Genomic DNA, 144,179 nt, shown 5'->3' on the forward strand with positions numbered 1-144,179 from the left:
AATCAAATTAAGAAATATCATTGTATTTATATTGATTGAGTTTAGTGCGTCAGGTGCTGGATCTTTGCGGGATACACTGCCTAGTTCGCATATTGTTCTGTACACGAACAAAATCACTTTACAACTTTCACACTGACTGCAATGCAAAACAATTTCTGGCGATTAGCCACGTTAGCACCAGGGATTTCACACCTGCTTTCTGCTGGTGTTAACCAGGATGACTACCTGCACCATGCCATAAAGTCAATGAGCATGATACAAGGATACCCATGAGGGCCATAAGACTCATCGCAACAACTCCAGGACCGCCTACACCCCACAAACCCGCTTCTGAGAAAGTGTGTCCCTTTGGTCATTGTGTTAGCATGATAGGCACAGGCCCTGCAACATCACATTGAGGTGTCACCTCAGCGTTGGCAGTGAGCCTGGACATGTAGCTACACACGCAACCCCTGCATGCACAACAGGCAAGTGCTGGTCTGGCGTACACAGGTCAGCGCAGGGGTGTACCTATCCGGCAAGGGAAACAGGGTGTCTCGGACATGTCCGTGTGCAGGAAGTGCGGTAAGTGTGTCTCTGTATTCTGGTGTGGCCTGCCACAAGGGCTGCAGCTGACGATGTAGTAAAGTGGCATGCACCACCACCAAACGGCACTCTCCTGGTGTAGTTGGAATGCCGCAAGACATTCCCTAATTGACATTACAATGCTGTGCACTACGACTGCACGGGATACAATAGCATGCCATAGGGGACGAGCAGCTGTTTGGCAATGTAACACACAGTGAACTCGCCCATGTGCCTGGTTCTAGGCATCTCATCCATGAGGACAACGGTCGTAGACATCCCACAACACCCATGACCGGCTTTTGTACACATCCTGTATGAATGCAGCATGGTTTTTACTTCTATGTTCATTCATTTGTGTGATTTTGGCGGGTTGTATGACTTGTGCTCCTTGTTGGTGTGTTTCATTTTGGCCATTGTTTGTCTATACTTGTGCTCTACTTGATTGTGCATGTGTGTCATTGTGCCCATCTCCCCCATCCCCCCACTTCCTGCTTCTTCCTCTTCCTGGTGCTGTTGTTTCTATAATTTTGTTCCTCCACACAGAAATGCATTTAAAGAACAAATTAGAATACTTCCTTGAATCTTTTACATTTCAAAACTTCTCTATTAGTTTCTTTTTAATTTTCCATATAAACAGTTATTTTCATATTCAACGACGCATAGAAGTCAGCAGTCCAACGTATTCTATCAACACACTTTTTACAACGTAGTACAACATGTGCAGGTTAGAAGTTCATCAACTTTTAAACCTAACAATATTTTTTGGCAACATTTTCTCGAACATTTAAGGGTATGTGCAGGTTAAAAGTTCACAATTGTTTAAAGTTCAAAAAGTGCCGTCTAAATGCAAGTAGCAGGTGTGGTTGAGTTGAGCCAATTTTATCATATGATATATACTCCACGTTCAAACTGTTTTTTGTTAACCAATCACAAAGATGCTTTTCCACAAACCGAATGTGCACCCTACTTTTAAAAAACAATGCTTTTCATCTTCCAATCACGTATCGTTTTGTATGGCAAAAAAAAGTAGTTCCCATCTTTAACGATATCTCTTATTCTAAGAAAGGAAATGCATGAGCTACAGACATCTTTCCATACCTTCCAGCCATACCTTCAAAATGCTAGTGTAGATTGTAGGACATAGCTATATTTTCTGGTGCAAAAGGTATGCAGAACAGAGTGGTATTGACTTAGACCTAGGTTTACAAAATGTGGACATTAAATGGTTTGTACAGAGAGGTTTGAAGTGGCACCAATTGTTGCCTTTGGTTAAAACCTATTTGCATCTTCCACACCCTGACCTCTGGATTGTGCATGGTGGTGGAAATGACCTAGGCACATTGACTGGAGTAGGTTTGGAAATGCTTATGAAGGACACCTTTAGACAATTGATGTTACTTTTGCCTCAAACTGTGTTTGTATATTCCAATATATGCCAAAGACAAGAGTGGAAATGGTCAAATCAATGTTCTCCTCAGATTGAAAAATCTAGGAAGAAAGTAAACAAAGCTGCGACTGCATACCTCAAAGACCTTAGAATGGGGTTGATCTACAACAACAACGTACATTTTGACATGGCTGATATCTACAGTAGTGATGGAGTACACTTCACAGATCAGGGAAATCGAGTTTTTCTAAAATAAACCTGAAGCTGTGCATCCGCACTTATATGTAGCTCCAAATACTGAACACAAGGGCTCTTTTCAGTGCCACCCTATAACTGACAACTTAGGCCTGCTATTTTAGGGCCACATAACGGCAACTCTCTGACCCTCGCCAAAATGTACTCTCCACACAGCTGAGGTGCAGCGGGCCGACCATCGGACCATCTGACCCGTCTAGGGAACCCACTAACATAAACATTACTTTTATGAATAAATAACACTTGCAGATAGAACTTTCGAGTGATTCCACTATGAAATACCCAAAGCAAGTAAAAGATATGGAACCACTCCAATATGGCGACCGAAAGGATCGCTTCTATCACGTGACACCGGAAGTAAATAGACGTTTAGACGTCCCGAACATACAGATCGGAGAATCGGGACCCGACCGGAGAACTCAGCGATTTATAAGGTACTAGCTTAGCCCATATCCGCTATTAATTTCTAGAACGCTCGTATCACAAAGAAACTAATCCGTTCCCGCTCTCGATCCCCTAGACGCAAGAAATCCGGCACCCGAACTAACATAGAGGTCGGCTCCCGGCGTTGGACTAACCGGTAAGGCGATGTGTGCTACTACAGCTCCAACTCACTAACGCTGGTGAGGGTCCAAAAGCGCTAAAGTTGGTCCATTTTCTTTCTCCCTCCAGACGCCCCGTGGCCAGTTGACAAAAAACAAAAAACAAAGCCAACTTTTTCCGGTATCTAAATTGATTTACCCGGTAAGAAGCGACGCAATCTATATGTTACACCTTAAGTCCCCATTTACAATTTAGATCACTGATGGTATTCTTTACCCCCCTGTTTTTAGAACTAAGGACATACAACACTCCTTACCAAGTAAGTATGACTATGAGTATGACTGTTATGGAACTGTGTCAGGTTTAAGCCACTCTAGTAAATATATTCAATTGTCATACAGGTGGTCCCGCTCCGCGAATACTGGGGTTTATATGAGGCACATGTTGCAACATTTAGAGAGGTAAGAGGCAGAGTTATGGGTGTTGAACCCATGTAGGTTAATGCACTAAGAGGCCACTCACTAATTTAGGTCCCTATGTTTTTGTCATTTACAGCTATTGGTCCTGACGAGAACTCCTCAAACTTGGAGTTCGAAACGCGTAGACCCCCCCTTTGTTCTTGATAAACACGTTTATCTCGTGGAAACCATAAGAGGATTAAACTAACTTGTACATCAAAGTGATTCATATGAAATTGTACATCTATGGTTTCTTTTCCATACACTGCTGATAATTGTACATAAATTGTGTTTCTTTACCTTTTAGAGTGTTAGGTGCGTGAATGAGTTTATAGTATGACTGCAAGGTTTTTTCTAGTGTGAATGGTATATATAGGTGATTCTTTGACATGATGATGCTTTGTATTGTGTATTTGTAATGTGCTTCATAAAGCCTTCTTAAAATGAAAAAGATTCTGAAAAAAATAAGAAAAATAATAATTTGTGCAAATAAAATGCAGATTTGAATTGATTTATTCTGATGTGATAAATTCCTTCTTGCATACAGTCTCGTCCATATGCAGGCAAAAAGCAAGTGTATTTGAAAATATCTGACAGTATTGGCATTTTGTGTTGGATTCATAGTTAAGGCAGGGTTTGGCCTTACTGTCTGGAAACCCATACCCAGTTTTGGTTTATCGATTGTGATAGCAGGCAGCAGCCTGTGTGGTAGCCCCTACGTGTGGAAACGTGACCAAGAGATAGTTGTGACATTGACTACTCGAGTTGGAGAATCAGGAACTCTGTCCTGCATCGCGCCTTTGGTTTGTGTGATTTAGTGTGTGAAAGAATTAGAGTGAGTGCGTGTCAAGTATGTCAGAGAATGAAACTTTTGCCTACAGCGAAGACCATATAAAAAACCTACTAGCGGATCCACCCCTCTTTGCATCCGCCTCATTAAGTGTGCCAGCACAGAATCAAAACGAAACAGATAAGTTGCTAAGGCTAAGGAAGAAACAAATCCGGACAGACCTACATGGTCATTTTCTCCTCCAACATTTAAGAGCAGGCACTATCCCGGGAGGCCTACAAATCAAAAACATACCAGTAATATTCACGGAGGATCCCATCTACAAAAAGGGATATAGTTTCATTGAAACTAAGTGTAGCCGGGACCTGATGGTCCTGACCATTAAGACAGCCCACAGACTATCAAAAGTCCAATTGGAGGAAATTGAGAAACTACAAACAAGCATAACTACCAACGAACTAATAACGGATGCGAAAGGACTACTGGATAAAGTTGATAAGGAAATTAGTGAATTTAAGGATTACACCGTTAATCAAAAAACTAATCAGTTTGAAAAAGATCAAAAAAGTTTTAACATAGAAAAGGTGTACCCGTACCTCCAACAAGACTTTTACTCGCGGCCGGACTCCAGAAGATACTTACAAGAGAACCAAGGAAGATCATTCCAAAAATACATAACGTTCTCAGATACATCATCATCAGGAAGCAATAGTGATGGAGAGAACATAGAACGAAGAAGACCAAATAATAGAAGAGGTTCCTTCCAACAAAATCAACAGGGTCCTTTTTTAGGAAGAGGCCAACCGAAACCGCGAGGAAAGCCGAGATACAACCAGCCATGGGAGATGTCAACAAGACACCACAACTACAAAAACTGACGCCATCACTAATTTTCAATATCTCCAATAAAGTCCTAACCAAGGATGAAGAAAACATACTTCAGAAAGGACTTTCATTTGTCCCCTCCAAAAGGACTGACTTCGTGAAACTCAAAACAGAAACCATTGAATTTTTTCGTAAAATCAGACTAAAAACGTATTTTACAGAAAATCCAAGCAACACCAATATGGAGATTACTGGACTCCACAATAAATCAACGTTTTGCCCTCCCAACTACAAAACGCCAAAGGAACTACTAACTTTTGAGAGAACTATTCTCTCAGCGATTGGAGAAATGGAGAAAAAGACCCAGTGGATGAAATACAACATCACTAAATCCGAATCCTTAGCACTTACAGATTTGACAAAAGATACATCGGTAATAATAAAGCAAGCCGATAAGGGAGGATCTATTGTGGTATGGGATCGACTATTGTACCAGAATGAAGTCAAAAAACAACTTAGTGACATCAAATGCTACCGCAAACTGTCCAAAGATCCCACAATGGAATTAAAACATCAATTGCATTCCATTATTGATGAAGCCTATCAAAAAGGATTCCTTGGTAAAAGGGAATTTGAATACCTCAAGATAAAACATCCCAGGACCCCACTCTTCTATGTACTCCCTAAAGTACACAAAGACGCAAGTACACCACCCGGACGACCCATAGTATCTGGTTGTGAGTCATTGATGGAACCAATTTCTAAATTCGTGGACTTTTTTCTCAAGCCATTTGTCCCTAAGGTAAAATCCTATATTAAGGACACCACTGATTTCATCAATAGACTAAGAGATGTGAAATTTGAAAAAGGAAAAGAGTGGTTGGTTACTATGGATATAACATCCTTATATACTCAAATTCCACAAGAGGAAGGAATACAGGCATTGAAATACTATTTGGATACACGAGAGAAGCCGGAACGAGTTCCCACAGACTTCATCATACAATTAGCACAGTTTGCCTTAAAGTACAATTATTTCCTTTTTGACGGTGATTTTTATTTTCAGACAGGAGGCGTAGCCATGGGGTGTCCATTTGCCCCTGAATTAGCCATCCTCTTTATGTCTATCTATGAGGAGAAATTTGTTTATCAAAATAATCCATTCCATCATGCCATCAAACATTGGAGTCGTTTTATCGACGACGTGTTCTTCATTTGGTCTGACACTGAAGAGGAATTGAAAACATTCAACCAATGGCTTAATAACAGGACTCTAGAGATCAAATTCAGTCTTGTTTTCTCCAGAGAGAAAATCCCATTTTTAGATGTAGAAGTGTACCCTTCGGACGAAGGAGGTCTAATAACCACTCTCTATAAAAAAGAAACAGACCGCAATAGACTGCTACATTTTACCAGCAACCACCCCCGCAGTCTTAAAGAAAATCTACCCTACGGACAATATTTAAGAATTCGGAGGAATTGTCATGACAGACAAGAATACGAGAAACATGCTGACAAATTGACCAACAACCTAATGGAGAGAGGGTACCCCAAAAAACTGCTACATCGCTCCAAAAAACGTGCTTGGTGGACTCCGAGAGAACACCTTCTGGAAAAAAAGCCCAAAAAGACACAGGACCGAATAGTCCTAGTAACCACCTATTGTCCAAATTCCAATATGCTAAAGAAAGTCATAAATAACAACTGGCATCTGGTGAAAAACCTAAGCGAAGACCTTCAAAAACCACCACTTTTCGCCTTCAAAAAAGAACCGAATTTGGCTAATAAATTGGTGAGAGCTGCACTGCCTACTAAACCAGCCACCAACTTAAGAGGCATGATGGGCTTACCCCCAGTGAAGGGACACCATAAATGTGGAGGGTGTAACTGTTGTGATTCGACGGAAGAAGGATCAGTGTTTAAACACAACGGTGTGTCACGGAAGCATGAGCAATTTACGAATTGCAACACAAAATCCGTAATTTATGGCATCAAATGCCCATGTAACCTCCTGTATATTGGGAAAACCAACCAGGAGGTACGCTCTCGCATCCAACAACACAAATCCAGGATAAAACGAAAGGTACCCAATGCTCCGCTTGTTAGCCATTGGCAATTGCTAAATCACGATGACAATGATGTCCGATGGACGGTGCTACTTAAGGTGGAACAAGATCCTAGAGGTGGTGATGTGGACAGGAAGCTGTCCAAACAAGAAGCCTCTCTGATTGTGAGATTTAACACGGCAATCAATGGACTAAATGAACTTTCTGAGATATTCAAATTATAATAAAATATTCATTCTGACATCCAACTTGAAGAAACAGTAAGGAAACAGGTCCCTAACCACTAGATGCCCCTAAACAGGAAGACCACCCTTGGGAATACATAAGCTGAAAGACCTTTCCAAATGAAACAGAGCGTAAATCAATAACTACTGATTGTATAGTGATATTCCAAGCCAATGCATCAGTAAAAACTAAAAGCAAGTAAAGATATGGGAATTTGTGACCACTCCAAAATGGCGACCGAAAGACTCACTTCTATCATATGACACCGGAATTAGGAAGAACATAGACACTAGGATGTCTCAAATAGATAGACCGGAGGACGGGACCCGTCTAGGGAACCCAGTAACATAAACATTACTTTTATGAATAAATAACACTTGCAGATCGAACTTTCGAGTGATTCCACTATGAAATACCCAAAGCAAGTAAAAGATATGGAACCACTCCAATATGGCGACCGAAAGGATCGCTTCTATCACGTGACACCGGAAGTAAATAGACGTTTAGACGTCCCGAACATACAGATCGGAGAATCGGGACCCGACCGGAGAACTCATCGATTTATAAGGTACTAGCTTAGCCCATATCTGCTATTAATTTCTAGAACGCTCGTATCACAAAGAAACTAATCCGTTCCCGCTCTCGATCCCCTAGACGCAAGAAATCCGGCGCCCGAACTAACATAGAGGTCGGCTCCCGGCGTTGGACTAACCGGTAAGGCGATGTGTGCTACTACAGCTCCAACTCACTAACGCTGGTGAGGGTCCAAAAGCGCTAAAGTTGGTCCATTTTCTTTCTCCCTCCAGACGCCCCGTGGCCAGTTGACAAAAAACAAAAAACAAAGCCAACTTTTTCCGGTATCTAAATTGATTTGCCCGGTAAGAAGCGACGCAATCTATATGTTACACCTTAAGTCCCCATTTACAATTTAGATCACTGATGGTATTCTTTACCCCCCTGTTTTTAGAACTAAGGACATACAACACTCCTTACCAAGTAAGTATGACTATGAGTATGACTGTTATGGAACTGTGTCAGGTTTAAGCCACTCTAGTAAATATATTCAATTGTCATACAGGTGGTCCCGCTCCGCGAATGCTGGGGTTTATATGAGGCACATGTTGCAACATTTAGAGAGGTAAGAGGCAGAGTTATGGGTGTTGAACCCATGTAGGTTAATGCACTAAGAGGCCACTCACTAATTTAGGTCCCTATGTTTTTGTCATTTACAGCTATTGGTCCTGACGAGAACTCCTCAAACTTGGAGTTCGAAACGCGTAGACCCCCCCTTTGTTCTTGATAAACACGTTTATCTCGTGGAAACCATAAGAGGATTAAACTAACTTGTACATCAAAGTGATTCATATGAAATTGTACATCTATGGTTTCTTTTCCATACACTGCTGATAATTGTACATAAATTGTGTTTCTTTACCTTTTAGAGTGTTAGGTGCGTGAATGAGTTTATAGTATGACTGCAAGGTTTTTTCTAGTGTGAATGGTATATATAGGTTATTCTTTGACATGATGATGCTTTGTATTGTGTATTTGTAATGTGCTTCATAAAGCCTTCTTAAAATGAAAAAGATTCTGAAAAAAATAAGAAAAATAATAATTTGTGCAAATAAAATGCAGATTTGAATTGATTTATTCTGATGTGATAAATTCCTTCTTGCATAGTCTCGTCCATATGCAGGCAAAAAGCAAGTGTATTTGAAAATATCTGACAGTATTGGCATCTTGTGTTGGATTCATAGTTAAGGCAGGGTTTGGCCTTACTGTCTGGAAACCCATACCCAGTTTTGGTTTATCCATCTGACTTTGCAGCACAGAGCTCTTGCTTTGATCCCCGGCTCTAGCGACAACTCAGGATAGCACCATGTAACTCTGGGAAATAGCTCACTTAATTTCCACAGCGGCCGCCAAACTTTGCAAATGCCGTATTGATTTGAGACTGCACAATTGAACTTCACACTCCTTCTGTAGCACCCCCCCCAATCACCTTACAGACGTCACACTGTTTAAAACAAAAGTTCCTCCTAGTACATATGCACACATGCTGACACTACTTAGAAAGGTGTGCCGCTGCGGCCAGAAAACATGAGCTCAGAGCACAGAGCTCACGATTTAATCTTCTGCTCCGGCAGCACCTCAGCTCACAACCACCATGTGACTCTGGGCAATAGCTCACTTAATAGCTCACGTAATTTCCACGTTGGCCTCAAGGGGCTTTAGACCCATACGAGTGAGTAGTTAGCGCTTTACAAAGACCGTTTTGTTTTATCTCCGCACTCCCTATATAACTCCACCTAAGCACCATATACAAGTTGGAAAGGTGTGGCTCAACGCCCAGAGCACATGACTTCACAACATAGGACACACAGTTTGGGCTCACAGTCTCATCCCAGAGTCCAGCCGCAGCATAACACTGTAGGCAATACCTCAGTTAATTTCCATACTCCGCACTTTTAGGGGCCAGTAGTTCAGGGTCTTTATCCCCGTGTCCGGCAGCAGCTCAGCTTACGCCCTAACCGCCATCAGACCCGTAGGAGTGAGTAGTTTGCACTTTACAAATGCCGAATTGATTTGATACACGCAAATTTACCTTCGCACACCGTGTATAACGCCACCTAAACACCATACACAACTTACAATGTTCGAAACAAAAGTTCCTCCAAGTAGGTATAACCACATGCTGACACTACTTGAACAGATGTGGCACAGCGGCCAGAGCACATGAGTTTACAGCATATGACACACAGTTTAGACTCACTCTTTTATCCCTGAGTCTGGCAGCAGCTCAGCTTAGCGGCATGAGACTCTAGACAATACCTCACATATTTTCCATACCCCAGGACATTCAGACCAGTACGGGTCAGTACTTTGTCCTAGTAGGTATGTAAATGTAAATGTGTTTCGATTTATATAGCGCACTTTAACCCAGGGGTCTCAAGGCGCTTGCTTAGGGAACCCGTCCTGGTATTCCCCTGTGAGATACCCTGGCCGGGTATCCACAAGGTGAAAGCCAGGCATCCCACCGCAAGGGGCCGTAGTGGAGATTAAGCAAGCTATTGCCCAGAGTCGCAGAGTGTGACCCCGTGAGTCGAGTAGGCACCGGAGCGAGAATTGTCGACTCCGTGGAATTTTTGAGCCCGAGACCCGCCGAGGCGGGGAATCGAACCCTGGTCCACGGCCGATCTCAGCTTCCGGGTCTGCCGCCTCTAACCACTGAGCCACGCTGACACTACATCAACAGATGCTTTCATCCCGACTCCGGCAACACCTCAGGTTAGCAGCATGAGACTCAAGACAATACCTCACATATTTTCTGTACCCCAGGACTTTCAGACCAGTACGGGTCAGTACTTCGTCCTACTAGGTATAAACGCATGCTGACACTACTTCCACAAATGCTTTCTTCCGAGTCTGGCAGCACATTGACCACTACATTAGCATAGAAGTTGATACCTGATCTATTTTCTAACTGATACCCGACAATCTCTTCAAAAGTGTCCTTATTCTTTTTGCTTGCAATCTCAACATTATCTTCATTTTTTTCCTTCTCTATAGCTTCACTACAGATATTCCCATATCTTCTTTTTTGACCTACTATACGCTTTTCATATACAGGATCTTCACCTAAATTGGGAGCATACACTCTTCTTAACTGATTATACTCGTTTACACAGTTTGCATCTGCACTAATCTTTCCCTCATCAAAATCAATCAAATACAATCCAGATAAATTTCTGACTCGGAACAAAGCAACATATGCCATGCCCTCCTTAAAAACAGTATTTACAATATTTACCAAAGCATTATCGACACTTAAACCTTGAGAGATATGAATAGTCACTGCATATGCCAGAGAAAGAGGACACTGTTTTCTACGAATATATACATCTTTAACGAGCAAAAAACGAACTGAACAACGACACATTTGTTTTACTTCTTCAATCTGATCAAATTTGATTTTCAAAAATTCAATTCCATCTCTCATTTAATAATTAACAAAATCAACAACTTTACTCATTGCTCCATTTACTAAACCTTTCTCCACATCCAAATTACGCCGTAAAATGACCCAACAGTTTACACATACATATACAATCTTTTCTAAACCAGCAGTTTTAGATATAGATTTTTCTAAAGAATCAAATTTTGTTTTCAATTTTTCCGTCAAAATAATAATGATTCCTTCATGCTTTATCAATGGCTTCCATTTTAATTATTTGTTCATTTTCTAGCTTCAAAAGTTCTTCATTGAATATAGAACACTCGCGCAGTGTAGACATTAGGCAGATTATAGATTTATTTTCTGCAGTTGTTTTACATATTTTTTCAGGAACAATATTTTCATTTGGAAACAAGTTTGTAAGTAGTTGACTTTGAAAAGCTTGTTTGCCATGTTCTGTCAGTACTCCAATTCTTATATCTTGAAGAATAGTTCCATAATCAACATCATTCGCCTGGTGCATATTTTTAATGAGTTCTTCGAATTTAAAATATGACCAAATGTTAATGTTTCCAACACTTCCCAAAAACGTTTTGGTCTCTTCATGTACAAGTGTTTAAAATACTGGTTGTCTTTTTACAGGAGGAAGTTGCAGTAGAGCTCCAAAAACTATCACATGTTTTCCTCCAAATAAGACATCGTACTCTGTTTTAAGAATTTGCTGTATTCTTAAATGCACAAAAGCAAGCATTAAGTTTGAGTCCATGCTTACCTCATCAATAATCAGAAGTTTCATTTTCTTTAGCACTCTTGAAACTTCATAGCAAGATTCTCCAGATAGTTTGCTATATCCAATTTATTTTCATGCTCTACAAGTAACATAAGTAAACAATGTAATGTAATTCCTTTAATGGAGTGTGCTGCCAACCCAGTTGGAGCAGTTACAACGCAAGACAAATGTGAGTCAGTTGTTTTCTGTAGATAACTGGTAAATACTTTAATTAAGAAACTTTTTCAGGTTCAAGCTTGACCACTGACATAAATTTGGATAGGTTGAAATGATGTGCATGTGGATCTTTCTTTTCATGAAGAAATCCATGATCAATCTGTTGTCTCACTTGCTGATATATTTCTTTCTGTTCAACATTTAGTTGTTCTTCCAAGTTTCCTAAGTCCATAATATCTTCTTGAGCTTGATGCATTGCTGTTTCCACTTCATTCATGGCGATTGCTGCTTCATTTTCAAGAATTGGTTTTCCTAGTGGATCTTGACTGAGTGGAGCAGAACTTTGACTGTCCTGAGAACTGTCTCTAGCAATCTCAGCTGCAATAGTAGCTTCTTGATCAATTTCATCTTTCAACATTTTGAGATAATTTGCAAAAACTGTACATTCTATGGTATCTTACATGCATTGAAAGAATCTTCATAACACTGATAATCTCCAAGTAATTCCAATTTTGTACGCCACGGTTTGAAGAATTGCAAAAGTGCTAAATAGTAAAATTCCCTTTGATCAGGAGTATCACAACTCAGTTTTCTGTGATTAATCAAATTACCTTTCCTTTGTTTCACCAAACATCCTTCGGAACCAATCACTGCATATTTTCCTTCATTTATGTTTTCTATAGTATTCCTTTTAAAAGTGTAATATTGCAGTACTACATAAAATGAATGAATTAATAAACAATGTATATAGCGCTCCAATGCCCAAGGCCGTCTAGGCGCTGTTAATGTAGACATACGTTCTCAAGATGATGACTTTTATTTGGATAATATGAGTCCAACATGTTTGTTTTGACAATATCTGTACTTTCCGGTTCTTTCTCTGCTAAATATTCGATTTCTTGTACAGATTTAAGTACTTGATTTCGCGTTACAGCAAGACCTAGACTCATCCAAATGATTCTTCTAGATTTTGAATATAAACTTGCAGATGGTAACTGAACTGAGCATTTATACGCTCCAAATTCTCGATGGGATAAAATCTTCAAAATGAAACTGTACAATTTCTTACTAAGACTCTTCTCGTGAAACATTTCTTCCCACATTTCTTTCAAATCTGTCTTTTCTGATTTTGTTATCTAAGATGTCACAAACCAGGCAACAGCAATGGAATTATCCACAACATACTGGATATCCATATTAGCATTCTACATTGAGAAAATAACTGGATCATAATCATTGATATATTTTGATTCTTCACTTCTTCTCAAATTGTATGTATTTTTCGAAGATTTTCTAGTGATGGTATGTCTCAGAGCTGACATAAAACTGTTTACTCTTCCATTGGATATTACAGGACGTGGAAATCCAAAACGACATTTGGTATAAAATGTTTCGATAGACATGTACTTTTGTCGACAGTATTTGCCATATCAGACAAAACAGTGTTATCCGAATCAGTTACGAACTTGGGTGTATCCTTGATCCATAACAGCATATGTATATGAGCATCACCTCTAGCTTGATACTTCTTTCTCCAAAATAAATCCATAACTTCTCCAAGAGGAGGATTCTTTTTATTGCAGATAAAAGACAGCATAGCTTCAAACCTATGATTGAAATATCTGCATACATTAACAGAAGTGTCTTGTATTCAATATTTTTTATATTCAAATTTGCTTCTCGAAGAAATTCAAGTAAATCATCCAAAGCGTATTCAGCACAGCTTACGGTAAGAAACCATGTAGGAGTTCCAAAGTTCCTTAGCATATATTTAAGTTCTCCATGACGATGGTACCAATACTCATTAGTCCCACACTGACATGCCATCAAATTAATCAGCTAGGATTCTAAATGATCGTCTCTCTGATGTCCTTTATCCATAAATTCCTTTGCATAAACAGTTTGATGTACTCCTGTTTTTAATATGTGGTTAACTGCATGAGAAAGTCCAGACAAGTCACTCTCAAACAAAAGATGAAATATATATGAGATACATTGTCGAAATCTAGGATCTTCTGCATACAATCTTGTTGTTTGATATTCTGATGCAGGAATATGCACTGATCGCTTGTCATATCGTCCACCTTTTCCAGTTGGAATGCAATGCATTCAGTAAGACACATTTAATCACTCACTCATACAGTCAGTCACACACCTACTAAATCCTTCATCCAGACACTCATACATCCACTCATTCTTCAATATGTAAATTATTAACTTTAACTTAATTGTATTTTAACTTTTCAGACACACACAGACACTGGATGATGTCATCAGTGATGTCATCAGTGATGTCATTTAAGATGTCATCAGTGATGTCATCAGTGATGTCATTTGAGATGTCATCAGTGATGTCACTGACCATTTCATGAATGATGTAATATGTGACATCATCAGCAGTGAATTGCGGGCGCGCGAGTTATAGTGAGTCCAACTAACTATAACGTGGGAATTTCAATGGTTTTGTATGAGTAAAATGTTCAGCTAACTATAACTGGTGTGAAACCTATGTTTTTTTCGGTGAATTTCAAAGGTTTTTTAAATGCTAATTCCTAACTATAACGAGTGTGAAACCTATGGTTTTTTCAGTGAATTTCAAAGGTTTTTTAAATGCTAATTCCTAGCTATAACGATTGTGAAACCTATGTTTTTTTAGTGAATTTCAAAGGTTTTTTAAAAACTAATTCCTAACTATAACGTTTGTGAATCTTATGGTTTTTTCACTGCGTCACTTCTACGACCCTTTCTTGCGTCAATATGCCCCCTTTGCATACATTACACCTGGCGCAGGTATAATGTGGCACAGGGGTTTCCAAAGTGACGCATCTACCTAGATGCGTCACTTTGTAAATATGACTCAACAAGGTGCATTTTTTACACCACTGGTGCGTCACAAAAAGTGACGCACCGGCGGCATAAAAGTGACGCATGGCCTCAAAAATGAGGCCTTCAGTCTTCTACTCATGCGTCATATTTAATGTATGACGCATTATGTCGCAAGGAGTTACAGATATGTCAGTATTTCTGACGTATCGGTAAGCGCAAAAGTGATGCATTGCTGGAGTGTGTTACAAAAGTGACGCAACTACAGCAATGCAGCCTTTCACATGGGGCCAGCCCCATGTGAAAGGCTTGCGTCAGTCTTACGCCTGCTGTGAGGCAGGCGCAAGATTTTGACGCAACAGTGTCCTAAAAGTGACGCAGTGAAATCTCATAGATTTCACTGCATCACTTCTACGTCCCTTTCTTGCGTCAATACGCCCCCTTTGCATACATTACACTTGGCGCAGTTATAATGTGGCATAGGGGTTTACAAAGTGACGCATTTACCTGGATGCGTCACTTTGTAAATATGACTCAACAATGTGCATTTTATACACCACTGGTGCATCACAAAAAGTGACGCACCGGTGGCGTAAAAGTGATGCATGGCCTCATAAATGAGGCCTTCGGTCTTCTACTCATGCGTCATATTTAATGTACGACGCATTATGTCGCAAGGAGTTACAGATACGTCAGTATTTCTGACGTATCTGTAAACGCAAAAGGGATGCATTGCTGGAGTGTGTCACAAAAGTGACGCAACTCCATCAATGCATCCTTGCACATGGGGCCAGCCCCATGTGAAAGGACTTTCGTCAGGTGTATGCCTGCTGTGAGGCAGGCGCAAGATTTTGACGCAACGGTGTCCTAAAACTGACGCAGTAAAATCTCATAGATTTCACTGCGTCACTCCTACGACCCTTTCTTGCGTCAATACGCCCCCTTTGCATACATTACACCTGGCGCAGGTATAATGTGGCGCAGGGGTTTACAAAGTGACGCATCTACCTAGATGCGTCACTTTGTAAATATGACTCAACAAGGTGCATTTTTTACACCACTGGTGAGTCACAAAAAGTGACTCACTGGGGGCATAAAAGTGACGCATGGCCTCATAAATGAAACCTTCAGTCTTCTACTCATCTGTGTCGTCGCGAGAGTGGAATTACATCAAGGTAAAGTACATATGTATAAATGTATCCAGAGATGCCGGGTATTATGCAATTCTTCGTATACTTTGTGCTATATAGATTTTGCATTAGGAACCAAATATCTTTTTTCTCTGATTGTGAGCGAACTGTGAGACTCTTGCAATTTATCGTTGAGTTACTAACATATGGATGATATATGTACAACTGATATATACCCAAGAATATATACAGGATTTGATAACATTGGATACATTTCTCCATATGTACTTTACCTTGATGTAATTCCACTCTTGCGACAACACAGATGTTGTCTACTGTTCGTCGCAATACACAATCGTCAATTTACTTTTAACCCTTTCGGTGCTCATGACGAGCTCAGCTCGTCATGAGGCACAGTGCTCATGTGCTCATGACGAGCTGAGCTTGTCATGACCACACCCATTTCTATTAGGGCCCAGCACAGGAGAGGAATCTCTCAAGCAGCTAAGGTGTTAAGCCCTGACGAAGTTCCTTTGGCATCAAGGAACGAAAAGCATTGGCTGTGTGCCAGTTTTAAATGACACGTTTGAATATAGAAGATTGATGGATTAAACCTGTCTATTTGATTTACTTACTCACATACAATTCCTCCCTGAGCACTAATCCATTAATTCAAATTCCAACATTTGATGTATTGAACTATAGCATTCATTTAGTCCAAGAAAAGGTATAGCCATGAAAAAACAATTTTACATGAATGTTGTTCTTTGTATCACAGTTCAATAATAAGTCCTCCTTCAGATGACCAGTCCTTTATGTTCTCAAGATTGTAGGCACATCCAATATATTATTTTCAGTTAATTGCCAAATGATCCAAACAGTACAGCCAGAATCATCCTCTCAATTGTAAATGATCCAAAAGTGCAGCCAACCCGTGTTTCGTCATGCACTAGTCAGTGCACTTATGACTTCATCAGGGCTGCAACCCAAAATAAATAGTATCAACTTAATACAATTGACTAGTATAACCATATTCAAGACATTGTAAATTCATATCTCAATAAAGAATAAGCCAAGAAGAAGGTAAGGAAGATAGACCTAAATTACCACCATAACGGTATCCAAATTACTGTGTAAGAGACAAACATCAAGCCACCCAAGTCACAAAAGTCACCATAGTGCACAACACACCCAAATGAAATTAAAAGTATTTAATTAAAAAATAGTTCCCCTTTCACGTAATGATCCTAGAAATCCTAGCGCTACTAATCCTGAATTTGTATCTCTCACTGTCCACTGTAAAGAGGTTAATACAATCATAAGACTTTATTCTGTTACTCAAATTATTGTACCAAATAAAACATTCCTCTACAAAAATGTCATAACCTATACTTTTCATTAAGTAGTATCACACAAACAAAAACCTCAAACATGAGAGCAATATACTATTCAATGGCTATCTAAATCTAAAAAATTATCATTAAGAAACTGTCTACTAAATGACGATCAGACTCTATCAACTTGCCATACAGAAACTGTCTCCACATAACACATCAGTATCTCCTCCTCCCCTCAGTTACTAATGCTCGTAAGTCCACCACAATACACAGCTTACCTGTGTTTTATGGACGATATGTGTCTCAGTTTATTAAAAACGTGCTGCTATTCATTAGCATATCAGTAATTGTCTCTCCAATCGTGTAGAGGCCAAAACTTGTGTATGTACGCCATATGTAATTCTAAAATTCAAGGAGCAAATAAATAAAGTTAAACCTATTTTCTAGTATCCGGTATCTCCTCCTCCTCTCAGTTACTATGCTCATAAGTCCTCCACAATACACAGTTAACCTGTGTTTTACGGTCGATAAGTATCTCAATTTATTAAGAACGTGCTGCTATTTGTAGCGCTCTAGTGTTTCCACGGGGTCTTGGCTGAGCCCCGGAAACACATGCACACATTATATCACCTTCTGGCCAGGCAGGGCCAGAAGGCTATAAATAAAAGGGCCAGGGGCGCTCGGGACTTCCGGTCCGGCAGACCACTGATGTGTGTTCCAGGTTCATTATATGCCCTTTGATACATTATTGTATTGCCAGTGTCCTGTCCCCTTTTGTGGTTCCCCTCACCTGTAGTAACACGGGCCCTAGCACCCGGAGACTCAGTACTGATCCGAGCCAGAACACCCGGCGGGATGTTTCGCACCCCATACGAGGCTGAACCCTGGGTAATCACAGCAACCAGAAGCACAGCAATAACAGTACAACGGAACGGGGAAGAAGTAACACGAAATATTTATCGGTTCAAGCGGATACCATCCGACCCTAGTGGTGAGGAGCGAGCTGATGAACCGCCGGCTGGCGAGACCGCTGAAAGCGGATCAGAACAAGTCTGTCCTGATCCGACAACCGATCTACCTGGGTCACCGTTGCAGTCGCCCCGAAGATCCTGTGCAGAATACTTGTCTACCAGAGGAAGACAACGATATGATCTCAGACCAAACCCAAGACCCAGCCAAAGACTTACAGACTTTGCCTGTTGATTTGTCATCAAGATGAACATTGTCAAAAGACTAACTTGGAAAGGGATGTAGCGCTCTAGTGTTTCCACGGGGTCTTGGCTGAGCCCCGGAAACACATGCACACATTGTATCACCTTCCGGCCAGGCAGGGTCAGAAGGCTATAAATAAAAGGGCCGGGGGCGCTCGGGACTTCCGATCCGGCAGAGCACTGATGTGTGTGAGTGGTTCATTATATGCCCTTTGATATATTATTGTATTGCCAGTGTCCTGTCCCCTTTTGTTGTTCCCCTCACCCGTAGTAACGTGAGCCCCCACACTATTCATTAGTATATCAGTAATCCAATCCTGTAGCTGGAGAAAACATATAAATATACCCATGCGTAATTCTGAAGTTCACGGAGCAAATGAATACAGTCATGCCAATATTCTAGTATCCTGTCTCACCTGTAATGTTCAATTGATCCTCTAATCATGAGTACGTGACCTACGGGAGACACAAGTAATTTAAATTAATATAACTCGCAATCTAATTCTAAAACATTTGAGTTTCTTCAGGTAAAAGGGAAATTGTGTCTCAGCTTACCCTTTACAACATTTCCGTCCTCTCCAAACAATCAATCTAAATCTTGCATACTACTCGAGCGCCATTTTAACTTCAGTATATATAGCTTGGCAACGTTGGTGCCATATTTGAACTGGTTAATTGTACTCTCTAATTTATATTTCTCATCCCATTGATCTCTGATGGACCAAAAAGTATAGGATATACAAATCATATTTTAAATCTTGTGAGTAACTAGCTAAAATATTTAGAATCCGATATGTATAAGTCTGAGATAAAACTGATGTCCGTACGTATGGAAGGCATCAGTACTTCTCTGGTTGCTTCTATCATAGTAAATGGCAAGTTACCATATTATTACATGTACAGTTTCCTTCAATCCGCCTGCAAATTAATTATAAACAATACAATTGTATGTTTATACGAATTCAAATCGTAAAAATTGCAACAAACAAAATTATCCAATATTTGAACATTAGCAAGTCTCGAAACCCGTGAACTCTGCCATCATAAACTAGCGCACAATCGTTGAGCTAAGCAATACCGCTGCGTCCTCACTTTACCTATCCTAGCTAATATATATAATTAATCTAAATGCCTTGCCTCGATATAAAGTCATATTTGTTGAAAATTCGGCATAGGAGAAAGACCTCCACCACTTGAGTATATTCATATTAAAGTTCAGAAGTAGGAAAAGAAGAAAATGTACTTATTAATGTCAAATATACAGTCAATAAAGGGCATATATGTTTCATGGTCCAATAATAGTTCTAATATTTTGCATATGTATTACATAGTTAGCCCTTAACAATCATCTTTCAGTGTATTAAAATTATCAAGCAACAGTCCCATCATTATCAGCAATTGCAAACTTCTACTAAGGTCATCATATTCCTTAACATCATAACATACATAGATTGTCCCATATTGATATCCATCACAGTTAACACAAAGTTTTCAAAGTACTTACAAATCTTTAGACAAGAAATAAAATAGAATGAAATGAATATGAATATAAATATAAATATGGAGTCACAATAAAAACTCATCTATATACCCCATATAATTCAACATGTCTTACTATAATCCTAATTCTCATTGTCCCAAAAAACATTGCAATTCTGTATCTAAATTCATCCCCCGTTCCACAGCTTTCAACTTCATAATCGACATAGCCTCAGTTCGTCTTAATTTGAGCATCCTGTTACCACCTCTCCTATCTTTTTTAACATGATCAATACCATTTTAACTAAAATTGTGACTATCTCTATCATCACAATTTTGTATCGCATGGGCTGCAATCGGGTACTTGGTGTCTCCATTTTTTAAAGCATGAAAATGTTCTACCATCCTATCTTTTAGTCTTCGAATGGTGCCTCCCACATAAATGTTCATGCATGTACATACTATAACATATACAACAAATGTTGTATCACAGTTGATAAATGCATTATTTGTGTGTGTTCCTGCATCGTTGTAATTAAATTCCTTGATTCTCCTAACTGCTCACCTGCATGAGCTACATCTTCCACAACAGTAAAAACCTTTCAATTGGTTGCCCAACCAATTAGCGTTAGGCAATTGTCTCGGGTAACTAGGACAAAGAACTGACGACACCAGACAGAATCTGACAGCCTCTTTAGAGGGAATGTCACTGCAGGCTCTGAAAGGACGATATCCCGTCAACCAGACAACCCAATACACATACTTTTCCACAAAAAGATCTGCAGTGTCTATACACTTACTGATCAATCCAATTGATCAAGGCGGTCAAGTACTTCTCCAGTATTGTATGCTGTGAAAGCAACCTTATACCTCAGAGCTTGACTATAGAACATTGGAATAAGGCCCTGATATCCTAAGGGCTGCTGGCTCTAGTGGCTCTAGAGCAGGGGTCTTCAAACTGTGGGGCGCGACCCCCAGGGGGGCCGTGGAGTGATGCAAAGGGGGTCGCGCCTTCACAGTCATATTTCTTCCCGGGCCGAAGGGCTTCAGCCCCCCTCCTCCCTCGTGGTGTCTCTCAGCCTGGCTGCTGCTGCAGTGTAACTCGAGCTGGGGGCTTGGCTGGGCAGTGTCTGGAGTCATCTCCAGCAGGCCCGAGTTTTTCACAGGTCTTTAAAGACCATTTGCATATTTACATGCCTTTGTTAACTGATTACAGAGGCTTAGTCTTTTTTCCTGGTTTCAGTACCCCCTGGGCCCCCACTGTGCCTGTTCCTTACATTTGTATTTTACAATTACTGCTGTAGTGTGAAAATGCATTTAATGGAAAGGAATATAAAGTAGGGTTTGCCAAAAGAAAAATACCTGTTGTTTTGTTTAAAGAGCCTGCAAAGATCTCCTCTTGACACTAAATAGACTTTTAAATACAAAAGTATCTATGCATTAGTTATGTGACCTTTCTGTCTTTTTTCTCTTTGTCAGTCAGGGATCATTGAGGCAGCCCTAGAACACAATTAAAAGTGCTTTCCATTTATATATGTTGTTCGAAGTATGCACAGAAAGTGCTTAAAATACAGCTTTAGGTGTCTGCTTATTTTTGTACCGACTGGGCCATCAAAATAATCTGCTGGCAACCCTAACCATAGGACTGTAAGTTTGTTGCAGGATCAGCACATTATTTATTTCCTCTACCCTTGATCCCCGATTAATACCGCAATAGTTTAACTTAGATCTTAAACCCTACGCCGCCATCAAGAACACGCTGAATTACTTCAAGTGTATGGAAATGCACCCTGCATTCAGACAACTCGCTCCTTATTCTTGCCCTTCACTTTCACGCTCACCGTGCACTCACACTGATCACCCTGCAGTCACACCATTCACCCTGCACTCACAGTAATCACAATGCCCTCATATTGATCCCCATGCACTCACAGAATTCACCAGCTCAACCTGCACTCACAGTGATCTCTCTGCACTCACATTGATCCCCATGCACTCACACCATTCACCCTGCACTCACAGTAATCACAATGCACTCGCACTGATCACCATGCACTCACACCATTCACCCCCTCACCCTGCACTCACAGCGATCACTCTGCACTCACAATGCACTTGCGCTGTTCACCCTATACCTCAGCCTGCAGTCACACAAGAACACTACTCATCCTGCACTCATGTGACACTTCACTCACCTGACCCACTCACTGCTCAATAAGCAAGTCACTCAAACAAGGTCATAGGTAATCATACATTCATTCGTCCGATTCTGAACTTTCATCCGCACCCAAATTCATAAATTCATACGCCACCTCACTCACCCTGCAGTCACTCCTCTTACCCTACTCTCGCACTGTTGCATCGCTCACGGTGCACTCACACGGGCACTCTTGTCACCCACACAGTGTGCAGAGGGTTAATGTGCCTGCTACAAAGTACCATGCAGATTACAGAACTGAGTTTGAATAAACTATGAGTAGCGCTATAAAAAAATGAAATGTTTCTCAGAAAGGTGCTATCGAGAGATGAGGTGCATTATTAAAGTGAGAGGTTGAATGGGGAGAGTTCAGATGTTGTAAAAAGGGGTGAAAGAAAATGGCCTGCAAAGTGAAAGAAGGATCCAGGGTTAGGAGAGAAGGGATGGATGGAAGGGAGGGGATGAGAGGAAAGCTGCATGGGTAAACTGCTTAACTCTGCACAAAACCGCCAGGTTTTTAAGGGACCCCTGCCTCTCCTGGCTAGGGCCAGGTGAGCTTCTAATGTGGCAGCACATATTCCTGCGGAGTGGAAGGCCCTTCTCAAAGGTTGACTAGAAATCTTTCTGATGTTAATTGCTATATTTTGGTTATAAACGGGTAGTGATGGGGTGAAATCTTTCCTCAGTGTTACTGTGTGTAAAAAATGACAAAATAATAAAGCAATGCTATATCAAAATACGCGGCATCACATAACATCACTTACATTTTCCTCCCACACAATTTAGTCAAGCTTGTCCCGTACATTGGTCCTCAATTGCCTCATAATTCTAGTAGCCCTGCCTACAGGATTAGAATCTTTTGTCAGGGGGTGGGGGGGGTCCTTACGCCTCAAAATGTTGACAGGGGGGTCTCGGCATCCAAAAGTTTGAAGACCTCTGCTCTAGAGGTATGCACCAAAACTTGGAAGCGAGTTAAATGGTCCTCAGATGTGGCAGCAAAATACTTGACATGGAAATCTACTACAACTAACTGGAGTTTTTCGCTGTGGCAAACATCATATGAATGGGAACCCTTTGTGCAGCAGCTTCTCTCCTCCCTTGTCAGTACTCCACCCTAGCGCCCAGGACCCAGTCTCTCAGGACTCACTTTGCCAAGCCCTTGGTTTACAGAAGATTTAAAAATCTTGAAAAACTCATTAAGTAAAAAGATCAGATCACTGAAATCTGGATCTAAAATTGTTTCCCCTACTAAATCCACACTCTTCACAGGTATTACAAAAAACAAATCTGGGCAGTGAAGCAGAGATATGAGGAACCACTTCAGCTAGAACTCATCATGGTCTCTCCAACAAAATATTCCAAGGAGTTCTGGATTATCATTGGCTGCTTAAACCGAGAAACTGAATCGGTCAGACTAAATGGAAACTATGTCATGGCTGACAGTTTGACCATGCATATCAGCACTCATTATAAATCTAAACCGGACAGTCTCAACTTGCCAACCTGCCATCCCAAATTTGATAAGTCACAGAGAAGATCAGAGTCAACTGAAGCACAAAACTAACAATATTGTCTGACTTTCATGGCAAAAGAATAGCCACTTTGATCACGAAAAGCAGAGCTGATGGTTCCCAGGGACCCAACAATATCCCTGCCTCAGTTTATGAACAAGAGGTTGGTTTTGACTAATAGAAATGTTGCTCAAAACATGCCTGTCTACTGATTCTGTCCCCTCTTCATGGCAAGGATCTATATTTGTAACACATGTACACAGAAGGCTGGGTGATGAGCCTTGAGAGCTACTACCTATAGCTCTCCTGGACGTCGAAGCCAAATATTTCACCTCCCTATTACGGGAAGACTTGGATGCATGGACTAACATTGAAAAATCTCTTTCAACCAAATTGGCTTAAGGCCAATGTAGTATTTTGCAAAACAAAGATTGGGATGAGGAGAGTAGAGTCCTAAGTGATTAGCTCCCAACCCATGCAGACTCGTCACGCCTCTCTTGCAGTTACTTACAAGATTTATCTAGCTTTACTCGATCCTGCAGTAAACCTACCACTGGCACATTAATTATGAGGTCTGGTTCCATTGGCTGCGGCCACCGCGGGCTCAAAACAAGCCTACGATTAACCAGCCATTCCTGCCACTCTTCGAGCAAGAAGTACACAATTCGCTACTCAAAGTGATCAGATCGCTTGCTCACATCTGATTTACAATACCACTGACGTCTGACCATTCTGGCTCTTTAGACTCCTCTGATTGCTCCTGCTCACACTTGTCATGTTCCGATGATGATCTCACACTCATGAGATCGAAACGCAGTTGACCTTACAACCAAAACTCTATTACCACCATTAATAATTAACTTGGAGTTTTGCATATTGTTGTTGTCAATGTCCTCACTTCAAGCACCGTTTCACTTATTGCGTGAACACAAGAACTATTACCAGATTTATCCTATGATACTCTGTTTGTGCTGTTAATTAAGGTGAGTTCATACCAAAACCTTGAGTCCCTGCATATATTGCATAATCAGTACAGCCAGGACTACTTGACTTTGTTGAATCTGACTAACGCTGTCTAAAATACCATGGTGGCCTAGGCCAAAGGAGGACTCTAGTGGCCTCATCCGGACCTTTGTTTTGCAAAATACTTAACCACTCCATGTCACAATACTGGGGTTTCCTTGGTCTTTGAAACATAAGGCCAATGTAGGGCACCTAACACATTTAAACTCACTAAAACCCAAAGTTGCATCATTAAAGTTTGCCTTCCACACCATCTTTATATGAACAAAACAGCCCACCTTGAAACCACTACTGAGGATAGCAAAAGCCAAACTCATTCCCACACTAGGTTATGGCTTTAAAGCTTTCCTTGAGAAACTGTACGCTTTCCTAAACACTGCCAAGAGTTCTGTTTTTATATCATTGTTTAAGGTCCCTCATCACACCTCTGCAGCCCAGGTCAGACTGAAATGTATGCTGTGTATCCAATCTTTCGCACAGAAAACCAGCCTCCTCAAATAGCTGCACTCAGCATGTGCGGAAAAAGTTGGAACTTTGAAGAAGCTAATCTGGCTGGAAGTATCGTCAGAGAACAAGTAAGCACTTCAAAACCCCCTGGAAGCTTGGTCTTTCTGATGCCCTCGAGCTAAATAATGCAGCAAACTATTGGAACCAAAATCTTCCTCACCAGCATTTTAAACTAGCTATAAATAAAGCGCTCCACAAAGAATACTTTAGAAAGGATTATAGTATCCGTAAGAGCAGAAAGCATGCAAACCTTGTATTAGAGAGTTACAATACAAAAAGTACAAAAATACATCACGAATAAATTCTCCATGTATAACAAAACCACGTTCTTCTCTGTGTGAATAGGCCACTTCTCGTTTTTAAACCTTCTCCCCCCATGGTCATTCCGCCCTCCCAGAAAAAAGAGACTTTATCCTGCACTGTATTTGGCCCACGGTAATTGATGATCGAAGATTTTTCTGTCATCAATTGGTGAATCAACGGATTAGAACAATACAGGCAGCTGTGAATTTTAATCTGAATGGCACACACCCTCAAGGAATTGCAGGAGTAAAATATTCTTGGGACAAAGTGGATAAAATGTTAAGAAATTTAGATCCACCTCTAACCATTTCAAGACTGATTGCAATGCACCAGGGTGCTAGATTCAGTTGTGTCGCGGTCTAGTCCCCCGTCATCACGTGACTCCCGCGAGGCACGCCGGGAATGAGTGACGATGCAGACGGCCATTCTACGACCACGGTACGACAGACAAGATGGCTCTCCCTGTGTGGAGTTTACATGAGCTTACAAGTAATAAAATAAATAAGCAGTACTGCACACAAGTGTCTGTCCTCGTCATTTAGAGGGGCAGAACTTCAAATACCACAGTGGCGATGAGGCGGAGAGCCCGCTGATTACCCCCCCGCCGATAATTCCTCAGGGAGAGCCTGCACATACACGGCGGGATCCACCAATCGACTGGCCTGCTATTAAGATGCCTGTTCACCTTCCAGGGGTGTTGGTGCGCTAATCGGCGCGCATTCCGGTTCTTCTGAAGTTTCCCAGCTGCCTTTAGTGGGGCTGGATAACAGAGTGATCCACCACGTGCCCTCAGCAGGTGGGCCACACCAGGGATTCCTTCCCTTCTCCCCGGCTCAGCTCTGCCGGCAACGCTCTGCTCGGCGCATGGCACACCCGCAACCATGCTCCATCTTCCTCCAAAGACCAGCAGCTCCTGTGAGTACCCTGCCGCCAGCGTCCTCTGCCCGCACCCCAGTGTGCCCGTCTCCAAGGACACCGGCCAGCGCCCTACACCACGCAACGCCGCACCAGTACCAGTGAGCAAGGCACCCCGCCTTCCACGCTGCCCATGCCATGTGCGCACAGACCTTCTCCTTAAAAAACCCGCTCCCCTTCCTCCCTAAACAGGGGGAACTGCCCATGAACTGCCCATGAAGTGGGCTGACTGGAAAGGTTACTTCCTTAACTACCTATCCGCGCTGAAAGACGAGGGAGAAGAAGAATTCTCCAGTAAGCGCAGGAAGAAAATTCTCCTGCATAATTTGGGATGGAAGACCTGCGCGTCTATGGCAATAAGCTGAAGAAACCAAGAGCGCCCATCGACGACGATGTCTTTCAACCTGCTCTCGATGATCTAAACAGCCACTACCAACCTGTCATTTCTGCCATCTACGGTACAATTTTTTACAAAGCAAAACCAAGTCTGAAACGGTGCAGGACTACGTGGTAGCCCTTATTAAACTAGCCATCAACTGCAAGTTTGAAACCCTGCACGATTACCTTATCAGAGCCCAAATCATAATGCACACCACCCATTTGAGCGTCCAAGACAAGGTCTATGTCACTGGAGAGGCGTCCCTCCCTGAGGTCATCGCAATAGTCAAGAGGGCAGAGTTATCCAAACGGTGCCCTTTTGCCGCCAAGAAAGAAACCGTTCCGCAACGACAGTGTGCCACATTAAGGACAAGAGAGTTCCACAAGCTAAACGCACGCCCACTTCTGGCTCAGTGCCCAACAGGAAACCCATGCTCCACTCAAAGGGGCCCAACGGCACTTTGGCCAGGAATCTGCTACAGATTTGGTAGCCATTCTCACACAGCGAACGATCGGAAGTGCCCGTTATTCCACGTCAAGTGCTCCTTCTACGGCGAACCAATCTGACCAGGATTGCATCCAATGCATCGAAGAAAACATCCTGGGTGTCGGCGGGATGCCCAAACGAAAACCCTCTTGTTCACTGATGATCGGAGGCATCCAAATCAACATGGAAGCGGACTCCGGCTCCCCATACACGATCATCCAGAAGGAGATCTGGTACGCAGATTTTTCCCCCTGCTAGGAGGCAATCTTCATCCCACCGAATTTATCCAGTCACGTATACAGGAGAGATTATCCCAATGGTGGGCTTCCCGAGGCTCCTGTTTGAGTTCAAAGGCAAACACACCATAGCCAAGTTTTATGTTGCATAGAAAGTTCCTTCTGTCCAGGTGTGGGCAGACCAGGGAGCGCTGGGTATTAAACTCAACCCAGGCAGCGACACCCAAGTACTTTTAATGGATGACCCATGCGTCTCAGCCGGGTTAAAGGAGGAGTTTCCCACAGTTTTCAACGGCAGCATTTGTGAACTGTCCAAATTCACGCACAAAATCACACTCAAGGAAGGGGCAGTGCCAGTCTCCCACAAGGTTAGGAACATCCCGTTCAACTGCAGAGGCAGTACAGCTGGAACTGAAATGGCAGGAGGAAGACTGCACCATTGAACCTATAGAGTGTGCAGAATGGCTTGCGCCTCTAGTGGTGGCGCGCAAACAGACGGCAATATTCTTCTATGCATTGACCTCCATGAACTCAATAAAAACATCATCGTGGACAAGTTCCCATTGCCCAAAATAAATGAACTACTAGCACAAACTAAAGGTATCAAATGGTTTTCCACCATCGACCTGAAAGCTGCATATCACCAAGTGTCGCAACACCCAATGTGCAGGAAGCTCACCTCCTTCATTACGCCTTTCGGCTGTTACAGGTTGCCCTTTGGTCTCGCATCCGCTGCGTCTGTTTTCCAAAAGCTAATGCACGCACTCTTCAAAGACGTCCACGGAGTTCTCTACTTCCAAGATGACATCCTCGTCATGGGAAGTCCAGGGCTGACCACGACCGTATGCTGCACACTGTCCTGCTCAATCTGGCTGCAAATGGTCTCAGGGCGGATCTCGAAAAATGCATGTTCGGGTTGCACAAAGTGACTTACCTGGAACAAGAAATCAGTGATGCTGGCATCTCTCCAAAGGTGACAAATGTGGAAGCCATCAAGTCCGCACCATCTCCACAAAGCAAGTAAGACGTCCGCTCATTCCTGGGCCTGGCGGAGTTCTATAGCAAGTTCGTCAAGAACTTTGCGACTAAGATGCACAACTTAAGCCAACTACTGAAAGACAAAAACTCCTTCTCCTGGTCCGCCGAGTCAGAAGCTGAACTCTCCACCATCAAAAGAGAAATAAGGGGGCGATTCCCCTACATGGATTTGATGGCGCCACGCCCAGCGTCCTGACAACAGACGCCAGTGACAGAGGACTAGGAGCGGTCCTCACCCAGAGAGGAGGATGGCACGGAGACCACTGTAGCATTTGCCTCATGCTCCCTCACCTCCTATGAAGAGAGGTACAGCGTGATTGAAAAGGAGATGTTAGCGACCATTTGGGCGATGGAAAAGTTTTGCCAATACCTGTGTGGGTCGAGATTCGATCTCCGTATGGACCACAAACCCCAGGTCAAAGTCCTCACTTCCAGTTGCAACATAACTGCCACACCACGCATTGTGAAGACTTAGACTTTGTGTACAATGTGAAATACATCCCAGGTCCCCAGAACAGAGTGGCAGACTTCCTCAGCAGGGCCGCGGCCATGGAAGGGACAGTAGCAAATTTGGAGTGGGACGAGTACAGCGTGGCGTTCCTCACAGATCATGAGCACACCATCAGCGTCCAGGACTGGGCAGAAGCTTATGCGAAAGACACAGAACTTTCACAAGTCAAACAGTACGTAATGCAGGGTTGGCCAGAAAAGAAGCACACAAAGGGAAACTTCAAGAAATACTGGGAGGTAAGAGATGAACTCTCAATCTCCGACGACTCAGTGTTTCTGCTGTGAGGGGCCAGAGTGGTACCCCCAGAAATGCTAATTGACGGCATACTCCACATCACCCACGAAGGCCTCCTGGGCATTGGGCCAAAAGGAGGATAAAACTACTATATTGTTGGCCAGCCATGGACAATCAAGTGGAGAGATTTGTACGTGCATGCAAACACTGTGCCAGAGCTGATAAGACACCTTGAGACCCCCTTGGGCGAGGTCAACACTCCCAACAATCCATGGGAAGACTTGTCCATAGACATTTTAGGCCTCATCCTCGATTCCTGGGGCAAGCCTAAACATCTCATCGTCCTAGTTGACCGCTACTCACCTACCACAGAACCTGTTGGGGAGGACCTGGAGATTCCCAACGGAAACGCAACCGGCACTCCGGACAGCGACGAAGATCAGAGTACCATGCAACACACCCATGTCCGTCCTGCCAGGACGTAGACAAGGCCGGTACCTCACATGAGACATCAACAAACCGAGACAAAGTCCAGGAAGAGAGTACGAGAGCTGCCGGATTCACCAGAAGTGGAGCGCGAGGGATCCGTGCAACCGTCACGCACACCCGCAAGGGCTGCAGTGTGAAGCTGCCCACTTATGAGCCTACTTGCTCTCTCTCTCTCTCCATCTCTCCTCTTTCCTCGTTGTTCCGTTTCAGCCAGTGTTTCCTGCTGTTATTTTTATTAAGGGGGAAGATGTGTCGTGTAGCGGTCTAGTCATCCGTTGCAGACGGCCATTCTACAACTGAGGCGCGACGAACAAGACAGCTCTACCTGTGTGGAGTTTATGTGAGCTTACAAGTAATAAAATAAACAAGCAGTACTGCACCCAAGTGTCTGTCCTCGTCATTGAGAGGGGCAGAACTCCAAATTCCACAGATTCCCGCTTTTGTTAATGATTGACATCAAGTGTTTGCTGCTAGGTGAGCTCAGCCAGCTAATCAGGTTCACAAACTGCAGCTGCCAATTACTTCCCGTTGGCCATGTGCTGAATGAAACCTATCCTATCTCTTTGACACCTCCCATTAGCTTCGCGGCCAATCTGAGATATGTCAGTTTTATCCCAAAACACGGCTACACTAATTACACTGCTTATTTAGACCTTAGAACAAGGCACTTCCAATCACTCTAAAATGTTCAGACCTACCCTTGGTTTTTAAGCACTCCAGTTTTACACTTGCATTATTTGTAAGAATATTTACCAGTAACCGGCTAAAGACTAAGATCACGCTCATCCAAATACTCCCTCGGGTCAGTTAAATAGTATTCTTCACTTAACAAGCTGACCTAACTCTGCCACCCGTAGAAAAATAATAACAAATCCACATGCACCACCTGGTAAGAAAAAGTTGCAGAGCCCAGCATATACAACCCAACCTAGCTGGTTTTGCAGACTGCTGCACTCGTACTGTCAAACAGACATTAGAACAAGACACTTTCCCTGACTTCAGCACTTTAACCACTCCAATATTATTATGTCATTATTTATAAGAATTGTTGCCAGTAGCAGGCTGCAGAATAGCTCACCCTCTAGCAACAAATACTCCCTCAGGTCACTTACAGCATCACTTTACAAACTGGGCTAGCTCTGCCACCCGGAGAAAAACAATAACAAATCCCTACGCACCATGAGGTGTGACAAGGTTGTAGAGATCTGCATAGGGCCAGCATATAGAACTGTGCCCGTAGGCTTTATCCTAATCACAGCTTACAATTCATTTACGAACTGTCTGTGTTAGCCATGAATTCTTTTCAGTCCCTTCTTTCCAGGCTATCAAAACAGCTGGGTATTCTTTCCTATAATTGTCTACATTTACCATGTTATACCTACTTCTGGTATTATTTACATTTACAAATTGTGCTTCCTATAGTTTCTTTGCCTTTTATTAATTGTATTAATTGTAAACACTGTTGCACTTCAATGTTCCCATTTTGTTGGACGTGATCATCTAAATAAAGTATCTTTAAACTTCAAATCACAAGGCAAGGAGGTCCACTTTCTTCATTGGCTTTTAATAATTATAAAGAGCCATTGGCAACTAAAATCAAAGAGGTGGAGGAAGTCGTCCTGTTTAGCTATAAAGAGCAGACGATGAAGTAGCTTTAAATGTGACCAATTTAGCAGTATATGCACACTCCATCCGAGGGTCTCACGGCACGTGAAGATGTAATTACTTGTATCTTGTCAACTCAGGGCATAATGTTGAAAGGTTCACATTACAAACCTTGTTTTGGAATAAACAGTAAACATCCCAAAAAGCACAAGCTAAGGTGAGACACCAAGAAATAAAACACATCTGATATAGACCAAATAGTCTAAGTAAACTTAAGAAGGGTACACAAGGTACTGAAAATATTACTGACACGTTGGGCTAGACTACCAATGACTTTGATAGGGAGAACTAATCTTATAAAGATGCCCAATAATCCTATATATAACTTTTTGCATGACTGTATCCCCCTTTAATTTTCCAAACAAAATTAGGTTGGTAGGACATAGTCAATATAAAATGATTTTAAGTGTCTGCAACAGAGGCCATAGATTATCTTGGGAATCTTAAACAAGCTCTACAAATGAGAGGATGGGCAATCCCAAATATGCCTTTCGGCTTAACATCTGAAACTTTTAGGTCCCTAAAAAAATGCTTTAAGGTGCACAAAAGGGTTTGACATTGGAGGTAGATAAAGGCAGATGGAAAAGATTCCAACATACATTTGTAGCACCATAGTTTTTTTTTTTATCTAGAAAGGAAAGCGGTGCAAGGGGCCATGAAATCTGACATGGGATAGGCAACACCAGAAAACTCACAACTCCAGTTCTTTAATTCCCAGCGGGCATGCCACTAGAAGAAAGGTAGACTCTCCCAATTAAAAAAAGCTGGTATTGAGATTAATAAATATCTCATGAACAGTGGTGAATTATTGTGGAATGAAATGTTGAAAAGAACAGGGGCACCTAGCAAAGATTAAGTATTATCGGAGAATCTCCTGGTCAAGAAAAGTGGAGCTGGTGTGAAGTTGTGCTAGAGTTACCAATGAAGGTATTAAGAATGGAGGAAAACATAAAGACAGAATTGTCAAATTTCACGAACATGATAAAGCTAAAATACCAGCAAAGTGTATGTATTTTTTGATTGTCTACATACAGTTTTTTAAAGTATTTAAATTTCTACTCCATAAAAGAAAGCACTTATTTATCATATGTAATCTTTACCATGTTCCACAGAAGACCAGGGAAATCAAGCCTTCAGCAACTTTGAATTCTGATAATGACAGGGACACAGATGTAGGTGCCCTACCTTTGAAGTTTTCAAGAGCTGTTAGGATGTTAAATTAGAATTATTTCATGGATCAATGGCTTAATGATGGACATGAACCAACATAATTAGATTCTAATGGCTTTACATTTTATCTTCAGTTCAATAATTAAAAGCTGAGAGCAGAGTTCGACAGGTGCTACTGTCTGTCTGCCTTCTGTACACTAATAGGCCATTCAGGGTTGGTTCAATTGGTCATTTAATATGAGGATAACAGGTAAAAACAAAGGAAGACAGCTCATGTTTGGCTGTGCTTGTTTGTGAGTAAGAGCAATACTCATTGCTCTGGCACCAATCCTATCTTATTACTCCCCTAGTAAGTAATGGCACCTAAAAATGGTGGCTATGTATCTTGAAAAGTGGTGGGTACTGAATTCTGAAATCACAGTACATTGAGCATGCCTAACTTTCTCCAAGGAGATTTAGAGGAGATCTCCTGCAAACATAGCTAGACAAACTGTACCCAAATGGTGCATTTTACAGCAAGCTTAATTTGTTAATAAGACATCAATTCTGAAGGAGCATTGGTGATAAAGGGTCAAATTGTACTTTGCAGACTGTGCCACACAAAACTCATCTTCAATTGAGATACGTGGGTTTACCTGCTTTAATAAGGTTTTTAAAAGGTGCACATTTCAGTTATATTTCCCTAAAAAACATTATTAAAAGCCGTAGGCGATACGAGAAGTTAAGAAATGTCAGTTTCAAATTGGTTTGTTGGTTGATTGAGGTGTAGACCTTGGTCAAGCAGTAACCACAATCCTAGGCTGGGCAGCCGTGGCCGCTGCAGGTAGGAGCGGTGGGGCCGGTGGGGGCGGGATTTTGTGAGACAACCACGAGTGAACATTAAATATATATTTCATTTTCCTTCCTGGTCGTGTTTTGAACTCCCCCCCCAACCTGGCCCCACCCCCCCACCACTCTTACCTGCAGCGGCCACAGCTGAGTATGGGTAAGCCACAAGCAACCCCAAATGAACCTGTGCATAGCCCCAGAGTAGCTTGGCACAAAGTAGTCAGGCTTAATTTAGAGCCAATGTGTAAAGTATTTGTGCAACAATTCAAACAGTACAATAGTTAAAATACCACACACAAAGATTACACACTAAACAGAAACATAGATTTTAATTGAATAAATAAAACAAGACCAAACCACCAAAAATCCAATCAGTAGAACTGTAATTAAGTATTTTAGAGTATAAACTGTTGAATAGCACCTAGAAACAGAAAGTGCCAACCAAGGCATCTGGTTGTGCTAGACCAGACCAGACCAATGTCAAGAATTCAAGCCAACCGTGATGGAGCATAGTTTGAATATACTCCTAGATTTGTCCTTCCATCTCAAGTTTTAAACAAACATTCCTCTTTGCATGGAAAAAGATGGCCTGAGGAAGTAGAGCATTGCTGCCAGTGGTCGGCAGGCCAGGCATCACAGGCAATCTGTTTAAAGAGATGAACTTGTGGTGGCTCACACTGATTTTCCATGTGAGCGGCGTGGTTCTGGTGTGAACAGGCCTGTTCGCGGTCATGAAGAGGCCAAAAGATTGAATTTAAGAACTCAGGAGCCACACTAAAGGTTCCGGACTGGAGGTCTATCTCTTGGGGGCCAGGAACACGCTGAAGACAGGTCTAGGAGCTGTTGGGGAGACTGTTATGTCCTTGATATTGAGATCAAGAGTCCAGCAGACTAGCCCTTTGAGTCACTATGGGATCCTGGGTTCAAGATAAAGTTGCAAGTCTAGTTCTTCTTCATCAGTCAACAGGGCAGCATGCAACAGGTCAGCACAGAATGGCAACAGTTCCTTTTAAAGTAGCAGTCCAGCAGAGAGGCAGTCCTTGTTGCAGCACTGTAGTCTTTCTCCATGGCAGAGTTTTCACAGGTCCAGAAGTGTACAGAAGTGGTGGTGCCTGAGGTCCTTCTTTTATAAGCTGGTGCCCAGGATCTGGAAGGTAGGTGAGGCTTCTACATAGTGACTTTGAAATGCAAGGAATTCTCTGACTTCTCTGCCCTGTTCCAAGCTGACTGAGACGACAATGCAGGGTTGTTAGGCCATTTGTATGAAGCTGTAAGTGAGGCTGGATCCAGTTCCTCCCTCCCATTCTGCCAGTGACGGCCCATCCAGTCACACCTAAGCTCCCACTGTGTGTGGCTGTCTAGGAGGAATACACACAGCCCAACTGCCAGTGACACCCAGTCATGTGACCCGGGCAGGATGCAGGTACCAAATGCTTTAGATAAGAAAATGGCAACTTTCTAAAAGTGATATTTTCAGATTTGCAATTTAAAGTTCGACTGTCCCTTAGGTTAGGATTTTAAATTAGGATTCCAGAGACACCAAACATGACTCAGTTATCGCTTGCCATTTGGAAATGACACTTATAAAATGAAAGAAGGCAAATCCAGTTTTATCCTAAGGGAGAGATAGGCCTTGCAGCAGTGAAAAATGAATTTAAGAGCTTTTTACTACAAGGGGACGTAAAATATAAAAGTATGTGCCCTGCTTTTAAAACACATTGCACCTTGCCATATGGCTATCAAGGGTCTCCTCTTTAGGTGGCTATGTTTTAAAAAGGAAGGTTTGGGCCTGGCAAAAGGGTTACTAGGCAAGGTCAAAATGGCAGTTTACAACTGCACCCACAGGCTCTGCAGTGACAGGCCTGAGACATGTTTTAGTGGGTGGCATAATCAGTGCTGCAGACCTACTAGTAGCATTTAATTTACAGGCCCTCTGCACATGTAGCGCCGCTTTACAAGGGGCTTACAAGTATATTTAGAGCACATTAGCACTGGTTAGCTGTGGTAAAAAGCACAGGCCAACATAAACAAATTAAATAGTATCAGTCTAATGTACGCTTACTTTGTTTTCAGAGATCAGATAGTCACATTGGGTTCTTGAGTTTTGTTAATTTATAGACATTAGGGCAATGAGGTACAGGATGGCTAGCTGGGTGTTCGAGTGTTCAACAGAGCAATGCAGCAAGAATGGCGGGTTTTAAGATCGAGGATGGATGCGGGGGAGGTTACAGCGTAAAGCTTCATGTTTATTTGCACACTGAAAGGTTATTTGTTTTGTTTAAGATTTATGGTGTGTAAAGAGCAAAGGTCAGCTATGGAGCACAGGTGTTGTTTTTATTTTATAATCGGATGCATTGTGAAAAAATGTTGCAGTATTCTAAATGTGGAAAACTAAAATGAGGCTTTTTTAATCTATGCAGCTACCCTTGATGAAAGGCTAATAAGAGCCAGAAATTAATTGGGATTCATTAAGATCTTAAGCTGTTACAACATGAATTGACATAACGCACATAATGAGGTAAAATGCCTGGATTGGCATAACCATCTCATTTGGAAAAATTGGGAATATGAACATCCAGTTTGTGAACAGTAAATAAAAGCAAGATTAACTATGAAAAATATGGAATAAACAGGAACTTTAGAATAAGAAAAGTTTGAGAGATTTTCTCATTGAAGCTGTGCGGTTGCTAAAGCATCACCATGTTGCTGCTATTGTTTGCCAACGTCAATGTCACGTGCTTTGAGTCAAGGCAAAGATCCAATCTGCACGCTAACAAAAGACAAATGAATAAAGAGAGAAGTGATCAGCAAATTGGTGTGCATGCTGTGACCCTACTGCTATGTTTAAAAACAATTTTTTGCCTTCGCAAAAGCAGTTTGCATCCAAATCATGCAGACTATTACAAGATTTTGCAACAAATCATCATTACAAACAAGGCTGTTTCAGTTCGTGTTCAAGCTGAGCAAGCACAGTCTGTTTTCCTGGATTAGCGTTTGATAAAGTCATTGGAATTTGCAGCACATAGTTGATGAATTAGTGCGCACTCATTTTGTTTTATTTAAATTGGGAGGAATATGGGATTGCATGGTGCATGTATTTAAATTTATTTATTTATTTTATTTTATTTTTTTATGCATTTTTATATAGCGCGGACTTTAGCCGAAGGCGCCAGAGCGCTTCACACAAGGAACAGAACTGTTACATGAGGAGAACATTACACGTGAACGAATTACAAAAGCAGACGTTAAGTTACATGAGGTAAAAGTGACAATTGTGAGCAAACAAAATACATGAGGTAGCAAAGGTGCCTTGATGAAAAAGTGACAAGTGTGCAGGTTATAAGAGAAAACAAAGTACGAATAGAGGTATAATACTGCAAAATAAGCTAGACACTCAGGCACAAGAATACACGTAACGTAGGCAATGGTGGCACTGGTGTAAGTATCAAAGGTAAACAAAATGTGAGAGGTAGCATACTGTGTGTTACAAGGGAAGGTGGTGTGTGCAAGTTACAAAAAGGTACCAAACACAAGTACAAGGATAATACAGCAGTGAATGTTAAACACTCCAACCACAAGAACACACTGGGAAGGCACTTCCATAGTCAAGGAGAATAGAATTTTACCGCCCCATCTCCCTTCTCCCTTACTGTGCAAAGCTGCTGGAAGCCTATGTAACCAGCTGCTTATCCAACTTCATCGAAACGTCAGATTATCTGGAACCCAACCAAGCGGGATTCCGCCAGGCACACTCCACCGAGGCGGTGATCCTCGCCGTGCAGAACACCCTAAGGACCAACGCCGACAATAGAATTCATCAGGCCCTCGTACTACTCGACCTATCGGCCGCGTTCGACACGGTGGACCATACCATACTATTACACCGTGTCGAACAAGCCGGCCTCAGTGGCGCGGCTCTCTCTTGGATTAAGTCCTTTCTGACGGACAGATCCCAGGCTGTAAAGCTGGAGAACTTCACAGCCCCCACACTCCCAACCACTTGCGGTGTCCCACAGGGCTCCTCACTGTCTCCCCTACTTTTTAATCTTTATCTCAAACCCCTACTGCACTCCCTGAAAAACAGGAAAGTCATTTTATTTAACTACGCAGACGATTTGCAGCTGGTATTCCCCCTCAACTCCCCGGACTCCGTCGAGGAATTCCAAAAGACCATGCTGCACATCCAGAGCTGGATGGATCGGAACCACCTTAAGCTAAACCCAGGAAAGACTGAGTTAGTACTCCCTAGCAACAGCGCACTCAACTGGGGGCCCCACTTCTGGCCACCCTCAATGGGCACACCCCCATCCCCCTCCCAGTCAGCTAAAAGCCTCGGGGTCACTCTTAGCGCCGATCTCTCTCTGAAAACCCAGGTCGGAACAGTGATCTCCTCCTGCTTCTTTCAGCTAAGAAAGATTACAAAAATCGCTCATTTTCTGACCCATTCTGCTCTCATCCAGGCAGTACTCGCACTGGTTCTCTCGCGATTAGATTTCTCCAACTCTACCGACCTCGGCCTTCCCCTCACCATCTCTAAACGCCTGCAGATTGTTCAAAACCAAGCAGCCAGATTAATTTTCAAGAGCAATCGCAGGAAGTCAGCCAAACCTCTGCTGGCCTCCCTCCATTGGCTCCCCATCACCCATCGGATCACCTTTAAGACAGGCTGGATAATTTTCAAGGCTCTTCACGGAAAAAGCCCCAGGTTCATCAACCAACTCATTAACAAACACGAACCTACCCGCGAGCTTCGCTCTGCCCATCTGTCCCTTCTCACGGTGCCGACATTTAAAAAGAAACGACTCGGCGGATCCAGCTTCGCATACCTCGCCCCAAAAACCTGGAACTCTCTGCCCTTGTCTATCCGGAGCTGCACCAAGCTGACAGAGTTCAGGCAAGCATTGAAGACCTGGCTATTCAAACAAGCGTACGGCTAGAACACTTCTCCTTCTGACCCCTCACTAACCATCTCTCATCTGTTTTCTTCAGCGCCATGAAACCCCTGGGTGTCCGCGCGCTTAACAAATTCCGCATAGAAATAAAAATAGAATTATAAAGGGAGGTCTTCCTTTAGATAATAGAGTGGGCGTGGCTTACTTTTGGAGGTGTTTTTGGAGGAGGAGAACTTTGAGGTCCGTTTTGAAGGCCTGGGAGGAGGCGGTGATCCGGAGCTGCGGCGGAAGGGAGTTCCAGATTCTCACTGCGTTGCCTAAAAAGGATTGTGCCATCGTTCTTTCCTTCTGGAAAGTGGGAGGTTCAAGCAGAAGATTTTCCGCATTACGTGATGGTCTAGAGCCTCCAGAGAGTTTCAGTTTATTCGCCAGGTAGCGAGGAGAGGAGGAGTGCAAGGCTTTGTGAGTGATACAAACAGTCTTGTAGATAGCTCTAGCCTCGATTGGAAGCCAGTGGAGGGAGGAAAACATCGGTGTGATATGGTCGCTTCTTTTGGCCCCATAAATGAAACGAGCTGCTGAATGGAAAACAGATTTAAGGGGGGACAAGTGGGATTTGGGGAGGCCAGTAAGAAGAGAATTGCAGTAGTCAAGTCTGGAGAGGACCAGCGATTGCACCAGGGTTAGAAGGTCCTGCTCCGGGAAGAAGCGACGGATTCCCCAAAGAAGGCGCAGATGGTATCGAGCAGACTTTGCAAATGGAATTGATGTGGGGGATTGGATTGAGTTTTTTCTCGAGAATGACACCAAGGGATTTTGCGCTGTCGGCAATGATAGGTTTAGTGTTAAGTAGATTCAACTGATCCATCCATGATTGCACCGGGGAGGAGAGATTGAAGAGGAGAAGAGGAGGAATTCAGTTTTGGAGGGATTCAGAATCAGTTGAAGAGTAAACATCCAGTTATGAATGGAGTCGAGAGTAGAGCTTAGGATAGAGAGATCGTGAGTGGAGGCAACCTTGAGGTAGATTTGAGTGTCGTCAGCATAGAGATGATAGTGGATCACGGATTTACTTAGGAGATTTCCTAGTGGTTCTAAATAGAGATTGAACAATGTGGGTGCAAGTATAAAGCCTTGAGGGACTCCTTGACTTACCGCCACAGGAGATGAAAGACTGTTCGCTATTTTGATCATTTGGGATCTATCAAAGAGGAAGGAGGCAAACCATTTAAGCACAGTGCCCTCCAAGCCCATTCTCTGTTTAAGAATGTTGAGGAGGGTGTTGTGATTGACAGTGTCAAAGGCTGCAGAAAGGTCAAGGAGAATTAGAAGACAGGACCCCCTCGAGTCGAGGATCCTCAGCGCGTCATCGACCACTTGCAGTAGGGCTGTTTCAGTGCTGCAGTTTTGAATGAACCCAGACTGGAAATTGTCAAGAAGATCATTGTCCTTGATATGACGAGAGAGTTGTTTCGCTACACATCTTTCTGTAATCTTCGCAAGAAAGGGTAAGTTAGTGATGGGGCGGAAGTTGTTGAGGTCAGACGAATCAGCAGTTGGTTTTTTAAGAAGCGGGGTGACCTGCCCAGTTTTGAAGGAGACAGGCAGGGGGCCTTGATAGAGGGAGAGGTTGACCAGAGTGTTCAAGTAGGAGAGGGAAAGGGTATAAAAGTCAATGGCAATGGCACTGGGGATGGGGTCCAGATGATGGTTGGAGGGCTTTGTTTCACGGATGCACTTGAGAAGGGCATCTTCAGATATGGGGTCAAAGTTTTGCCAAATGGCTAAGGATTTGCACTCCTCTGGAGGGGTAGGATGAGTGACCTGATCCACAAGTGACTTCACTTTTTCGCTGCTCTCTTTGCAGAATCCTCCAACTTGGAGGAGGGGGGAGAGCAGTCAGGAATCTTGATGAGATCGAATAGTTTTTTGGGTCTATTTTTGACTGAGTCAAGGAGGGTTTTGAAGTGCGCCGCTTTCCCAAGGAAGATGTGCTTGTGGTACTTGGATCTTGTGGAGCGAAGCATGGACAAGTTATCGGTGGAGGGTACATGCCTCCATTGTTTCTCCAGGAATCTTAGCTGCTTCCTTTCTTCATAGAGGAATTTGTTGAACCAAGGTGCTGAGGGGGTGGGCCTTATCCTTTTGCTTTTGAGTGGAGCGATGTTATTGATTTCATCAGCCTGAACTGTGAGGCATTGGGAGGTGAGTTTGTCAACATCTAGGTTCGGGTCTAGCCTTGGAAGTGATAACAAAGCTGATTCACAGAGGGGACCGACATCAATATTTTTAACATCACAGAACCAGGAGATAGCCCTCTTGGATTGGCCAAGTGTGATAGAGTGTGATAGTTGAATAGAGAATGGGATGAGGAGGTGGTCAGACCAGTCTACAAGAATAGAGGGCATGATAAGGGATCGTGACGAGGGATTTTGGGACACGTAGTTTTGTGATTACAAGTGTTTTTTTTTATCAAGGAAAGTTTCATGGTGTGATTTCTAGGAAGGAGTTGGCTGCCATAGTTAGGATGAGCAAGATAGTTGGTTTAAAGGAGACCCAGCTGATGAGATTCAGGCCCTGTTCACTGGAAGAATCGTCAATTTGGGAAGTGTTTAAATAGGGAAAGCAGTTAAGTTGAGTTGAGTTGGTTAAGCAGCAGATTGATATTGTGGTTATGGAGTAAGGAGGCGCCAGTATGCCATCAACAAGCACGTGGCATGAGCAAGTACGGAATGAGAACGAGACTGGGGAAGTTAGTAGCGGTCTAATGTACGTGTACTTTATTTTTAGAGATCAGATAGTCATAATGGGATCTTGAGCTTTGTTAATTTATGGACATTAGGGCGATGAGGTACAGGAGGGCTAGCTGGGTGTTCGAGTATGTAATAGAGCAACTCGGCAAGAATGGCAAGTTTTAAGATCGAGGATGGATGTGGGGCAGGTTACCGCATTCCATGTAGACTCGAAAAGCTTCACGTTTATTTGCACACTGAAAGGTTATTTGTTTTGTTTGATTTATGGAGTGTAAAGAGCAAAGGTCAGCTATGGACACAGGTTTCGTTTTGATGTTATAATCGGATGCATTGTGAAAAAAGGACGCAGTGTTCTAAATGTGGAAAACTAATATGAGGCTTTTTTAATCTATGCAGCTGCCCCTAATGAAGGGCTGATAAGAGTCAGAAATACATTGGGATTAATCAAGATCTTAAGCAGTTACAACATGAATTGACATAATTCATGTGATGCGGTAAAAGGCCTGGTTTGGCATAACGGCCTCATTGGAAAAAATTGGGAATATAAACAGCCCGTTTGTGAACAGTAGACAAAAGCATGATTAACTATAAAAAATATGGAATAAGAAAAGTTTGAAAGATTTTCTCATTGAAGCTGTGCGATTAGTAAAGCCTCACCATGTTGCTGCTATTGTTTTTCAACAAGAAGGTTACCTTGCCAGGTCGACATGGCAGTTTAAATCTGCACACACAGGCTCTATAGTAGCAGGCCTGAGTCATGGTTAAACGGCTACTTAGGTGAGAAGCATAATCAGCGCTGCAGGCCAACTTGCAGCATTTAATTAACAGGCCCCGGGAACATGTAATGCACTTTACTAGGGACTTATATGTAGATTAAATATGCCAATGGTGAATGTTATCATGTTTTAAGTAGAGAGCACATGCACTTTAGCACTGGTTAGCAGTGGTAAAGTACTCAGAGTCCTAAAGCCAGAATAAATGAAGTCAGCATAACAGGTCAGAAGGCAAAAAGTCAGAGGAAACCACGCCAAAGATGCCATGTCTAACAATGCAGTATTGCCAACAAGATAGATGTAATTAGCATGCTACTTGTTCTACCTCATATTATTCAGAAAACTGCATTACTAAGCTTGATGGGAGAGAGTCCACAGTCCTATTGTCACCTGTGACTGAACTCCCACATGGCCCAAACAATATGATTCTTAAAGGTAAACTTGCTTTTGTGAATATTAGGAAGACTGGCACAAGTAGTAAGACCTTCCTCATGGAAAAAAAATAAATCAATAAATATGCACAGCATACCCGAAACAACAATGCAGTTAACACAAGGAAAGTAGGAAATAGGGCTCTAAATTTATGGTAAAACAAAAAACATCTACTTATCATTAACTAAATCTAAGTTCAGCAAAACCTCATAGTCCCTTTCTCAAAATGGCTTAAGGGAGCCAGCAGTGAAATAGTTGTTAGCAATACATGAAGTAAGAAGTATTCATTTTTGTTTAAGTCTAAAAAATATGTTTAGTAAAAAGATGTATTCCAAAAAGGAATCCTTTAACTTCTGGTTACTTTCAGCACTACTATTCTTGTTACATTGATACATGGACAAAAAAAGGTCAAGAATTGGGTATCCTCCACGAACTGACCAAGAAAGCGAAGAACCTGGGGGTCATAGTGGACAACAGACTCACTTTTGGAGACCTGATTAGTGGGGTTGTCTCAGCGAGTTTCTTTCTTCTTAGAATCATAAAGAAAATAAAGTCCTTCCTCCCGGCAGACAGTCTGAGGATAGTGGTCACAGCACTTAATATGTCGCGGTTAGACCATTGTAACAGTCTCTATCTGAATATTTTTTTTAACTCCTAAACAGACTCCAAATTGTGCAAAACACGGCGGCCAGATTGCTGACAGGGACACCCATGTTTGTCTCGGTTAAGAGAGAATTAAAGCAATTACACCGGCTCCCTGGTAAACAACGGACCCAATTTAAGGCCCTCTGCACGGTCTATAAAACCCTTAAGGGAGTTGGCCTGACCATCTAATACAGCAATTCCAATGGTATGTACCCAGAAGGCCCCCGTCGCTCCTTGGGAGCAAAAATAGTAGTTGTTCCCTCAGGCAAAATGCCACGAGCTCCTAACTTTTAGGAAAGGGCTGAAAATGAGGCTGTTCACCATAAAGTCACCTCACATCTCAGTAACCTGACAGGAAGGGCTCAGCGCCAGGACACGCATGGGTAACTGCTGCGCTTAAGAAATGTAATTAACATAACATACCTTTTCTGACTGGTTCTTCATACACCAACCTACAGATAATAGATGGTGGGCCCCCTTGCAAGGCTACTTCAAAACAACATTCTAACTCCAGCTGGCCCCTCGATATCTTCCTGTCATGGATGAACATTTAGCATTATTTGGCCACAGGAGAAAAAGTCTGATTTGCTGCAATCAAGGAAAGGTGCACTTTTAACTTGTCCACTGTTAGAAATGGCCCTTTTTGCAAGGTTATACCCAAACTTTTTGCTTCTGCCTCCTTTGTTTTTCCTGACGCATGGTTGGTGGCAATAGGACTCTGGGCACTTTAACACTGCTGATCAGTGCTAAAGTGCATATTCTCTCTGTATAAATTCTTATTGTGATTGGCTATCCATGATTGGCATATTTGTGTTAAAAAGAGGTCCCTAGTAAAATGCACTGAGTGTGCCAGGGCTGGTGATTCAAATGCTACTAGTAGGCCTGCAGCACTGATTGTGCCACCCACAGGAGTAGCCCTAAAATGGTGTCTCAGGCCTGCCACTGCAGAGCCTGTGTGCAGTCTGGTACTGCCATGTTGACTTGGTAAGACTTGCCAGACTCTAAACCTTCCCTTTTCTTCATATCAGACACCCCTATGGTAGGCCCAAGGGTAGGGTGCATTGTAAGTATGTGGTAGGACATGCCCTCGTGTGTGTGGCATGTCCTAATAGTGAATTACAGTCATTTTCGTTTTTCACTATTGCAAGGCTACTTGTTCTCCATAGGCCAGAATGGGCAGTTAGATTATTGAATTTTATAATCCTAACAGACTCAGGGAACATGGTAGAAATTTGAGTTTAGTATGCCTGAACTCAGAATGATAAAATACATCTTTCAGTGAAGTTGGTTTTAACATTCTCTGTTTGAAAATACCACTTTTAGAAAGTAGGGATTTTCTTGCCTAACTAGCCAAGCCTGCCTCTGCTAGGTTGTGTATTCCTTGTCTGGAGTTTGAGTGACAGGGCTGGGGAATTCCAGGAGACAGGGTGAGTCCGCCCAGTGGGGAATAGAGAGATCTGCATCTAGATGGGAGGGAGAAGTTGCACCTGGGACCTGAATAGGACTGGGTCTGCACCCCACAGTGCTGGCTCCACCCCCTGTGGTGCGTCTGATGTCTCTGCCCTGCACTGTGAAAGGAGAGAAGGAATCATGTCAACAAAGTCCTCCAGGGCTGTGCTTTCCCTCCACAATGCTGGCTCCACCTCCTGTGGGGCATCTGATGTTTCTGCCCTGCACTGTGAAAGGAAGGAAGGAGTCATGTCAACAGAGTGCTCCAGAACTGGTTTGGACTGGACAAAGGCCCCTCTGCCCTCAGAGGACAAAGGATCTTGGGGTATAACTATTGGGACCCTGATTCCAAGAAGTTAGATCATCCTGGAATCAAGAAGGAACCTCTGCCAAGGAGAAAGCTTGAAGACTGAAGAGGAAGGACTGTCCTGCTGCGTACTTGTGGGCTGACCTGCAGTTGCTTTGCTGCCAAGGTGAGGGGAAGGACTTTGCTGTTGCTTTGTCTCCTTGCTTGAAGAGATCTCCAAGGGCCTGAGAAGAGCTGGCTCCCTGTTAAGAAGTCCATGGAGCAAAAGGACTTCACCCCCAGCTTCCCCATGAACTCTGCTGTATGAGTTCTGCCCTTCCTAGAGTGATTGACCCAATTGTGGGGCCTCTGGAAGTTGTGCCTGCTGTTTGGGAAGCTGGACAAGGAGAAACTAAGACAATCTGCAATTTTCAACGCATTGCTCGCTTGCGGAGCGTATCCCCGACAGTGCGAGGAAATTCCTGCCACCGCAAAGATCGAGATCGTTGCAGCGTCTGTTGCCGCTGCAAGAAGCAATGCTTCGTTCACTTGCGGAATGCATCGCTCCGGTTCGGGAAGTTTTCTGACGCTGCGAGTATCATCGCAGAGCCTGTTGTCGCTGGGTGAGATCGTCGTACCGCTTGCCTGCAGACTGCATCACGTTGCTGCGAACATCATCACATAGCCATCGCATCGAGGGGTCGCGAGAAGAGAACTTCGATGCTGCCCATCGCCCCCGCATTTGAGATCGGCGCCAACCGGAAGATCGTTGCATCGTGCCTCTGCAAGATGCTTCCTACCGAACCTGCACACCGGAATCCATACAAGGTATTGCATCCCTTCCCATACAGACTGGATTCGTCACAACACATCCGCTGCGTGCAGCAGGGCTGTAGCATCGCCTACCCAGGGTCTCAGGAGTGACGCATCGCTTTTTTTTCAACGCTGCAGCTTCCATTTGGAACTTTTGTCGCATCTATAGGTACTTTGGGCTAAACGTGACGCAACTGTGGATTATTTTAATGCAAACCCTAGAACTCTTTTAAAATCCTGCTCTTGTGTACTTTAGATAAAGATACCTTATTTTTCTAAACTGGTGTGGAGTCTATTTGTGGTGTTTTTGTGTTACTGAGAGTGTTGGTACAAATACTTTACACATTGCCTTTAATAAGGCTTTCTGCTCGTGCCAAGCTACCAAGGGGGTGGGCAGGGGTTATCTAAAGAGTGTATCCCCTTACCCTGAATAGAAGCAAGGGTCCCTATTTGGACATTGGTACCTACCTCTGCCAAATAGAGACCCTCATATCTAACATCCACTGTTAAGCGTTGAGGCAACCGCCAGCCTATTCTTCTACAGGCCAGTTAAAACCCTTCAAAAACAGAAGGAAATTTCCATGTGGGTAAACAGGCTTTTCTGGCAGGGCCATGATCCCCATTAACCTGGGTAATCAGCAAGAGGTATGTACAATTATTTATGTTATCATTTGTAAGGGAATAATGCTTAATAACTGTTAGACCTGGTATCCTTTGAGTGGTGTCCCCTGACTTTTGCTTTCTGACCTCCTGTTTTACTGACTTCATTTTTTCTGGCTTTCGGAATCTGGGTAATTTACCACCAATAACCAATGCTATCATGCATAAGCTCTGTACTCAAAACACAGAACCATTGGCCAATCTACAATTGGAATATATAATTTACTTTTAAGTCCCTAGTTAAGTGCATTATATGTTCCCAAGGCTTTTAAATAAATATATGTTAGTGGCCCTGCAGCACTGGTTAGGCCACCAACCCAGTAGCCGTTTAAACATGGTTCAGGTCTGCCACTGCAGACTCTGTGTGTTCAGTTTAAACTGCCATTTAGACCTGGTTAAGTTAACCTTCTTGCCAGGCCCAAACATTCCCTTTTATTTCATAGAAGTCACCCCTGAGGAGGCACCTAGGCAGCCCTATGGGCAGGATGCAATATATTTAAAAGGTAGGAAAGGCACTTTTGAGTTTTACATGCCCAGGTAGTGGAAAACTGCTAAATACGTTTTTCACTACTGCAAGGCCTATCCTTCCAATAGATTAACATTTGGATTGCCTTACAATATCGTTTAAGTGAAATTTCCAATTTGGTAAAGATAGAGATTTGGAGTTTGGTATCTCTGGGCTCATAATTTAAAATCACAACTAATGATAACGTTGGATTTTAAATTATAAGTCTGAAAATTAAGCTTTTATAAAGATGGCATGTTCTTACTTTAACCGGTGCCTGAGCCTGTCTCTAAATACATATCTGAGTTGGGTGACAGCTTGGCTTTGCACATTCCCTCTATACTATTATACAAAGGGAGCTGGGGTGTGATATTTGCATCCAGAAGACCCATCCCCCAGCCAATGTGCCTTCCTGAGGTAGATTGGGAGGGAGAAGCTGACAGTTTTACCTAAATAGGGCCTTCATTATTTATTTATTCTGTGTTTTATATAGCTTGAGCATTACCCAAATGGGGGATCAGAGTGCTTCACAATTCAATAGTATTAAACTTCTGACATATAATTTGATGAGTCCTTTAAGCAAACTACCAAACATATATATTCATTTTTAAGTGGAAAGCATTTGTACTTACAAATAATACACATCCTAATGATTACTCGAGATCAACTTGCATTACAATAGTGCATGTCTTAAACATTGCACCCGGTGACTTTTTAGAAATACATGTCCTTAGAATACATCGTATTAGTTAGTGCAGGGACTCTATGTAGCAAACTGACTGGTTATAGAATATAGGGCTACACCTAGGCCTGTGATCTGGGATGAGAGGCCAGATAGTTTCATTCCTATTAATTGAGGAGTGTGTTATCATGCATTTATGTAATCTTCTGGAAAAAGCAGATTGTAGAAGATTGAGAGATTGTCTGTTAGTCTCAAACTATACCAGTTATGGGAGGAATTTGCTCATTAGAAAGTAGTGGGGATCATTCTAATGTTCAGGGGAAGCAAATTCTATATTCTTGGTGCAGCTCCAGAGAACGCTCTATCATACGTCTATTCTTACAGAAGATTGCGGGTTTCAGTAAAAGATCATGGTGCTCTGAGAGAATCTGCTGCCTCCAGATATTGGCATTTTCTGGGCTAGGTATAGTGGTCATGTAGTGTATCACTTTGTGTGTATTACATGCCATCTTTAGTTGGATTCTTTTTTCAAATGGCAGCCAATTAAGTTCTTTCAGATGTGGAGTGATGTGGTCAAATTTTCTAGAGCCTGTTATGAGTCTTGCACCTGCGTTGAGACACTCTTTTAGTAGAGCTGTTGGGATCTTAAGTAGTCTTGATAATGTTGTGCCTCCATACTCAATCTTTGAGATATACAAGGCCTGGGCTGCCATTTTAAGGTCTGTTGTTTCACTGAATGGTTTCAGTTTGCTATGCCAGCTCGGATGGAAGCTGTTGATGATAGTGTTGATGTGGGTTCGGCTGTTTAGATTCTTATCCAGCGTAATTCCTAGAAACTTGGTTGAGTTCACTAGAATCGGAGTACCGTTTAGCGCTGTGATCATATTGGTCCATTCCGTTATCATCATGGAGCTTTTAGGCGGGAAATCAGAAGGAATTCTGTTTTCAGCTAGTTTAGCTTAAGATAGTTTTTAGTTAGCCACTGAATGGTCCTCTTCAATGCTTGATTCACCATCTTGATCACTTCCAGTGATGTAATCCTAATATACATCTGTGTGTCATCTGCATACATGTGGAAGGAGATGTTCGCCTGCTTTAATGTTTGGGTAAGTGGTTCAACTTACAGATTGAATAGTGATGGGGATAGTGTTGAGCCCTAAGGTACTCCAATTTGAATCGGGGATGGTAAAGACAGTTTTTGATTCACCAGAAATGTTTGTGATCTGTTCTCTTCTAAGGATTTAAACCATTATAGGACTGTTCTCGATAATCCCATTCTTTTCTCAAGTCGGTCTAGTATTTTTACCTAATTTACAGTGTTAAATGCGGACAAAGGTCAATCAGTAGGTAACCCATCAAACACATTTAAATTTCAGAATCTGAGAGAATTTGTGGCACAGAAATCAAACAAAACAAATGTGATTCTCCTTGTAATGTGGGCCATGTATAGCCCTTCGCAGCAGGGGTAATTACCCCGCTGTGCTGGGGGGCGTCACAGTGCCCCAGTGCTCATGACAAGCTCAGCTCATCATGAGGCACAGTGCTCGTGTGCTCATGACGAGCTCGACTCGTCATGACCACACCCGTTCCGTGGAACGTTCAGCACATCAGGGGAATTATCCCCACGTGTGAGCATTCCACGGCTCATGACGAGCTCAGCTCGTCATGAGCACATGAGCACCCAGGGCCGGACTGGCTACCGGGCAGTTGTGTGTGCTGCCGAGCTGGGGGTCAATTCCTCAGTAGTGGGGGCTTATTTCGTTGATGGGGACCTGCGTGCGCAGTGAAATAAAAAAAGCAAAACGAATTTCGGTTTTCACTCGCAGGTCCCTATCAACGAAATCAGCCCCCAGCACTGCAGCACACACAACTGCCCGGTAGCCAGTTCGGCCTTGCGAGCACCGTGCCTCATGACGAGGTGAGCTCATCATGAGCATAGAAGGTGTTAAAGTGCAGAAATAAACAACAAAAAAACTTCAAAATAACTTCCCATTTGACCAACTTTTTAACTACAGCTATAACATTGTCATGTTGTTTGCAAAATATATCAAACACACAAAAGGTGATGGGAGGAATGGGTGTAATAAATCTGGCATTTGCTGTGGGCAACATTCCAGCTCATCATTCTTTTGCCTACTATTTCACCTCAGTTTGGACTTAGCCATATCCAGATCAGGCAAGACCCTGCTCCCATAGGAACAGTCCATTCTGAACTGCCAGGCCAGGTCCTTCCTGAACTGGAACACAATCAACACAAGACTGATTTCATCCTGATTGAGACTAATTAGTCAGGTGTAGCTTGATTCCAGCGGCTCTGTGATCAAGTAACCCATGTCTGGACATCCACTTGGCCACTTGGGGAATTACATGAAACACATAATATTTGATGGAAGAATGCTTGCAGTAAGTATAACCACTGGCAATCGCTCGGGTGACATTCCAACCCATTGTTTTTTTGCCCAACTTGCCAACATTAGTTTGGACCCAGTCATATGCAAACGAATCTTTACCCTGCTCCAATAGCAACATCCCAGTCCAAACTGAAGACCAGGTCATGTGACGGGGTTGCCAATGCACTCAAACAAACAGTGAAGCAATTGTTATGTAACAATAAAACGTTGAGTACAGAAATCAAAGTGACAAAAGTTTTTTTCAGAAACTCCAGTGGAAGAGTAGTTCGTTGGAGTCCTTTAATAAGTCGAACAGCCAGCCGACACGTGTTTCATCGCACTTGCGAATCCTCAGGGCTAGATGGCTGTGTCAAGATCAAAAGGTTGTACAGCGCATGATAATTCCGACCCAGCCGGGCCAGTGACCGTCGATATGCTAGCCGAAGAGACAACAGTGTACTGGTCTAAGCACAGTGTTGAGAAGTTTAAGGACGGAAACGCCCGGAGATTACTGTGTCGACCACTCGATAATAGTGAAGTGTTGCAGACAGTATCGTTCTCAGGGGGTATTGAAGATTTAATACTTTGTCCTGGAGTCGGGTACGACTTCAGCGGTAGTACGGGGACGCCCAAATCTTAGTCACATCGAGAGCGGCATGTGGCGCTGCCTCTCTCCGGGCCGTGTTCCTGTTAGGGAACAGGAACACGGCCCGATTAGGGCGTCCCCGTCTTCCACTGGAGTTTCTGAAAAAAACTTTTGTCACTTTGATTTCTGTACTGAACGTTTTATTGTTACATAACAATTGCTTCACTGTTTGTTTGAGTGCATTGGCAACCCCGTCAGTTGTATAATTGGTTATTATATTATTTTATTTTATCAATTTATAGGGCGCAACAGCTACCCAAGAAGGGTTTCCCGGCGCCTAGACACAGCTAGAAATAAAGGACGGAAAGGAGGTAACTATTTGAGGTGGTTATTGTTCGTACAGCCAGGTCTTCACGAGCTTTCTGAATCTACAATAGTTTTCTTCCTTCCGGATGCCTGGGGGAAGCGTGTTCCACAGGGAGGGTCCGAGATAGGCAAAAGATCTGCCCCCTGATCTTGCCCGTTTAAACCTTGGAATACAGAAGCAAGCTGCTGTCTGAGACCGGAGGTTTCTCTTTGGCGTGTAGAGGCAGGCAAGGGATTGGAGGTATTTTGGTGCTACTCCTGTTTTTATTTTGAACATATAGTTCAAGGCCTTGAAACGCACTCTGCTCTCTATCCTGAGCCAGTGAAGATCCCGACGATGGTTCGAGACTCCAGCGTTCTTAGGGACCTTACAAAGGAGTCTGACCGCAGCGTTTTGCGCTACTTGCAGTCGTCCAATGACGGATTTATTTGCGCCTAGATATAGGATGTTGCCGTAGTCAAGCCTTGATGTGATAAGGGCATTGACTACGGTCTTTTGTGTTGACACAGGCAACATCCACAGGATTTTCCTCAACCATTTGGCTATGGTGAGACACAGGCCAGTAACTTTACTCGCCTGCTTGTCCATGGATAAGGCACTGTCCAGTATGAAGCCCAAATTTCGAGCATGGGACACCGGGGTAGGAAAGATGCCCATCTGGTCTGGCCAATGCGCTGGGTTCCAGAGAGCTTTGTCTTTTCCCAAAATCAATATTTCCGTCTTGTCGCCGTTCAGTTTTAACTGGTTTGCTGTCATCCAGTTCAGTATTTTTGATAGTCCATCCTTGAGTAACGACGGGGAGTGGGGACAAGAATCAGACAAGGAAAAAATGATTTGGGTGTCATCGGCATAGTTCATAAGCGTTAGACCAAGTTTTTCAACAAGTTTTACTAGTGGTTTGAGATAGATATTAAAAAACAGAGGGCTCAGGATGGACCCTTGCGGCACTCCATGAGCTGCAGGTAGTGTGTCTGACACGGCCTGTGCGGATGCAATCTGAAAGGTTCTGTTTGCCAGGAAGGATTTGATCCAATCCAGAGCCTTTCCTCTTACGCCATTAGTGTGCAATAAATGTGCAGTAATTGGTAGTCTTTCTACTCAATTTTGAGTGGTTCTAAGGACTTCCCACTCGCCTTTTTGCACCTCATGATAATTTGTGCATATCAACTCTGAGTGCGTATATACAGGCTGTGCACCCAGTTGTTCTACTGACTAAAAGCCTTGAAGGAGCCCCATGAAGACCAGGTCATCCTTGAACTGGAACACAAGCAACCCAAGACTAGATTTGCCCTTATTGGGACTCATCAGTCGGGTGTAGCTTGGTTCCAGTGGCACAGTTAGCACGAGGTGCACATCTGGGCAAAACGTTGGCCACTTAGGGCATTACATCAAGGACACAAAAGGTGATGTGAGGTATGCTTGCCATAAGTCTAACCACTGGCAACCAATGGCATGGTGGGCCAAAGAAAAATGGGTCAGAATGTTATCCAGCGCATTCCTCCCATCACTGTTTGTGTTTGCACATTATATTCAGATCACCAGTGTGTGTTCTGACTAATGAACCAATACACGTCTGTGCTAAATACAAGGGAACGCCTCTGCGCACATTGATGATTCAATGTAAAGGTCCCCTGAAAGCAAAGCACCCACACCTGGGCAAATGAAGTGTTGAAAGAGGTTCGTGCACAGGCACATTTTTATTCATGATATGAGCCCAAGTAGCAAGTGTCATCTTTGATTCGCTAAATAAAATATATCCCACAGTGACGGCTAAGTCATGTTATATGCACTTTTGATGCATACATCATCATGCTGACACACCGAGCTCTTTTTTCATTCTTTCATTCTTTTTTTCATAAAAATGTTGCTCAGCAAAAATAATGTATTTAGCTCATAAAAAAACATTGACAAATTAATTCGGTCCAAAAGGAGAGATCTAATGCTTAGGTTAAGCTTGGTTGCAAAGCTGACATAGTTAAAAAGAAAATGCTCATCATTTTGAGATTTGAGACATTGTAGATTTCACCTCCGTTCGTTTTCAAAACATATTTGCCCGCTTTTGTCCTAAAATGAATATAACTTCAATCAACGAAGCACATTTCTTGTTTGGTTTATCATCGTTCTTTAAAACAACTGAGTCTAAACCATATCTGGCGAATGAGCATTTCAGATACAGTAAGCTGAACAAAAAGAGGCTAATTGCTGGGTTGTCCTTTTGGAAAAGAGCCCTTAAGCTTAAGTATAATTGCCCATTTTGTTAAACATGTTCACTAAACATAAAAGTTAATGTAACAGCTTTTTCAGCTTTAATGCGGCTTACTGACAAAACTGTTTCAACTTCACAGATGGCGGTTCTACCCGATCGGCAGCAAACAAAATAAATGAAAAGTGCAAACTGGATACTACAAGTTGCTGCTCTGGTATCTTTTTTGTGGTCTCCTAAAAACTGAGATTCAGACAGAACCAAAAAAATAGCACTCCGTGTTAATCTTCTGACAAACATATGTACATACTCATATCACGAAAAACTATTTTTACGTAACTCTTTACAAAATACTTCGAGATTTCTATTGTATACCACACTTTATATAATATGTTTAAAGAAAATACACGTAAGCATGGTTTTCGCTCATACTTAGGTGAACGGATACGTTATTGGTAAAAACATTTTGGGGCAGATTTATGATAACTGCCGCATCCCCAGGGATGCGCCAGTTATCGTGCGCCGCAGCTCTGCCACCCATGGTGCGCCGCATTTACAATGCGGCGCACCATGGGGCAAAAACGGCACAGATGCGTCACGCATCTGTGCCGTAAAAGTGACGCATTGCTGGAGTTGCGTCGCAAGCGCGACGCAGCTCCAGCAAGGCTCGGGGGTGCCCTATCTGACCAATGCTGCGTCAAGCCTTACGCCTGCTTCAAGCAGGCGCAGGGTTTTAACGCAGCATTGGCCTAAAAGTGACTGAGTGAAATCTCATAGATTTCACTCAGCCACTTTTGCGAGGCGCACCTGCCCCGGAACGCCCACCCTGCGCCGGAACGCCCACAAGCGGCGCAGGGCTTTACGACGTGACGCATCTGCCTAGATGCGTCACGTTGTAAATCGGTCATAGGGATGCGCCACGTTTACGCCGCAGTTGCGTGATGCAAACGTGGCGCATTCACAACATAAATCTGCCCCTTTATTTTTACATTTTGTGTTTTCGACCCTCCTTGTTTTTTTCCAAGGGTTCCACAATAGTCCATGTAGTATCAGTAGATAAGCTCATGGGCTCTGAGTGGTGAAGGATTAGATGGCCATCTTGTGTATGATATAGCTAGGATGACCTTTCATGCTCCATGCAGACATGTGATCCCTGCACCATGGGGCGTTATTTCTTTGGCTCGAGCTCAATAGGCCAGCATTATTCTAGGAGGTAAGAGCTGCAGCAGTTTCTGTGGGCCATTTCCCTTGTTTGAACTGGGGCCCCTGGCATCCTTTCTACACCGACAAATCCTTGATGGTAGCTTTGAAAAAGACGGAGTTTTCAGCACTGATCTCGACAAGCAGGCAATAACAGCACAGTTACTCAATTGGTCCAAAAAAAACAAAGGGTAGATTTACAAGCCCCTTGCGCCTCTTGTACGCCGCCGTTGCGTCACTTTTGTGACGCAGCGGTGGTGCAAAAGATGTGCCATGGTGTGGGATATTTACAACGTGACGCACCTGGGAAATGCGTCACGTTGTAAAGCCCTGCGCCAGAAGAAGGCGTTCTGCCGTGGGGGGGGGAGGGGGTTCCGGCGCAGGAACGCCTCCTAAAAGTGGCTGAGTTAAATTCACAAGATTTCACTCAGTCATTTTGAGGCCCATGCTGCGTCAAAACCCTGCAGCTGCTTGAAGCAGACGTAAGGATTGATGCAGCATTCTAAGTATAGGCCCCCCTAGAGCATTGCTGGAGCTGCGTCGCGCTTGCGACGCAACTCCAGCAATGCGCCACATTTTTTCGGCACAGATGCGTGACGCATCTGTGCCGTTTTTGCCCCATGGTGCGCCGCACTGTAAATGCGGCGCGTCCATGGTGGCGAAGGCATGGCGCACAATAATGCTGTTATGCAGGGATCCGTCACTTATTGTAAATCTGCCACAAAGTTTTTCAAGACTCTGTCAAGCCAGCTGAAGCATTGATTCTAATTACAGATATTAAAAAACAATTATGGCGCTAGATATGCAAGGAGAAATGTATACATTCACATATATGCCACCCTAGTGGCACAGCAAAAGTAAGAAAAGCTATCACTGCCAATATGAACAAATTATATCCACTTTAGGGGGTCATTTAGACAATAGTCGATGGGCTGCCAGAGGTGCGTGGGGCATATCTCTGCTGCCCGGGCAGTGGAACATCATGCAGGTTTTTTTTCTCTAAACATAAAACGAATAGCAAACAAACAAAGTTGGCAATGTAGCTCGAAAAGGACCTAGCACCTGACCATCTATCCCTAAGTTATATACATATAATGGGATTTCTCCATCAATTGTGTGTGCACACTGTTTAAGCACCCACTGACACAGTGCAATCCAAAACAGGATTATAACATATAACAAACAGAATAAATCGCTAAGGTGCACCACTTAATAGCAAAAAATAATGGACACATCGCAAATATCAAGTCCAAGTCCAAGGTATTTTTCAGGTGATATCTTCTTTTATTCACAAAAAATATTTTTCTTTCATGAAAGACCACAGCCGACGCATTTCATCCAGTAAAGGACTTCTTTAGGGCGTTTAAACAAACAGAGCGGATACAGGACGTCGCTCAGGTTATTTTTCAGCCACATTAAAGCTAAATTGGGAGACTGCCCTATTTTACTGCTTGCCTACCTTATTGGGGAGAGGCTGATTCCTGAATGGTATACACAGAGGGTATCATACCCGGGACTCTAACTTTGTTCAATATGAAGTAACAATCTTGGCCCTATCAAAGTATAACGGATATGAGCTTTGTATAACCCTGCCTGTAATGCATACCCGCTGCGGCAACTCTGATGCTGATTTCTGTTCAGGAGTATCCGCTCTGTTTGTTTAAACGCCATGAAGAAGCCTGTTAATGGACAAAACGCGTCAGCTGTGGTCTTTTTATGAAAGAAAACATTTTTGGGAGGAATAAAAGAAGATATCACCTGAAAAATACCTTGGACATGGACTTGATGTTTTGTGATGTGTCCATTGTTTTTTGCTATTAAGTGGTGCACCTTTGCGATGTATTCTGTTTGTTATAAAAACGAATAGCAATTAGAAGCAGGCAATTTTCTCCCTGTTTGGGGTCTAGGGGGTATTTCGAATTTTACAACTTGTGTCCGGCTATGTAACTACAGCAAAGTGATGTAAACAATACTTGAATTAATCTCACCACTGGTGACTGCTCATGGCTGTATTCCAATTCATGATTTTTGCCTACTATGTCACTCTGCTACATGCAAATCACCTTTGGTCTGGTGGAAGGAATGCTTGAATTAATCTTGGCCACTGATGATTGCTTGGAGCTTCATTCCAGTTCATCATTATTTGTTCACTTTGCAACTCTAGAGGCAGGCCCACCTTATGCAAATCAGCCTGCTCTAATAAGAGCAAGAGGGAACAAAATCAATGGACTAAAAATCAGCCCAGAGCATATGCAGTGGTTGGTATTAATTCAGTCATTCCACATCTGTTTTCTTCAATGCAACAAGTATACCCAGGCAAAGCACTCTGCCACAGGACTCAAGCTTCACCTGTCCGAAGAGACACAACATGTCAAACCTGGTCTGTGGTTGCTTGTTTTCTGATTCCAAAGGGACCTGACTTGGCAGATTCAGTTGGCCTGTTCCCATTGGAGAAGAAGTAGCTGCTTTGTCTATGTCTGGTTCCTGCCTGAGGGGACATGTTGAGGAAAAAAAATGATGAACTGGATGGGGACCAGGAGTAATTACCAGTGGATGGGATTAATGTTATTTATATTTATAGAGCACACGATTACCCAAGTGTGTTCCGGCCCTGTTAGCTCATCTCTATGAAGATCAGAGATTCCAATAAAGTGTAGCTGAGGATTCGATAAATTAAATAGCCATGTTTTAAGTTATTTCCTGAAAGTGAGGAGGTCAGTGGAGTTCCTCGGATTCCAAGGGAGGGCATTCCAAGCTTTGGCCGCTCCTGTGATGAAACTTCTCCCCCCACGTAGCTTTCTTTGTGGGTGGTAAGCTCACTAGTTTGGCTTCTAGTGACTGCAAAGTTCTTGTGGGAGTGTACCATTGAAACTGGTGAATCAGGAGTTCATGACCCTGGCCATGTAGCGCCTTGAAGACCATACAAAGGTCCATATGTATGAACACATTTTCCCATTGACACAGAATGGGCAAAAACCTTTGATACATCTGGCCCATAGAGACTTAAAGTGCACCAGTTTCCTGATAGGTAGCCTGTGCAGCCTTTTAATTTTCTTTGCAACAGTTACAAATTTAGGGGTACTTGTCACAAGTCTTGCTGCCACATTTTGCTAGATTTGCAATTTATTTAAGTGCCGCTCTTGGATATTCAAGTTAATCCCATTGCACTAATCCAGCTGTGAAAAATAAGGGATGAGACAACCGTTCGTAAACTGTCTTCTGGCAGGAAAAGATTGACCATATTAAGCAGTTTAAGGGTGTGAAAGGCGACCAAGGCCATGGCATTTATCTGGCCTCAAAGCTCAGTCTATCATCCACCATAACACCCAGATTTCTTGCCTTCCTCGTAGGTTTAGGGAGGGTGCCCAGATCTGATGGCCACCAATCTGGGGTCCAGAAGTTGACCTTATTTCCGAACAAGAGGATCTCCCTTTTGCCTGGGTTTAATTTGAGCAAATTTTGTGTCATCCAGGTTTTGACTGCTCCCGTGCAGTCATGAAACTTCTTGCTCATCCCTACTTCTTGTCCCTACTTCTTGTCCCAGTAGCAATTTGAGATTCCTTAAATGCAATTCATGAACAATTTTAAAATTGCGAATTCGCAATATGGGGCCGCTATTTACCGCAAAGTCTAACTACGTGGTGAATAACGAAAATTTAGAAAAATTCACTTTAGTGCATTTCTCTAAGTTGTATGTTACAATGTTGTATGTTGTATGTTGTTTCTCTTGTAGCCCTACTGCCAACTGCTTCCCCTGCTCTTCTCCTGGGGGATTCTGCTTTACTGACCTAGAAAACAACCTGAGCATTTGCGTGTTTACTTCCATGGTCAAAACCATAATAAGCTGCTCATGAATTCTACTGACTGGTTTTGCAGTGCTAATTTTCAGGAGAGGTAGGTATTATTTATTTATTTATTTATTTAGCAATTTGTATAGCGCCTGGTGACCCGAGGGCATCCCCGCGCTGTTAACATTGAGTCCTACTGAGGGGGAGAGAGGTGAAGGGTTTATTTAGGGAACAAAAGGGTTTTAAGTTTTTTCCTGAATGTCAGGTGGTTGGGCTCCAGTCTGAGGGAGCGTGGGAGAGAGTTCCAACCAGCGGACGCTTTGACAGAGAAACGTCGGCCTCCAGTACGTGTTCTCTTGAATTTAGGGATATTGGCCAGGTGCTCGTTCTCAGACCGTAGAGCCCTTGGTGCAATGTAGGGGGTGACCAGACCGCTGAGAATCGCAGGTCCCGATCCATTGATTAGTTTATGGGCCGTGCACATGGCCTTAAACTCCACCCTTTGGCGGACTGGCAGCCAGTGCAGAGCCTTAATGGCGGGTTTGGCGGATACTCTAGGAGGTACGCTCATGATTAGGCGGGCTGCAGCGTTCTGGGTTCTTTGCAGTCTTGCTAAGGTGGCTTCCGGCGCACCTAGGTAGACCAAATTGCTGTAGTCTAACCGTGCCAATATGAGGCCCTGTACTAGTAGTTTCCTGGACACGGGCGGTAGGAGGGGGAGAATTTTGCGAATGGTTCGCAGAAGCCCAAGACAGGTTCCGGCGGTTTTGGCCGCTTGGGTCTTCATTGAGAGGTCGGGTTCTAGCCAGACTCCGAGGGTCTTGATTTCGTGTTTCGGGGTGGGGATTTCCCCGAACACGTCTGGCCATATTGCCGGGGGGATGGTCGCCCATTGTTTGCCCATGAGCATCACCTCGGTTTTGGAACCGTTGAGTTTCAATGACGATTCACACATCCACCCGTGAATTTCGGTGAGACAGTTTGGTCATTTGTCTGGGTGGTCGTCTAGTTGGGAGAGGGAGACGACCAATTGTGTGTCGTCAGCGTAACTCACGATTTTTATCCCGAATGGTGTTACCACATCTTCCAAGGGGGCCATGTACACATTAAAAAGTGTGGGGCTCAGGGAGGAGCCCTGAGGAACCCCGCTGGTGAGTGGAAGTGTGGACGAGTGGAATTCGCCGTCCCAGACCTGGAACGTGCGTCCGGTAAGAAAGGACTCTATCCATCTGAGTGCCATCCCGGTGAGCCCTGCTGTCGCCAATCGATGAAGGAGGACACGGTGATTGACCGTGTCGAAGGCGGCACTCAGATCCAGGAGGATCACTGCCACTGATCCTCCTGAGTCTAGAATGCGCCTTGCTTCCTCGATGACGGCAAGCAGGGCGGTGTCTGTACCGTGTCCCGGACGGAACCCGGTTTGGGATTGCCGCAGGATGTTATTAGTCTCGAGAAATCGGGAGAGTTGACTATTCACCAGTTTCTCGGTGATCTTGCTAATCCCCGGGAGGAGTGATATGGGCCGGTAGTTTGCCATATCAGTTGGGTCGAGCTGAGGTTTTTTAAGGAGTGCCTTCACCACTGCATTTTTCCAGCTGTCGGGGACTGATCCTTGAGCAAGTGAGCAGTTGATAAGCTCCGTGATTGTGGGGGTGATAGCGGGGGCCACGTTTTTGAGGAATCTCAGAGGTGCAGGGTCTAGAGGAGATCCACTTTTTATTTTATTCAGGGTAGTTTCCACCTCGTTGGACGTTACTGGCTTGAATGTCTCGAGTTGGGGACGTATTCCCGTCTGATCGGGGGGCTGAATAGTGTTTCTGCGGGTAGGGGAGCTGGCGGGAGGGAGGGATGTGAGGATGCGGGCGATTTTATTGTTGAAGTATGAGGCTAGGTCATTACTTCTGTCTACCTGAGGGGTGGTGGGCGAAGAAGAGACGGGAACTTTCAAAAGCTCCTTCACAATGAGGTAGGATTCCCTAGAGGAGTTAGAGGCTTCCTTTATCCGGGTGTCATAGTGAGAGGCTTTGGAGAGCTTGATTGCAGTTTTATAGGTTTTGACTGAGGAGTGGTATGCCTCTTTGCTGGCATTGTGCCAGTCTTTTCTCCAATGCCGTTCGGGTCTTTTACAGTTTTTGCGGAGCTGGCGAAGTTCTGGGGTGTACCACGGGGCAGAGCCGGTGTTGTTGGTTTTATCTTCGCGCATTCTGAGTGGGAGCACAGAATCAAGGGAGGTCGTAATCCAATTTCTGAAGTTACTATCGGCGTTGTCCGGGATATCGTCGTGAATCGGGGTGGTAGATATCAGGGTGTTGGCCCATTCTTCGATAGGAAGTTTGGACCAAGTCCTGCCTTTAGTGAAGGAGGGTGGTTTCTCAGGTTTCTTGAGGGGTCCTGGAAGTTGGAATAGGACCAAGAAGTGGTCCGTCCAGGGGAGGGGGATGGAGTCTATTTCTTGCATCGCGGGGGTGCTGGTGAACACTGGGTCCAGCAGGTGGCCTTTGATGTGGGTGGCTCCTGAGTTAATGAGACGGAGGTCCGAGGCCGCTAGTTCAGTGATCAGGTCGACTACTCCAGAGTCTGAAGTGTCTTCAAAGTGGATGTTCAGGTCTCCCACTAAAATGAAATTCGTGACGGAGTGAGCCTGTGTTGCTACCGTGTCTAGTAGGGCATTGGGAAAGGAGCCGGGGTGGCCGGGGGGACGGTAGACTAGAATCCCTGAGAGGGAGTTCGTAGGGTCAAGTTTGATTGAGAATTGAAGGCTTTCTGAGTCTGGGATTTGTGCGTCGCTGGAGTTACAGATGAAAGAGTCTCAGTAGATAATAGCGATGCCTCCCCCTCTGCCTAGTGGTCGAGGGAGGGACTGGATGAGGAATCCCTGAGGTGTGGCTAACACTATGTCCGAGTCAGAGTGTGGGGTGAGCCACGTTTCCGTTAGGAAGAGAATATCAATCTCGTAGTCTTCTATTAAGTGGTGGATTGGTGTCGCATGTTTAGGGAGAGAGCGACAGTTCAGTGAGGCAAGTTTGAGGGTTGCAGGCTTCGGTACTCGTGTCGAGGTTTGAAGCTGGGCTGGCTGGCAGTCCGTGCAGCTGACAAAGGGTCCATCCATATCATGGATATATCTGCATGAGGGGGCGGTAGAAGGTCTGAGGCTTAAGAGGTCGCGACGGGAATATGTGGTTTTGGCGGAGGCTCTGGGAGCCAGGGGGTCTGGCCCTAGGCCCGGTCGAGCGCGGACGGGCGCAGACGGGCTTGCCTTAGGCGCGCCTTCGGCGCGCAGACGGCGCTCCCGCTGCGCTCGTCCGCTGCGCTGGGGGGGTCGACACATTTGTGCTAGAAGTTAGTGGGCGTGGCCTCGCAGGGGGCGTGGCTCCGCCTTTGGCGCGCTCTCGGTAATGGCAGTGGTAGTTCCATTGGTAGAAAGAAAAGTTGATCGGTAAAGCACCTGCGCACCTGCTGTGTTGAACTAAAGCAGTTCTGAGTGTGTATTCTTCGGCTGATTCATACAACCGCACAGAGGCAGGGCTTCTGCTCTGGTGCTTTTCAGGGGTTCTGAGTGGATGTGCTATCTGGCATCGAGAAGTACTGAACAGCTATGCCTGCACTATGCTTTTAGAGACTCTTAGTGAAAACTTTACTTTATACTGTTCAAGCATGTTATGTTATGTTATGTTATGTTAAAATATTTTATACCGCGCACGTTCACTGAAACGGTTTCTTGGCGCTCATAACAGATGCGGAGGGCAAGGGCAGAGGTTTACTGAAATGCTAACTTAAAGAGAAACGTCTTCAGTGTCCTACGAAAACACTCAGAGGAAGGGCAGTGGCGGAAAGAGGAAGGAAGGGAGTTCCAGAATTTAGGGGCTAAAAAAGAGAAGCGGAGGCCGCCATGTTTCTTGCGACGGATTTGAGGAGTGAGCAGGAGGTTATCAGCGGAAGAGCGTAGGTTTCTCGTGGGTGTATACCGCATCAAGCTGGAAGAAATGAAAGCAGGCGCAAGATTGGAGAGGGCATTGAATATTGTGCAGCCAAGTTTGAAAGTGCAACGTTTGGCCACCGGGAGCCAGTGCAGGCTCCGTAATAGCGGTGAGACGTGCTGGTGCTTTGGCTGATGAAATACTAGGCGAGCAGCCTGGTTTTGTATCAGCTGCAGCCTATGGAGCTGGTAGGCGGGGATCCCTGCATATAGGGTGTTAGCAAAGTCAATTCTGGACATTACAAGAGCCAAGATGATGAGGATAAGTGCATCTCTGGTGAGAAGATTTTGCGTATCCTGCGTAGGTGGAAGGAGCAGGATGATGTTACAGCACTAATCTGAGGCTTCATAGAGAGGTCACCAGAGATGACTACACCAAGGCTTTTCACAGAGTTGACAGGGCGGGGGGGGGGGGATCCCAAGTGAGTGGGGCCAGAAGCTGTCATTCCATGGGTTGGCAGATCCACCCACCAGCACCAGCTCACTCTTCGTAGGGTTTAATTTGAGCTGGCTGTGAGACATCCAGTCTGAGACGTCTAACATAGTGGTTTGAAAACCAATGCGGGAGGAAGAAGAGGTGTCAATAGGGAAGATCAGCTGCAAATCATCCGCATAGTTGAAAATTGTTGCAGAGGATTTGCGAAGAGAAACTATAAGGGGCTGCATATACAGATTAAACAGCAAAGGTGATAGAGCGGAACCCTGAGGGACTCCGCAAGAGAGAGAAGAGAAAGGAGCAGAGAAAGTGGAGAGATGTACGGCTTGGGAGCGCTTGTCTAGGAAAGATCTGACCCAATCGAGGGCAACGCCCTGAATGCCGGCGTTAGTGACACGGTCGATCAGTATAGAATGATCGACCGTGTCAAAAGCCGCCGACAGATCCAACAGGACGAGGGCTTGAGAAATGTTATTATCAGCACCTGTTCTTAGAGTGTCCATGACAGCCACAATGACCGCCTCAGTAGAATGAAGGGGGCGGAAACCGGCCTGTTGGGGATCTAAAAAGGACGAGCTCTCGATGAAGGCGCTCAGACAGCGCGTGACATAGGTCTCCAAGATCTTTCCTAGATAGGGGAGAAGGGAGATGGGCCTGTAATTACTTAGGACCGTAGGGTCGGCATTAGATTTCTTTAAGATTGGTATCACCACTGCCTGTTTAAAGGAGTTGGGAACTACTCCAGTAGCCAACGAGTTGTTGAGGAGTGCCAAGGCAGGGTCAGGGCAGGCCAAGAAGATTTCTTTGAGAATCTGGGGAGGGCAGCAGTCATTGGGGGAGCCAGAACTAACTTTATGCAGTAACCTATGAAACTCAGTAATAGAAATAGGGGGGAAGGCGTCCAGATGCTGTGGATTATTGGGTGGTAAAGGAAGCGGAAGAGAGGATGGGGGCAGAGGAATATTGTTTTAATAGTGATGATTTTATCCAAAAAGTAAGTATTTAATGAGTCACATAGAGCCTGAGTAGGCAAGGGGGGAGGGGTGACCCGGTCTGGAAGGGAGAGCTCGTTCACTATGGAGAATATGTCTTTTGCCTTAGAGGCAGACTCCATTATTTTATGGGAGAAGTAGGTAGTCTTGGCCAAGAGGATGGAAGATTTGTAAGTTTCTAGGTGGTTCACAAATTCAAGCTTAAGTTGAGGGTCATAGTTGCGACGCCATCGACGCTCGGCCTGGCAAAGAGCAAGTTTATCAAGTTTTAATTGATCGGTGAACCACCGCTGGGCGTCATGAGGGCGCATGGATTTTATAGTTTTCAGAGGGGCTACTGAGTTGCATGCAGACAGCAGCCATTGTTCAAGGGCAGAGGCCTGATAAGAGACTGAGCCGGAGAGCAAGGGAGCTGTAGATGCCAACATGGAGTGAAGTTCAGTCAGGTTAGCTTTCTTCCAGTTACGGGCTAGAACGTTAGTCGAAGGGGGGGACGACACGGGGTGGATAAGTCAAAAGAAAAAGAGATGAAATAATGGTCTGACCAGGAGCAAGGAGTCACTAGAGGAGGCGAGATTTCAAGGTTTGCCGTCCAGACCTCGTCCAGAATGTGACCCTTGCAGTGAGTGGGTGTCTTGATAAATTTGATGGCAGTTCATGCTTGAGAGGAGGTCCGAGAAATCCTCAGATAAGCGACTTTCCCGAGGGTCAGAAGGCCAATAGTTAAAGTCACCAATGATGATAACTTTGGCGTTATTAATGATTAGTTGGGAAATGAGAACACCGACCTGCTGTGGAAAGGAGGGCATGTAGTCAGGGGGTCTGTACACAAGAACACAGATGAAAGAAGATCTAATGGAGGTGATTTGTGTATTGGGGATCGCAGTGCAGGCCAAGGTGGTAAAGGTGTGCTCTGTACGGATGATAGCTGCAACCCCCCCCACCAGCTTGTCCCACTGGATGATTAGATTGTAAAATATAGTAGCCAGTAGGAATAGCGGCGAGAATGTCGGGAACTGAATCATCGGTCAGCCAAGTTTCGGATAGAAGTAGAATATCCACGGCACTGTCATCTAGTAGATGAAAAATTTCTAGCTGGTGTTTCACCATAGACCGGGTGTTAAGATACAGAACGGTCAAGGGGGAAGTCCCTGGTGATTGTGTGGAGTGATGCAATGATACAGGCTTAGGGTGAAGAGGGGAAGGCGCAGGAGCCGAAGAGTCAGGGGAGACCAAGATACCACAATCCTGGGCAGCCCTGGCGGCGCAAAGCGGCAGGGGCACTGCATGTTGAAGTGCAAGAAGGTCAGCAGGTGAGTAGGTGAAGGTTTGGGCAGAGTAACTGGCCGCTGGAAGCGAACGGCCACGGACGGGCGCAGACAGGCTTGACCTAGGCTCGACTTCGGCGCAAAGTCGGCGCTCCCGCTGCGCTCGTCCGCTGCGCTTCCCCCAGGTCACCATAATATGTAAATCAGAGGTGAGCCACTAGACCGCTAACCTGCGATGTGTAGGTGCAGGGCGGAAGTGGTGCTGAGAACTGGAAATTTGTTTTAGAACAGAGCCACCCAATAATCCCACCGGGACTGGGTAATATCAATAATATAAGCTAAATGTCCAGGTAGGAATCATTAACAGAATCAACTTCACACTTATATATGTCACATCAGTGATCACACAAATCAGTATAGTAACCAAAGGGTTTATATCAAAAATATAGTGTATTTATTTTTGATTTTCAGTGCATGAAAAGTAGATAATCAAGAACTGGCAACAAAAAGACTACCAAGACATATGAAATAAATATGTGGGGTAGTCCACAAACACCTTCAGCGTATAATGTGGATACAATACAGGAACCACATACAGATAGATATTTACACATACAAATTCACAAATCAATTATACAGTGAATTATACAGTGTATTGCATAAAAGGTGTTAGTCGTCGACGTTTCGGTCCTTGTTGGTCATGTCGATCCGTAGGACCATCTTCAGGACTGAAAAGTTGCACAGAAGTCTCTAATACAAACATAATAACATCAATAAAACCCTGAGGTACAAGGAGACCAATATCCAGCTCAACACAAAAAGCCAATAAAGTGATACTAAACACACAACCAAAGTCCCAGTGCAATTAAAAAGAGCAAAGTGCAAGGCAACTCTATAACCACAAGCACATGCAACCAGAGGTACTGGACATATAGTATGGTTATGTCCTAAATCAATATTAAACTCGCGTAATTCACTGACACATGCGAACAACCAAATGGTATGGGTGTGGTTAGAGTGTTTGTCCAGTTACCAAGAGTGCGGAAATCTAGTAAGATAATCAAGCATTACTCACGATAACTATAACGCCAAAATGGTCGTTCTGTAATTAGACCAAAAAACAAATCGGAATGACCGCTCAATATTAGGACGTGTTATCCTTCCATAGTGCACATAGGGATATAAGGATTAAAAACCAACTCACAGTCTGGAAGTCGCCAAGTAATCTAAAAAGGTACAATGTGTCATAATTAGAGAAATGACAAATGACATCGTGCATCGAGATAGTCTAGAACCACAACGTGTATGCAAAGAGGAGCTCATGGCAACAAATGGGGGCTCAAGACTTACTTGAAAGGCAGCAAGACGCCGGCTCGAATGAGTCCGTGTTAGATCCCTGTGTGTACTCAGGGCATCAATCCGTTTCCGCATACAGCGTGAATAAAACGTTGTAGCGCGGTGACATCATCAGTACCGAAAAAACAGGCGGCCATCTTAGACTAGTAAAGCACTAGTGTATATTCATCTAAACACACAAGTCAGTGCAATTTACTACCGGCACAGCCAACATAAATATAGACAAGACGTAAAACACAACCAAGACAAGTGTATAATTCCGCATACAGTGTATGTACAACGTAGTATTATGATGGCAACATCCGGAACCGAAAATGGCAGCCATCTTAAGCTAGTCAGATCTAAATACATGTACTATATAGGCACAGTGTAGTACAGTTAACAAATCATAAAGTAAAAACAACAGTAATGGCAGTTATCACACACAGCCGTGTGTCAAAGTAACATACCGTAGTCAAGAAACAGCCAACCCATAAGGTATTTCATCAGACCAGGAGGCAATCAGACAAGGGTAGGTAGAGTGTGCCATTCAATGAGGGTATTAAGCCCATTTTCTACTGTGTCACATAGCCAGATCAGTTTATTCTCCCTTTGTGTCAGCATTTTCTCAACATTGGGTCTTCTCCTTGTGCCCCTTACAGACTCAATTACATACCATTTCATATCAGAGGGAGCAAGAGACATATTGTTATAGTGCTCTACTAATGGTGCGGTGTTAACTTTGCATCTGATACGTGATTGGTGTTGTGTAATACGTTTTCTTATTTCTTGTGTAGTTTTGCCTATGTAATTGAGGGCACATGGGCATTGAATACAGTAGACCACATTTTTGGTCAGACAATTTGAATGATGTTTAAGTGTCATGTTTCTTCCGTTGATACAACAGGTTTTTGTTACCTGTGTGGTAGCGCACGCTGTGCAGCTACCACAGGGAAAATGTCCGACAGTGGGTGCAAGGCCCCACATGCTTGTTAGAGTACTGATCCTCGGTTCAGTATAGGCTTTAACAAGATGATCATGTAGGTTTCTTCCCCTTTTGAACGCAAATCTTGGCATGGCCAGTTGTGGTTCAACTTTTTTAATCAGATGCCAATTGCTTCTGATGATTTTGGTTATTTCTGTCGATTCTGTGCCAAAAGTCAGGACACATGTAGTTTGCGCTGTATTAGAATTAGAAGTTATAGACAGATTTTTCTGCAGTAAGGCCTGTCGGTCATAGAACCAGGCACGCTTCATAGCATGTTTTACCAGCCGGTAAGGGTATGAACGCGTCACAAGTTTTTCTTGTAGTACTTTGGCTTCTCTGAAATAATCCTCCCGGAAATGGCGCTCGAGAGGACGGCCCTCCGCACAAACGGCACTATGCCGGGGCGGAACGGGGCCAGGAGCGATGATGACACAGGTAAGAATGCTCTAATAAGAAGTACAGTCTGTCAAGGCAAATAATGCATCACACGCTTAGTTACAAGCAAACTTTAAAATAAGCTATTATTCAGCTATAAAAATCAGTGACAAGAGCAGCATACATCCGCAGCCACAATCGCCGCATCTGTCAAGCGAGGGATGGAGTTTTCGCGCTAAATATAGACAAACTAATCAGCAGACACTAGACCACTAACCTGCGATGTGTAGGTGCAGGGCGGAAGTGGTGCTGAGAACCAGAAATGGCGCTCGAGAGGACGGTCCTCCGCACAAACGGCACTATGCCGGGGCGGAACGGGGCCAGGAGCGATGATGACACAGGTGAGAATGCTCTAATAAGAAGTACAGTCTGTCAAGGCAAATAATGCATCACACGCTTAGTTACAAGCAAACTTTAAAATAAGCTATTATTCAGCTATAAAAATCAGTGACAAGAGCAGCATACATCCGCAGCCTCAATCGCCGCGTCTGTCAAGCGAGGGATGGAGTTTTCATGCTAAATATAGACAAACTAATCAGCAGCCACTAGACCGCTAACCTGCGATGTGTAGGTGCAGGGCGGAAGTGGTGCTGAGAACCGGAAATGGCGCTCGAGAGGACGGCCCTCCGCACAAACGGCACTATGCCGGGGCGGAACGGGGCCAGGAGCGATGATGACACAGGTAAGAATGCTCTAATAAGAAGTACAGTCTGTCAAGGCAAATAATGCATCACACGCTTAGTTACAAGCAAACTTTAAAATAAGCTATTATTCAGCTATAAAAATCAGTGACAAGAGCAGCATACATCCGCAGCTTCAATCGCCGCGCCTGTCAAGCGAGGGATGGAGTTTTTGCGCTAAATATAGACAAACTAATCAGCAGCCACTAGACCGCTAACCTGCGATGTGTAGGTGCAGGGCGGAAGTGGTGCTGAGAACTGGAAATGGCGCTCGAGAGGACGGCCCTCCGCACAAACGGCACTATGCCGATGGGGAACGGGGCCAGGAGCGATGATGACACAGGTAAGAATGCTCTAATAAGAAGTACAGCCTGTCAAGGCAAATAATGCATCACACGCTTAGTTACAAGCAAACTTTAAAATAAGCTATTATTCAGCTATAAAAATCAGTGACAAGAGCAGCATACATCCGCAGCCTCAATCGCCGCGTCTGTCAAGCATCCAGGGGGCCAGCTATTCAACAACAGTCTACACAATAGCTGACCAACTATTGTTCAAGGACTGACAGCAGTGGATGTGCTGAGAGGTTCTGCTTCGATTCTGTGGGCACACATTCGACAGTGCATACACAATGTAAAGCTATAACTCGGTTCTGAATAATTTAGAAACAACAATCATTAGGATATCTGTTATCCGAAAGAATTATTCGATTGTGTGCTGCTGGTAAAGAGCGATACTAAATGATAGTGCTCATTCTCTGGTGGTCTAACGAGTGTTTTGTGACTATAACATGCAGGGCTTTAAGTGGGCCGGTTCCTGCTGGTGCTCAGCAGTTCTAAAAAGCAGGTGCTGAGACGGAACCCTATTAGGTACTCCATTTTTGCCCTCATCCTCAGGCTAAAAAACAAATCTTTAACTCTGCAGCTGTACCACACTTCACTTCCTTTCATAGAAGGTCAAAGACACTCTTTATAGTTATTTTACAATCTCAGAATTTCAGCATTTTCAATGTTATATACAATGAAGCCAAATATGTTGCTTATTTTGCTTATGCAACTAACAACTATTGACAAAAGCCAATAGTCCTGGTGTTGTTGTAGGTGGAATGTTGCTTGTTGTACTGTTTATCTGGATGCAATGACAGAAGCAGCAAATTTACCAGCCGGGTGGCACACTATGCTAAGCACAGATTTTTTAGCATAGGTATTACTAAGCCACGTCCTTAATTACATCAGCCACGCCCCTTTGAGAGACCCCTGAGTTTGTTATCCCACTTGCTAATATGGAGACGTGTTGAGGAGCACTGTGTCTCTTCTATGTTGGTACGTAGGAGCTGCATCATGATGTTTTTTTTTTAGCACAGCACAAAGATGAGCATCTATTTTACTTTATGTGCCTGCAGGGCTGAAACTGAATTAATGTAACCTCATATTTCTCGAAGTTAGTGCTTTATTTTCAGAAAGCGCAGCTTAAAACAGAAAGCGGCAAATGCTGTTCAATGTTTCTTAGATGAGTGACCCTACAAATGTATGACCTTGGGAAGTGTTTAATGACTGCTTTAAGTTTCTGCTCACCTCATATAAACAGTGCTGAGGGAATCCTTTCAGCTCAATAAAAGAATTACTGAGCATCTGTGCAACAGAACTTCTAAGAGATAGCTGAACAGAATGGCTGCATGTTTGGAAACATTCGGAGTCATTTTGAGTTGGGCTGGCAGGTCGCTAAGCCACTGGGGATTCAAATGCCTTTCCACCACCAGCCCTGTGAGAGCCCTTGCATCCCACTTTGAATTTCCACTACTCTGGTGAGTTATTTTTTGTAAAACTACTTCCACCAACAATGCAGGAGGTACTTTCGGGCAAAAATGTGTTTTCAGCCAGGATGCTGTGCCGTGTCAGTAAGCTCAGCATTATATTTGTTTTTTTCAGAAAAAAACACCAATCCGGGGTATTTTTATGACACAGTTCAGATTTTTTTTTTATCCCTGCGCGTAAGGAATATTTCTAACCACTGGTCCTGGTCGGGATAAATTCATGTCACAAGGTCAGTTCCGAATGACCCAGCAGCCTCCTGTAGTGATTTGGCTACTGGCTAAGCTTTTATGCTGGCTAAACCTTATCTGAGACTGCCATCAGGCGAAACCATGTGTGTCTCTATCATCGGGGGAAAACAGGTGTGAGGGAGTAGGGGATCTGGAAATTTAGAGTGATATTCCTCTAAGTCTTGAGCAGTTCCCAGTGACCTGTCTATATCCTAGCCTATAGACACACTGTACTGCAACACCGTTTCCCTGCTGGGAATAAGCTTTATATGGTGACTGGGCTTTTCCTCTGTTGGTGGAAAGCAATGTTGCATACTTCTGCTTATCATAGGATATGCTACCAAGCTATGAGCCAGCTCTTCCGCTCTACAGGACTGCAAGGCTTCTCTTCATCTGCCCTGGTAATGTAGAACAGAACTAACCCCCAGATTCATCAAAGTCCTGTTTTGCGAGTCCTTAATAGCGATTATTAAGGAATCGCTATTAAAGACGCGCAAAACGGGATGCATGAAGAAATCGCAAAAATGTTTGCAATTTATACAACTTCCTTATTTGCGATTCGCTAATTGCTAATCGCAAATAAGGAATGGCTGTCCCATTCATTCCTATGGGCCTAAAGGCCCATAGGAATGAATGGGGAGTCATTCCTTATTTGCGATTAGCAAATAGCGATTCACAAATAAGGAAGCGATTTCAAGGGTGCCAGGGTGTCCAAAGGACACCCTGTAGCATCCCTGAAATGGTAATGTACACTGGTGTTGCGATTGCGATTTATTTAGGGCAGAAGAGCAAACATTGCTTCTGCATGTGGACCACGGTCCATAAATAATCTAGTTTAGCACTCCTCAGGGCTATCCCCACCTGTCAGCAATGCGCACAGCCAGCTAACACGAACCCTCTTTACAGCCAAGCTCACGGCCATCATTGCACTGGGAGGGCTGACAGTCTAAAGTACCCGCTGACGCACTATCGTTTCGTTCAGTAATGGTTCTGTACTCCATTCTGACTAAAACATATTGCTGCTTCGGCAAATGCACCACCAAATTCACTGCTTGAATCCACAGGGGGATTTGTTGTAAATGAGCAGGTTTGCATCTGCCAGCGTTGCTTTGTCTCTTTTGGAAACACTGCATTTCAAATCAGAAGAGGTGTATATATTTTGTTTTAAAAATGCCATGATTGTACCTTTCAGCTTGTTACATAAATATACGCAGTTCATTACTAATTTGCTTTGGGCACAATTTAGAACAAAGTGTGACTGCAGCTGTAAAATAAACGCACTTGAAAACTGTTGTGCACGCAAGTTATTTTTCTGGTGATTGATACCAGCACTTAGCATTCCCTGCTGGTGTGATTGTGGTATACTCGTGCCTTACACAACTTCGTGTTAACTTGAGCCCTTTCGCCTGAACTGGCACAGAGGGCGCTGCATTGTCGAGGTTTGGTGCACTCCTGACAGTCGTATGTATTTGAAGGCATTCCCTTCTTGAAGTGGGTGCAGCACGTTTCTCAGGTAATCACTTCCCAAAGAAAAAGTAGGTCAGACTAGAGGTGTCTAATGCGCGTTGCAGGCAGCACAGGCTGGTAGCCAGAGGTTGTTTCTTGACATCTCTCTGCATCGTTGCTGTCGGTAAATCAAATGCTCCGCGTTACTGCTCTACAGGCCCTAATTAAAGTGACTTTCCAGGGCTGTCTCAAAAAACCGTCTTGTGTTAACCACAAGGCTGCATACCTAAACTCGCACTGCACCTGGCTCTCAATCTCTCATTTAAATGTGCATCATGCACGTTGCTTTATCGAGGAAACGTCCTTTTCACATATGCGTTTTGATGTTTTTTGATGGCGCAATATTCTTTTTATTTAGAAACAATGGGGCAGATTTACAATTACTGGAGCATCCCTGCATATCGGCAGGGATGCACCAGTAATTGTGCGCCACAGCTCCGCTACCCTTGATGCGCCGCATTTACAATGCTTAGCAACCACAGGGATGTCCAAAAAAAACCGAACCCGGGACAAGCAATCTATACACCTAACAATAGGTTCAGGGAGAAGAAACACTAAAATTAAAATACTTCCAACAATTCAACAGAAGAGATAAAACAAAAAGGAAGATAAAGATGAAAAGATAAACAAAGAGGTTAAAGAAGCCCTTTAGATCAAAGTACTAGTATCAAAAATCACATATTTATTTTGTCATGTATCAACAGTTTCTTAAAAACAATTAGTTAAAGTAAAAATGTGCTCAAGACAAAAAATGCTGGTATGCAAAAAAAGGGGAAAGCATACAAACCAGACAAGTGGCATACACAAACATCTCATATCAGGATAAAGGAACAACATAAACATGGGTATTGTGTCCTTGACTCAAATTGAGCCACAAAGTACGGTCATCTTCAGGACTTGAAATTATTTTTGAGCAATATTTATCTTCAGCTTAAAACAGAGGAAGACCAATCTTTAATTAATGTCATCCATGGATACTTTTAATGGCGCATGTAGCGGATACAGACCCCCTTCATTGAACTGATGTCACAATATCTCAGCAGTGGCCACAAAATTTCAACCAACTGCTCGCCTCATAGTTTGGCAGTCCTCGCAATTCATGCAGCCCAGGGGTCGCTCCGAGTCTGCAACCGCAGCATTTACAATGCGGCGCACCATGGGGCAAAAACGGCACAGATGCGTCACGCATCTGTGCCGTAAAAGTGGCGCTTTGCTGGAGTTGCGTCGCAAGCGCGACGCAGCTCCAGCAATGATCAGGGGGGCCCTATGAGCACAATGCTGCGTCAATCCATGCGCATGCTTCAAGCAGGTGCAGGGTTTTGACGCAGCATGGGCCCAAAAGTGACTGAATGTAATCTTGTAGATTTCACTCAGCCACTTTTCAGAAACGTTCCTGCGCCGGAACGCCTCCCCCTGCGATGGTACGCCTCTTCTGGCGCAGGGCTTTACAACGTGACGCATCTGAGAGATGCGTCACATTGTAAATACCCCCCACCATGGTGCATCTTTTGCGCCGCCGCTGCATCACAAAAGTGACGCAACGGCAGCGTAAAAGCGGCACAAGGGGCTTGTAAATCTGCCCCAATGCGTTTTGGTTTCAAGCAAACGTTCATCAATAAACAACATATTCTCAATTCCAGTCTTTAAGCCCCCCCAAAAGCTACATTGAGTTATGATGTTTCTTTTAGATAAACTTAATATGCTTTTTACCTTGAACACTCTAGGTGGTGGTCTGTGAAAAGGGATTGCTACTCCACACATTTCATCACAAACAATGAAATTATGGCTACTTGTGATAATAAAGAGACATAATTTTGAGTGATTCTTCGGGATTGCAAAGAGGACACCGGGGAACCAATGAAAGCTAAAGATACTCTGTCTCCAGCAGCCCCGAGGTTTTCACACATATATCGCTTTTAAGAATCTGCTTCCATAGCTTTATTCTGTTGTTCGCATGACACTGGGTAGGGACACATTTTTCAGGTTCTAGACTGGTGAAGCACACTTGGGAACTTAGAGGATCAGTGGTTGTTTCAGGTGACTGTGTAAGATTAATTTCGTACGCCAAATGTGCAGTGTTTTCTTATAACCGATTGTCAATTAACAGTGGGCGGGAATATGCTGCTACCTATTGAAGCCCCTTAAGAATCACTTACGAGCAACTTGGACATAGTGATAACACCTGCCGATAAGGAAGGGGCTATAGTCATTCAGAGCTCGGATGATTAAAACAGAGAGATCTTGACACAACTAGGGATAGAAGGTAATTACATAAAACTTAGATCTGAACCCACTAAAGAAATTGTGGAGAACATCAGGCCTATCACAGACAAAGGACTAGAGGAGGGTTTTCTATTCACACATGAAAATGAGTATCTGAACACCAAACAACCCAGAATGCCTACTATATATACACTGTGACCAATCAGCCATTGAAGAGAAAACCAAAGCGTACCTGAGGGACACAATGCAAACTATTTAATTGGTGAATAATCGACCTTTCAACTAGAGTGACCGAATCCTAGTCACAATGGACATGGACAATGAACATAACATCCATGTACATGAACAACCCCCAGAGGGCAGCACTAGACCTCGTCAGGATAGTCCTGGAAGGCCACCCTAGACTGTTCCAGGTCCCTATAGAATTTATGGTGAACCTCTTGGAAATTGCCATGACAAACAATTTCTTCTTTTCTCATGCAGAGTATTATCTGCATACGAAAGGGGTGGCAATAGGGTCAAGTTTTGCGCCGAACCTGGCCATTATATATATGGATAACTATGAACATATCCACGTTCTGAGTGACCAGAATCGTACAAAGGATGTATTGAAGTATGGAGGCGCTATATAGATGATGTCATGATGGGCAACAACTTACTGAGTTTCACCTTGGCTCAGTGCTAAATCACATGACCTCCAATTCTCACTTTAATATAATAACAAAGTGATAAATGTTCTTAACTTTTCAATCAAGGAGGATGAGGGCAGATTACCCAATTCCCTATATCGAAAAACCAATGAAAAAAATACCCTCCTATGATACTCGGGTCATCATCCCCGTAACCTTAGAGATAATCTACCCTTTGGTCAGTTCCTGAGGTTACAGAGGTACTGTACTGAGAAGCACCACTTTGAGGAATCGGCTAACTTAATGACTTGTCTTACAGAGAGGGGGTAACCTATGAGTTTAATTAAAAAGGTCCAAAAACTGGCATTGTTTTGTTACAGAGAGTTCCTTTTGTAGAGACAGAGGACAACTCCTGAACAGGAACGTCTCGTCTGAGTGACTACATTTTGTACTAAGAGCAACAAGATTAAAAAAATTGTCAACCAGCACTGGCACCTAGTGGCAGATGAGATAGGAATCATTGAAACTCCTATGCATGCATTTAGGAAGGGTAAAACCGTGAAGGATTAAGTGGTGATATCCTTACTACCGACAAAAACCAGGGACAACCAATTGGCAGTATGGAACATACTGCCCATTAAAGGACATTATAAGTGCAGACAATGTAAAGCGTGTCCCTGGACAAAGGAGATGAAACAGTTCACCTATAAGAACTACACCCACACACTACAGGATCACATTAATTGTAACTCCACGTGGGTAATATATGCTAGAACCTGCCCATGTTATTTCCTATACATTGGCCAGACAATACAAAAAGTGAAAGTGGTATACTGCAACACTGCAGTAGAATAAATTGTAAAATTCAGGGTGCACCCCTTGTATAGCACATTTGGACACTCGGCTGAGAGTCTGAAGTGGTGGGTCATTGAAAAAGTGAAGACCAATCCGAGGGGGCGGGGGGGGGCAATTTTGCTAACATGATCAGTGTTTGAGAATGTAAATGGATACACATTTTTGATATTGTTCTGAAGGGTCTGAACGAATATGAGGAAATTGCTAGACAGATAGCAACACTGAACAATGGCTAGTGGTTTGCATTTAATTTACGTCATATGTCCACCTCCGAGTGTATATGGAATCAACTGCCGGAGCACATTAATTGCCTATATGTAGATTGCACACATATATTATTTCACTAGGAATTGTGAATATATATATTGTACATGTATATTATTTCACCATCACTTTGTACATTATATAATACACTTTAATCTGTATATTCATTAATTTGTTTGTCGTGCTGTCTATTTAAATGTGCTGTTTTTCTGTGCTGCAATTGAAGAATACTTTGTGTCTTAATTCAGGACCGTACAAGCTTAAATTTCCCTGTAACTGAATAATACTATGTATCATTATGTCTCAAGGGATCTATTTTTGAAATCTGCCGAGACACTGATGGCCCAAGGCTGTTCTTTATTGCCACCAACTGGTCCCTCACGCGGGAGCAGGGAAGTCAGGCTTACTTGTCTGTTTAGTTATGATGCGTTTAAGGTGACGGGCAAGCGCCGCACTCCAGGTCTTTAATACAGACACCGACCACAGGAGCCATTCTTGTGTCTTGGCCTGGTGAGCGAGGCATGGATTCCCCCGGACTGCTCTTCAATTCAAAAAGTTAAATGTTACATTAGACAGGCAACCTACATTAGGAGATGCCCTTTGTCGTACTGGGACGAATTAAGGGCCATACATGTTTTTAAGTTTCAGATCTATTTGGGGCAATTGGTTCGCCCTGGAGGGAGATTTTCTCCCTTAAATATTTTGCCTGACTATAAAAGGGTGTACAGATACCCTCTACTATACCACAATGGCTGTGCGGATAAGCCAATTTTTGGTTCACTCTTATTGATACATTCCATCCATTGATTAGGACTACAAAGACTGTTAATGCATGTATTATGAATTTGGCAGATATTGATTTACTTATGGGAAATGTAGTCCCACAAGCTTTATGGGCCAAAATTCGTAGACAAGATCATGATCAAGCTTTCGGTGGTAATTGGGCTGCTATTACAGCCGCAGATGTAGGACAAATAGGTGGCGCCAAACCTGATGATCTGATTACGGAGTTGCCCGGTAGAATAATAGAACTTATGAAAACAATGAAGCCTGCTGTACGCGTTGACTGGGATAAGTTAGCAGCGTGCAAGCAAAAGATTGATGAAAGCGTCTCCGATTTTTCATTTCTTTACTCGTTTCGAAGAGACTTTCATCGACCATAGTGGTCAAGATATGAGTACTGAAGGTGGACAGTGATTATTTGTAGATAAATTCGTTTTTAATGTACTTCCAGAATTATCGCATAAATTGAAACAATCTGGGAGTGCAAGGGCTGTGTCTTCAACTGCCCAGATATTAGCTACTGCTCAATATTATGAGAATAGGGATAAGGAAGATAAGGAGAAAGCGGAAAAGAACACTAAAGAATTAAAAACGAAGGTTCTTCTGCAACATGCTTATCCTTCTCGTTCTACTCAGCCTCAATTTCAACAGCCTCCACAGTTTCAGAAGCTGCTGCAAAAACCTGAATCTCCAGTTCCGCGATTTCCGTTGGGTCCTTATCAATGCGCCTATTGTAAAGAGGAAGGTCATTTTAAGAATAGTTGTCCGATTTTTTTGCAGCGTTATGGCGGATCATTAGCGCCACGGGGTCGTGAAGATTCTCGGTCAGTGTCCAGAGGTAGAGGGCGTGGTGCGTCGTCTCAGGAGCGACGTCCCTCTCCCCCTCAGGACTCTACAAATTATTTTGATCAACGGAATTCTCAGTCTGCACAAAATTACAATGACGATTATTGCACAGATAGTGAGAATGATGATGTCCTCACTTGCTAGGACAGCCATGGACAGAGTAAGGGAGTCGTATCAGTTCCAGTGGATCAGGATGGACCTTATGCTAATGTTGTAGCATTGGGTGTTACAGAACCATTTCTTTTGGATACTGGTGCAATGAGAAGTTCTAATATGCATTCCAAACTCCCTGGTCCACCTTTGTCTGGCTTAACAAATGTTTCTGTAGGATTCTCTGGCGTCCCAGTTAGTAACCCTGTTTCTTGTCCTTTGCCTATTTCCATTGGTCCGTACGTTTCAGAAGCTCCACTTCTTTTGACGACGGGTTGCAGAGAGAATTTATTGGGTTTGGACTTATTGAAATGTCTGCATGCCACATTGTATAGCTCACCCTCTGGTGTACATCTTACTTTAGGTGATAAGTTGACTTCTCCGATGTACGTATCTAAAGACCAACTGCCACTCGAACTGCGTTTGCTTCCTGCTACGCTTTGGGCTACGGGTCTGAATGATGTTGGTTTGCTTCAAATTCCATCTTATGTGATAACTGTGAAGCCTGATGTTAAGTTACCACGTATTCCACAATATAAAATCTCTAACGATGGTGAGAGAGCGTTGTTTGCTATTGTTCGTGACTTGGTTCAGAAGGGTGTGTTCGAGGAGACCAGAGAAAATGTTTGTAATAGTCCTGTTCTGCCTGTTCTTAAGCATACTGATCCTTCTCAGCCACCTTTGCATTGTTTTGTTATAGATCTCTGAGAGGTCAACAAAATTGTCCCTCAGTTTCCCGTTGTTCCAGATATTACTGCTTTGCTTACTATGATTCCTGCTTCGGCAGCTTGGTTTTCGGTTATTGATCTCAAGAATGCTTTCTTTAGCATTCCTATTGTTGAAGAAAGTAGGGATCTCTTTGGTTTCTCTCTCGGTGGCCGAAGTTTTCGATTTAAACGTGCACCTCAAGGCTATTGTGAGAGTCCCTCCATCTATAGTCAAGCTTTGAAGTCTCAGCTTGACACCTTTTCTTTGCCATCAGGTGCTACTCTTATCCAATATGTGGATGATTTGTTAGTGACTGCCGATTTGGAAGATGTCTGTAAGAATGCGACTGTGTTACTTTTGCGACATTTGTCTGATTTACACCACAAAGTGTCACTTTCTAAGTTGCAATATTGCCGCCAAGAGGTTGCCTATTTAGGTCATCTCTTGTTGAAGGAGGGAAGGCGATTGACCCCAGAACGTATCCATGCAATTGCGCAAATGGTAATGGTAATGGTAATGGTAATGGTAAAAGTACTTATAAAGCGCTGACATTCATCCTGAAAGGATATCATGGCGCTAAAATTAACAGTGTACGTGTAACTGGTGGTTGTTGTCGGTGATATGGTGGTTTATTGGGTCTTAGGGAACAGTGTTGTTTTGAGTTTTTTCCTAAAAGCAAGATGGTCGTCTGTGAGTCTCAAATCTGTCGGTAAGTTATTCCATAGATTAGCTGCCAAGTGTGAAAAGGTGCGGCCTCCCATCCTAGCCTTCCTTATTCTAGTGGTTGTTGCTCTTGCTGTGTATTGGGAGCGAAGATTTCTAGGTGGAACATAGAAGTTGATTCTGTTTTTTAGGATGGTTGGACCTGTTTTGTGCAATGCTTTGTGGGTGAGGCATAGTATTTTAAATGTGGCTCTTTCTCTCATTGGCAGCCAGTGTAATGCTCTCAGACAGCTTGTAGCAGAGTCGTATTTTCTTTTATTACAGACGGCTTTTGCTGCCGCATTCTGAACAAGCTGTAATTTAGAGAATAAGTAATCTGCCATGCCAGCGAAGAGGGAATTCCCATAGTCAAGTCTACTGATTAATAGTGACTGTACTAGGATCTTTCTACATTCCAAAGGAATCCATGGGAACACTCTTCGTAACATTTTCAGTAATGCAAAGCTTTTACCACAGATAGTTATCACGTGGTTATTCATTGACAATTTATTGTCGATGTAGATTCCCAAGTTCCTTGCTGTCTGGGTAGGTTTGGGGGGGGCACCAAGAATGTTGGGCCACCATGTGTCGTCCCAAAGTTGCTGGGATCCACCAAACAGTAAAATCTCCGATTTGTCGGCATTTAATTTCAGGCAGTGATTATGCATCCATCTGGATAGTTCAGAAAGACAGTTTAGCAGTCTGTTTTTGGGATCTTCTTCCCCATCTAAGGCAATCATTAGTTGTGTATCATCGGCGTAAGAGCAGATGTTAACGCCCCACTTTTTGCCGATCTTGGCCAATGATGATACATAGACATTAAATAATGTTGGACTTAATGATGCCCCCTGTGGTACACCATACTTGATCTTACTGGGTGTGGAGTTGTAGCTGCCTAATCGGACAGATTGTGATCTGTCTGTTAAGAAAGACTCCAACCAGGTCAGGGCCTTTCCCTGCAATCCTTTTGCGGCTAACATTTGCATCAGGAGGTTGTGAGATACGGTGTCAAAAGCCGCTGATAAATCTAACAATATCAGGGCCACCGTTTTACCTTCATCAACCTGACTTCTGATGTCATCCAGTACTGCCAATAAGGTTGTTTCTGTACTGTTGTTTGACCTGAAGCCTGTCTGCGAGGCGTCGAGCAGGTCATTGCTTTCCAGATAGTTTGATAACTGTTTGTTCACTAATTTTTCCAATACCTTTGAAAGGTATGGCAACTGCGAGATAGGCCGATAGTTGGCGGGGTTGTTTATGTCTGAACCAGCTTTTTTAAGTAGGGGAGTCACTACTGCTGTCTTCCAGATAGCTGGAAATTCTGCTTGGTCTAATGACTGATTTAATGCTTGCGTCACTGTTGGACCAATTGAGGGGATTAGTTGTTGAAAGATGTAATGTGGGCATGGGTCCAATGGTGAGCCCGATTTAGTTTCTGACATGGTTTTAATTACTTCTTCCTCTGTAAAAGGGCCAAAGACAGAGCAGGTGGCCGTCTGGGGAGGCTCTGCGTTGACATGGTGTTCAATCAGTTCTTGATCATTGCTGGTGAAGGATGAATAAATCGTGTCTATTTTGTCAAAGAAATAATTGCTAATTTTGTCACATCCTTCCTGTGAAGGTGGTAGATGTGTTGTAAGACTAGGGGGGTTGCACAGTTCTTTAACTATTTTAAAAAGTTCTTTGGAGGAATGTTTGTGCTCTAATATTTGTTGGGAAAAGTAATCTTTTTTTGCTTTCCGAATAGCTGCGTTATAAGATTTTAATTCTTTTTTGTAAATAGATCTGTCAAGCATGGTTTTACTCAGTCTCCATTTGTGTTCAAGCGTGGTGCATTTTCTTTTATGTACCTTGAGCTCTGGACCATACCATTTTTCCGACATTGTTCGCCTAGTTGTACTTTTAATGGAGTTTATAGAACAGTGTTCAAGTGCGACACCAATGCTTTTCTGTAGATGGTGTATTTCTTGTTCAGTAGAGGAGCCTAAGTTAGTGTGTTGGAAATTCTGGTGAAACTTCTCCAATGAGAATTTGCTCCAGTTTTTGGTTGTAGCTGGTTTCTGTGCCGTTGGTCTCACTTTATTTATAGGTAGTCTGATGGTAAAATCTATTCTATAGTGATCGGTCCACGTGAGAGGCGTAATATTATTGATAGTAGTGGTCTCGATATTTGTAAATATCAGGTCCAGTCTGTGACCGGCTCTATGTGTTTCCTGGTTGACTAGTTGTGTTAACTGTAGGATTTGCATGTTATCTGCAAGATGCCTGGTAAGCGGGTTATTATCGGACTCAAAATGTACGTTAAAGTCTCCTAATACTAGGATGTTTTTGTGCTTTAAACAGGTGGGAAGAATCTGAGAAAGAAGTTGAGTGCTAAATTCAGTTGAACTCCCTGGAGGGTTATAAATGATGGCTCCTCCCATCAATAGATGGGAATCTAAGGAGATTGAATAGATCATGACTTCATGTTTGCTATCCTGTTTAGGGGTTTCTTGAATACATGTAAATTTCTCTTTAAATAGCAGAGCTATCCCTCCACCCTTTTTTTTTTGGGGTCTGTTAAGGTGTAAAATCTTATACCCAATAGGGAGTGCAGTTGCGATGTCTGGAGTACTGTGGGTGTCAAGCCAAGTCTCCGTAAGGAACACTAGGTCTGGTAGTAGTTGGTATAAAGTGTCCCAGAGTTCAATTGAATGTTTGGGGAGTGATCTTGTATTCAAATAGATACAAGATATCTCGATATTGGTGGTGTTTCTTAGTGTAGAATCATCTATGGATTTATTGACCCATCTACATGTCTTGCAGCCAAAAGATCCCGTAAGATTGGCAGGCTCCACTGAGGCACATGAAAGATGGCCCTGCAGGGGTTTGATATTAAGTAGCATGAGACTGTCTTTGGAGTATGTCAGTCTCGGTATGTCTGGCCTGTCCTTAGATGATGGGGCGGAGGTTCCAGTCCCTAGTCCCGTGCAGGCGCGGACGGGCGCAGACGGGCTAGTCTTTGGCGCGTCTTCGGCGCGCCGTCGTCGCGCCCGCTGCGCACGTCCGCTGCGCTGCCTGCTGAAGCTGTTCATTTATACCCGTAGAGGTGGGAGGGGCCGAGCACAGTGCCGCTCGCCTGCTCCTCACCAAGATTGCGGTTTTAGCTTTCAATTCCCGGCAGCACCAAGTCAGCTGAGGTAGGGCGGACAGGGTTCGTGGGGCAAGGCGGGGACAAAGGGGGGAGTGAAATGAAGTAAGCGAGCGAATCGCTAGAATTCCTTCAGTCACTGTTACAGCTTTAAAATTAAATCTTTCGAAGCAAAGTGCAAAATAAACAAACAAGACACTTTTAAAAACGTTAATCTTTTTTAAAAAGTGATCAGTAGTGCAGCAGTGCAATTATGTTCACTCACTCTAACAGCAGTCCCGGCTTCCGCCTCAGGACCCCAACAGTCAAATGCACACTCTCAATCTGTGCATGCGTTTCTGTTTGTCGTTTTTAAAGACTCCGAGGTGGGAGGGGCCGAGCACAGTGCCGCTCGCCTGCTCCTCACCAAGATTGCGGTTTTAGCTTTCAATTCCCGGCAGCACCAAGTCAGCTGAGGTAGGGCGGACAGGGTTCGTGGGGCAAGGCGGGGACAAAGGGGGGAGTGAAATGAAGTAAGCGAGCGAATCGCTAGAATTCCTTCAGTCACTGTTTCAGCTTTAAAATTAAATCTTTCGAAGCAAAGTGCAAAATAAACAAACAAGACACTTTTAAAAACGTTAATCTTTTTTAAAAAGTGATCAGTAGTGCAGCAGTGCAATTATGTTCACTCACTCTAACAGCAGTCCCGGCTTCCGCCTCAGGACCCCAACAGTCAAATGCACACTCTCAATCTGTGCATGCGTTTCTGTTTGTCGTTTTTAAAGACTCCGAGGTGGGAGGGGCCGAGCACAGTGCCGCTCGCCTGCTCCTCACCAAGATTGCGGTTTTAGCTTTCAATTCCCGGCAGCACCAAGTCAGCTGAGGTAGGGCGGACAGGGTTCGTGGGGCAAGGCGGGGACAAAGGGGGGAGTGAAATGAAGTAAGCGAGCGAATCGCTAGAATTCCTTCAGTCACTGTTTCAGCTTTAAAATTAAATCTTTCGAAGCAAAGTGCAAAATAAACAAACAAGACACTTTTAAAAACGTTAATCTTTTTTAAAAAGTGATCAGTAGTGCAGCAGTGCAATTATGTTCACTCACTCTAACAGCAGTCCCGGCTTCTGCCTCAGGACCCCAACAGTCAAATGCACACTCTCAATCTGTGCATGCGTTTCTGTTTGTTGTTTTTAAAGACTCCGAGGTGGGAGGGGCCGAGCACAGTGCCGCTCGCCTGCTCCTCACCAAGATTGCGGTTTTAGCTTTCAATTCCCGGCAGCACCAAGTCAGCTGAGGTAGGGCGGACAGGGTTCGTGGGGCAAGGCGGGGACAAAGGGGGGAGTGAAATGAAGTAAGCGAGCGAATCGCTAGAATTCCTTCAGTCACTGTTTCAGCTTTAAAATTAAATCTTTCGAAGCAAAGTGCAAAATAAACAAACAAGACACTTTTAAAAACGTTAATCTTTTTTAAAAAGTGATCAGTAGTGCAGCAGTGCAATTATGTTCACTCACTCTAACAGCAGTCCCGGCTTCCGCCTCAGGACCCCAACAGTCAAATGCACACTCTCAATCTGTGCATGCGTTTCTGTTTGTCGTTTTTAAAGACTCCGAGGTGGGAGGGGCCGAGCACAGTGCCGCTCGCCTGCTCCTCACCAAGATTGCGGTTTTAGCTTTCAATTCCCGGCAGCACCAAGTCAGCTGAGGTAGGGCGGACAGGGTTCGTGGGGCAAGGCGGGGACAAAGGGGGGAGTGAAATGAAGTAAGCGAGCGAATCGCTAGAATTCCTTCAGTCACTGTTTCAGCTTTAAAATTAAATCTTTCGAAGCAAAGTGCAAAATAAACAAACAAGACACTTTTAAAAACGTTAATCTTTTTTAAAAAGTGATCAGTAGTGCAGCAGTGCAATTATGTTCACTCACTCTAACAGCAGTCCCGGCTTCCGCCTCAGGACCCCAACAGTCAAATGCACACTCTCAATCTGTGCATGCGTTTCTGTTTGTCGTTTTTAAAGACTCCGAGGTGGGAGGGGCCGAGCACAGTGCCGCTCGCCTGCTCCTCACCAAGATTGCGGTTTTAGCTTTCAATTCCCGGCAGCACCAAGTCAGCTGAGGTAGGGCGGACAGGGTTCGTGGGGCAAGGCAGGGACAAAGGGGGGAGTGAAATGAAGTAAGCGAGCGAATCGCTAGAATTCCTTCAGTCACTGTTTCAGCTTTAAAATTAGCAAATGTCTGTACCATCCACACAAAGAGAGGTGCGTGCTTTCTTAGGCATTACCTCTTATTGTAGACAGTGGATTCCGAACTTTTCCTTACTAGCTAAACCTTTGATGGCACTCACTCTGAAAGATACGCCCCAACCTCTTCCTTGGTCAAAAGAGATTTTCTGACTTACGTACTGCTTTGTGTTCGGCTCCTGTGTTGGGTACTCCAGATTACAGTAAACCTTTTACACTCTATGTTCATGAAAGAAAAGGTTGTGCATTATCAGTCTTGACACAACAATTTGGAGGTAAAAAAAGGCCATGTGCCTATTTTTCGGCCACATTAGATCCAGTCGCTAAGGCATTACCCAGTTGTCTTAGAGCAACAGTGGCAGCAGCGATTTCCATTTGTCTATCCGCCGGATTGGTGTTAGATCATACTCTTAATGTTATGGTGCCACATGCAGCAGATACTCTCTTGAACAGGACAAAAACCCAGCACTTAACGAGTGCCCGTTTGTCTGGATATGAGTTGACGTTTTTAGCTAGTCACATACATATCAGGAGATGTAATGTTCTGAATCCAGCAACGCTGTTGCCTGTTTTGGATGAGAAAAATGTACAAGATCAGCATGATTGTTTTCTTCGTACGGAAGAAGAAACTAAAGGTCGAATTGATTTGAAAGATACACCACTTACGGATCCGGATGGGATCACGTGGGTACATGGGTCTTGTTTCAAGCTTCCTAATGGCGAGATGACAGCAGCTTATGCTGTTACAACTCTACATACGATAGTAGAAACTGCACGCATTTCACAGAATTCAGCGCAAGCTGCAGAGTTGATTGCGTTGACGAGAGCATGTGTGTTGGCGAATGGAAAGAGAGTGACTGTTTATACAGATAGTCAATACGCGTTTGGCGTTGCCCATAGCTTCGGCCGTTTGTGGAGAGAAAGAGGATTCTTTACCTCCCACGACACTAAAATACAGCATGGCCAGTTGGTGACTGACCTTCTTGAATCACTTGCTTTGCCTACTCAAATAGCGATTGTGAAGTGTAGTGCGCATAAAAAGATCACTGATGACGTGGGTCGAGGAAATGCATTTGCGGATGAAATAGCGAAGGGAAACGGCACCAAATCTTGAAAGTCGCATGTATGTTGCAGGACCGGCAAGTTGGGTCCCAGATGCTGGTATGTGTGAAGACACGGTAGAAAGCATGAAAATGATTCAGAAGGAGGAAACTGAGAAAGAATTGAGTACGTGGAGAGAGAGTATGGGAATGTTGGATTCGATGGGATGTTGGACTGAATTGTCAGAGCATCAGCGATGGTTGTTACCAGATGCGTATGTATTACCTGTAGTTACTATGGCTCATGGACCAGCCCATATTAATGTAAGGGGTATATGTAAACTCCTAGCTCCAGTATGGCAGAATGAAAGTATTCCTAAATGCGCAGAAAATGTAGTGAAGCATTGTATTGTTTGCTTGATGCATAATCCAGGAAAGGGAACTCCAACTCCAGCAGGTCACTTTGCTCCCCCCTACGTATCCTTTTGAGGTACTGCAAATAGATTACATCCATATGGAGAGTTTCAACAATCTTAAGTATGTCCTGGTGGTGGTTTGTGCCTTTTCCAGATGGATAGAGGCCTACCCCCTAAAGGACAATACTGCTTTGTCCACTGCCAAAGTCCTTCTGAAGGAATTCTTCCCGAGGTTTGGTTTGCCGCGCATTGTCTGGAGTGACAATGGGAGTGAATTTGTAAGTCAGATTATGCAGAAGGTGTGTGCGGGTCTTGGAATTAGACAAAAATTTCATGCGGCAAACCACCCTCAGTCAGCGGGTTCGGTAGAGTGTTACAATGGCACTCTCAAACTAAAGTTAGCAAAGATTCAGAACAGCACAGACCTTTCCTGGCACTGATGCCTTGCCTTTGGCACTTCTCTCAACAAGAACGACTGTCCATTCTCGTTTGGGGCTTAGCCCATATGAAATTGTTTTTGGACGCCCAGCCAATGTCTGGGGAGTCCCTCGACCCAAGCAGTATTCAGACATTCCGTATCCATTGTTGGTTGATTATTTGCACGACCTCACCACTAAATTGCGTGTAATTGGTCAACATGTCCAAACGCTTTGCCAGAGGCCTCCTCAGATCCAGGACACTCCATCCAATCTGGGGACTGGGTTTGTCTGAAGAATTTCCAGAGGAAAAAGAATCGGGAACCTCGTTGGGGGCCGCCGAGACAAGTTCTACTAACCACCCATACAGCAGTGAAAGTCATCGGAAAGAAAAACTGGATCCACGGCGTGCACTGCAAAAGGGTACCATTACCTTTACCTTATGACCAGTGGGTCTGAGAAGGTGTTGGTGATAGTGAATGGGAGAAAGTACCCAGATTTGTACCATTCAGCAGTGCACGCCAAGATTGGACTAGTTCTGAGAAAGAGGACGACGACGTTTTGCAGGAAGCTGTACCTCCACACCTACGACTAAACACATCGGATCCAGAGACTTTGTTTAAGGACCAAACGATACCTGGCAAGACACGGTACAACCTAAGAAAAAGGTTGCCTATAGACAATTAAATTCTGTGTTTTATAATTTTGCCTTTATTGAAAAGAAAAACATCCCTTTTCCATTATCCATCAAGTTGCAGGGTCACGGTAGGAGTCTTAGGCTGTGACCTGAATAGTGACTAGGTCAACAGGACTTGCAGTGTCATAGGACGGCTAACAATCACAGCCAAGTGATTGAGGAAGATTATCGTGAGCAACGCCTTTAGAGTAATGGATAGACCAGGAAAAGAGAATGATATCAAGATAATGAAAAGAAATCATTATAAGAAATGATTATTCAGTCATTGTGGTGTAGCATTATGTATTTCAGTATGTTTATGTAGTTTATTAGCATGTGTAGGATGGATCGTACACAGTATACAGCTGGCACCTGTCCCTACTTCTACTTCTTTGATTTCCTCTACTACTATTTCTCCGCACAAATTTTACTCACTCCCAGACCATGAGCAGATGAGAAGAATGGAAGATTTCAACAATTCATTTATCCAATTGTTACATCAACATCAATTGGTAGTAAATACTACTGATTGTTGGGTTTGTGGGCTCATACCACATAATACAGAGAGAGGGATGCCGTATTTAGTCCTTCCATTTTTGTATGAAGGTTCTGCTTGGGCTTATCTGGCTATGTTTTCTAATACATACCAGAACCAACTCCGATATCCTCCTGATGGGTCCTATAATGGTGGAGTGGATTTCAGTCACAGTTCTTTATTAAAGGGAATAGTGACCATGGCAAAAATAGCTGATATGGGTAAAATTCCCATGGATGAGAAGAGAGCATATGATGGATGGAACGTGACTCGTTATATCATTAGTCTTACTGACAAGGTTAAACTGAAGAGATTTGCACCAATTTGGGGTTTACCCCAAAAAGGTAATTTGTGTTTACAAATAAATGGCCAGAATACCAAAATTAAGCAAGAAAAGAGTAATTGTTCCCACACATACGTCTATACACCCTTGATTCCTTCACCGTTAGTGACATCTCAAGGTACATACTTATACATGGCTTCCCGTATATTTCTCGAGAATATGTTATATAGCCTTTCTTCTTCCTCCGACATATACTGCTCCTGCAGATCACCATAGAAAAAGATTTGGTAGAGGGGTTATTGATGCGGAAGACACAGCCGGACGAGGGAGGAGATTTTCTGAAAGGGTTTCTTCCTTTTTGGGGTCCAATGGTTAATAGTAGAAACATCAGACGCCTAGTTCGTGTGGTCAATGCTACCATAAACGAAACATCTGGAGCATTGAGTAATTTGACAGCTGAACTTTAGGCGGATCGCCTTATGACTTTGCAGAACCGAATGGTTCTAGACATTGTCCTTGTCTGCCAAGACAGGTGAACCCGGAGATCTTAGGCGTGCCCTGCGCCGCCGGACCCATAAGGTCAGGTTCTCCAGCTGCTGCCGTGTCTGTGTCCTGAAGGCACCACCGAGGGCACCGCCACACTTTGCAACGCAAACGTGGTCACATTAATGATGCCGTCCGACGTCACCATCAAGCCGCTGCTTGCTCTATGACATATGGGCACCACACTTGCACACAGTCTCGCTTCACACTGCCTTCCTGGTATCCCCGACTGCGATGCTCCATGTCAACATTGGCGATGCTGCTTGCCGTAATTTGAGGGCACCGGTCGTAAGTACACAATGCAGGCTCCATCCGAGACCACAGCCTTGTCCTACCGACGCCACCGACTCCGGTTCACCAGCCGATGATGGTGCTTCAGTAATGACAGTGCTGCTGCCTGCACCATGACCTGCCAGCACCACGACAAGCACTGCCCAACTTTGCACCACAGCCCTGGTCTTACCGACACAACAAGACGACCATCGCCAAGGCCCTGCCTGCACTGTGACCTGAGGGCACCACAAGCCGCATTGCTGCACTTCACACCGAAGCCCCAACATCCACCAGTGCTCCCGACTTCAACTGCACAGAGTTTGATATCAGGTGTGACTTTAAGGGCCCGACAACTTCTGCACCAACCTCCAGAACCGACTCCTGTTGACGCTGGCTCTCCAGAGCTTACGCAAGGTCCCTGGTGCCATGTTTTTCAAAAGGTACTGTTTGCAGGTCTTCTAGACACAGTAGCTGGTCTGCAACACTGCAGTCTGCCAGAACTGTTTGGACTTGTTGTTTACGACGGACGGAGCTATAAGCTTCAAGGAACTGTATAAAATGAAGCTTATAGCTCCGTCCATCGTAAACAACAAGTCCAAACACTTCTCAGAAATATCAATAAGCAAAAATAGACTTAAAAAGTCTATTTTTGCTTATTGATATTTCTGAGAAATGTATGGTGGATTTTTATTTTTTTTGGTCTTATTTGCACAGATAAAATATTGACAATTTTTCTAAAACCAGTGTGGTGTCCTTTTGTACTGTTTGCACTGTATTACTGTTTATTACATGCAAATGCTTTACACACTGCCTCTAAGATAAGCCTGACTGTTTGTGCCAAGCTACCAAGGGGGTGAGCTGGGGTTATTTTAAAAGTATATCCCTGTTATACTGACTAGAATGAAGGGTCCCTACATGGACAGGGTAACAACCTGCCAACTAGAGCACCCCTTTTCTAACAGCCATGCTTCCAGCACCAGGGTTGAAGGCAGTAGATATGTAATGAAACCAGAAGGCGGCCGGACCCGAGGGGTTGTAGGCAGCATGCTGTGTCGTAATGTACTTTGGCTGTACCAATAAATAGAATTGATCCTAAAAATACTGGGTTGTACCTACTTTCTGGCCAATATTTCAAACACTAAAATCTAACCTGCTTCTAGTCCAAGCGGGAACACTCCACCTTAAACCCATTTTCTATTTTGAATAGAGCGCCCCCAGTACTTCCGATCTCAGAGAGATTATTGCTTTAGTCCATTTACTCTCATTATCTTCCCAAGCTATTCTTCAAAGCTATTTCCTATATATTTACCTATAGCATTTATTTAGAAATTCCTTACTCACCCCACCTCTTTTATAAGTCTCTGTTCCCCTCGCTGTCCCTGTGCTCTCTCTGCCCGGTCTTTCCTTCTGGACCCCTCGCTGTCCCCCTGTCCCTGCCCGGTTTTCCCTTCTGTTGCCCTTGCTGCCCACGTGCCTCTCTGCCCCCTCTGCCTTCTGTTCTTAGCTGCCCCTGTATTTCTGTATTCTGTATTTTGCCCTTTTTGCCTTCTGTGCTACTCATTTTTCCCACGTTTTTGTGCCTCTTTTGCCTTCTGTTCCACTCGTTTTGTGTGCCCTTCTGCCTGCTAATCCAGTTGTTTTTGAGCCCTTCTGCCATCCATACTATCACAAAAAAGGGGGGGAACCCGGTAAGCCTATGGCATCTGGATAAATAACATACTATTAAAAATAATGATGCCTGGTGCCTAATTAACATAATCTATTTTTAAGGGACATGAGAAAAATAAATTATCTCCTTCTGTAAGAAATGTATCACATCCACGAAACAAATTCTACCTCATTTATATAACTCCATACCCAATCCAAAGCATAACACACATTTCTACCAGCTATTTTATTTTTACGTCAATTAGAAAGATTTTAGCAAAAAGGTTTGTTGATTTTCAAACCCATATTTAAATACAAAAACAAACACACATATATATGTACATCACTTTTTACACATATATATATATACACAATATACATACATTAATACATTAACATTTTTTATCTTTTTCAGGTATGCTAGCCCACATTTTTGAAAGAAGGATGCTTTATACATATACAGCTGAGCATTCCTAAAAAAAAATCTACCAAGAAATGAAAAAGGAGCAAAGAAGGTCTATATTATTCGAGCCTCTCTACTTATTATACTCCTTCTTGATTTTATTTACACAACGTAAGTTTTTTTTAAACTGGTGTCTTCTCGTAAATGTCGACGCGTTTCAGCCCATTGAATGCGGGCCTCATCAGGATAAGGGCTAATGGAAATCTGTTTATGGAATCAAGATATCATATATAACTAAATACACATCAATCATTAACCAAGCTCAGAGACCAGGGTTATATACATATTTACATATTTTACTCGGAGTGGTCAAAAACTAAACCAAGAAAGAAAATTCACATTAAAAAGGCACCCTAGTGTGATGTCACTGAAACCAAACAGCATGCAAACGAATTAGCGCAAAGATTTTGCACCTCCCGATATGTGTCTATCAAAAAAAAATAATAATAAATTAAATAAATCAAGTAATATAAGATGTGCCAAGGGGAAAAACTCCACCTTCAATTCTCCAATGAGATAAAACCTATGCCTGTCTTTAAACAAGACGCCACATTACCGTAGTCTGTGTACTCCAACGGTCTTATTAAACAGTAATTCCCAGATGTCTTCTTAGTACTGATTTAAGTCAGCTATAAAGACCAGAACGAAGAAATAGGGTCTTAATACCTCTAAACTGGTGAGTATAAGTCTAAACTCAAATGATCTCCAACTACAGCTTACCGAAAAAGTACTGAGGCTCCTGTTGTGGAAATTCTTTGTAAATATCAACGTGCCTTGAGAGATATGAAATTGGCCGCTCTCTCTGTCAAGAATGCAATGTAACTCGTAAGTATTCATTCTCTAATGCAGCCCACACCACACATGCCTGTCTCATAAACGTTTATCTACACCAAACTGGCTTTCTTACCAATTAGAAGTGGGCCACTCAGCACCGATATGGAGTCACAGAAGAAACACGAGTACCGCGCCTTTTATCGGGGGTATCTAAACAATTATAAGAGGGTAATGCAACAATGGTAGTAAACTCCCACTCCTAAAATTTACTCGCTCTAGTCTTCTGGATATCTACTTACTTCTGCTGCAGTCTTCAATTCCTTCGCTATATTGCTCCGTCGCGCGCCATGCTAGATCTTTGGCCTCAGAACCCCGTCACGTGGCATGGAAATACAATCCCACTGACCGAGACACCAACGACGGACTATTTTTCAAAGAGCCATGTCTCTACACACCAACAGAGGAGTAATACCTCAATGTTTCTCCTAGTTAGTTATAGAGCGAGTATGTTTGAATAAGTGCAGCGTTCTTGCTTACGCTCTTGAGTATAATTAAAAATAGTGTCTAGGGCACTAATAGAGAAAATCTTGATCAAAAATACTACGCAGCAAAAAAGATATATAAGAAATGTGGAATAGGGAGAAAAAAAAAGGATAACCCATGAGTGCCACTCCTCACATTATAAAGTCATAAAACAAACTCGAAATTCTTTACATACAGTGCTCAATATAACAGTTACAGTTAATCCATCACAGAAAATATCAAATACACCAAGGATTCCTTACATCAGTGCCCAATTTTCATCTCTGTCATTTAAACCATTGGTCGCAGTCCTGTATTTTTCAATTAATCTCGCCTCCAACCTGTCCAATTTAGATTCAATTTCCTCTTGTTTACTCTTACCTAGCACACATAAGACTGTCCAAGTGATATCATTCTCAGTATGATGGTAAGTTTCAAAATGATGAACTAGTGGTGCTCCCTGGACTTTGCATTTCACCCTTGATTTATGTTGAAGAATACGTTTCTTCACTATTTAGGTAGTTTGTCCACTATAAGCCTTATTGCACGGACATTTATTACAGTAAACTGTATTCTTTGTGTTAAAATTTGAAAAACTTTTTTGATGATGTTTAAACCCATTTATTTCACCCTCCTTTGTATCAGTCGTTAGATTGCATGCCACGCAATTTTAACAACTATAATGTCCTATTATTGGTGATCGGTTTAGGAGTCCTCTCAAATCTTTGGGTAAAGGATCTTCTTTTCTCATTGCTCTTACAAGAGATTGTCTTATATTTTTGCCTTTTTTAAAAGCAAAAAGGGGCTTTTTAATCCCCAGGTGTTCGATAAATTTCCAATGTTTTTGGATCCGCTTTTTAACTTTATTCACTTTTAGATCATATGTAAGTACGCACCTCAGAGGTGTTTCTTTATCTTTGATTTTAGGTGTTAATAGGACTTCTCTTGGTGTAAACCAAGCCCTTTTCAGAGCGATCTTAACTAACCTTTTAGGATAACCTCTGGCTATTATTTTGTCTCTCCAGATTTCTGCATTTTTTAAATATTCTTCTTTTCTGCTACAATTTCTCTGCACTCGTAGAAATTGCCCATAAGGCAAATTCTCCTTAAGTGTGCGGGGATGACAACTTGAGAAATGTAACAATGTGTTACAGTCTGTAGATTTACTTCAAGATGGCCATTGTCTTCTTGGATGTTAACATCCAAAAAGTTACGTGTTTTTTTATTGCTGGACATCGTGAAGTTTAACTCCAAAGTTCTGAATTTTTACCAGTTGTAGAATTCTTGAAGTACTATATCGTTTCCATGCCACACCATAAAGATATCATCAACACCAAAAATTTACCTGGTTCTTAAAAGGATTGGTGTCGCTATATATCCACTGTTTTTCAAACTCCGCCATCACTAAGTTGGCTATTTCCGGGGAAAAGCTACAACCCATGGCCACTCCTGAAATTTGTAAATATAGTTGGCCTTTAAAGTTGAAAAAAAATATTTTTTAAACAGATGGTAGCTAAAGATATTAAAAACTCTGTGGGTGCTTGGTGTGGACGTTCTCTTAGGTCTCAAACAAATCTCATCAAAGCTATAGCCTCATCTTGAGGAATATTAGTAAAGAGTGATTCGATGTCAAACGATACTAACAATTGGTTTTCCATATTAAAAGGCAGCTCTTCTATTTTTGTTATAAAATCCATTGTGTCATTTATATAGGATTAAGTTTCTTTAACCAAAGGAATAAGAAAAAAATCTATATATTTGGCCAATGGTTCTAACATTGAGCCACAAGCCCATACTATGGGCCTGCCCAGAGTATGTATTGTAGACTTGTGCACTTTCGGCAATACGTAGATATTTGGTATTATATTCTGTTCAGAATTGAGGTAGTCGAATTCATTCTGGCATAACTAACCTTGCTCAAGGCCTTCTTTGGTTATGTTCAAGATTTTTTCTTTCAGACTAAATGTCGGATTGTTTTGTAATTTTCTATAGTGTGCTATATTAGATAGTTGTCTGATCATTTCTTGGTCATATTTGTCTATGTCCCAAAGGACTATTCCCCCGCCTTATCCGCCGGCTTAATTATTAATGACGGATTATCTGATAAGTTCTTCAGGGCAGTCTTTTCGATCTTATCACAATTTGAATTAAAATACATTTTTTTGGATTGAAGTTCATCCAATTCTCTAAGGACCACGTCTTCAAAAACTAGAATTTCTGGTGGTAACAAAACGCTTTCAGGGATAAATTTAGATTTGTTCCTCAGACCACTGATATTTTTTCACTCTTGTAATTCTCGTTCTAAAAAGAAGGCCTTGAGTCTAACCTTTTTGAGGAAAATGAGGATTTCTTTTTTGGTCTCTATCGGGTTTTGTAAAGCTGTTGGCACAAATGAAAGTCCCTTAGATAGAATGGAAATCTCCGCCTCAGTAGGTGTGTAACTTGATAAATTATAGATAGGTATGGTGTTAACTTCATTACTGTCCCCTGTCAAATTCTGCCATCCATGCCACTCGTTTTTCCCTCGTTTTTTGTGCCCTCTGCCTTCTGTTCCACTCGTTTCTTGTGCACTTCTGCCTCTGTTCCACTCATTTTTTTGTTCCCTTCTGCCCTCTGTGCCACTCGTTTTTTCCTTTTTTGTGCCCCTTTTGCCTTCTGTTCCACTCCTTTTTTGTTCCCTCTGCCCTCTGTTCCGCTCATTTTTTTTGTGCCCTTCTGCCCTCTGTGCCACTCGTTTTTACCTCCTTTCTGTGCCCCTTTTTCCTTATGTTACCTTTGTTGTCCTTCACCGCCCTCGCCGCTGCATCCCCTGCGGTCCCGCCCCCTGACTGCCTACAGCCCATTCGCTGCCCCCGCCTCCCACCTCCCAGCTGCTCCTCCCTCCCACCTCCCCATATATGCACACCGTTGCGGGGCCGAAGGCGCCCCTAAGGCAATCCAGTCTGCGCCTGGACCGTGCCCAGCGCCAGAACCCCTGCCCCGCACCTGCCACAACAACCGCGGCCACCACAACGCCAGCACTCTCAACTCTGGATGGAGCCACACCTGCTGCAAGGCCGCCCCGAAACGCACGCACGGCCCCTTCACCTGCCGGAACTGCAGCTACACCCGCCTCAGAGCCAACAAACCACCCGCCAAGAAAGATCCCAACCACCTCCGATGCATACTACTGAACATCCGCTACGCACGGAAGCATGCTGTCGAGCTTGCGGACCTGCTCGACACAACATCCCCGGATGTCGCCTTCCTGACAGTGACCTGGTTTAATGACTCCTCCGCACCCGACATCGCCATAGCCATCCCAGACAGCTACAAGATCACCTGCAGAGACTGCACCAACAGTGTCGGAGGAGGAATCGCCATAGTCCACAAGAACAGAATCAGGGTCTCGACTAGCACCGAAACCGCGCTCAGCACCGCTGAACACATGCATTTCCAGATCCACACAGACCCTAACTCCACTCTCAGAGGCACCTTCGCCTACCTCCCCCCTGGACCCCGCCCGCAATTCAGCGACTCCATCGCCGTCTTCAGCACGCACGCCCTGACCTCCACTGACTACATCCTCCTCGGAGACCTGAACTTTCACCTTGAGACCAACAACGACAACAACTCCATAACCCTGATCGATAACCTCACCAACCTCAGACTGAAGCAACTCATCACAACGCCCACCCACTCCGCCGGCCACATGCTCTTCCCCATCTTCTCCTCAAGCCTGCACCTCTCCGTCAGCCACACTACCGAACTCCTCTGGACCGACCACCGCTGCATCCACTTCGCCTTCTAGAAACTCACCACACACCACTGCAGCCAACAGATCCCCGCCGCTGCTGGAGCAAAATCACCGAAGACCAACTACATGCAAACCTCGCTCCCAGCCCTTTTACCGAACCCTCCAACACCGACGACGCTGCCCACAGCCTCAGACGCTGGATCGAGGACTGCGTCAACACCCGCGCCCCCGCTGAAGAAACCCGCCCACAGAGACACCAGAAAGAGGGCCAGCTGGTTCACCCCAGAACTCCTAGCCTCTAAGCAAGCCTATCGGAAACTAGAGAAGAAATGGCACAGTGAAAAAACTCCGGACAGCCATGCAACACACACGGACACCATCCGCAACCACCACCACCACCTCATCATGGCGCCAAGGGGACCTCCTTCAGAGAGCGCCTCGACAACAAGGCACACAATAGCAAGGAGCTCTTCAACATCGTGAAGGAACTCTCCAACCCCAGCTCTAACACCAACGACATCCCGCCGTCACAAGCCCTGTGCGACTCCGTCGCCACCTTCTTCCACCGCAAGATAGCAGACATCCACAACAGCTTTAACACCCAGACATCCCCAACAGACAGCAACACAACAGATGTATTCTGACAGATACAAGAAAGACAGTCACCCAGGCGCGCGTCAGCAGCAGACTCGACTACGAAAACGCCCTCTATGCGGGAGCCCCGACCAAGCTCATCAAATGACTATAACGCATCCAAAACACCTCAGCACGACTGATCCTTGATGTACCGCGCCACGGCCACATCACCCCCCACCTGTGAAACCTGCACTGGCTCCCTGTCAGCAAGAGGATTTCCTTCAAGCTCCTCAAACACGCACACAAGGTACTCCACAAGACCGGCAGAGCCTACCTCAACAGACGACTCAGCTTCTACATCCCCAACCGTCAGCTACGCTCCGCCGACCTCTCACTCACCACAGTCCCACGCATCTGAAGAATGGCTACCGACGAGAGATCCTTCTCCCACCTTGCTGCCAAGACATGGAAAACCCTCCCATTGAGCCTACGACGGACGCAAGACCTGCTGACCTTCAGGAGGACACTAAAGACCTGGCTGGTCGATCTGTAGCCCCCCCCCCCCCAGCGTCTTGAGACCCTTGCGGGTATGTAGTGTGCTTTACAAATGATTGATTGATTGATTATGTTCTTATTTAGTGCAGCCTTGGTCTGTTTTTAGCCAAGCCCAGCAGACCCTTCCTAACCCGGCCACACTTTAACCCTGTTGATGCAAATTTGCTTAGGGAGGCAATTAAATTCTCATACTCCTGTACAAAGAGCTGAGGCTGCAATGTAGACTGAGATTTCAGTACCTCCTTCCTTTTATTTTAGAGTCATTTTAGTTCAGCAGTCCATACGCTCATTCAAGTAGTGAATGGGTGTGTTATTTTGCAACAGTTCTCTTAAATGTGTATCCTTATGCAATGTAAGGATTAGGGGTTTATGATCACTGCCTACTAAACCACATGCTACTATATCCTTAACTATACCACAACTTTCAGTTGCAATCATAACATCATCCATCAATGTGAACACCCTTCCATTATCAAAGGCATGTTGAGTAGGTTGGCCTCCTACTCACTACCATGTACAGAAGTCAAATTCAAACTGTCGAGCAACAGGCCCAGGATTCTCCTTCTTCAATCCCACAGGGGTTACCCAGAGCCTTTTTTTCACTTTGGAACTCGTACTTCGCTGAATTTAGGCCAATCTTAGCATTAAAATCCCCCATCATCAGGATTGGTACCTTTGGGAAACTTGAGCTAACCATATCCATCAGAGTGCCAGCTCCTTTAAATGGTTATCCAGCATTTTATTTGGAGGAAAATACCAGTTAATTAATACTAAATCTGGGCAGACTATTGCCCCCCTTTCCCCATGTGTTTCCGATAGTAAACTACAAATTGAGACTGTCAGAAACTAGTATATGCCCGAAATAGTAAACACCCCTCCATCTCATATTGTTAAACCTATCACTAAGGCTAGGCCTCCAACCGAACTGCTTCATAATTGCACTAGTACTAAAACCTTATAGTCGCTCATCACCACCCCATTCCATTCAGGTCTCCTGCAATACATTCATCATAGTGTATCTCTCCTCGATGACAGCCCACAAAAGTCTAAATGTATTTTCAGGCCAACAATATTCCATGACAACAAATTAACCCCCATATCATCAGGATCTTAAAAATAGGGATCTAGAGAACACATTTTTATCATTTATTGTAATCCATTCCCATGTGTTGTTATACTAATTTGCAATATTTTTGCAAGTAGAGAAGATCTTCCCCCTCCTTTTCAGATTTAAAGACTACAGTATTATCAAACCCAACAAGCTCATGGACCCCTGACCTCCCCCAATGAGGGGACATGATTGGACTGGGGAATTGTGGTTTCTGCAGCATCCCCCTGTGCCTTCGCCTGGAATGCTGGCATTATGGAGAAGACTGGCCTATGTATGAATGAGTAATAGATGTCAAAACATGACCTTCAAAACTTGTCTGATGAGTTCATGACTTCATCCGCCACGATCCTGGAATAAAAATAGACCCAGGCAACAGGCAATGATGTAGCCATCTAACTGGCCTTCGGAAGTACCACTAAAGAAATATCCTTTTAAGAAATATTAGACAATCTTGGAATTGACGTAAAAAAAGATAAAATATATGATCTATTAAGAACACATTCCATATTGGCAAAAATGTTCTCCAATTGTGGAATCCACACTGCTTCTTCATAGGGACTAACTACTGACCCTGTACCCCATCTATGTACGGCCTCCAGCCTAAATGGCTACGCTTTTGCTTTTAAAGGTAGACCGGCCTTGCCCTGCGCTTGCACCCTTCTATCCTGGCCCAACTGATCAAATCTGTACCATGGGACATCAGTCGCCCCCACAGATGCTTGTGAATTGGAATCTCATAATGAATGGGCTACTTGCCCAGCGCATCAGCAAAACCTTCAACCTCTATTGATTGCCCAACAAGGGTCTCTTCTTGTGGGGCCATACCAGGAGATGTAAGCCTTCTTGCTCTTTCCTTCTTTAGCCTTAGAATTTTCCCTTTTCTCTTTTTTATGCCTGACATGATAGATTCTGGCTTCTTACAATTTTGTGCCTTTTTAAATATTGGCAAACAAAATTTCTTTTCCTTTTTTCCTGCGCTGCATCTGGCAATTCCTCCCCCTTAATGGGCATGATTTTTCCTAAACCATATTGTTCTCTAAAGAGAGACTCCAGCTGAGAAAAGTCTGCTGACATTTCACAATTGTTATCCTTTAGTTCGAATTCAGAGCCTCGGTTTGGACTCACATTTCCCTACTACTTGGGCCCAGGCTTTTAACACATTCACAATGCTACTATCTCCAACTGGTTTTAAAGATAATTCCTTAAGTATCACTGATATAACATCTAAGATATGAGTGAAACAAATTTTTGTCTTTTCCAGTAGAGACAAGTTTGATGACAAAACACGTTCAAGACTTTTCAGTGAGTTAAAGAAAGACACGTAAACAGGTGGAACATTGCTGGACAGGTTCAATACCAATTCAGGGGACCTTGAAATGTTTGATAAAACAAAAACGGTGATGGTTAGGATACTAGAAAATATTTCCAATGACTGTTTCCACCGCTTGATGGTCTCAGGGAGTAATTACACTACTGTGTTTGCTACCTCCTCATCCATTTTAAAGGATGACATGTCCGGTTGAATATAATCCAATACAACAGAGCCCTGCAGAACCTGTGGTTCTGCTATAGCACTACACACTAAGGAACGTTCACCCAAGGATGCATTTCTCCCCCTAAAGTGTAGTTCCTGGACTCGCTGAATGGAGTTTTGCAGCACACACCCAACTTCTGTTGGTGCATTCTGCTGATCTTCACCTGCCTGCATCTCAGCATTTATTGTTGATTGCACCGATGCTTTGGAGGAGGAAGCAGTTTCTTCAGGTAGATTTGGAAAATACACCAATAATATTCTGCTCCTTTTTTAAGCTCCCAAGTGAAGTACCCTATTTCTTAGTGGGTTTGATTTAGTTTTGTGGCACAGTCTAGAGGAGAGGATTCTCCAAGATCTGAGTTGTTTTGCCGTCACGATACTGACCAGAACTGTTAGCTGATGATTGATTCAATGAGGCAGAAATAGAGCTGAAAAAGGCAAACAATTATGTAAAAGCCCAGAGAGACCAGAGCCTGCAAGCTCCACCATTTCAGACCATGTCGCTTCTGCAGGGAGGAACTCAAATTTGTTCTTGTAGCCACTGGTTTGCCCCTTGCTCTGGATACCATGGTCAGCGCCACCTCCCCTTCTGCATTGCTGGTTCCATAATATTTCTGCAGGAAAGGGACACATGCATGCTCCAAATTTGCAGAGTATGTTTATAAGTCTCTTGCATCACCTAATTTCTACAGGACTCCTGCACTAGGGCTTCAACGTGCAGCCTTTTGGATACTGTCCAAAAGGCGAGGCACTGAAAAACCGAGTAAATGCTGTGTAGTTTGTTTACTCAGACAGAGAATAAGAAAGACAGTAATTCCTCAAGTTCGCAAGCTGCACCCAGACCTTGCTGGGCACTTCGGCAACCCCCTGATAACAGCCCGGGGTGACAGGTATTAAACCCGACTGCACCCTTACTTTAGGGGCTGTAGCTTGCAAAAAGGTATTTTGGGACTCCTAGTCCCACAACTCACTCTGTTGAACTAAGGGACTGTACAGAGTTTGTTTGGGTCTTTCTCCAGCTACAGCCATAGTCACACACCTCCATAACCTAACAGCCACCTCTGCAATAGCTGCTCCCCCCCCCCACCACTGTAGCAACCCCACAAAAAAGTTTGAACTTTATTCTGCTTTTGTTTGCTTTTCTATTCACAGAGCCCCCATCCTCAATCAGCAATACAGCCTCTTAGGAGAATTAAAAATTCCAAACGCTGAAAGGGGCTCCCAGCTTCTCTAGCTCCCCTGGCTGTGAGTCCTTGCCGCGAATTTTTGGGGCAAGCTTTCCACGTGGTCACTGCACCGGAGGGCCCCCAAAGCAGTGGGGGAGGCTGAGTACAATCAATGAGGAGGAGGAGCCAAACACCACCTACTCCGCTCCATCCCCTCTCGCTGACCAAATGTTGTGCCTGGCTGTACGCCGGACGCTGGTCCTCAAGTTATTACACACAGAACAACTCACGAGGCTCCGTACTGCTACATACTGTTCCCAGCTGCTCCGCTGCTCCAGCACCGCTGCCCGGGGCCCAAAGGCCACTCCCTAAAGAACTGTAAGCAAAGCCAGGTAGGCTGACCAACCGTCCGTAAATTTCACGGACAGTCCGTGATTTCGGCCGTCTGCCCGTTGTCCGTCAAAGATTCTTTAACGGACGCCATTTGTCCGTCATTTTAACCGGGCACCGGTCGCCTCACCCTAAAGCCGGCACAGCTTGCCCCCACCCCCCTTCTTGACTCCGAGGCTGTTCCAAAGCTCTGATACCCCGCAGCATTGGAGAGGCACAGCGGGGTGGTAACCTTCACACCTTCAGCTCTTGGTGAGCTGTTAAGTGGTGCTCGAAGGTGTCTAAGAGGAGGGGCATCCATTCAGATGCAAACAGCCCTGAATGTCATGTCTCTGCAATTTAGAGGGGCCTCACACTTTCCATTTCTACCCAGGACCCCAAACATCCTAGACTCGGCCAGATTACACCAATTGTAAGCAAACCTCGGTTCTTCAAACATGCAGTCTACAATGTAATAAAATAAAGAAATGGCACAATCGCACCCACACTGATTAACAAAGTATGGAGGACAATCAGTTCAATCAGTTCTCTTAGAGTGTCTCCTGTAAGTACTGTACATCACAGTGGGGGGTAAAATTTTGGACAGAGAGCCTGTCTTCTCATTGTCTTGTGCAGGAGGAGGAGAGGAGCCCACGATGATTCTAGAATACTGCATGCCCACCCTGGTGGATCCTGTTCCCCCTCTTGTGATGGCTCCTGTCCCCCCTCCTGTGATGACTCCTGTTCCCCCCCCTGTGGTGAGTCCTGTCTCCCCCCCCCACCCACCCCCACCTGTGATGGCTCCTCTCCCCCCTGTGGTGGATCATGTCTCTGCCCTGGGTGGCTTCTGTCCAAGTCCTGGAATGGCTCCTGCAGCGAGGGTGAGGTTCTTGATGGGCCTCTTCTCAAAAGGGCTCAGCTCAAAATTAATATGGAAAGGTGTGCGAGTAAGTAAGTGAAGGGATGGGTGGATGGCTGGATGAATTAGTGAAAGGGTGAATGGATGAATGAAAGATTGAATAAATGGATAATATGAGAGGATGGGTGGATTGATGAGTGAGGGGAAGGATGGATGATAGAAAACGTTAATAGCTGGATGTATGGGTGGAAGGGTAGCTGAATGATGGATGAGGGGAAAGATGGATGAGGGAAAGGATGGAGGGGAAGGATGGATGGATGAGGGGAAGGATAAATGGATGGGAAGAATGGATGGATGGATGAGGGGAAGGATGGATGATGGATGAAATGAAGGATGGATGAGGGGAAGGATGGATGGATGAGGGGAAGGAGGGATGGATGAGAGGATGGATGGAGGGGAAGGATGGATGGATTGGTGGGTGGGTGAGTAGTGCGGTATACAAGTATCAATTTACATTTATTTACATTTACAAAGGATGGAAGGATGATGAGGAGGAGGATGGATGGATGATGAGGGGGAGGATGGATGGATGATGAGGGGAAGGATGGATGGATGGGTGATGAGGGGAAGGATGGATGGATGGTGAGGGGGTGGGCGAAAGATGGATGGATGAGGGGAAGGATGGATGGATGATGAGGGGATGGATGATGAGAGGGTGGGTGAAAGGATGGATGGATGATGAGGGGAAGGATGGATGGATAATAAAGGGAAGGATGGATGGATGGATAATGAGTGGGTAGGTGGAAGGATGGATGGATGGATGATGAGGGGAAGGATGGGTGGGTGATGAGGGGAAGGATGGATGGATGATTGGGTGGGTGAAAGGATGGATGGAGAGTGGGTGCGTGAAAGGATGGATGATGAGTGGGTGGGTAAACGGATGGATGGATGATGAGTGGGTGGGTGAAAGGATGGATGGATGGATGAATAAGTGGGTATGTGGATGGTAGGTGGGTGAAAGGATGGATGAGTGGATGGGTGGGTGAAAGGATGGATGAGTGGATGGGTGAGTCGGTGGATGGGTGGGTGGATGATGGATGGATGGTGGGTGGGTGGAAGGATAGATGGATGGATGATGAGGGGAAGGATGGGTGGGTGATGAGGGGAAGGATGGATGGATGATTGGGTGGGTGAAAGGATGGATGGAGAGTGGGTGCGTGAAAGGATGGATGATGAGTGGGTGGGTGAAAGGATGGATGGATGATGAGTGGGTGGGTGAAAGGATGGATGGATGGATGAGTGGGTGGGTGGATGGTAGGTGGGTGAAAGGATGTATGAGTGGATGGGTGGGTGAAAGGATCGATGAGTGGATGGGTGGGTCGGTGGATGGGTGTGTGGATGATCGGTGGGTGGATGATGGGTGGGTGGGTGGGTGGGTATCCGGGTTTATGAGTGAAATGATGGCTGGATTGATGGATTGATAAGTGCAAGAGTAAATGAATGGACGTATGAGTGAAAGTGTGGATGTAAGGATGGATGAGAAGAGTGAAATGGAGGGTAGATGGACAAAAGGATGAATAGATGTGTGAAGGAGTAAAATGATGGATGAGTGATAGGGTCAATGGATGGATTCATGAGTGGATGAGTAGATGGATGGATGGGTGGATGGATGGATGGAAGGAAGGATGGCTAAGTTAAAGGGTCGATGGAGAGAGAAAGGGAGGATGGATGGATGACAAAAAGAGTGGATGGGTGGAATGATTAGTAAGTGAAAGGATGGCTGGATCGGTGAAAGGGTAAATGGCTGGATGGATGAGTGAATGGATGGATGGGAAAAAAGAGTGGATGGATAAGTGTACAGATGGATAGGGTGAAAGGGTGGATGGATGGATAATGGATGGATGAGTGAAAGGATGGATGAGTGAAATGATAGATGGAAGGATACATGATGGATAGGTTTGCAAATGGTTGAATATGTTTGGAAATGACTGGGCTTACTTATATACTATTGCGCAGCCTCGGATGTGCCTGTAAACCTTACCTTTTGTCCTGAATTTTGACCTCCTGTCCTGAATTTGTGTCCTGAATTTTGAACCTTTGTCCTGAATTTTTTCACTCACCGTCCTGAATTTGCACCAATGATAGTTGGTCACCCTAAAGCCAGGCCGTGCTTGTGACCACACCCTGGAGGGCCAAGAAACTGTGGCCAGTAAAGACCGGGCAAGACCAGGCAAGACCAGGCACCAGAGGCCGGGTGCAAGCAACCAACAGCGTCTAAAAGCTGGGAGCCGTTAAACGCCTTGGGGCCACTGCAAAGTTAATTCCTGATGCAGCCTCACGGGAGTGCAAACTGTGGTGTGTGACGTCAATGATGCATGCATTCTCCATCTCCTATCTACTAGCTGTTAGGCGTATAAGGAAATCCATAACAAGCAACCAAGTATTCTGTTTTTATATCTTGTATGAGGACTGTGTTTTCATACAAGTATTTATAAGAATGTTTTTATATTTTTATTGTACATTTATGGGCTTTATCCTGAAATATACAGCAACACGATTTACATTAGTGATAGTTTAACTGTTCTTTGCGTATTTACTCATACAGACAGATACATCTGACATTCTTACAGTGCATGCATATTACACATAGAGGTACCAAAAATTAAAAAACCTGCATCCTAAATTCTTGTGACGTGATAATGAACTGTGTGCTCTTTTGTTTCCCTCTGTTCCATTGACATCTAAGGGAACGGCTCTATGTAAATGTGTGTGTCTTGTAAAGCGCACTGCTACCCGGAGGCACCCTGGTGCTATAGACCGCTGGGGAACCAGTCCTGGCTTTCCCTGTGAGATGTTCCCTCCTGGGTATCTCCAAGGTGAAACCAGGCATCCCCGGCGTTTGTGCGGGGCCGTTGTGGAGATAAGGCAAGCTAATGCCCAGAGTTGCCGAGTGTAATCCAGGGTTAGAGTAAGCACCAAGGCGAGAATTACCAAGTCCGCTGACCCTGATTTACGACCCTGCTGCGTCGGGAATTGAACCCTGGTCCCGAGCCATCCTCTGCTTCCGGGTCTGCCGCCTATAACCAGTGAGCCACGCCACTCCACTAGATAGTTCTCAGGCTGGATGCGACTAGAAAAAAAAACAATGGATGATAACCACGTAAAACAGACATTTATTTTTGACTGGGCTGGAAGTTAAAATAAGAAAGCCTCCTCACAGCCTGCAGGTTGATGCTTCTACCGGAAAGCGATAATGTGAGGGTGCTGCTAAATCTGTCCTGTTGTTGGCAAATCATAATGGGACAAATTCACCATATTTCACTGGGACGAGTCAGGGTCCTGGATCCAGTTCAATAACTGCTGATCCGTCTGAATCCCCTAATTTCCTGGACTGGGTAGGCACTATGAACATGCTCTAATAATTGGTCTTTGGTACTGTACTTCTATACTCTCCTTTTCTTAATAGTTTTTGCTCTTTAACTCATTGTCAGGGTCGGAGATGGAGGATGATTGTGGTGTGTGTTTTCTAAAAACAATCTCTATTCATTGTTATGATTTTCTGCTTTGATGTTCCTGGTCATACAATTCTTTCTTAAAACATTAATATGTTTAAGATAAACAAGCCCCTTCACTTATTTCAGAAGGTCTTCACAGATTTTATTTATTTTATTTATATATTACATTTATAGTGCGCCTGACTCCCCCCAAATGGGGTATCTCCGCGCTTAGGATCCAAATACGTGTCACAAGTGAGAAAGGATTAGAAAAGCTAGGTCTTGAGTTTTTTCTAAAAGACAGATAATTAGCTTCCTCACGCAGTTCTAATGGGAGAAAATTCCACAATTTGGGGGCCAGGTAAGAAAAGGATTTGCCTCCTAATCTGGTCCACTTAATAACGGAACGGTAAGCAGGCTTTTGCCTTCAGAGCGAAGCGAGCACCCAGGAAGGTATTTAACTAGGTTTTTCTGACAGATATGTTGGGCCCATAGAAGTAAGGCCTTTAAATCCCAAGCAGCAAACTTTGAACTGAATTCTCTTGCGAATTGGGAGCCAATGCAGATTATTCAAGAGAGGAAGGGATGGGGTACGATAAGGGGCACTAGTCACCAGACGGGCAGCAGTATTCTGCACTACCTGTAGACTTTGTAAATCAGAGTCCTTGGCGGATATCAGCAAAGCATTGCTGCAGTCTAGACGACTTAGGACTAGAGCATGAATTAGCGTTTTGCGTGTGCTCAAAGGTGAGAAATGAAATATCTTCCGAAGGAGGCTCAACGCATAAAAGCAAGAGCGTTTAACTGCTGCAATATGACCCTCCAAATTGAGGTCTCTATTGACCAGTACTCCTAGATTTTTAACCTCAGTCCTTGGAGTCGGAACTGCCCCCAATTCTTCTGGCCACCATCCAGGAGACCATCTGGAGATGGCATCTTTGAATCTCATCTCAGATCATCAGATTTGTCCCTAAATTGTGTGTTTTCTGTCTTTTTAATTCTTTGACTACATTTCAGATTCTAACTTTATAATTAGTTTTCCTGTATTTGTTTGTAAAGCGCGCAGCTGCCTGAACAGTCTGCTTCGCGCTACATAGGTATATAAATAAATAACTGCATATTTAAGACGCTCTGCAATCCCAGGTATTGCTCTTCTGGTTCCATGTTTCCATTGTAAAGAACACATTAAAAGGTACGTAATTGCCTAACCTGTTGTCTTTATGAACTGTTTAATTTGTTCAATTTGTTGTTGATATGGCTTGGGAAGCAGAACAAAGCAATTATGCTAACCTGAATTCAAAGAGAATCTAATACGCTTTCCAAATTTGCAGCAAACTACGGTCAAATATTGTTCTAGCCTCAAGACAAAAACCACAGAATTGTGCTAACTATGGTTACAATGCAAATAATCCCCGCCATACCTCATGCAGCCCATCTAGTTGTTCTCTAGTCATCTCTTTGTTTCTCATTTGTATCAATTGTTAAATTGCTTTTTTAAGTATGTTGGGGAGCACGAGTTATGGTGTGTGATGCTAACAATAAGCAATGAACTTCCTAATTATTGCGTGTTCAAATCTGGGCAGTAAACCAGTTTTTAACAGTCATTTCTTGGGTTGTTGTAATGCACTTTATTGGCAATCCCCCCTGCACCCAGCCGTTATTTAACCATGGACAGTGGTGATGCAGAGTGGGTCTGACCTTCAGCGAAGTCCGTGGTCTCCATGGCTACCCTACAGCACTTTGGGTACACTTGAAAACGCATAGTCTAGTTTTCGGGGCCGCAGACTGCATGCACTATCAGGTGTATTTTGTTCATGATCTAGACCCTTGGCTGTCGACTACCAGCACAATTTTAGTGCCATTCAGTCAACAGCCGTGATAAGTAGTCCTGCAGGCTACAGCACTTGATCATATTTCTTTTCATTTTCTACTCATTGGGGGAGTGGCATTAACCGCTTCGCCGCGGCGGCTTTTCCCGCTGTGCGCGGCAATTTCAAATTTACCGCGTTACGTGACGAGCTGGCCTTGTCATCCGCGCAGGACAGGTAAGCGCGATGACGAGCCCAGCTCGTCAATAGCCCCGAAGGGGTTAAGGTGCCTCCAACTTTGGCCTGGTTGTCAGAGAGGGCATATCTTGCCCCCTTGTGTACCCTTCTGGGGATGTATGTTGAGACTTTGCCCCACACCTTAAAATGCCTGCCACAAGAGATCAGTTTTCACTACATGTCAAAGCCAGAAAAAACTTTGCATGAGAAGCAGTAAAATTTGCTTAATTCTCCACTCACCATGGGAGAGGGCTCCCATGGCAAGGGGAGAATTCTTTTATTTCATTTTCAAAAAGAATATTCAGCTTCAGCATTTTCTTTTTGAAAATGAAAAAGAATACTGTTTGGTGCAGAGCTCCGCCATGGTGATGGAGCCCTGCAGCATACTGTAAACAGCATTTACGGGAGCATCTGTGACAGTGGTCTCTACCATTGCCTTAGAAATGACCGGGTGCTTGGAAGTCATTTCTAAATTTCTAAATTAGACTGGTGGCATGTCTGTCAGGGTAATAGAGGAATTTATTCCATCTCTCTGACAGGGAAATGGGCTGCATGCCTATATATAAATTATGTCCTAAGTCCTCGAACCTATGTGCACTTAAATGGGCAAGATGTCCAGAAGTGCTAACCCTTTCAAACCAAACAAGTAAAATCAAAATTCTACATCTACTCCAAGATTGGAGTAAAGCTGTTCAGCTGTTTGGCTGTAGGCATAAGCACATTTTTGTATTGAAGCATGTTTTCATCCCCCTCTTACCATATTCTCCCTCACATGGGTATGAATGAAAATTGGCATACTGGACCTTAGCTGAATATGCTAAGTGATAGTCAAATTTGGTGCCGAGCCATCCAGGGTATTCAAAAGTTACAAGCAGATCAAACAATATATTTTCAATGGAAAGTGCGTTTGAACTACAACTACATAGGGCCTAATTACGATGTCGGTGTGACTGACACCGTCGTACCGTCAGAGTCTGTGAATCTGACATCTATGTACACGGTATGCCTGCCACATTATCATGCAGAGGTCGGAGGCATCGGGCGGAGGGACTGTCCTTGGTGCTTCCCAACTGGCTCAAGTAGCCCGCCGGTGCATCAGAAAACACCATAATGCCCTCATGACGGCGGAGTCAGGCTCCGCTCCACGGACAGGATTATGATGGCACTTTCCAACAGCCTTTTCATGTCAGCATATGAATGAATGAATGAATGAAATTAGTTTTGTATAGCGCAGAACTTTGCCCAGAGGCATCAAGGCGCATAGGATGGAAAGGCTAGGAGCAGTGCACAGATTAGAAGCGGAAAACTACTGGTAAGCTTTGGTAAAAAGCCAGGTCTTTAAGGCTTTGCGAAATTGATCAGGTGGTGCAAGGCCCTTGAGCTTATCAGGGAGAAGGCTCCAGAGCTTTGGGGCAAGAACAGAGAAAGCCTTCCCTCCCCATCTGGTCTTCTTCATCCGGGGAGTGGACAGAAGGTTCTTGTTGGCAGAGCGCAAGATCCTGCCAGGGGTATAAAAGGATACCAGGGACCTGATGTCCTCTGCGCCGGAAACATGAAGGGCACCGTGGGTTAGACATAAGACCTTAAAATCTATCCTGGACAGCATCGGAAGCCAGTGGAGATGTTTTCTTATGGCCGAGCCAGAGGACCGTCTAGGGGCGTTGACAACAAACCTGGCTGCAGCGTTCTGCACAACTTGCAGGCGTTGAACCAGACTCTTGTTTATGCCCAGATAAAGTGCATTGCAATAATCTAGGCGTGAAGAGATAAGGGCCACCGCAAGTTGTTTTCTGGAATCCAAGGAAAGATAGTTGGAAAGTTTGCAGAGGATCCTTAGAACCCAGCAGCATGTAGAAACGGTTCTATTCACTTGTCTATCGAGGGAAAGTGTGGTGTCAAGAATAACTCCTAGATTACGAGCTGCAAGGGTGGGCGTGGGGCATACTCCAAGGGCCGATGGCCACCAGTCAGCCGACCAGATCGCGTGTTTGCCTACGAAGACCAAAACCTCCGTCTTTTCCCCATTTAGTTTTAGGAATATTTGGTCATCCATTGTGCTACAGCTTCCATACAGTTCCTGAAGTTATATAATACTTCCAAACCAAATGATCTTACAAGCCTGGCAAGGGGGGCCACATAAATGTTGAAAAGGGTGGGGCTCAAGGATGAGCCCTGCGGGACCCCACATGGCACAGGCTTGGCAGGAGAGAGGAAGTCACCTAGTTTAACCCTCTGCATGCGTTGGTTGAGGAACGAGGCCAGGAGGCTCAAGGCAGGCCCATACACTCCCATCTCACTGAGGCGAGCAATTAGAATAGCGGGGGACAGGGTGTCGAATGCAGCTGGAAAGTCGAGCAGGATCAGAATGGTAGTCTGACCACTGTCGACCTTAGTGCGGATGTTGTTTACCACCACTCTGAGAGCTGACTCTGTGCTGTGCGCCTTCCGGAAGCCATGCTGAGAAGAATCTAGCAGGCAGGATTTATCCAGGAAGGCGCTGAGATGAGAGTTAAGGTGGGCCTCTAGTAGCTTGGCAGGAGCAAGTAGCAGGGATATGGGGCGGAGGTTTTTTAGGATGGTGGGGTCTAGGGAGGCTTTTTTGAGGAGTGGCTTGACTATGGCCATTTTCCAAGATGCTGGGAAAGCACCCTTGGAGATAGCTTGGCTCATGATGTCAAGGAGTGGGGGCAACAGAACCTCTATGCACTCCTTCAGGATTTTTAGGGGACAGGGATCAAGGGGGGAAACAGACTTAAGTTTATCAAGGAGTTGGTGGAGGAGCTCTAAAGTTAGAGTGGGAAAATTTGTCATGCTGCCACGAGGTAGAGACATTGAGTCTTGCGGGGAGAGAGTTGTCGGAAGGTGGGCGATATTGGTGTTAAGGTTGCAATCTTCTAGAGCTGTGTAAATATCCTTGATTTTTGTGTGGAAAAAAGTGGAAATCTGGTTACACAACTCTTGGGAAGGCACAATAGGGTCAGGAAGGAGAGCCATGGATAAATAGCTCTCTGGGTGATCTAAGGGTAGTCCATAAGGTAAGTGAAGTATGACATTTTTTCCGCTACAACTGCAGCCTTATATCTTTTGAGCATGTTCTTATGTTTAGTTCTTTCGTGTGGATCGAGCTGGGATCTCCAAAGCCTTTCTTGCTTCCTACAGTCCTGTCTGAGCAGTCTGAGGGCGTCGGTGTACTAGGGGGCCGAGGGACGCTTTCTTGCAGAGTAGTAAGATTTAGCCGGGGCCAGAGTATCAATGGCCTTTGCAATGCAGTTGGAGAGCTCAAGGGAAGCCATATCTATATCTGATATAGAAGAAAGGTTAAGGTTGGCGATAAAAGGGCCTAGGGCTTCGTTATTGAGCCCCTTGTAGTTCCTTTTGGAGACCTGATGACTAGTGGACTTATCGGGAGGGGCCGAAGGACAGAGGGTGAGCTCAAGAGGGACTGCCATGTGGTCAGTCCAAGATAGGGGAAGGGGAGGGCCTGTGAGTAGCCTGGGGTCATTAGTAAAAACTCCATCCAGGTTATGCCCTGCGGAATGAGTGGAGCCCATTACTTGCTGCAAGAAGCCATAGGATGCTAGAGAGTCGAGCAGAAGAGTGGAGTCAGCTGAATTATGGTTTTCTAGGTGAAAATTGAAATCACCTAGAATGGTGAGGTTGGTTTTGTCAATATAGGGCTCCATTAATTCCAGGAGGTCGGGGGTAAAGGTAGCTCTAGGACCGGGTGGCCTATAAGGAAGTGAATTTTAACATAAAATGCAGAGCTTGAAGAGAGTCCAGCGGGGAGGAGAGGGACTCAATCCGGCAGATAGTAGAGCATTTATGTAGGATGGCAATCCCTCCTCCTTTCTGCCTTTCTCTGTCCAGTCTCACGAGGGCGTAGCCATCAGGGACGGCATTTACTAGTTCGGGCCCGAGGAGTCAGTGGCCCAGGTTTCGGTTATAAAAACCCATGAGGGCCTTCTTTCCGAGACAAAATCCAATGGTAAGTGTCTTTGGGGTCTGGGGGGCACCTAGGGAGCCCCCTAAACATCCCTGTACAGTGTAGGAGGCATCGTCAGGTGCAGGAATGTTTCCAAACATCCATTCTGCAGTGAAAGCTTGCACTGCATGCCTTTTCTGCTCGCTGCCCAACCTTCTATTGTAGAATGGATGTTTCCGACCGCCCTCAGGCCGATAGGGTGTGGGGCAAATGCAAATTGGTTTTATCTATCTATCTATCTATCTATCTATCTATCTATCTATCTATCTGTCTGTCTGTCTGTCTGTCTGTCTGTCTGTCTGTCTGTCTGTCTGTCTGGCTGGCTGTCTGATATGGCAACACAGGGTCTTTTTCCAAGGACAACCTTACAGCACATGCAGGTATGTCATTATGCTGCCTATGTCGCTAATACGTTACAGGGTATTTAAATACTCTTGTTTTTGGCACCATAGCAGTATGTTTATTGTTATTTTATTTGACAAATGACTTTACTCAACTATAACATATATTGTCATGTTTGTTACACTAATGGGCTCATACTCGTTTATTTGAAAGGGCCTGTGTTGTTGTCAATCCACTCACTACCTGTTACCACATCTACTTCTGCTCCTAGTGGTGCATCAATACAAGGGCTAGACACACACACAGCGGATGGATGGTAGAGACTGGTTAGCATACTGCTAGTTCTCTGGAGTTGGGTCAAACATATCTCTTTCTCTGTAAGTGAAAGAAAAAGTGTATCTCCACTGTCTCACATTCCTATATCTACTCATGTTTCCTTTTTAATCAATTATTGTGAGTGACATTGTTGAAAAATGGTTCTTTCTGCAGGGTCACCCCCCAACTTTGTGCCTTTCTCCTCCACTTTCTCTGACCTTGTTTTTGTTGGCATTTGATTCTGTGCTTTGTGCCTTCCTCCTCCACTTTTCACACCTCATTTTTGTTCGCCTTAGGACTCTGTGCACTTTACAAGTGCTAACCACTGCTAAAGTGCATGATCTCTCTCCTCCAAACCTGGTAATATTGGCTCATACCCAATTGACATATAAGTCCCTAGTAAAGTGCACTTCTAAGGCCATGGCCTGCAAAGTAAATGCTACCAGTGGGTCTGCAACACTGCTTGTGCCAACCACTAAGGTAGCTCTCTAACCATGTCTCAGGCTCGCCATTGCAGATCCTATGTGTGTAGTATACACTGACAATTAGACCTGGCAAAGTAATCTTTTTGTCAGGCCCAAACCTTCCCTAGGCACTGGACAACCCAGAAGGCATGGTGTAATGTAGATCAAGGTCAGGACATGTACTTTTAAGTTTTACATGTCCTGGTTTGAAAAAACTCCTAAAGCCATTTTTAAATACTGCAAGGCCTATCTCTCCCACATGATAACATTGGGATTACCTTATTACAATTTGTAAGTGTAATTTACAAATCGAAAGTGATAAGACCTCAAGCTCTGGTGTTTCTGGAACCCTAATTTAAAACACTAACTTATGGTGAAGTTGGATTTCAAATGACAATTCTGAAAATGTCACTTTTAGAAAGTTGTCATTTTTTAACTTTAGCCATTTGTACCTGCTGTTTGTGTCTGATCACATGTCTGTGGTGGGTGACAGTTGGGCTTTGTGTATTCCCCCTAAACAGCTGCACACAGTTGGAGTTTAGGTGTGACTTGATGGACCATCCTGGCAGGAAGGGAGGTAGGAACTGGACCCAGCCTCATTTACACCCGAATAGGCTCTGTCCTGTCTCCACACAAAGGGCTACATACCCCCTGCAGTGAGTATGGAGCCATGGTAGGAGGGGCAGGACCTCTGTGCATTTCAAAGGCATGTCTTTCAAGTTTCTCCCACACTAAAGGCCCAACTGGGTATAAGTTTATTTTTATTGTATTTATTTATTTCATTTTACATAGTTTTATATAGCGCAAACTTGACCCGAGGGTATTGGGTATCAGAGAGCTTTACATAAGCACCGGTTGCATTACATGAGGACACATACATTTTTGCTAGGCACGTGAAGATTAAGTGATTTGCCCTGAATCACAGGATGTTGAGCGTCCTTGCAGAGACTTGAACCCAGTTCCCCAGCTGCAACGTCTACCGCCCTAGCTGTTAGGCAAACTCCTCTCCCCATAAGTACTGGACCTCTGGCACCATCACTTGAGTGCACTTCTGGTCCTGTGTTACACCCTGCCAAGAAGGAAAACTACTGTGCTGATGAAAGAACTGCCACTCTGCTGGACTGCTGTCTAGCTGAACCCCTGTCGTCTTCCTGTGCTGGCCTGCTGCTTGCTGCCCTCTTGTCTGGGTGTGAGGACTGGACCTGCATCTTTTGAAACCAGAGGGACTCCAAGGTCTAGCTAGCAGGCCTTGTGATATTACATATCTGGGGCATGAAAGACTTCCAACGACCCTGCTTCTGCACCTAGTCTCTGCCATCCTTGAGACTACCGTGTCACGTGGTACCACCCCAGTCCTGGACATTAGGAAGTGGGCCTAAGGTGCTTCTCCAGCAGATCAACTGCATCCCTAGGCCAAACTGATGCATTTCTTTGGCTAAGGGTTGCAATTTCGAGCAGAACTGATGCATCACTCCTGTTGCATGGATTGGACCCGTCGCATAGGACTCGCATCTGCGCTGCATCCAGCATCTGGGACCAATGCATTCCGTTTGGAACCAACACCAGAAAATGCTTTTCCTGGCACAAGCTCCTTGCCTCCCTTATTGGCGGCAGCCTCAACAATGATGCCAAACTGCCACATCACAGCTTCACCATTCACCAGAACCGATGGATCGCCTCCACTGCACCTTGCATCTTCGACACCGACCTTCGCATCGCAAGCCCTGTAGAGAGGATTTTTGAAGCTGACACATCAGGACTTCACACTGCTGTTTCATCGAATTTTGGAACCAACGCATTGCCTCTACTGCATCACACATCTTTGACACAGATCCATGCAGGAGCTCCACAACCAGGATTAAGGTACTTTTGTTCAGTGGCCTAACTGGATTCCTGTAGCCGACCAGTGCTCCATCGCGGTCGACTTGTACGTTTGACTTTGTCTGACGCAACAAGATACCCCTTTAGTGCCTTTTGCTTTTTGGCGCTATTTTTCACAATGAACTTCAAAATTCAATATCTCAAGTTCGATTTCTTGGAATTTTGTTGTGTTGGTCTTGTTTTATTTTGTTAACCTCTTCGATGCGCATCAAATTCCCCCGCAGTGTGGGCGAATTTGACCCGTGCACAGATCAGATGGCCCCAATCCGTCTGACGCACCCGCCCTCTGTGACGTCGGATGGTCCCCGGGTTAATTCAAAGTTTATCATTCTAACCTGCAGAATCTTTTTATGTAGTGTCTTATTTACTGTTTGAAGTGTTGCACAAATAATTTACACATTGACTCTAAGTTAAGCCTGACTGCTCTGTGCCAGGCTACCCGAGATTGAGCACAGGATACTTTAGGGTTAGCCTGCTTCTTACCCTGATTAGGATTGTGGTTCTTGCTTGACTAGTGCTCATACCCCAGCCAACCCACAACCAAATTTCTAACTATATATTCTTTCTTCCATTCTTGTGTGCTAAGACTAAGGCATTGTAATTGAAACACAAGAATATTTCCCATAACCCTTGTAACATCCAGGAGAGAAACCGCTGTGTTTGTCATTCAGTCAATGCAGTACAGCACCGTCCCATCATCATGTATGTGCCTGAATGTCTTATTTCCCTGTAGGCACCTCTCTGATCACCTACAATGACACAACAACCCTGGCGTTCACACTGTGACCACTGCACATATTATGTTAGGAGACATCCTGGCACCAGTTATTAGGCCCTCTACTTCCATCTATCAGGAATGTCTCTGAACTTCTGATATTTACTCATGTGTTTCATCATTTTGATCTCCTTAGCTTAGTTTGAATGTTATTTAAAATGTCAATTTAATTCAAACAGTGATGTTGTTATGATTGTTTGATCTCTCATGTTCATCTCACTTCATTAGCATCGTCTCTGTCTTATACCGCTAATATCCGTTGAATCATAATTCTGTATCTCACATTAAACATTAAATCTCTCTCCAGTTACTGGATCAAGGAATATCTTACTAGCTCCAGTTTCCACGATAAAGGTTTTGTAGCTCATGTCACATACTCCATCCATAAAGCAAGCATACATTGATGGACCTTGTGAGTTGGCATTGTATATACATAGTACTTACATGCCAGGATCAACTCCAAATTTCATATGTTTAGTTATGCTCTAATTTTACAAACTTAAAATGTGACTTTTTTTAGATTCTATTGTGAAAAGGTATGTAGAATTATTGATCAAAACCCTGGAGCTGTCCACAAAAGGGGGAAGGAGCACCCGACTGGCATACCTTCAAACATTTATCCCGGATGCATTGTGGTAAATGCAGTACATGATAACACACACTACAGTTGAAAGACTTCAGTATTCCCCATTATTGGTGCTGCCAGTGATGTGTATCTCTAGACATGTGTTTCGGGATTGCTGTCCTTTTTCAGTAGAGAGCAACAAGTGAAATTAGGGTATGCTGGCAATGCTGCTCTAGGTGTTCTTGGCATTCTGTACCACTCCCAGAGAGCAGGTGCATCACAGAGCTCATCCGCCCAACAAGTCAACAAGGGGCGTATTATCAACGGGTAGCGGTAAATATCGCAATTTGCACTTAGCGCAAATTTGATTAGGGCTGTCTATCGCTGGTTTATGTCGCCGTGTTAGCGGCGTATTACCAACGCTCTGCTAACAGGCGATGCACAAACCAGTGATAATCCTCATTAGCATGTGAAATCCAGCGATGAATTCACAAGCTAATGGGAAAGCTTGATAATAGGGGAGTGAGGACGTAACCAGACGATCCACCTCTCATAAAAAACATGGCTAAGTCAACTTTCAGGCAGGTGTAAGAATCCGGCGATAACCACGGTATGCGCAGCCTTCTTAATCGCTTTGCGGTTCCTAGGCCGCGTTGGAAATACTCTCATGTTGTTTATGGGCAGGAACGCCTACTTTGCATCTAATTAGCTATGTATATCGCTAAGATGCAAAGCGTCATGGAAACCGCAGCTAACATGCGCTAATGCATGTTAGTGCCGCCTTGATGATTGTGCGATAAAAAAATCACAGCTTTTTTGGCGCTATTTGCCAAAAAAGCGGAGTTATGTCCCTTGATAATATGTCCCTAATAAACCAATCACAAATAGAGATGGGAGCACACTGCCTGTATACTAGCACACAAAAAGCCCTGAGGTATTGTGGTAAACATAGTGCGTGATAACTCTCACTTCAGTCGAATGTCTTTAGTAATTCCCAATTATTAGTGCAGACAGTGCTCGGTATATCTAGACACGATTTTCTGGATTGTTGTCCTTCTTCAGTAGGGAGTAACAAGTGAAATCTGGAAGCGCTGGCAATGCTGCTCACAGTCTTCTCAGGTTTCTCTACCACTCCCAGAGCTCAGGTGCATCTCAGAGCTCATCAGTCCAACAATGCAACAAGAAGCCAATTACAATAGGAGGAGGGAGCACACTGTCTGGTATGCTGGTACACAATGAGCCCAGATGCATTGTGGTAAATTCAGCACATGATAACATTCACTTCCATTTAAAGTCTTTAGTGTTCCCCATTATTGGTGTATCCTGTGCTCTGTATCTCTGGACACATGTTTCTAGAGTCTTGTCCCTCTTCAGTAGAGAGTAACAAATGGAATTCGGGGGGCTGGCAATGCTGCTCACAGTCTACTCAGGTTTCTGTATCACTCCCAGGAAGCAGGTGCATCTCGGAGCTCATCAGCCCAACAACTGGAGAGGGATCCAATCACAAAAGGAGGATGGAGCACGTTACCTGGCATACAATTACAAAATTAGCCCAGATGCATAGTGGTAAATGCAGTGCATGATAACACTTACATCAGTCGACATTCTTTAGCATTCCCCATTATTGTTGAAGCCCTTGCTCGGTATCTCTGGACTTATGTTTCTGGAGTGTTGTCCTTCTTTAGTAGAGAGTATGAAGTGAAATTGGGGGTTGCCAGCAATGCTGCTCAAAGTCTTCTCAGGTTTCTGTACCACTTCCAGAGTGTTGATGTGTTAGACCTGACACACTTGAGGTAGTGCTCCCCTAAACATTTTGCTTTTTTTCTTGTGGGTTTTGCGGTTTCTCTTTTAGTTTTCTTATGTCTCTGGGAAATGTATCCCTGTAAATACAGTGTGAAAGTGCGCTCGCTTTTCCTACACATGTTAGGAAATGTTGCTTACCTGCTGGTTTTAAACATGTGCCAAGCCTGCTATTGCATGCCTGTGTGTGGGCAATTACCATAATACTCAGGTTGGCCTTTCCAAACCACTTGCAAATCCTGAGGGGACCTTTTACTACCACTTTGGCACCCCTGGGATAAGTCTCAAGGGGTAAAGCAAGTGGTACATTAAAAACAGGGCAGGTACACATATGTGCTTCCTGTCTAGGAAACGAATAATTCACATGTGTGTTTCCCCATGTATGAGGGCTGCTATTCCGGTAGGTTAACATGAGAGAATGGCGGAAATGACTTAAGGCTGCAATAGTGGATTTCAGTGGAGCAGCCTCATAATGTTTCCTATTATTGAATTCATAATGACAAACCCTTTCCTGTGGTAAAGGTGGCTTTGTCATTACTAGCGGAGAAATGCCACTACTATAAAGTGGGGATTTCTCTGCTCTAAAACTCTTTACATGTCTTTTAGTTTGACTCCATTCCACAGTGGAGGCTGGGGAAAAACATCTGTGCATTTCCCAGTGACATCTATAAATATTGGGCATGTATCTGGAATGATAGACCTCCACCATTTGAGAGCTTGGTGGGATAGATTGGAGGTAGAGGTTTTGACACTTGGTCCCTGAAGCCAGATCATGGCCCCACTAAAGATTAAGATCTGCATTCTACTGTCTCATGGCAGACAGGACTGAAATTTAAGGGAGAAATCTCTGGTTTAAAGGGAAACCCTCTGAACCATGCCCCACTACAGTATAACTACTGGTGCCATACATGGGAGAGATACACTTGTAGGGATGCTGGTTCACAGATCCTGGACTGTGTGGTGCACACTGCCAGATGAATCTGTTGTGCAAAAGGAGAATTGTTGCATTGGAAGAGACTATGCACCCTTTCTGAATAATGACTGGTTTGGACTGACTACCTGCTGCTGTGTGGCACCCTGATGTGTGCTCTGCAAGGGTTTGTTGGCTTTCCCCCTATTCTCTTGTGGAGGTCTCAGGGACATCAAAGATCTTCAGCGAAGGACCCACACCCTCTACCTGTGGCATCTGGACAACTGTGCCCTCTTAGGTGTCCACATCACCTGCTGGATCCCAACTGGTATTGAGTGTGAGTGTGGGGCTACAGAAGCGCTAAAACTTTACTCCCTGGAAGAGGAGTTCCGCCCAATAACTATGACACTCGCGAAGGCAGCCCAAGTTTCCAATGCGCCTTTGTTACACTACCCGCTGACACTCTCCGTCCATGTTCTTTACTACTATTATACTTTGTGATCTTTTGCAATAGCCTTGTTGTAAAGCACTCCGATACCCTCTATCTGGCCAGCGCTATATAAAACTTTAGCATAAATAAATGTGCCTGGAGACCGGATTGCTGTGTGAAGAGACCCAAACGTATAGCTCGCATCTAAGGAGTGGGGACCCTGCATGGTGGGGACCTCAACACGCATACACGCAGTGTTGGTGATGAGCGGATTCACCAGTAGTGGGATTCAGAGTGGCCCGTTTTATCGATTGTGCAACATCTCTCTCATGTGGTATGCGGACTGCATGCTCATTGTGTTCTATGTCTGATTCACAGGTTGTGACACTCTGAGGTGAGGGCATAACTGTAGTAGTGCCTCATTCTACCTTGTGTGACATTGCTAAACTTGTGCCTGTGTGTGTGACTGGAATTGCCTGGCGCGTCCAGTACAAACTGGCAACGGGAGAAGTGCCTCTTTCCAGGGAGGTATAGACTTTGTGACTTTGTTGTGTGTGACTAGTATTGACTTGTGTGATTCACATCAATGTTGACTGGACATTGTGTGTAATTTGCAGAGAGGTACTGAATTTGCAACTCTGCATTGTGTGAGATGGGAATAGTCTGTTGTGCAGCATATCGTCATGCACCAGACTTTGTGCCTGAATTGTCACCCTTATTGATATGTGCCTGACAGGATGCCTCTTTCTTCTGAGAGGCTCCCCTGCTTCATTCCCTGGTGGTGGCTAACTACGATTTGATGATTGACCCCTAATTAGTCCTGCAACCTATCCCCACCTTCTTCCCTGGGACCCTGACTATGTGAAATTTCATCCGCGAGTGGCCTAACATCAGGTGGGAGCGGCATCTGCTCCTGTGGGGCTCTCACGCCCTGTGAAAACCCGGTAAGAGCAAGCTTCCTGCGACTAAGCTGGAGGGGGTGCCGTATGACCTGGAGGGAGGAGTGCTCCTTCTCGGCAGAGAGATCCAGGAGCGCCGCAATTGGGGTGCGAAGTGTCCGGGCCCCGCGAAAGGCTCCCGGGGTTTGCGGCCTGTCTGGAAGATACTGAACTGTACAGCCTCACTGCGAAAGTCCGGCCCGACCGCTGGTGGGACACAGGACCACAAACAGTGCCCTTTCGGCTGCCCAGCTGCAGCATCCGCCAGTGAAGTCCCCTACTCAGCCACCGACGTTGGCAAAGCCACCCTGCTCTTCTCCCAAGAAACCTGCCACTCTTGCAGACCTCGCCTACACGGTGCTCCCATAGTGTCCGGCCACGAAGCCCACACAGTGGTTCCTAAGAACAGCACGAGTGCGACGCCTCGGGGGAGGCCCCCGCCCTGCTTTCTTCGCCCAGTGCACCTAGCAGACCTGCATGCCAGCGCGCTCTTGCTTGTGTTCCCTACTGGTGCTGCCTTACCGGTGTCCAGGCCTGCCCAACGATTCATCTGGGGGTGACATCTTATTATGTCCTCTTCCAGGACGAAGAAGGTTAAGCCCATGAGGGACATCTTTGGATGCTCACAATCCAACCCTAATATGACGAGTGCAGCCTCTGAAGCCACAACCTCAACCCAAACTATCCCTAATGGGGATGAGCCCATCACGAAGCATTCCTACAGTCTCTCTTCCTAACACTCAGAGATGACCTGCAGACAGTGAAAAAAGACCTCACTGCTGAGATCAAAGACATCCACAGGGATGTGAATGAGATTGGAGAGCTGGTGGATGCCCTAGAAGACAAGAGCGACACTGCAGTGTCTGAGTCCACCGTCCTCCAACAAGAGGTGATTAGATTGCAAGACAACATGTTGACATCCAAACCCATCTGGAGGACCTGGAGAACCGGTCACGCAGACAGAATATATGGATCAGAGGGGTGAAAACCACAGAGGACACCAGGGACCTGTTCACATTCACCAAGGGGCTATTCTATCACATCCTGGGCGATCTCCCAGACTCTGAGATCAAACTTGACAGGGCACACAGGGTCGGACCGCCTTTAGTGCCCATTGCCCCCTCAGCAGATATCCACCTGTGTGTCCAGGATTTCAGGACCAAGGAGGTTATCCTCACAAAGGCGAGATCAATGCACCCTATCTCTTTCCATTGGTATTCTCCAGTGATAATCCAAGATGTGGCTCTGCTTACTCTCCAGTGACATTGGTAATTCCGCTCTGTAACAGAACACCTTTGCCAGCAAGGAATTCCAGATTCCTGTTGGACTCATATGCCGTCATAATGACAAACTCCACCAACTTCGCTCCCTCACCGAATCCCGCCAGGTTCTTGGCTTTACCCCACCATGCGATGATCAACGTAGCACAACCCCTGGGCCGAGATCTCCCCATTGGGCTGGCAGCGACATGGCCGGTGGAGGTGCCTCCAGAAACTGAACAAGGTGGAAATAACTAGGAGTCATCAGGCGGCCCTTGCCTCTGCATCGGACGCCCTGGCGAAGTCTGGCGACAAGTGAAAGGACAGGGGTGCCTGATTTACTCGCACTTTCTTCTCTTTGCTATGGGCGGGCGGTGGGCGGGGCTGAGACCTCCACACTTGGCAATAATATGGACCCCATCTCAATGTTCTTCTGGTCATCCCGAGATGACCGACAATTTTACTTGATACTATTTTTCTTAACCCCTTCGAGGCTGATGACGAGCTGGGCTCGTCATGGTGTAGCCTCCTCGCACACTGATGACGAGCCCAGCTCGTCATGTAAAGTGCGTTTTTTTAAAAGTCAGCATACCAGCAGAATAAGAGCAGCGCGCATGTGGTTAATTCTTATAGTTTCTGCTCTACTATGGAGCCTTGTTTTTGGATGGTTTTGGGGTATTTTGGGTTTGGGTTCCCTCGTTCACCTCCTCCCACTGTGCCGTAATTGTTTTCCGATCCACACCTATGGTCCCCCTCTCGCTGTGATTCACCAATCGATGGCAATGCACAGCCCGTGCCACCGCATCCCCTTCCCCCCAGTCTAGATGCCAGATAACACTCTCAAAATTCTCACTCTAACTGTGCGAGGATTGAATAATCCTATCAAACGTAGGGCCGTCCTCCATTGCCAGGAACACTCCAAAGCACACATATGCCTCCTTCAGGAGACCCACCTCCTCCCCAAAGACCACCATAGGATGAAATCCTGCATATTCCTGACCCAGATGTACTTGTCTAACCCCACCAAGTCCACTGGTGTTGCCATACTGGTTTCCCGGTCTTGTCAGCGTAGAGTGTTACAGAAAGAAGCCGAAAGCAGAGGCTGACTGCTCACATATCGTTTCCTGGCGGGCGAGATGACCTTCACAGCGGGTCAGTGTATGCACCCAACGAGGGACAAGACAGATTCCTACATGAGGCCCTCACTGACACAACAGCCACAAAAGCCACAACAGAACAACGCCTACTACTGGAGGGCGACTTAAACCTTGTCTTCGACAACAGTATCGACCGTTCCTGCCAGACTGGCACTCTATCACCTGCTGGAAGGTCCCACATACAAGAACTGGGGTTTATAGATCTTTGGCGACATTTCCACCCTCACAGCTGTGCATATACTTTTTATGTAGGTGCGCACAAACGCTAAGCCAGGTTGGACTACCTCCTTAGCTCAGCCCCATTACACACACTTGCAATTGACTCTGAGATCTTGACGGCTTCTCTATCAGACCACTCCCCAGTTATGGCCACCTTCCGGCTCCCACCAACTCAACAGCCCATATGACACTGGCGACTCCGTGATTCTATCCTCCACCAAACATCTGTAGTGGGCCAGATTCAGAAAGCCATTAAGAACTACCTTACCCTCAATGCCAACACCGCTATCATAGTGTCATACGTGGACGACACTCAATTGCTGTTCACGTGCGAGAAGGGTTCTGATTTTGATTGGACCTGTATAAAGAACTGCCTCTCTGAGATCTTCTCCTGGTTTAACTGTAATCAATTAAAATGTAACTCTGATACATCAGAGATCATTTTTTTGGCTCCCATCCACATGAAGCCTGGCACTCCTGGTGGCCACAAGACATGTCCCCTCAATTGTCTGAAGTCACGATTGTGAAAAATCTGGGGGTCAAATTGGATTCTGCACTCTCTATGAAGGTGCATGTCCAATCAGTGGCAGGTTCATGTTTTGGGACTTTGAAAATGCTGAAAAACTTCTTCCCACTTTTACCAGTCTCTCACCGTACAACAGTGGTCCAGGCCTTAGTGATATCAAGACTGGATTACGTCAATTCTTTATATTTAGGACTCGCTGAGTATTTACTGGGTCATTTGTAGATCATTCAGAATATGGCAGACAGGGCCATTTTTCTAACTAGGCCCAGAACACTCTGATCTCTTGTCCTCACATCACTGGCTTCCAGTGCAAAAAGAATTTATTTCAAAGCCTTAGTTCTGGTTTTCAAGGCTTTCCATGGGATCGGGTCCAATATCTAAGGGAAAGATTTCAGCCTTATATGCCTCAGCGCTCTTTAAGATCTTCTATCTAGTGCCTGATCTTGACTCCAAGGATCAGGCTCTCACGGATAGGAGGAAGATCTTTCCAGGTAGGAGCATCCTGACTCTGGAATAACCTCCCTCCCTTGCTGCGACAGATCCCGGACCTTCTGACTTTTAGGCGGAATCTGGAGACGTGGCTTTTCCAGCAATAGGATTTTCTTGCACTGTGATTCGGGGTATTTGTTTGTTAGTTGTTATGCCGGTCTCTTCCTAGCGCCGGGACACTCTTTAAAGTAGCCGTGCGCTCTAAAAATTCCAGATAACATAATATAACATCATAACATAACAACACCGATACTACCCTGGCGAAGCAGCGGGCGGTGCTCAAAGCGGTCATATAGGGGAAATTATAGCCATCTCCAGTCAATAACCTCGAGCGCAGCCGCAAGCGGGCTGGTCACCTACTAGCTCACAAACTGAGGGAAGCCAGGCAAAAGTAGGGAGTCCAGGTCATCCGATCAGTCAGGGACAAACTTGTTACAGAGAACTCTGCAATAGCTGAAGTCTTTCGAAACTTCTACGCTGGGTTGTATTTGAGTCAACCGTTGGACAACCACCTTAGCGCCAATTACATAGCAGCAGCACACATGCCCTCTCTCACCCAGGCGCAAGCCGATCATTTAGATAGGGACATTAGGACAGAAGAAGTAATCAAAGCTATCTCACGTCTCCAACTGGGTAAGTCTCCAGGGCCAGACAGCTATTCAGCAGTCTTCTACAAGACTTTCTGCAACCTGGTGGCTCCCCTACTGACAGGTTTGTTTAACTCCTTTGAACAGACCGGGGCTATCCCAGACAAGATGCTTGAAGCGTCTATAGTAGTTATTCCGAAGCCTGGTACAGATAGAACGTCCTGCGGTGCACATATACCAATATCCCTACTGAACATAGATATTAAACTCTACACCAGTATACTAGCAACTTGCCTGGCACCATATATGTCCCAATTAGTTGAGCCAGACCAGGCGGGCATTATCCCACAGAGACAAACAAGTGATAACACCAAACGGGTCCTCCACTTAATTGAAAAGGCCTCTTCTACCCAAGGAGAGTTCATGCTGTTGACCATCGACGTGGAGAAGGCCTTTGACAGGGTGCACTGGCCTTATCTGGAACAGGTCCCCGTGCAAGTAAGCATCATTTCCCCCTTTCAACCCTTTTCTTCGTACTCTACATGGAACCCTTAGCACTACGGGTTTGGCGTCACCCCCTCATATCCGGGATTAAACTTGGTGGAGACATACACACTATAAGCTAGTATGCGGATGACATCTTACTATCCCTGATCCCCGTGTTACGATGCCTCTTCATTGAAATGCATAGCTTTGTGCAATCCTCAGGATTTTAGATCAATATGGACAAACCAGTAGCACTTAATATCTCTCTCTCGCCACACACCTTAACTCACCTCCAAGAAAATCATCCCATACAATGGTCAACCTCTTCGGTTTCGTACCTGGGAATCCAATTGGCCCTCTCCTTACAGGCCACAGTTTTAATTAATTATTCAATACTCTGCTCGCATATACACAAGGAGTTGGGCCAGTGGAAACATCTCTCTTGGCTTGGTAGGATTGCGGCCACTAAGAAGACCATCCTCCCTCTGATCTTGTATTTATTTCAGACCTTGCCTCTCCGCCCTCCCTCAGGCTATATTCAACAGACCCGATCAGACCTTGCACAATTTATCTGGCAGGGCCGCAAGCCCCGGTTCAAAAATGCAATAGCAATCCTCCCGGCGGGGAAGGGGTCTAGGGGTGCCTGATCTCCAGCTCTACTTCTACGTCTCGCAATTAAGATACTTAGTGGAATGGGACCGTCTAGAATTGGAGAAACATTGCCTGTTTCAAGATCAGGTCATAGCAGCCATGCCTCTCCAAGGCATGGCTCTTCATAAATCACATAGAACGCCTAATCTTTACGCATCATATATCACGAGCATGACTATGGAGGCCTGGGACCGCACTAACACTGCTCATAATCTGACCACCTTTCCCTCACCCCTTACTGCACTTTTTGATAACCTAGACTTCCAACCCAGCATGGGTGTGACGGCCTTTCCCGCTTGGCGCCTCACGGCATGTCGATCCCTGGGCCACCTCTACGACCTAGAAGGTATTATCCCATTCCCACAACTTAAAGCAGACTATAGGCTCACCGAATTGGAACGCCTGCCCTACTTACAGCTCCGTCACTGGGCACTCCACCCACATTCCAAACCCGAGGCCCAACGCTTCCTGACCCCCTACGAAAAATGGCTCATCACCCGCGCATCTGATAAAAGTATTATTTCTGACCTTTACAAAATGTTATTGGCAATGAATACACACACATACAATGCCAGCCAAGCACGGTGGGAGCGAGAATTAGGCTGGACGCTTAGCCCCAAAGAATGGGAGAGTATATACCTGTGAGGAGACGACCCGCAGACCCCTACCAAGAGGCCGCCTTCCCCCTCTCGTACCTTGTCCGGCACCCCCGGGACTGACTTCATGTCATCAAAACGCCGCAACAGAGACAGGAAGCCGAACACCAGCCATCACCAACGAAACCCCGCCCTTCTCTCTCCTACAGGATCCAACCAGAGCGACAGGGCAGGAGGAACCTTATCACGCTGACCCCGGAAGTCCCGCCCCACAGGCAGAGCCAGCACAGGATAAAAACAGGGATTCAACACAACACGCCGTCGGAGTTTCGTGGCAGGACCCTCTGGCTGGAGACAGAGACGGAGAAGGAGAACAGACGTGCGAGGAAGAAGTGTGGACAGAGGAGTGGTGGAGTCCCTCGGAGGTGGCTGGAGTTACGGCGGACCGCGTGAGTGCCTTTTGCCTTCTTTATCCCTACTCATTAGGAGTCCGTGTTAAAGTCTCTGTACATATTCCCTCTCTTCATAGTCTCACCGCCCCTGCACTGTATTATACGTATATAGCACCTCACTCCAAGATCCCTTCCGTTACTCTCACGCCTCACCCCAGCACCCTCTCTATTTTCCCGACCTATATTCCGTACTCCCGGTACCTTCCTTCCCGCACTGTCTCTTTCCGGCCCTTCCTACACTACCCCGGTGACGGTGAACAGTTAAGTCTCAGTACTTGCTGGATAGGACTAACGGTCACTTGTTTTTCCTCTCTTCCGGTCCTCCTGGGAACCTCCCCGTCATCGGAACCTTCCCCGGACCATCGGCGGACGCCGAGAAGCAAGAGAAGTCCCGAGGCGGAGTCCATCGCCTGGAGCCACACCTTCCGCCTGTTGGAACTATCTGTGCTGTGCTTTCGTAATAAAAACCAACTATTGCCCACTACATACGGCCTCCTCGCCTGCTTTTCCGGCCCGCTACGCTCACTCCACGACATCTGGTGTCAGAAGTGGGATCTGCTGGTGGTATGGAGGCCGTAGTGAAGCAGATGGCGGAATCCCAGGAACAATTCGGGAAACTTATGGAGCAGTTCCTGAAGACTGCTGAAAATGACAGAGGACAGCTCCACGATGTCCTGAAGGGTCAGGGGGCGACCCATGAACAGACCATGACCAAGTTAACAGACGCGCTGGGCCAACAAAGGCCGATGACCTCGCTCCCCTCTGTGGTCCTTCAAAAGTATGTCCCCGGAGAAGACCCGGACTACTTTTTCACAAACTTCGAGAGGATAGCACAAGCCGCTAATTGGCCTGTTGATCGTTGGGGTCAGTATCTGGGTCCACTCCTCACCGGTGACCTCCAAGCCGCGTATCAACAGGCTAACATCCAGGGTAATACACCCTATGCAGACATTAAAAGATGTATATTAGAACGCCTTGGCATTGACGACGATACCTACAGGGTGAAACTACGCCAGGCCAGAGAAAAACCCCAAGAGAACCCCAGAGCTCTCTCCTTCCGGATCCGGGATCTCGCAAACCGGTGGTTGCGCCCCGAAACCTCCACCAAGGACAATATTCTGGAGAAGATTTATTTGGAACAATTCCTTAACTCATTGCACCCGGCCACCCAGCGCTGGGTGAGGCAGCACTCCAGACTCACGCTGGAGACTGCCATAGAGATAGCGTCGGCCTATAGCAGGGCACAGGAACTCCAACGGGGTAGGGACGACCACCCCCACAGGCCCTTGCCAGCGGCGACTACTCGCCCGACGCGACCTCCCCAGGGCCGTCGACCTGAAACAACACCCCTATTCCCCTCCCCGGTAGTGTTCCGAACCCCAACTCCTGGACCTCAGTGCTACTCCTGTGGAGGGTTCGGACACATCGCACGGATGTGCCCGCAGAAAGAGGAGCCGATGGAGGTCGGCTTTGTCAGAAACTATTTGTGTACCCCTCCTGGCTATACCCCGCCGCCGTTCTACTGTCCAGTATCCATCAACGGACAGCCACTGAGGGCCCTCGCCGATACCGGATGCCGGCAGAGTGTTCTACGACCACAGGACCTTGCACAGCCCCTCAGCAATCCTACGGGGGTGGTAGCCATCCAGTGTGTGCACGGGGACACCAAGCAATACCCCACGACTCAGGTACGAGTCCAGCATTCCCAAGACCCCGGCACCTCTCTCACCGTGGGCCTTGTACCCGCTCTGCCGGAACAAGCCATTCTAGGGAGCGATTATCCGGGACTACCAATGCTCCTACAAAAGACTTCCGACTCGCTGACCCAGTGGTGGAAAGACGCCCCCTATCCTGAACATCCCGATCAAGTACCCGATCCCAAACCCCACAAACCTAGGAGTCAGAAAAGAAGAGAAAAAAAAGAGCACGTCAGCGCTTATCCCGCCGTCATTGAAGAGCACCCATGGCAGACTGACCGAGAGTTCAGGGCTGCTCAGCAGGAAGATCCTCTCCTACAGGAAGCCTGGGGAAAAGCACTTGATCACGAAGACCCTCTACAAGTAGGTCCTTACTTTTTTAAGAAAAACGGGTTGTTATACCGAAAAGGGGGGCCCCAACAGAATGCACAGTTGCTTATCCCCGGCCCCTTCCAAGACAAAGTCCTTTTCCTGGCACACAGTCATCTTCTGGGAGGACATTTCGGGGACGAGAAAACCAGCCAGGCCATCTTGGAGAAATTCTATTATTATTATTATTATTCAGAGTTTTGTATAGCGCCTGGTTACCAATAGGCATCCCCGCGCTATCAGAACATAACACAGCTACAAGAATGCAAGGATTAAACAGAGAACAAAAAAGTTTTTAAAAGTTTACGAAACCTGAAGAGACTGGCTTCGGAGCGCAGTTGTAGGGGCAGTGAGTTCCACAAGGAGGCCACATTTATTGAAAACCTTCTGCCCCCAGTTCTTGCCTTTTTCACCCTGCCAACCTGAAGGAGATGTTGGTGGTCAGAGCGGAGGGAACAAGAGGCCTTATAGGGCTGGACCATCTCCTCAAGAATAGGTGGACCCACCCCGTGCAGGACTTTGTGGGCGATGCAGAGTGACTTGAATTTCACCCGGTCCTTCACAGGGAGCCAGTGCATTGGCCCGGGGTGTATCAAAGGATCAAGACCTATTGTCGCGAATGCATAGTATGCCAAAAGAACAGTCGACACAGGCCACCCCGGGTCCCTTTACAACCCCTCCCTATCATAGATGTGCCCTTCAGCCGCATAGGGATGGACATAATCGGTCCCCTCTTGCCCTCCCGTAGCGGGTGTCGCTATGCGTTGGTCATAGTCGATTATGCCACCCGCTTTCCGGAGGCCATACCCCTCCGCCAACCTACTACCCAGGCTATAGCAAAAGCCCTGATCACCTTGTTTTCTCGGGTTGGCTTCCCACGGGAAATACTCACCGACCAGGGCACGCCGTTTGTTTCAGCCCTTATGAAACGGGTATGTTCAGAGTTGGTAATCAAACAAATCCGGACGTCTGCTTATCACCCGCAAACAGACGGACTGGTAGAACGATACAACGCCACACTAAAGCAGACCCTGAAAAAACTCTTAGGCCTAGAAGCAAAGAGATGGGAAGATATGCTTCCTCTGGCCTTGTTCGCGATTCGTTGCAAAACCCAGAGCAGCACCGGGTACTCCCCATATGAATTACTGTACGGACGACCCCCTCGTACCCTGCTGGACATGGCCCAGGAAGCGTGGGAAGCTGAACCAGACCGGACCCGTCCTCTCCCCGAGTATATGGAAAACCTAAAAACCCACCTGTCTATGGTCCGTGATATCGTCAGACAAAATCTGGAGAGCGCCCAGGACAACCAAAAGAGACAATATGATAAGGGCACTCGCAGTCGGGTCTTTTCTGTTAACGACCTAGTTCTCCTTATGATGCCCTCGTCAGATCAGAAATTACTGGGACAATGGCAAGGACCCTACCCCATCCTTCGGCAGGTGACACCAGTCACATACGAGGTAGAATTGGACCCCACACGGGGCACCTCCCAAATCTTTCATGTCAACCTGCTAAAAAAGTGGGAAGGACCCCGTCCGGTGCTGTCGGGAACCAATAGAAACCTTCCTTTCGACCCTTGTCTGGACTCAGAACTAAACCCCGTACAAGTCCAGGAACTACGACACACTTTGGAACCCCTGAAAGACGTCTTCTCCTCCTCCCCTGGTCGAACCACGGTCACTGAACACAAGATTGAAACAGAACCGGGGAAAGTGGTCCGCCTGAGGCCTTATAGAGTGCCAGAAGCCCGTAGGAATGTTATCCGTCAGGAAATAGAAGCCATGCAGCAAATGGGTATAATTGAGCCCTCAGTCAGCGAGTGGAACTCCCCTATTGTTTTGGTACCGAAACCCGATGGCTCAGTACGTTTTTGCATTGACTTCCGGGAAGTCAATACGGTCTCTAACTTCGACACCTATCCCTTGCCCCGGGTGGATGAAATGATTGAAAGAATAGGACAGGCGAAATTCATTTCAACTCTCGATCTCTGCAAGGGGTACTGGCAGATACCCCTCCGGGAACAAGACAGAAAGAAGACGGCCTTTTCTACCCCTGATGGGTTATACCAATTCTTAGTCATGCCCTTCGGTCTTCATGGCGCTCCCGCCACTTTCCAACGTGCTATGAACCACGTCCTGAGGTCCCATACCTCTTACGCAGGTGCCTATCTAGATGACATCGTCATCTTCAGCGACAGCTGGCCCCAACACTTAAGGCACCTTTCCAGTGTCATCACCTCCTTAGGTTCATACGGATTCGCCATCAATCCAGCCAAAACCACATTGGCGGCGAAAACGGTAAAATACCTGGGGTTTCTTTTGGGGGACGGCCTGATAAGACCCCAAGACAGCAAAACTGCGGCCATCCGGTCTCTTCCGTTTCCCCAAACAAAGAAGGATCTCCGGGCCTTCTTGGGACTCCTTGGGTATTATAGGCGCTTTGTGCCCAATTTTTCCCAAAGAGCGGCGGTCCTTACGGACCTGCTAAAAAAATCAAACCGGTCTGATGAAATGCTCCGGAATCCCTCCTCGGAAGCTTGGCGTGCCTTTACCGACCTTAAAGGCGCCTTGACCTCCGGGCCTGTATTGGTACCCCCGAATTATTCGATCCCTTTCATCCTACAAACGGATGTGTCGGATTATGGATTAGGGGCCGTATTATCCCAGAAAGATGCCCGGGGGAACAAACGTCCCATACTCTACGTGAGCCACAAACTATTCCCCCGTGAAAAACAATATGCTGTTGTAGAAAAAGAAGCCTTAGCCATCAAATGGGCAGTGGAAAGCCTGAGGTACTACTTAGAGGGTAGAGACTTTATCCTCTACACCGACCACGCCCCTCTGGAGTGGATGGCTCGGAACAAAGGGCATAATGACCGGGTTCTACGTTGGTTCTTGTCCCTCCAGCCCTTTCATTTCCAAACCAAGCATAGAAAGGGCTCTGACCAAGGCAATGCGGATTTTCTGTCCCGGTACCCACATTCTCCCTCCACTACAAGAAGGACAGCTAGGGGAAGGGGATGTGAGGAGACGACCCGCAGACCCCTACCAAGAGGCCGCCTTCCCCCTCTCGTACCTTGTCCGGCACCCCCGGGACTGACTTCATGTCATCAAAATGCCGCAACAGAGACAGGAAGCCGAACACCAACCATCACCAACGAAACCCCGCCCTTCTCTCTCCTACAGGATCCAACCAGAGCGACAGAGCAGGAGGAACCTTATCACGCTGACCCCAGAAGTCCCGCCTCACAGGCAGAGCCAGCACAGGATAAAAACAGGGATTCAACACAACACGCCGTCGGAGTTTCGTGGCAGGACCCTCTGGCTGGAGACAGAGACGGAGAAGGAGAACAGACGTGCGAGGAAGAAGTGTGGACAGAGGAGTGGTGGAGTCCCTCGGAGGAGGCTGGAGAGCGGCCGTAACTCACTTGGAGAGTTACGGCGGACCGCGTGAGTGCCTTTTGCCTTCTTTATCCCTACTCATTAGGAGTCCGTGTTAAAGTCCCTGTACATATTCCCTCTCTTCATAGTCTCACCGCCCCTGCACTGTATTATACGTATATAGCACCTCACTCCAAGATCCCTTCCGTTACTCTCACGCCCCACCCCAGCACTGTAAAAAAAGGGGTTCCAAAGACAACCAGTAACCCAAAGACCCTTTTTATGTTGCCCGGCGGTATCGCCTCTATGACCCACCAATGTTAATCAATGAAGAAGCGGGCGCTGGAGACTGGAAGGCAGGAAACGAGGATTTTATTCTCTCCGGAGGAGAACACATCAATTCAGACAGCAAGTATCGTCACGAGGTGCTCTAACCACATCTCTGAGGCCTGGCCTCTTATACTAGGGTTTTATGACCTTTATTGCACATAACACATTCTCGCAACACTTTAGTATTTGAAAGAACATCCTCGGAATCTCCCCTTCAGGCCCGTTCCCACATACATTTACAGTTGGATTCCCCACCCCGGTCACAACAGGTGATGGTTGTCGCACAGCAGGGCATTCCGCCGATTCACGGAATGCATGGGGTTGATCGGATATCATAGGGTGGGGGCTTTGATCGGCTCGAGGGTCTTTTGATGGGGAGGGGAAGCTTCCTACTGTACGGGGTAATAAACAGTATCCGCAAGGCCAGGTGGCGGCCTGGGAACAGGGAAGACAAACGGGGATACAGGAAAAGGGGGTTTGTATCAAAAAGGATCTGAGGCCATGAAAGGAATGAGGGGAGGTGTCGCGCTGGGAACAGGATGGGGTTCTGTGGCGGAGCTGCGCTGAAGAGGGGTTTATGACCCAAGGCATGAGAGAGCGGGGGTTGTCAACGTGCGGGGGGATGTTTGCGAGGTTAGGAGAGAGAGAGAGACGCGCTGGCTATCAGCGAGGGGCAGGGAGGCCATGGTGCTCAAAATGGCTGCCGCTTACGCGCACGAATGGGCTCGAAAAGGGGGCAAGATGGCGCAGATAATGTTCACCAAGCTTGTACTAATTTTTCACAGTCCTCCCTTTAACATTTCCAAGACATCTTGCTGGCCTATTTCCTATCTATACCTATTGCAGCGGTCATAAGTAAGGGAGAGGGGACTTAGGCAAAGGAACTGTGCATATACATCATATTATAAACATCACATTGAAAAATCTCATCATCTAGTAAACGGGTTCATTGTTAAGTTGGTTGTAGGAAAAATCATCGTAATGCAATATCAGACTAGAATTACGTAGTGAGGGCGTTGGGTACAGATCATAGGTACTTATAGTCATTCGAAATAGGAGCTGGTAAGTTATCATATAAGTAAGTCCTTTTTTTCTTTTTTTTTTGTACTCGGCGGGAGCATAGTCAGTCCAATGATGATTGGGAGAGAAATGAGATATAATAAAAATAAAAATCAGAGTTCTCAGTGTCTAGGCCGTCTTCTGTTGGCACTGTTGAGCACCTGGATTACCTATCAGCAGAAATGTTCATGTGGATTGAGTCTTTGGAGGTCTGCGGGCAGGGGTACATTTTGTTTTGTTTCGCCAGACCCCACAGGAGAAATGCGCTACGGTTTTGGAGCAGGTGCACTTTCTTTTGTAACGCAGAGCATGGATTTGCAATAAAAAATGCGATTGTTCCTGAATTGTGAGATCTGTTTGTTTCTTGAATCTGTGTGGTGAGCATTTCCAGTCGCTTCCATCATCTTCAAGGCGTTCAGCAGCGGGTAGAACCGCATACTTCGTTCATCTTTTCTTTAGAGGCCACCCTTGGTGGAGTTCTAGGTCACCGTTCTAAGATTAACATAGTTCGTGGTCTACTTAGTCGGAGCTCCCTCCCTTCTGACGCAGGGAGTACTCTTCTCTGGGTAGCTCAGTAGGATCTGGAGGAACTTGGGAGTTCCGGTGGAAAGGTGCGGGTGTGAACGGTCCTTATGGTAGGTCGGAGGAGGGGGGGGATGGAGCAAGGCCAGGTCGGGAACAGATCAGGGGGACGGAGAGTTTGCGACAGGCGGGTCCGTAACCATGTACAGAGAGCGGGGACTTTTTGGCACACGTTGATCATAGAGCAGGGGCTTCAGGTCAGCCCTTTCCTTAGCTTTGTCTGAAACAGTGCCCCGTCCTGCGTCTCCTTACTGCTGTGGTCTCGCCTCGGCCTCCGTCGCTGATGTTCCACAATCCGCAGTCAGGCCGCGTGCTCCCACATCCGGTCTCTTTCTCCTCCGACAGTGATACCCTTAAATGAGTTTTGAAAAGACAGTCTTTAGAGATATTGCAGAAGAAGGTAATTACATAAATCTATTTCTCTCCCAACACCAAGCAACTGGGGTAAGCACTCGCTACATTGGAGATTCTTTCGGTTAACGTATAAACAATTGATGATGGGTTTGCTGGATTCCTTACAACTTCCTTTTGCTGGCTAATTCTTTGGCGCTTTGATGGTTATTACGTTCATTTGTAATAGGTACGAGGTCTGGTACTCATTTATTGCATACGTCTATTATAGTAGATGTCAGTTCTTCTGGTAGAGGCCCATTTCCCTAGTACGAGTCTTGCAAGGCTAGGCTGGCCTTCAGGGCCTTGTATTTTACAAAAAGTGCAACGTGCTATTCACCACAGTCTGATGAGCATCCTTCTGAGGGGTGAACATAGGCTAAACAAGTCTGCATTACATAAAAACATCTTATTTACAACAAGGTTTATTGCAACAAGTTCTTTCGATTTTCGATCTAATTTTCAACTTTGCACACATCTTTCTAACTTTCTATATAAATCCTCGCAACCTGGTTACTACAAAAACTCGGGGGGTGGTTTGCGGTAATTATTGAACTTATCCTCGGGGGAGGAGGGATCTTATGGAAAACAATTAGGGACACAGTGAAATTAGAGCAGGGGGCGTTTTTCAGGCTCTCGTTCAGGGCAGCTGACACCAAACTGGGGGCATTTTGGGATGACGGAGGTGTCTCGATCATTTCTTACTGTTCGGGGTGTAGAGGCAATTTGGAATGGGGATGGTCGCATTACCACAGACATATTTTATCATAGAAGCCACTGACAAATGGTTCCCTGGCTGCGGGTCAAATTTAGGGAACCTCAGTCGTCTTACCTGTCCCTTTCCTATTGGCCAATTTAAATTTCATCCATATTTAGCAGAAAAGGAGAGGTAGTAACGTGGTACCGATACAATTTATTTAGGACAAATTTGTGCAAATACTTATGGTATTTGGGGCCAATCAGGAGGTGCACCAGGTTCGTCAATTAGGTGCCAGTCGCTAGGAAGAAGGAAAGTGTGGAGGGGTGAAAGAGTGAGAGACAGAGAGAGAGAGAGAGAGAGAAAGAGAGGGAGAGAGAGAGAGAGAGAGAGGGAGAGAGAGAGAGAGACAATAGGCCAAACAGTACACATGGGACATGGAGAATGACCGTGTATTGTTTGGGCTATTCAGTGCGTTACCCAACGTTAGACGTTTCAGGTCTATGTTAGGATGTAGAGAGCATGCAGTTTTTGGGACAGAAGAGCATTAGATCTGGTATAAAAAGGTCGTGCATTGGGTAGGGCGCCCTTTTTGTGTCGTCTTGTAGCGGTAGTCCGTTTTCATGCATCGGGCGTGACGTGGCTCCAGATTCCTTACAGTACCCTAATCGGGACCCCAATGTAATCTGCAGAGGGGAAAAGGAGGGAAAAAGGGGGAGGTGGGGGAACAACATTCGAACACATCAAATGTACGGGCACGAAAAGTCTTTTACTTACTGCATACTCGTACTTATCTCTTCGGGATATAATCCTTAGGGTCTTTGTCTCTGCAGTCAAAGGGGGGCGGGCAATGTGATAGGTGGTTCATGGGGGTGTTCGAGGATGGCATGAAGGATCGTGTGTAGGGGGACGCTAAAAAAGGAATCAGAGGTGCCTAGCGTGAGGTACCCGGTTTTGTAGATGTATCTGGCCATCGGGATCCTTAAATCATTCCCAAAGCTGTGAGGTCCTAAGGCATATCAGTTCTTCATTCAACCCGGTACTTCAGTACCTTCGACCACCATATCTTTATAACATTTCATCAATCACGCCGCTTTACTTTACCCATTCTCAGACGTCGAGGTCCTTCTTCATATGTCAGTCCCTGAGCTTAGTCGCATATTTTGGAGGCAACGTATCATACCTGGGATCCGATCATCAATCCGGGGCCGGACAATCATTTCTCGGATAACCTTAAAAAAAGGAGCAGAACGGTTGCGCGCAGAAAAACCCTCCCACCGATACCCGCATTTACAAAAGTATGCGATGCTTATTCATAGTTGTTAAGACCTTTATTTGTATAATCCTTCAGTATGTAAAATGTGAGAGCACAATCATAATTTGGCCTGACATGTCATCGATGGAAGCACATACAGTAGGGGGTTATTTTATAACACAAGAACATGTAAAAAGGCCTAATTTATTATTTGCAAGTAACTAAAAATATTTCATTGTGTGACGAGGGAATCAGGGGCAATTTAGTTTGTAAATGGAAACACAGTCAAGCTCATAGGAATCGTATTTCCTAGATGTAAACCGTGGGTGTGCATCACAGGCGACGTTATGTACCAGTTACAATAAATATCAAAAATAAATCGTTCATTGAAATCAACATTTTTACGGAACCCCTCTCAAACGTTCGCCAAGTGAACCCTCCTCCCTTTCCCCTCGAGTGCACAATGGTTCGTATATATATCTTAGTACATCAAGTTTCATTAGTTAAGGAACACCACGAGGCGTCCGTTAGTTTCCATTGATACCGGCGCCATTTTGGGCGAGGCCGGCTTAGTCCGGAAGTAGCACCAGAGGAAAAATATCCTCGACGATTGGCGGTTGGACCAGGGTCCCTTTCGGCAGTTCAAAAGAAAACTGTGCTAACAGAGGGGCTGGTGGTGTGGACCGTCAATCAAGAGAGGGAGGGGGTAGAGTCTTTCTTACCGGGTCACGTTGATGCTCAGCCGGAACTTACTCGAGTTCGTTAGCCCATAATGTTCCTGGGTGGTTCAGACGGAAGCTGATGCAGACACGAGAGCACCGCCATCTTGTTGCTGTGCCGTGGTTATTTCATTAGTGATCAATGCAGCTGTTCCCCTCCGGAAGCCTGAAGGGGCTGAGGGCTCTTGGGACTTTGGTAGAATCTTCAAAGTCGAGGGGATGTTTGTCGATGGTGGGGGCTTGCGCCCAGGTGGGCAAGTGCCCGAGTTGCAATTTCGGACAAAGTTACTCCAGCGGCCTAGATCCGCCTTTCGAGGGCCCAGACGCTATTTTGAGACCCTGTGGCAGCCACCTTTGTCGTATCCATCGGGAGTGGAAGACATTTCTTGTGATGGCGAAGGACAGAGCATCATGCTGCTGGAGCAGGACATTTTGGTTCGGGGCGCCAGGGTGCAGCGGTGGAGCTTTCGTCTGGGGAGGTGAGAGAGGCTCGTCCGTGCCGCCTTCCTCTCCCGGCGCATCCTACGCCGCCCCTTGGAATCAGGGGCGCACATGATGACCACCCTACACCCCTGATTCCGACTCTTGGGGGACCACTGTACATCCGGTGCTCCGCAATATGCCCGTCGGACATTGTGTGTCCTGTGCTATGGAAGTATACCAGACGGGCATTTTATGTCCTGTGCTGCGGAAATATACCAGGCCGTCGCCCGGCTGGAGGACATCGGCGCCGGACCAGGGCAGGGAAGCCTCCTATCTGTGGAGGTGGAAGAGGCTCGTCCGCGTCGCCTCTTCCTCCCTGCCCACCCTGCATCCGTTCGCTGGAGGAATTCGTGATGGCCGGACCAGGAGATACGAGGAAGGGGGTCATTTGCAGCCGCCCCCTCCCTACTCGCGGCACGGGGGACGCCATCCCTGGAAGGGCAGTATGGGAAGACCATTTCATTGCCTGCTTGGTGGAGCCTCCAGGACCTTCTCGCCAGCAATCTCCTTTTTGGCCCGTGGTTGCTGGCAGGCCCCGCCCCACACGTGCTATGTGTTTCGGATGGGCGGGACCATCGAACTGTTACATTTCGAGGACTTCCGGAGTGAGCATAACATGTTTTGTATTTTTCCTATTAGTCAAGTTTGTTTTTAGAGAGTTCTACTAGTTATTCTATTTACTGTTGGTTGTGTGTTTTTCTTTACCGTAATTAAATCCTAAGTTATATAATAGACGCTTGGTTTCCTTGAGTCCTTTCTCTAATGGGGGTTGTTTACACTGATCTGCAATTGTGTTTGGTTTTCAGAGTGGGGGAGCAACAGAGAGCAATCAGTCCCAAAACTCTAACATGTCGTTAAAATTGGTCTGACGAAATCTGTGCCATCGAGCATAATCAAACGGTGTGGTTCTATCTGTCCTGTCCGCACTAGTCTGATTGGTTTTTATTTCGCGCCTTTTCCCTTTCTGTCGGTCTGTCCTTTCTGTCGACCCTCCGTTCTTACCTATGCTCTGCAAAGTCGGGCATTGGGCTTTCCAGTGCCCGAGACGTTTACAGAAAGCACATTGGTTCTGTTTTAAATCTATTCGTCCTGTGCGCAGTGTCGGGGGATTACCTTCGGGTCGTTGTGTTCCGGGGTTGATTTGTCGGCACACCCCTTTACACCGTTCTCCTTTCATATCTACTCCTCGGGACTGCGCCATCGCTGGCCCTTCACCTTTCCTAAATTCGTCGTCTTCCCTTCGTCGGGTGGCTTCTTTGCGCCACATACCGAGACTATCGAGCATAATAGGTGTTGTTTCATTCCTACGAAGGGCTATTTCTACCGTCTCTATTTTGTCAAGATCAAAGGATCCTCTCAGTGGCCACTGACTTTCTCGATCCTTTTTCGTATATTTATGCCACAGCTCACTATAGGCTATAGCGATCAATCCATGCTTCATGAACATGTCCTTATTAGGGGTGCCTTCCAGCGGAGCCGGATGGTTCATCTCTAATAAGCGGTCCGGGTTAAACAGGCTACTAACCAGTGGGGAGAAGACAGGCATGACGGATCACAATGGGATAATAGTCAGCACTACCTATCTTATCACTGCGTGCAAAGACTAGACAGAATATTTCTATTCTACGTTGTTTGCACGTAGTGAATACCTCATGAACCAATTTCGATCAATCAATGTTAGGTCAAAAATAAAAAATCAATATGGTCAATGGGGAGAATAAGTAAGCTCGCTAAGGTTCGCGTCACCTACCCTTTCACTATCTGTAAAGAGGGGACCTAATCTTCCCTGTTTTCAGACAGAGAATCTCCAGAAAACAATCTATAACAGTTAATCAATGGGGGGGGGGAAAGGGGCAATTGTTCAGTAGGGGAGAAAAATAGGTCCGACGGGTGCGTACCTATCCTTCGCTGTTTATAAAGGGAGAGCCTGTTGTTTCTCCGTTTGTAGACAGTGAATCTCCAATAAATTAACAAAAAGTAATACTAGTATTTTCTCAACAATTATCAATCACTTTCAATTATCTATCACTTTCGCAATTCGTCGTGTTTACACGACCTTACCCGGACCGCATGGACAGTTTCTTGTCTTCCGAATCCAGCGCCCGATCGTCCTCTTCTCTCCGTACTTCTCGTGGCACTCCTGATGGTTCCCAGTCAGGACCGCAGATCACTCGAGAGAGGTCTGTTCGGAACCAGTGAAGTTCGGATGATCGGCTGTCAGACGAGGGTCTATCGGACAGGGTACCTTCCGATCGTTGCAGTCGTTCACTCTGTCGTCAGGACCTCTCCCACTGGATCCACGAGTCGCTGATGGGCCCCACGTTTGGGCCGCCAATTGTAAAAAAAGGGGTTCCAAAGACAACCAGTAACCCAAAGACCCTTTTTATGTTGCCCGGCGGTATCGCCTCTATGACCCACCAATGTTAATCAATGAAGAAGCGGGCGCTGGAGACTGGAAGGCAGGAAACGAGGATTTTATTCTCTCCGGAGGAGAACACATCAATTCAGACAGCAAGTATCGTCACGAGGTGCTCTTACCACATCTCTGAGGCCTGGCCTCTTATACTAGGGTTTTATGACCTTTATTGCACATAACACATTCTCGCAACACTTTAGTATTTGAAAGAACATCCTCGGAATCTCCCCTTCAGGCCCGTTCCCACATACATTTACAGTTGGATTCCCCACCCCGGTCACAACAGGTGATGGTTGTCGCACAGCAGGGCATTCCGCCGATTCACGGAATGCATGGGGTTGATCGGATATCATAGGGTGGGGGCTTTGATCGGCTCGAGGGTCTTTTGATGGGGAGGGGAAGCTTCCTACTGTACGGGGTAATAAACAGTATCCGCAAGGCCAGGTGGCGGCCTGGGAACAGGGAAGACAAACGGGGATACAGGAAAAGGGGGTTTGTATCAAAAAGGATCTGAGGCCATGAAAGGAATGAGGGGAGGTGTCGCGCTGGGAACAGGATGGGGTTCTGTGGCGGAGCTGCGCTGAAGAGGGGTTTATGACCCAAGGCATGAGAGAGCGGGGGTTGTCAACGTGCGGGGGGATGTTTGCGAGGTTAGGAGAGAGAGAGAGACGCGCTGGCTATCAGCGAGGGGCAGGGAGGCCATGGTGCTCAAAATGGCTGCCGCTTACGCGCACGAATGGGCTCGAAAAGGGGGCAAGATGGCGCAGATAATGTTCACCAAGCTTGTACTAATTTTTCACAGCACCCTCTCTATTTTCCCGACCTATATTCCGTACTCCCGGTACCTTCCTTCCCGCACTGTCTCTTTCCGGCCCTTCCTACACTACCCCGGTGACGGTGAACAGTTAAGTCTCAGTACTTGCTGTATAGGACTAACGGTCACTTGTTTTTCCTCTCTTCCGGTCCTCCTGGGAACCTCCCCGTCATCGGAACCTTCCCCGGACCATCGGCTGACGCCGAGAAGCAAGAGAAGTCCCGACGCGGAGTCCATCGCCTGGAGCCACACCTTCCGCCTGTTGGAACTATCTGTGCTGTGCTTTCGTAATAAAAACCAACTATTGCCAACTACATACGGCCTCCTCGCCTGCTTTTCCGGCCCGCTACGCTCACTCCACGACATCACCATAGGGCCCGACACTCAGCATACCACATGTGACTCACTGAGACACTGACTAAAATACCCACATATTGGTATTACACACCGGAACGCCTGCATCACTTCAACCCACGACAAAGCGCCAACTGCTGGAGGGGCTGTGGGAAGGTGGGCACCTTGGTACATCTTCTATGGGACTGCGACTATATCCAGTCATACTGGTCACAGGTTCTGGATGAAGTAGACACCCACTTTGAGACACAGCTCCTGAGATTTCCTGCGTACATCATATTGGGACTACCCAACCCCTTAACTTAACCTCTTAAATCCCGGAGAGGCCGACTGAATGCCATTGCATTGGGTGCAACCACACAGAACATCCTGACTTTTTGGTGCGCTCCCCAGCCTCCCACATTCTTGGGCTGGCTACAGCGGCTTTGGCAGGTATTGGGTATGGAGAAACTAACCCTTACACTAGCTGGAAAGGGGTCTGACTTCAAAGAACTTTGGCAGCCCTTTTTGATCCTCCTCACATCAGAGTTCTGCGAACTGACATGTCCCAGATACCTCAGGCTCCTCCGTCTTTCAGACACACAACTCCCACATCATGATGCCTCACAACAACATACACAGCCACGCTGACTTCCATATTATTCCTTCGCCCCTTTTTTTCTTTTTGGTGGATGAGGGGGTAGGAGGTGGCGGGTGGAAATGTTGGATTATTGTCATTTGTTTTTCCCATTCCCCTTTTCCCTTTTCTTCTCTTGTTTATTATTGACCCACTCTGCGCATCTTACCTTGGTAATGCTATTATTTAAGACACTTGTTGTCTATATCGCATTGATTCCATGGAGCTGGGGGTCTTGTTTTTTATTGCTTGAAAACTTAATAAAAGATTTAAACCATAAGGGTGCTTGGGGGGTAAAGTGGGACCCTTCTCAAATGTGCATACCACCTATGTCATTTTAACACGGTTGGGCCTAGTACTGCTTGTAATATTCCCAAATGTGATTTATGCCCAGAATACATTATGTTAATGTTGTGTTAATTTATGTGTGTGTTGAACATAAATTCTATTTACATACACCACATGTGATCTCTTTTGTGATGCTCAGTGCATTTATTGTGTTTGAGTGCTGTGCCAATACTTTACATATTACTCCTTGACAAGCCTGACTGCTCAGTGCCAAGCTACCCGAGGAGGAGTGCAGGTTATACAGTGAGTGTAATCACCCATCCCTGATGGGAGTGGTAGGTTTTGCATGGCTAGGACATCGCCCAGCTAACCAGAAAGTTCCAGTTCAAACAAGGTGCATCCCAACAACTCAACAAGGAGTCAATTACAAAAATAATGTGGGGGCCGTTGCCTGGCATACTAGCACATAATTTGCCCAGATGCATTATGGTAAATGCAGTGCATGATAACACTCACTTCAGTTAAAAGTCTTTAGTAAATCTCATTATTGGTGCAGGCAGTGCTCTGTGTCTCAGGACATGTGGTTCAAGATTGTTGACCTTCTTCAGTAGAGTGTAACAAGTGAAATTTGGGGGTGCTGACAATGCCGCTCACAATCTTCTCAGGTTCTTTATATCACTCCCAGAGCACAGGCACATCCCAGAGCTCATCAGCCAACCAACTCAAATAGGAGCCAATCACAAAAGGAGGAGGGAGCCGGTACCTGCCATACCAGCACATAATTAGACCAGATTCATTGTCGTAAATGCAGTGCATGATAACACTCAATTCAGCTGAAAGTTTTTAGTATTCCCCATTATTTGTGCAGCCAATGCTTTGTATCTCTAGAAGTGAGTTTCAGGATTGTTGTCCTTCTTCAGGACAGAGTAACAAGTGGAATTTGGGTCTGCTGGCAATGCTAAAACAAGTATGTGCACTAGTCTTTATCAGCATGAGTTTACAATGTTTAGAGCTCAAGGTAAAAACTTTCATGGATTTTGCATTAGGCCTGGGCCTTACCTTTCCTTATATATCTTGTTATGGTTTTCATCTTACAAACTTACCTGAATTTTTATGATATGTCACTGAGAAATACATAATAAAATAATGAAGTTTAGCAAAAAATGCCAGCACAACCGTGTATTTGAACGGGGATAATTGAATATGCCACCTGTAAATAGTTTACAAAGTGCAGGGATTTGCAGTAATATAAATCAGCGTGGCCTAGTAAAGTGCAATGAAAAAATAAAGTTGACATATATTTACAATATTGTTTTACTAGATTTGTGAGCATTGATATACTTTAATTGCTTTGTAGGTGCAATGCTGAGCTTCATAAACAAGAAAACCTCTTCAATTGTGCAAACATCTTTCTGAAAGCTGCATTGTCATTTTAAACTGATGGATTGATTGTTTTCTCAGAGGGTATCCTATTCGCTGTGTATCAGCTTAGAACACATTGAAATGATGCAGCTAATGTGGATTTACAATGGAATGATATGTCTTGAAGTCAGAATGTATCTATTCCCCTCACCTGCTCCTTTGACAATTACGGTCGAGTGAAAGATTATCCTTTTTTGCAGTGTGTCAGATTCAAACCTTCTTTTGTGTCCTAGCCATCAGTTTTCTATTTTGATCTATCTGTGTCTGAAGTCATAATGAAAGGCGGTCGCGCTTCTGGGCCCATGGACGCCTGTTTCATCCCTCCAGCTTCCTTTACAGGAAGGGAGAAGTCCAGCTTCATTACAGCTTCACAAGGGCCAAAGGCCACCAATTACTACCTGGTGTGTTGGTATCCCTGTGGAATTGCAATGTACACACCTCAGATGGATAGGAATGTGAACCGTCATGTAAAAGCGGCAGATATTGCAGCCATTTAGGGGGAGACTAACCTACCGATATTAAACCATCTTTAACATTTATGAAGAATATATATATGGAAGTAAACTAGTGTTCTATAACTGTCTTGCTCCTAATTGATCATATGCCATTTATGTAAGTTAGCACAGCACAAACTGGGGAGAGAGGAAAATAAAGGTCGAAGCACTTCTTTCTTGCACGGTTAAAAAAAAGAAGGTAGTGCTATTATTTCATTTGAAATGTTATAAAGTATGCAGTTACCCCAAAAAGAGGGTGTATTTGCGCTGTAGAAAACATAGCTAAAATGGAACAAGCATTGGCAGAGCTATAAGGTCTTGCCTATGGGAGATCAATTGGTTTTGTCAATGTGTTGTTTAGACATATTGCAACAGCAGCTTGCACAGAAGCAACATGGCTTAAAGTCAAGACAAAAAGCGCTATGATGAGGCCAGCGCTGACACAGTCATAGTGTTTTTTTAGGCCCAGTTGCACACCTGCCTACACTGCAGTGCAATATGTTGAAACAGCACGAGGAAGCAAGCCACACAAGGCGAGGTGCGAGAGAGGAAGGAGGGAGTAGCAACAACAGGAGGGGGGAGCAATACAAGGGAGGTGTGGGGGAGGTGGAGGGAGCAGCCATAATGGGCAGTAAGAGAAGTAGGGTATGTGGAAAGAAAGAGCACCGCAATCACAGCGCAGACAGTAGACTGGCACAAATTAAGGTGAATCAATATGTGCTTGGTCCATGCTCCACAGAAAGGAAAGGAAGTAATGCTTGGTAAGGTTTTGCCAGTCTGAAGCCAGCAAATAAGAGTGACAATGAAGCAGTGGGCTGCCTCTATCCCTTTATTGTAAACAAGAAAATGCAGCTCATGCACTGAGACAGGCTCAACCTAAAAAGGAG

The sequence above is a fragment of the Lissotriton vulgaris genome, chromosome 4_1 (assembly GCF_964263255.1).
Source record: "Lissotriton vulgaris chromosome 4_1, aLisVul1.2, whole genome shotgun sequence".
Classification (NCBI taxonomy): domain Eukaryota; kingdom Metazoa; phylum Chordata; class Amphibia; order Caudata; family Salamandridae; genus Lissotriton; species Lissotriton vulgaris.